Raw genomic sequence first — 144179 nt, 5'->3', positions numbered from 1 at the left:
CTCTCTCTCTCTCTCTCTCTCTCTCTCTCTCTCTCTCTCTCTATCTCTGTCTCTCTCTCTCTAAGCCATGTTCGGTATCCTGTTGGATAGACAAAGAGTATGGTTTGTAGAAAAAGTCACCATCTGGTGCAGCGAAGGCGCCTGTGGATGTACATCATTGATGACACTGAGTGGAGGGAGCGAGTAACTTCAGTATCCAAGTTGTGAGCCTCATAAGACCTTTTGTTTTGATCAAAACTTATTTAGTACAATCTGCTAAAATGTAAGCAAAGGAAATTCAAAGACTGCAACTGGGTCATAAACAGCTCCACTACCAGTTCCATACAAGCAAACCAAACTGCATGCTCATTGCTACGTGGGCGTATTTTATCCACACAGTGAGCCACATCTCATTGGTGTTGTGTTTCTTGTTAGCAGATTGGACAGCAATGCTGACTATCTTTACCTTAACACTTTCAGTGCCATTTGAACCTATTCCATCTCTGGGTGGGGATACAAAAGTCTCCACATTTCCGGATTTTCAGAACACTTTTGACACTGTACCACACAAGCGGCTCGAAGGGAAATTGCGTGCTTATCGAATATCATCTCAGTTATGTGACTGGATTGGGATTTCCTGTCAGAGAGGTCACAGCTTGTAGTAACTGACGGAAAGTCATAGAGTAAAATAGAAGTGATTTCTGATGTTCCCCAAGGTAGTGTTAGACGCCCCTTGCTGTTCCTTATATGTATAAACGATTTGGGAGACAATCTGAGCAGCTGTCTTTTATTGTTTTCAGATGATGCTGTCGTTTATTGACTAATAAAGTCATCAGAAGTTCAAAACAAACTGCAAAACGATTTGAAACAATATCTGAATGGTGTGAAAGATGGCAGTTGACCCTAAAGAATGAAAAGTGTGAGGTCATCCTCATGAGTGCTAAAAGGATCTCATTAAACTTTGGTTACATGATAAATCAGTCTAATGTAAAAGCCGTAAATTCAACTAAATACCTAGGTATTACAATTACGAACAACTTAAATCGGAAGGAGCATGTAGAAAATGTTGTGGGGAAGGCTAACCAAAGACTGTGTTTTATTGGCAGGACACTTAGAAAATGTAACAGACCTACTAAGGAGCCTGTGTACACTACACTTGTCTGTCCTCTTTTAGAATACTGCTATGCAGTGTGAGATCCTAAGCAGATAGGACTCACATTGAAAAAAGTTCAAAGAAAGGCAGCATATTTTGTATTAATGTGGAATATGGGAGAGAGTGTCACATAAATGATACAGGATTTGGGCTGGAAATCATTAAAAGAAAGGCATTTTTCATTGTGGTGGAATCTTGTCATGAAATTCCAGTCACCAACTTTCTTCTCTGAATGCGAAAATATTTTGTTGACACTGACCTACATACAGAGGAACAATCACTGTGATAAAATAAGGGAAAGAGGAGCTCATACGAAAAAGATACAGGTGTTTATTCTTTGCACACGCTATAAGAGATTGGAATAATAGAGAATTGTGACAGTGGTTCAATTAAGCCTCTGCCAGGCATTTAAATGTGATTTGCAGAGTATCAGTGTAGATGTTGATGTGGATGTAGGTGCAGATGTAGATCAGTACAGCTCATTTGTATTCCATGACAAACACAATATAACTTAATCACACTATATCAGCTTTCACAGCTGGTACTCGCCTCATTTAAAATTTCCAGGCTGATAGGCTGTGGTTGACATACAAAACTTTTTCCTAATGTTTCCTCTCTGACTGTGGGAGACATCTTCAGGGGTAATGTGGCAAATATACAAGCAGTGTAGAGGGCATCATAGTCCATCACATGACATTGACTGTGAGATTATCTCTGGTGATGCCAACATTCTCAACTGAAAGTAATAAATTGTCATTCTTATGTTGCAATGTTGACATGCAGATTTTATATAATTTATTATGTTCCTCTTTCTGTTAAAATTATTATGGTATTTATAAATCTTAATATCCTCTCTATAAATATGTGCATGATAATAACAAGTTTTTTGATATAATGCTTCTATGAGTGACTTTTATTCCATGGTCACCTTCTTGATAAAAATGTTCCACCATGTATGATTTATCTGTATGTCCCAGGTGGCAATTCCTCTTGTATTCAACCAGATGGGTGTTATCACTTCTTTTTGTGGTACCGGTATAAACCAATCCACAACTAAACAGAAATTTATATACACCCAGTGAAGCCAAAGGAAGTTTATATCTTTTGCTGATCTCCAACATTCTTTTATATTCCTGGAAGATCTTAAGGTAGTTTCCACACCATATTTACTCCACACTTTCCCAATGTACTGTGTAAAGTTACTGATGAATGGAAGGAAAACTTACCCTTTGGGCAGTCGTCATACCTCTTCTATCCCAATTCTCTCCCTAGACTGAAGTCCTTGATCTATCTCCTGGTTAGAATAACCATTCTTCTTGAATGCTGACAGTAGATCTTCAAACTTGTCTTTTAAGTCAATCAGTTCACAAATTTTGTGTGTCCTCTCTACCTCTTGTATCGTCTGGGTTGGCAGTTAAAATCTTTATGCAGGTAATGGTTAGTGTGCATGGCTTTCCTGTATACCCTATGGCCTATCATCCTGCCCCTGGCTTGATAGCACCCACATTCAAGAAATTCAGTTGGCCATTATTTTCAGTCTCCATACACAAATTTTATTATCAGATTCATACTGCTGAGATGTATCAGTAAGGCATCCATTTCTGCACAGTGTGTCCATACTACAAAAGTATCACAGATATAATGATAACACCTGTTTGGTCTTTTACTGGCAGTCTGAAAGTCCTGTTGTTTGAAGTTGTCCATATTCATATTGGTCATATCCAGACTAAGAGAACTGACCATAGCCACCCTGTCAATCTGTTCATAAAGATCATGTATTTAATATATAGCATGGTGATGCAGTGTCTGAATAATTCCACAATATGTGCTGGAAAAATAACCACTATACATGAGATATCTTCATTCACTGGAATTGACGTAAATTATGACACATCAAAACTAATAAGGATATCACTTTGGTCCAGATGCATTTCTGTTAATTTGTCAGTGAAATGATTTAAATTCTTAATATGAGTGTCAGTTCCACAAAATAAAGTTGCAGCAGTGAGGCAAGGCATCTAGCTAATTAGTGGGTGGGAGACCCTATAGCACTCACAATAGGCTTGAAAGGAATCTGTGGTTTGTGCCCCTTGGGTAATCCATAGAGCCTAGGTGGTTTGGCTTCCATTTGCAGAGTAACTTCTTATTGCCAGGGGAGAATGATGATGCTTTAACCAATCGATTGGTGGTATTTAAAAACTTGTTAGTAGGATCCTTCTGAAGTTTGTCATAAATGGTGCGATCCAGAATATTGTAGATCCTTTCATGATAGTCCACGCGCCTCATCAGGACTGTGGCATTATCCTCATCTGTCAGATCCCTGCCTCAATATTTACTATAATATCCTCTGTGGGTTCTTTAAAGGGCATCACAGAAAAATTGCTTTGTTTTGCTAGAAGAGAAGTTTCAATTTCAGTTGAATCTTTACCAGACAGGTTAATAACAGTTAAAGAACTATCCACAATTGAAACTATTGACATGACACAATCTACAATGATTTGAGATATCCATTTCCTATGTGCCAAAGCATACATTCTCTTCCTTGCCTGACTATCTAATCTGCCATCTTGGCAACTATTGAACATTAGAGGTCAGCATGATAGCTGAGAATTTTGTTATCTGTTTCCCTGTTTTGTAAATACAGACTGAAATAATTTCCCTCTTAAGTGATTATTGATATAAAAGTTCTCTGTAAACAATGCACCCTTTACAGACATATATTTTGTAATAAATCAAAGCTTATATGTAAGACATTTTAGAGGCTGTCTCCCATCATATTATGCATATTACCTGTGCCTTTCTATAGTATTGATAACCATTTGTAGATGGAAACTCCTGTTGACAAGTGATTTAAATTTGTATCAGTGACTTGTCTGGGATACCATAGCCAATGAGAATTATACAAAGTGCATTCAGTAAGTAATACAATACATTTTTTCTTGGAACAGGGTGGTTTTATTCAGAATTCCAATACACAATATTATTCTCCACTCTTTTGGCCACAAACCACTATTTTTCAACATATGCCGAGGTGAGAAAAGTCATGCGATACTCCTAATAACATATTAGTACCTCCTTTGCCCGGTGTAGTCAGCATATTTATGTAGTGTGGACTCAAAAACTTGTTGAAGATCCCTACAGAAATACTAAGTCATGCTGCCTCTGTAGTCATCTATAATTGAGAAAGTGTTGCCAGTGCAACACTTTGTATGCAAACTGACGTCTTGACTATGTCCCATAAATATTTTATGGGTTTCCTGTCAGGTGATCCAGGTGGCAAAATAATTCACTTGAACTGTCCAGAATGTTCAAAACAATCATGAACAGTTGTGGCCCAGTGAAAATTCCATCATTGTTTGTGAAGGTGAAGTCCATGAATGGCTAAAAGTGGTCTCCAAGTATCCAGACATAACCGTTTCCAGTCAATGATCAATTCAGTTGGACCAGAGGATTCAGTCCATTCCCTGTAAACACAGACCACACCATTGTGGAGCAACCATCAAATTGTATAGTGTCTTGTTGACGACTTAGGTATCTGACTTTGTGGGGACTGTGCCATGTTCAGACCATCAGCTCTTACTGGTCATGACTCATTTGACCAGGTCACTGTTTCCCAGTCATCTAGGACCCTAGAGATATGTTTATGAGCCCAAGGGAAGCACTGCAGGTGATGTCGTGCTGTTAGCAAATGCAGATCAGTTGGTCATCTGCTGCCATAGCCCTTTAACATCACATTTTGCTGCACTGTCTTATGGGATCCATGTGTCGCATGTCCCACATTGACTCATACAGTTGCTTGTCTGGAAGTACTAACAACTCTATATAAATGCTGCTATTTTCAGTCATTAAGTGGAGGCCATCAGCCATTGCACTGTCTGTGGTGAGAGGTAATGAATGAAATTCGTTGTTTGCAGCACATTCTCGACACTGTGAATCTCGGAAAATTGAATTACCTTATTATTTCCTATATATAATGCCCCATGTGCCTCGCTCCAATGACCATTTCCTGTTGAAAGTCTGTTGAGTCCCGTTGAATGGCCATAGTCAAGTCGTAGACCATTTTACATGGATCACTTGAGTACAGTAACAGCTCCACCAATGCGATTCTGTTTATACCTTATGTACACAATATTACCAACATCTGTATATATGCTTATGGCTGCCCCATGACTTTGATCACCTCAGTGTAATCTCTATTGAAACACACTCGCCTTACACCACATTACTGGGGTCAAGGTGCACATGGTACCACTCTAATGGTTGATGACAAGAACAATGTGCTGCTGCATCAATATCCTCCCAATCATCCAAGTACTGCTTCCTGTGGAGTGCATCTTTCACTGGGCCAAATTCATTGCTCTGTAAGGTTTTGTGTTAGACAGCAAGGAACCTACAGAGCTGACACCCTTGAGTACCTCAGCTGGTGGATGAGTGTGTCAGCACTACCAACAGAGTTGTAGCAGAGAGTTGATTATGATCCATTGATCACCTCTTACGAGAGTGTCTGCATGTTCCAACATTGCAAGAATCGCAGCTGTGTGTTGTCAGCTGTCATGCAGGAGATGGGACAGGTTTGCACGAATTTGTTCTGATGATGAAAGATGGCTTCCCAATGTTCCAACATGCTTCTGTTCCCTGCCAGTTTATATTCCTTAATTGACGTTGACCACATGCAGGTAAACAGGCTTTATAATGATGTGTAGCTACATACAAGGTTACTATATTAGTTAGTGTTTACATAACAAGTACAACATATTTATGCTATAGTAATCAATTGTACAGTATTGCAATCATAGACTGAAAACTCAATTTCTATGTTACAAGTATCCAAGAATTCTGTAAGACTGTAGTATGGATTGTCAATTAACCATTTGTGCAGTTTACTTTTACAATTATTGAAAGGTGTACTGACTGCAGTATGTGTACATTTGTTAAATAATTTCAAACAGTTCACTTTGGGAGAGTAGCCTGTTTTTGTGGGTCTATGTTTTTCGTGTCATGAAAGTGTATGTTCTCTCTGGCATTAAATTTGGTTCTGTTCTTTTTAGCATATATCAGTGATGCATATACACTCCTGGAAATTGAAATAAGAACACCGTGAATTCATTGTCCCAGGAAGGGGAAACTTTATTGACACATTCCTGGGGTCAGATGCATCACATGATCACACTGACAGAACCACGGGCACATAGACACAGGCAACAGAGCATGCACAATGTCGGCACTAGTACAGTGTATATCCACCTTTCACGGAAATGCAGGCTGCTATTCTCCCATGGAGACGATCGTAGAAATGCTGGATGTAGTCCTGTGGAACGGCTTGCCATGCCATTTCCACCTGGCGCCTCAGTTGGACCAGTGTTCGTGCTGGACGTGCAGATCGCGTGAGACGACGCTTCATCCAGTCCCAAACATGCTCAATGGGGGACAGATCCGGAGATCTTGCTGGCCAGGGTAGTTGACTTACACCTTCTAGAGCACGTTGGGTGGCACGGGATACATGCGGACGTGCATTGTCCTGTTGGAACAGCAAGTTCCCTTGCCGATCTAGGAATGGTAGAACGATGGGTTCGATGATGTACCGTGCACTATTCAGTGTCCCCTCGACGATCACCAGAGGTGTACGGCCAGTGTAGCAGATCGCTCCCCACACCATGATGCCGGGTGTAGGCCCTGTGTGCCTCGGTCGTATGCAGACCTGATTGTGGCGCTCACCTGCACGACGCCAAACACGCATACGTCCATCATTGGCACCAAGGCAGAAGCGACTCTCATCGCTGAAGACGACACGTCTCCATTCATCCCTCCATTCACGTCTGTCGTGACACCACTGGAGGCGGGCTGCACGATGTTGGGGTGTGAGTGGAAGACGGCCTAACGGTGTGCGGGACCGTAGCCCAGCTTCATGAAGACGGTTGCGAATGGTCCTCGCCGATACCCCAGGAGCAACAGTGTCCCTAATTTGCTGGGAAGTGGCGGTGCGGTCCCCTATGGCACTGCGTACGATCCTACGGTCTTGGCATGCATCCGTGCGTCGCTGCGGTCTGGTCCCAGGTCGACGGGCACGTGCACCTTCCGCCGACCACTGGCGACAACATCGATGTACTGTGGAGACCTCACGCCCCACGTGTTGAGCAATTCGGCGGTACGTCCACCCGGCCTCCCGCATGCCCACTATACGCCCTCGCTCAAAGTCCGTCAACTGCACATAAAGTTCACGTCCACGCTGTCACGGCATGCTACCAGTGTTAAAGACTGCGATGGAGCTCCGTATGCCATGGCAAAGTGGCTGACACTGACGGCGGCGGTGCACAAATGCTGCGCAGCTAGCGCCATTCGACGGCCAACACCGCGGTTCCTGGTATGTCCGCTGTGCCGTGCGTGTGATCATTACTTGTACAGCCCTCTCGCAGTGTCCAGAGCAACTATGGTGGGTCTGACACACCGGTGTCAATGTGTTCTTTTTTCCATTTCCAGGAGTGTATATACATAAAGATTTATCACTGTTATTGTTTCCATTATGATGAATAAGGGACGGCAGTGTTCCTATGGAACAACCTTGCACATTATTTGTAGCACCTTTTTCTGCATCAGTGGTACATCACTGACATGATATGAATGGCCCCATAGTAACAGCCCATAAGATATATGAGACTGAAAAATTCCAAAGTAAGCTGCTCTGAGATATTTTTTACTCACAAGATCAGATATTTTCCAGATTAGATAGGACACCCTTGATAACTTTTTGCAGAGATGGTTGATATGAGGTTGCCAGTTAAGTTTGAAATCAATGTGTATTCCAAGCAGTTTTACGAATTTTGGTTCTACCTTGTTAGCCAGTCCCAACTGCAGATGCTGAGTTTTCTCTGGATTACATAGAAGTTTGTTAGCCAAGAACGAGTTTAGTGTTAAGGTGAGAGTGCCCTGTGATTTCTGGTGTAGCTGTGAGAAATCTCGATCTCTACTGATTAAGGTTGTATCATCTGCATAGGAGATAACTGACTCAGGCCCAATATAAGATGGCAAGTCATTAATTGCAACAATGAAGGAGAAAGGACCAAGGACAGAGCCCTGACGTACAGAAGTTGTGGCATTATTCACTGAAGAGTGTTTGTTTAGAATTGACACAAATTGTCTCCTGTTATGTAGATAAGAGTTGATTATTTCTAACTCTGAATTATTTATGCATTAATACTTTAGTTTGACTAGTAGAATATCAAAAGCGGAATCAAATACCTAGCTCAGTTCACAAAGTTCAAGTGAGACTGTTTGTTTATTTTCAAATGCTGTTAATGTCTGATTAACTATTTCAAGGACTGCAGAGGTGGTATTTTCCATTGTCAAAATCCATGCTGTCTATTATGGAGAAGGTCATACTTTTCAAAATAGTTACTTAGCTGTTTGTGGTCTATAGTTTTCAGGGAGGTTTTTTCCCCCGTTTTGTATATAGGTATAACTTTGGAAATTTTGAGCTGGTCAGGGAAAACTCCAACTTCTATGCTTTTATTCATAATAAAAGCAAGTGGACTGCAAATGAAGTGTGTTGTCTTATTTATTGTGTAGTTAGATAGCCAGCAGTAGACCACACTTTTCGAGTTTTCTAACAATATTTATTATATCTGTGGGTGTGACAGTGTCCCAGTGAAATTCATGGCTTTTAGGTAGCTGATCAGCAAGTATATCAATTGCTAGTATCTCTGACTGTTCAATTTTTTATTTTAATTTATTTACTGTGGTTGTAAAATATTTATTGAGCTCTTTTGGCTCAAGTAGAACATCCTGCATTTCGGTAGAGGTATGTTCTTGTTTTATAATATCCTAAGCAGCTTTGCATATGTTTGAGGCTCCTTGTATGTAATTTTCATAGGCAGTTTGTTTGCAAAGGTTAAGGCTGGCATTGTAATGTTTTTTATATGGCAGGTAGTCTGTATATTAAGTATCATTTTGTTCTGTCGCACATTTGCCATTGTTTTTAAATGTTTTGTACAGTGGAAGCAATTTTTCCCGGATACTAGCAAGGTTATCAGTGTACCATTTACGCTTTTTTCATTTTCTATTTGGTTTAGTACTGTTTCTTTTCATTGGTGAACAATAGTACCATAAGTCAGTATATGTCTTAATGAAATTATTAAATAGAGTTTCAACATTTGATTGATCTGTGTCATATTCATAAACAATGCCCCAGTTTACCTTTCTGAGGGAATCTGTGAATAACTAGATATATTCCTCTTTCAGACTTCTAACCCATGTCATGCTTGGTTTCTTATTTGCAACCTTGTAATTCTTATCTGGCTGTGTATACTGGTGTTTTGGGAGTAGAGGATCATTATCTGCAAAACATTCATGTGCAATGCTTATACTATATAGGTTTCTTGAAAAATAACTATAATTTTGTCCAAACAGGCATATACACATTTTGGGCTATTGTTAGTATAACATAGATTTAGTGATCTGAGTAGGTTTAAGAGTGTTTTCGTGCTGAGTTCCTGTGTGTGTAGGAAGTCAATGCTAAAATCACTACATATTGCTACATTTGTTTTGAGTTTTAAGATTTTTCTTATCATTTGCTAAAACTTTTCAAAAAATAAGTTAACACCACCATTAGGTGATCTATACAAGCTAACAATGGCAATATTTTGGTGTATCACTCTTACACAAGTAAATTTGCCATTTAATTCTGAGGACCATGAACTTACATATATTTTAGAGAATTGTATACATTGTCTGATAAATATTGCAGCCCCCTACATTTTCTCTGTTATTTCTACACATTATAGCTGCCAGAATGTACTCGTTAGGTACGAAACAAATCTACTTGATATTCTGTAAGCTAATGTTCTGAAACACGCAGTACATCACAATATGTTCCTATTGCTGCTAATGTTGACTTGCAGGATGGTAAGTGGGCCTACTTTACATCTATTTTGTTCCCTCTCTGGGCAATAAAGTTCTTATTTTTTTACTTTTGTGTGTTTTAATTTTCTTTTCAAGAAGGTTGTCATTATCTTACAGGATTTGGTCGATTTTAGCAGTTTCCCTGTGAAGGAGCACCCAGCGCAATTATTGGCATAATAATGATGTTCTTTTTTTGCGAAATATTTCTTCTTTAGCCCTGTTTATATCTGTGATAAGTTCCCTTTCGCCATGCTGATTCAGGTGCATACCATGTGTAGTGAAACTGTTCCTTTCATAGCCACTAACGTGTAATAATTTTATATTTGTATATTTAGCTAAAAATATCTCAGTTTATCATTAGTTTGCCTAATTTGTGTATTGACACATGACCAATCAGACAGGTCATACCTGAGTGGTAGAGTGGCTACAGTAACATTAGTGAAGTGTAAATATTGTGTTACTAAGATCAGTTTCTGAATGAATCTGTTGGCATTGTATTTGTTTACAACGTTTATACCTCTGATCAGCACCACACAGGCCTTTTTAGTGAGTTTGGAGCATTCATTGTTTATACCAGCAGTAACTGTGATGAAATTTGCCCCTGATTTTACTTCACTGTAAATACGTACACTGTCCTCAGCCTGCATTGACATTAGATTTCAGATGTTTCACGCATGGCTGTCCCCAAACAATTTCACTTCGTGTTTCTGCGGACACTGCTGCACTTTCACCTCAGACGTCTTGTATTCATTAGCAAGAGTGTGCTGATCAGTCTTTTTTTCACACAGTATTTCATAACATTCTTCAAAATCTAGTGTGATGATTTATTGGTCACAGTTATTTTGCTTACCCTTTTGATTTTATCCTGCATAATACCTGAGGAGACGCTGTTTTTTGCTGAGGGCCACATATCCCTACTTGAGGTGTGGGAGTCATTTAGATGGGATGTTTTTCAGCATAGTCTATTTTCTGTCACTGTATTTTTCACTGACAGCAATGTACCTATTGTTTAAAGCATCGGTACCACTCTGAAGCATTTTTATTGTTTCGTCTTTGTCCCTAACAGCGTTTGTGGTTCCTCGTTCATGTTTTTCCACAGCGCAGGTACAGCATATCCAAGTGAAGTAGTTTGTTACAAATTCTACACACACTTTTGAGCATTTCTCGTGGAACCAGCATCAACACTCTGTGCACTGAACTCCTTTTATCACCTTCTTAGCACACGCTTTACAGTTATTGTCAGTTTTAATTGCATATTTGCCCTGGCGGCTTTCACTAGCAACATTAATCGACACCATCTTGAACATTCTGCAAACACATATGAATATCTGTGATGCTCTTGTTTTCCACCATAAGCAACTAAGCATGGAGGTTATACTTCCATGCAACTAAGTGACAGCTCTGTGCTTGGAATTCACATCAATTACAAATGCCATTTTGAAGGATGCACAAAGCACTGCCATCTTTTGGAATTTAATGAAACTATAGTAGCCGAATCTGGAGTATTCCACAATGTACCACAACAAATTCAGCATTTTTGCAGCTGAAATTGGCAGAAAATAAGTAAAATATGTTGCATTACTTATTGAATGCTTGTTGTAAATACGAGTAAGAAGACGACGATGCTAAAATATCCCTGACAATATCTGCAGTGTTGCAGTATTATGAAAATCAGTATTATGAAGAATACATTTACAAGATCAATGTGAACATAATTTTTTAAATATATATATGTATAACTGTCATTAAGATTAGTTTTCAGTTGAATAATGTAAGACCATTAAGTACCCCACTTTGTAAGTGTATTGTCGTGATGTGCCTTAATATTCACAAATATACTTTTTATGTGCTGTACATGTATTTTTCAAATATAACAAATGTAAAAATTTTGTAATACTGCATATTGTGTTATAAAATGTCTTCTAGTAAAACCTATATTACTGTGATTATTGGTATATGTAAGGCTCATCCATAGGGAAACATAGAACTAAAACAATAGATGCAGACAGAGAATATGAGCCCACATCACAAATCTCTCTTAATGTCTTTAAAACGTATGTTCTTAGATACAAGTGAAAACTAAGTATGAGTATTTTCAATATTTTAGTCTGAAGAAAATGTTCCACAAAAGGAGTAATAAAAATGCACACAGATATTCAAAATTGGAAGATGTATAAACAGAAAATTTCATCATTTTTACAAAGTTATTTAAGTGGGATGCTTAAGCCACCATGCATTCAGCTACCACATTTCAACCACTTTTAAAGGGCAAAACAGGTTTTAATTCATTTATAGTGAAATATAAATTGATATTAAAAATACAAAGTGCTTACATTGCAACACAAGAAATTACCTGTTCAGTCACTACAGAGAATCCCAGGATGAATGGTTTTTACTCTGGGATATGACAGGAATGACCACTTGAAGCAAAAAACTTCATATGGACATATGTCCTATTTAGAAAGGTTTCTGAGGATCATGTCTAAGGACTATGGTTAGTTCTTTTATGTATTATTGAGCACAGTGTCAGATTTTAACCAAATACATGTGTAAAACATGCACTTTACAAAGTATCAATTGAAATACATGTATTTCTAAAATATTCACATTTAAGCATTATCATACACGTCACACTAAAGCTGTTGTACAGTTCACAATAATTTCTAAATATGCCACTGTCAGTTAAACTGCACTCTGAGTGCCTCTGCATGTTGCATAATTAGGGCAACAACATCCATGACGTGGCCTTGTAGTTCATCTCAGATTTGTACACTTTCCAGTTATACACCTAAGACCTCATCCAACCCCATAACCAAAATTTGAATGGCATAAGGTCTGGCTAACTTGGTGGCCATTTAATTGTGCTACCATGACCAGTCTAGGGATTACAGTAAATGTGGTTAAGATGTTCCTCCTACATGTGGAAAAGCGTTGAGTAACTTCATCTTACATTGCAGTCTACATGACAAAAGGAATGTGCTTACAGTGTCGAATGGCTGAGTTTTCTGAAAAAATGCTAGTAATTCTGTCCTGTCATTCACTCTCCTAGAACAACTGGACCTGTCAACATATCACCAGTCATGCTGAATCATATATTATTTGTCAGAATTATCTGGAATGTAAATGTATAAAAATATGTTAGGGAAGCAGCACTGTAAAACAGCAGTTTCAATAATGATTGTTGACTTACCCATAAATAGTGCTGATACCCATCTTAATTATTTGAAGAATCTGTGGCTCAACTCATCATTGAAATATATTTTGGAGTATGATTCCTTAGGAGGCCCAGGTTTGTTGCATTTCAATGACTATATTAATTTTCAGATGAAAAAACTTAATACTTCATTGCCAAATCCAGCTCTCCTACAAAATCAACAAGTAACTTAACATCTGAAACTTTTTGAAATTGCTAATGGGAGTCACTTCTAAATAGAGACTGACTTCATAAAAGATGAGACAGCATTGATTTTTAGAGTTCTAGAATTGTAAAATAAATAACTGACATTCATGTCACACAGTGTTGACAGTGATCATTCCAAGAGACACAAAATCAAGTCCCTCATTTGACACAACATCACTGATACATCTCCAGAAATGACCAAAAAATTTCCCTTGAAAAACTGAACAAAAACATTAGAACTTGTTGTTGCTGAGCACCAGCAATATGTATCACTGCGATCCTGAGTAACATTTACCAAGAAATCAATATTCAGAATATAAGAAAAACTTATAGGAATAAAATATTATACATTTTTCAACATAATTTTGGCATGTAATTTTCATGACCAAATAATGTGAAATGCTAAAATATCTGCCAGCTACCAGTGAAAGAAACAAATGGAATTTTATAAATAGTCATTGTCCTTAATTGCCAGTGATAAAAAACGATTTCCAGAATAGTACAGTATATATGTAAAATAATTAAATTTTGAATGAATGTTCCCACTCAACATATTGATCACATAAGCTTATTTTATGAACATTGCAGTTGCTATTTTTGTGCGTGCGTGTGCTTGCTCACACACACACACACACACACACACACACACACACACACACACACACGTGTGCCTGTCAACTTAAACTGAGGTAGGGCTCTTTCATAATTGTAGCAGTATATAGGTCCCCTTCAGGAAACTTTCATTTATTCCTGGAAAACTTGGATGCCTTGTTGTGCTATCTGTGAGATAGGAGAAAGCAAATTATTATTTGTGATGACTTCAGTGTTGATACACTGAGAGAGTGTAATGGGAAGAATGACATGGAAGTCTTGCTTGGTTCTTTCAATTTGACATCGGTCATTGATTTTCCTACTCGGGTTGTAAAGGACAGCAGCACATTGATAGATAACTTTTTTATAGACCGGGATAAGTTTAAAAACATAACTTCTTGTCCTGTTGAGAATGGCCTTTCTGATCATGCTGCTCAGCTAGTTACAGTATATGACATAGCTCCATTCAGTTATTGAAAACTACCCTCCAAAGTTGTGCATTCAATTAATGACTCAACAATTAGAAATTTCAGGGAAAATCTTCAGCAGTGAGATTGGGATGAGGTGTACAAGGAATTTGATGCTAATTTAAAATATAAATTATTTCATGATACACTTGTAAGACAGTTTGAAAACTGTTTCCCCAAGAAAGTAGTTAAATCTAATAAAAACCATGCAAAAAACCTTGGCTTACTAAAAGAATAAATATATCTTGTAACCACAAAAGGGAACTGTATCTAACAACAAGAAAGAGTAATGGCCCAGAAACAGCCAAATATTATAAAAACTACTTTGCTACATTAAGAAAGGTTATTAAAAAGTCCAGAAGCATGTGCATAATGTCTGAGATTAATACCTCTGATAACAAAATCAAAACAATTTGGAATATTATTACAAGGGAGACAGGGCAACCAAGAGTACAGGATGATGGCATTACCATCAAAACGAATGGAAACTTGACAAACAACATGCCGGGAGTCGAAAACAGTTTGAATTACCATTTTTCAAATGTTGTAGAGAAAATAGGATCTAAATTTTCATTAGAAGAAGCAAGGCAGTTAATTGAAGAGGCCTTACTCACACAATCTGATACAATTGAAATTCCACCCACCTGTCCTTCTGAAATTAGGAAGATAGTAAACTCTCTCAAGAATAAAAGCTAACATAGGATTGATGGCATTTCCAGCAGGATAATAAAAGTTTGTTCCCAAGAGATAAGTGGGATTCTTAGCCACATATGTAATAGCTCTTTGAAGCAGGGTATTTTCCCAGATAGACTGGATTATGCCATTGTTAAACCACTGCGTAAAAGAGGGGATACGTCTGATGTCAACAACTCCTGCCATATCTGTCTCCTGACTGCCTTATCAAAAATTATTGAAAAAGTAATGAATTGTACAGTAGCTTCACACCTTTGTAAAAATAAAGTTTTAACAAAATGTCAGTTTGGTTTCCAGAAAGGTATTTCAGTGTAAAATGCTATATATAATCCTATATATAATATTAAATGCTCTGAGTAACTGGAAGTCACCTGTTGGGATTTTTTGTGACCTCTCAAAGGCTTTTGATTGTGTAAATCATGGGATACTTCTAGATAAGCTCAAGTACTGTGGTATGAATGGGACAGGGCTCAAATTTTTAAAATCATACCTATCTGGAAGAGTGCAGAATGGGGTGCCACAAGGTTCGGTCTTGGATCCTCTGTTGTTCTTAATATATATTAATGACTTACCATTCTATATTCACGAAGAAGCAAAGCTTGTACTTTCTGCCAATGATGTGTGTATAGCTATCACACCCAACAGACAAGAATTAAATGATGAAATTTTAAACGATGTTTTTCAGAAAATCATTAAGTGGTTCTCTGTAAAAGGGGTCTCATTAAACATTTACAAAACACAGTATATACAGTACCACACAGTAAATGGAATGACACCATTAATATATATAGACTTCAATCAGAAATTGGTAGCTAAGGTATAATATTCAAAATTTCTAGGTTTATGCATTAATGAGGGGTTGAACTGGAAAAAAAAACACACTGAAGATCTGTTGAAAAGTTTTAGTTGAGCTACTTATGTTACTAGGGTCATTCCAAATTTTGCGGTATACATCTCAGTAAATTAGCTTACCACACCTATCTTCATTCTCTGCTTTTGTATGATATCATATTCTGAGGTAACTCATCAGTGAGTAAAAGTGTGTTCGTTGCACAAAAGCAAGTAATCAGAATAATGAGCTGGAGCTCATCGAAGATCATCCTGCAGACACTTGTTTAAAGAGCTAGGGATCTTCACTGTAGCCTCACAATATTTATATACACTTATGAAATTTTTTATTAACAATCTCAATGAATTCAAAAGTAATAGCAGTGTACATGGCTACAACACTAAGAGAAAGGATGATCTTCACTACTCAAGGTTAAATCTAACTTTGGCTCAGAAGGAGGTAAATTACGCTACCACTAAAGTCTTTGGTCACTTAACTAATAGCATCAAAAGTCTGACAGATAGCTATATAGCATTTAAAAGGAAATTGAAAGAATTTATGAATGGCAACTCCTTCTACTAATTAGCCAAATATTTACATATAGTAAGTGGGTAATTTCAGCCAACCGCACTAAAAATTAATAATATTGAGTGTCATGTAATATTTTGTGTAATGTAATTCCTCGTATAGACACCATTTATTAACCTGACACATTCCACATCATTATGAAGTGTCGTTTTTATGATCTATGGAACAAGTACTAATCTAATCTAATCTAATCTCATCTACTGTAGAATGGGCACGAATTCCAGAAATATTTGCTTATGTTGGTTTTTTACTTATTTGTACACTACCTTTTTTGTATTTCAAGCTTTGAAAGGTGTCTGTTGATTTTTATTCTTGCTTCTAATGTACCTTGTAGTAGAGATTTCAAAGAGTCACTGCTGTGTTTTATTGTAGACACAAATGTAGGTTGTAATTCTACCATTTGAGAACTTAAATATTTCACGTTAGCTCTCATAACTCTCAACAAATTTATTCAGTCTTCAGTTATTGACATTTTTGTTAAAATAATCACGAATTACTGTATTAAGAAATAATAAATCTTAAGATTTATATACTTATATTGATTTCTGCTACAGTGTCTTGTTTGCAAGTCCCCCGTCATCCTTTTTACTTTCATTCATCATTAACTATTTCTCTTGTAACAAATTTGGTACATAATATTCATGGACAGATACGCTATTTTTACACCTTTTTGCTGTAGAATCTATCATATTTCAGAACTACTTATCTCTCATTATATGAAATCACACTGTAAAATTAATATCTTCTCAGCAATAATGGATCTCAGAAAAATCCAGTGGTCCTGTCCCCACAGTCAGATCAGCATGAAAATCTTAAAATTCAAATTTTTCTATGTCAGAACTATCTGACATTTTACTTATTTATTTATTTTTGCGGTCTCCTCGATTGTTGCTTCTATTTTATCGGCAAGTAGCTATTCCCCTTCTTTAATTCATTTGAATACTTTTCTAATTCTTTTTGTCACTGATCTATCTTTCCTTCAAGCTTTTTTTAAATTCTTTTTACTCCTGTTCTATCTTTCCTTCTAACCCTACTTTTAATTCTTTTTGCCTAGAAACTAACGCCACTAATATTTCAACCATACTTTTATTATTACCTTCTATAGGCTTTTGTTGTTCCATAGTTTAATCTGATTGTTCTACTTGTTGATTCATTAGCAATGACAGTGTCAGAGTCATCATCTCTGACATCACCATTCACCTTATTTAACTTATCATTAACATCAACGTCATCTGTATCAGAATCTACCTCTCCAATTTTACTATTGCTAACATTTAAAGTCATGGTTTCTTGTAAAACTTCAGTTTCTACATCAGATTATTCTGGTAAATAGCTATCATCCATTTGATTTTGTGCACTTTTCTCATCTACTAGTAAATATAATTTTTCCAGTTCATTCACCATTACTGACTTTCGATTAATATGCTCTTTACTTATAATACTAATTTCATCTGGCATGCCGTGTAATTGGCTTGCCTCTTCAGTTTCATTACTCTGAGGCTGCACTACCTTTCCTCTTCTAAGATTGTACGATGTTCCACTTCTCCCAACATTTTGTTATTAAATAAATTATTACATAACAATTTAAAAATATTCTTAAAAATCTATAAGGTTGTTAATACTAGCTTCCTCTCATTAGCTGTAAAGTGAGAAACGTACTCAGTACCTGTTTCTACGCTGCGTTGCTGCTGCTCGCCTTGTTGTTTTTCTTGTGTTGGGTGTCTTTCGCTGCTGTAGTCGAGCACAGATGCTTATCTCTGCCGATTGTCGCATGCTGACGTTGGACTGTACCTGGTGGAGGCGACAGATGTACACTGCTCTGCTAACTGCTCTATGAAGCGTTGTCTCTCGTAGTGATGAAACAAAACGCAATCCTTTAGGAGCACCCACACACTTATAACCTTACACTTCGATTTTGCGTTTTGGTGTTTTCACTATCAACTACGCGACGTGGATTAATTAGCGGCATTTATAAATTTTGTGGCCTAACACTTCAAAGAAACTTACAAAAGATCAAACAGGATATTATTTCACAGTTCACACAGTGTCACTTTTTATCTTTTTCACTGTTCATATACTACTAATTAGCTCATTTTATGGTTATGACTACAGTCCACTGTTCTCACTATGAATTTCACATCTCGTCCAGTACACACTCCCTTTTACTGGATATTAGTGTCTTTTTCAAATACACTGTCCCGAGCAAGGAGATACCATGTATAAATTACGTGACCCTTTGGAAGTCATATCTGGAAGCTGGAGATATCCGGAGAGATTGAATAAGAGTCTCTGACCGTTCCTTAAACCAACTTGTCGTCTTAAATTGTGTCCCCAGCACAAAAGAAAGCTTATTGGTCATGGAATCTTCTTCGGCGGAGGCTGCTACACTGTCAATTCGAACCTATGATTGTGCTTTTTGCGGGATGCCACATGCCCAGGTTAGTCTCTGTATCTACAGAGCGCGAGATCTGTAGTACTGACAATGATGATAAGAGACACTTCTCATAGATGTATCCTGTTTGGTTATTATTGAAATATTCACACATTGACACTATCTCTTACAATATTTGACATATCATTCTTAATTTATGGTAACTTTTCATCCTACTTCCAAAGTATGATAGACATAAAGAATGAGTACTACATATTCACAACTAAGTGTGATGTAGAGTACAGCATGTCCCAATCTGAAGGAGACCCAAATCAGAGTGCCTATTACATATTAACATGTAAGTAACGCACGATACTTAGACATGTGTCTGACCCTCCTGACCTTCCATTGCAAGATTTCAGGTGTTTGTTTCTCCAAACTAAGTCTCTGTTGGTAGCTTGCAATATCATAATATTTGCTCAGAAAGCAGGATATATTAAGCTGTGTTCAAGACCTAGAATCTGAAACTGCAAAAACATTTTGGAATATAATGTAGTTGTGTAATTCATATTGATATTAACAAATTATAAAATATTATAGAAGTTCAAAATGTTCTGTAGTATGGTTTAAATAAAGGGTACAGTTTGGGACTAGAGCAGAAACAGTTCATTGTGTGGTTGAAGAAATTAATCAGATTTATTTTTAAAGGGAGCAAAACATAACCTCAGGGACATTTCCATTAAATTTCTTCAGTTGTGTTAGCTTTCTTTTAGAACAGAAACAGCTGCATGGGCACAAGGAATAGTACTTGATAACTGAGCTTTGTCAAACTGTCCTTGCATTAAAATACAGGGGATTACAAAACTATGTGTTGTTAACTGATACCACTTGGGGTAGCCGCATGGTCTGTGGCGCCTTGCTAAGGTTTGGGCGGCTCCTCCCGTCACAGGTGTCAGTCCTACCTCAGGTATGGATGTGTGTTTTGTCCTTAGTTAGTTTAAGTTAGATTAAGTGGTTTGTAATCATAGGGATCGATGGTCTCAGCAGTTTCATCCCATAGGATTTTACCACCTGATTTCCCTTCCTTGTTAAAAGATGCAGAATTATTGGAAACCACCATTTGTAGCTCGTACAAAAGCCATACAAAACACGCAGACGTTAAACTACAAGTAGCCAATATTGTTTTTCAATAAAATAATGTACTACTTGACTCTCACAATATCAGGCAGATTAAGTTGTGTATCAGATGAAATGAAATTTTAAATTAAATAAAAGAGAAACTGTATTCAAGAATATATTAAACCATCCACGTTGCTGTAAGAGAATGTTTCCCTACAAGAGGTATCACAATAAACATCAGTTTCCTTAGAAAGACTACCTTAAACCACCTGATGAGGCTATGTATGCCAACTTTTCACAATGTTGTTGTTGTTGTTGTTGTTGCCTTCAGTCCTGAGACTGGTTTGATGCAGCTCTCCATGCTACTCTATCCTGTGCAAGCTGCTTCATCTCCCAGTACCTACTGCAACCTACATCCTTCTGAATCTGCTTAGTGTATTCATCTCTTGGTCTCCCTCTTCGATTTTTACCCTCCACGCTGCCCTCCAATGCTAAATTTGTGATCCCGTGATGCCTCAAAACATGTCCTACCAACCGATCCCTTCTCCTAGTCAAGTTGTGCCACAAACTTCTCTTCTCCCCAGTCCTATTCAATACCTCCTCATTAGTTTCGTGATCTACCCATCTAATCTTCAGCATTCTTCTGTAGCTCCACATTTCGAAAGCATCTATTTTCTTCTTGTCCAAACTAGTTATCGTCCATGTTTCACTTCCATACATGGCTACACTCCAAACAAATATTTTCACAAACGGCTTCCTGATACATAAATCTATATTCGATGTTAACAAATTTCTCTTCTTCAGAAACGCTTTCCTTGCCATTGCCAGTCTACATTTTATATCCTCTCTACTTCGACCTTCATCAGTTATTTTACTTCCTAAATAGCAAAACTCCTTTACTACTTTAAGTGTCTCACTTCCTAATCTAATTCCCTCAGCATCACCCGATTTAATTGGACTACATTCCATTATCCTCGTTTTGCTGTTGTTGATGTTCATCTTATATCCTCTTTTCAAGACACTGTCCATTCCGTTCAACTGGTCTTCCAAGTCCTTTGCCGTCTCTGACAGAATTACAATGTCATCAGCGAACCTCAAAGTTTTTACTTCTTCTCCATGAATTTTAATACCTACTCTAAATTTTTCTTTTGTTTCCTTTACTGCTTGCTCAATATACAAAATGAATAACATCGGGGAGATGCTACAACCCTGTCTCACTCCTTTCCCAACCACTGCTTCCCTTTCATGCACCTCGACTCTAATAACTGCCATCTGGTTTCTGTACCAATTGAAAATAGCCTTTCGCTCCCTGTATTTTACCCCTGCCACCTTCAGAATTTGAAAGAGAGTATTCCAGTCAACATTATCAAAAGCCTTCTCTAAGTCTACAAATGCTAGAAATGTAGGTTTGACTTTTCTTAATCTTTCTTCTAAGGTAAGTCATAAGGTCAGTATTGCCTCATGTGTTCCAACATTTCTACGGAATCCAAACTGATCCTCCCCGAGGTCCGCATCTACCAGTTTTTCCATTCGTCTGTAAAGAATTCGTGTTAGTATTTTGCAGCTGTGACTTATTAAACTGATAGTTCGATAATTTTCACATCTGTCAGCACTTGCTTTGGGATTGGGATTGGAATTATTATATTCTTCTTGAAGTCTGAGGGTATTTCACCTGTCTCATACATCTTGCTCACCAGATGGTAGAGTTTTGTCATGACTGGCTCTCCCAAAGCCGTCAGTAGTTCTAATGGAATGTTGTCTACTCCGGGGGCCTTGTTTCGACTCAGGTCTTTTAGTGCTCTGTCAAACTCTTCACCCAGTATCTTATCTCCCATTTCGTCTTCATCTACATCCTCTTCCATTTCCATAATATTGTTCTCAAGTACATCGACCTTGTATAAACCTTCTATATACTCCTTCCACCTTTCTGCCTTCCTTTCCTTGCATAGAACTGGGTTGCCGTCTGAGCTCTTGATATTCATACACGTGGTTCTCTACTCTCGAAAGGTCTCTTTAATTTTCCTGTAGGCAGTATCTATCTTACCTCTAGTGAGATAAGCTTCTACATCCTTACATTTGTCCTCTAGCCATCCCTGCTTAGCCATTTTGCACTTCCTGTTGATCTCATTTTTGAGACGTTTGTATTCCTTTTTGCCTGCTTCAATTACTGCATTTTTATATTTTCTCCTTTCATCAATTAAATTCAATATTTCTTCTGTTACCCAAGGATTTCTAGCAGCCCTCATCTTTTTACCTACTTTATCCTCTGCTGCCTTCACTACTTCATCCCTCAGAGCTACCCATTCTTCTTCTACTGTGTTTCTTTCCCCCATTGCTGTCAATTGTTCCCTTATGCTCTCCTTGAAACACTGTACAACCTCTGGTTCTTTCAGCTTATCCAGATCCCATGTCCTTAAATTCCCACCTCTTTGCAGTTTCTTCAGTTTTAACCTACAGGTCATAACCAATAGATTGTGGTCAGAGTCCACATCTGCCCCTGGAAATGTCATACAATTTAAAACCTGATTCCTAAATCTCTGTCTTACCATTATATAATCTATCTGATACCTATTAGTATCTCCAGGATTCTTCCATGTATACAACCTTCTTTTATGATTCTTTTCACAATATCCTTTATAAATTACATCTCGAACTTACTCCATATCAGTTTTGCAAAGGTACTTTCTTACATAGTTCAGCCAAACATTATGTACAGGACTTTCAAGAAAAGTAATAATCTGCCTTTCTAACTCTACAATATGGTGATGTGCAGATGGCAGTGATTTCAGTATTGCAGTGTAAAGGGATCTTCCCCTATTTTAAGCTCCTTGGCTAGTTTTATGACAGAAAGACACCCTGAGCAAAGAGGTTGATGCAGTGAGGTAAGTTCATGCATAGATTATAGATAAAAAATTTACGTACATTCAAGGAAAGGTATCACAAATGAGTACAACCATATTACAACTGTCTGTACTGTGCATGCGCAGCTTCAAGACAGTTTTAACGGATAGAAAACTTTTCATTATTTGAACGCATATTTCACATATTTTGTTGTTTGGCCACCAGTAGAGATAGTTGACATCTTTGCAATGCCTAAATGAGCCTACTTACTAATAGTGGTCAGCTCTTCTTGTAGCGAGCAGCTAATAACATGAACAGCAATTTTTGCAACAGCACCACATTAGTCACTGAGATGGAAGATAAGAAACGTGTGTTACATCTCCATTGTTATCTTGGCACTGCATATGGAAATTGTACATTACAATTTACACTGGTGAACAAAATTAAAACAACAAACGGAAATTTTGCGAGGTTGGATTTATTTTTCTACAAAACAGTATAAACAGGTGATAGTAAAGTAGAAACAATGCAAAGAATACAGATCATAAGCAGCTGCAACATGTATAATGGTAGACAAAAATGTTCTTTTTTTTCCAAATTAACTGATTTGCACTCACCTTCCAACGACTCGCTAATGTGCTCAGTATGGAGTGTGACCATCTCTGGCAGCAATACAGGTCTGGAAATGATAAGACAAGTGTGGAAGGTGTTATCAATCTCATGTTGATGCATTAATGTCCATTCTTTCTGCAGAACTGCTCGCAAGCTTTGGAAATTCTTGGTGGATACTGACGTGGTGCAACCCATCTCCGTCGTGCATCCCCACACATGCTCTATAGGGTTCAAATAGGAGGAGCGAACAAGCCACGCCGTTCGTGCAGTGTCTTACGCTTCCTAGAAAACATCAACATCTGTGAAATCAAGCGTTATCGTTCATCCCATTAGGGATCCTCCTTGATATCGGCCTCTTTCCACAATGTTTGGGTTCCAAAATCGTGTCCCACATGCCCTCCAGATGTGAATCAGTCTCCAAACCAAACTGTGATTCATCTGTGAAAAGGTCATTGGCCCACTCTTCGACTGTGCAGGTGGCATGTTGATAACTCCACTCTTGACATTCCCTTTTGTGAAGTCGCATCATAAGTACACATACTACAGGTCTCCGACAATAAATGCCACTCTGCCAAAGGAAGCAAACAACGCACAGAATGCAGGGGTACTGTGATAGTGTAGAGCAGCGTTGCCAGCTTTTCAGCGTTACTGGATCGCATAATTGAAATGAAATTTTCATATATTTCGCTAAGGGATCGTACGTATCAACAATCTACAATATAAAATCGGTTTTTGGGTGTCTGTCATAGACTTCTTGTAGCAGGTGACCTATCTGACGGCTTCCAGGAGCAACAAGAAAGTCATTTTCAATATTTCGCGTAATTATTGACTGAATTTAAAAATTTTACATGCTAACATAATCAACTCATTAAGAGTAAGTTAAGTTTAACATGACAAAATAAATATTACAATTAGGAAGTAATTATTTGCCTTGAAGCTGATGGCGCTTAAATATTCCAGTTTTGTTCATCTATTATTCGAAAATGAAAACATTTAGAGACTTCCAACAAACTTCACAATTAACTCCAAATGTTTAGGTAACTTCTTCTCGCTAACAGCCCCCACAAAATGAGGGAAGAAAAAAGTTTATCGCCTACAGTATTTTCACTGCTCCTGTGGTGAAACTTCAGCATCTGCCATGCCGTTTTAATTTTTTACTTTTTTAACACCAACGCTAGTCGATTAATACTTTGCACACGCTATCCATATATATCAGCGAAGACTTGCACAATTATATCACTGTGCGGCACATAATTCAGGGGGGTAAAATGTGGTGGGCACTTAGACGTTTCAAAAACTAGCTTCTGCTTACAATGACATGCAATAAAACATCAGGCGTGAGGTTTTAATTTATCATGTCTTTAGTGCTAATGTTATTAGTAACACATTTTGCATATAGTATCTACACAATCCCTGAATGTACCTGCAACATAACATTAGTGTACAGCAAATACTTCACGAGAAATGACGTCAGAAATAATGAAATTTGTGAGAAACTCGCTTCTCCTTAAAATGGAGCGAAAACTACCTATCCAGTTATCATCCAGTCATTCAAAGTGAAAGCACTTAGCAACTTCTAAAAAACTTTCAGCATAATTTCAACCTTATTCTAAACTTTTTCTCACTTACGTGCTTATGGTCAAGAATAACGGAATTAGAGCGTTATTATGATTGTTACAGTGCACTGAGAAGTCATGGCTCGTCTCGTCTGTGGCTTTATACTGATACCACATAAAAATAGACGTGTTCGATTATTCCACATTAACGTCTCCACATTTTAATGCTGTTCACTTTTAATTTATTTATGTATACAATTCATAAAATCATATAATTTTTTCCTTGTTTGCTTACCTTGGAAGAAGACTTAAAAATGGAATGCATCATCATTATCATCATCATCATCATTATCATCATCATCACATCAGCATCACCTTCCTCCTCTGGATGGTCAGGAATAAACGAACTCTAAGCAGAAAATCTCGCACATAACAGCGTTTTCTTCATGCTACTGAGCATATTTTCCTTAGAAACAAAATTTTTGCATGAGGCTGCTGCTGCTCACACACTGTCTGGCAAGCAAACATCCATTCACTGTGGAAGTAAATAGGCTATTCCAATTTTCCTTTTTTACAACGTTCTTCTAACTAAAAATTCTTTTACAATCAGCATTCGAATGTGAAAGGGATTAACAGGAGAGCGCCAACTCTGGTAGGGCTGGAAATTCTCTCTTGCCAAATAATGTTTTTATTTTGAGTATGTTACGCCAAAATATCCACTTCTGTACAGTTCTTAAAATTTTCGTCTATTTTTTCGATAGGAAGATTTGTTATAGATGCTTGTTATCATCTATAGAGACTGTTCTTGGAAATTTTGACATAAGAGGTAAAAGAAAGGGAGTTGTTTTTCTTTCTTTGTTTTACCCTCTACATATATGTGATGTAAGTTTTATATGGGTTTTACTGGCTTTTAGCCAATGCTGGTTCACCAATTCCCACTGTTACGCATTTTTACAAGCTATGGAGCGAATTCTATGAGGTATAATTGGAACTACTGTAGAGATTCTCTCTTTGACCATGTTTGTAACTCCTTAGGCAGAAGTTGGTCGCTATCATGTTGCGCAAAGGTATGTGGTATCCTCTATTTGTGTGGATAAAATGTTTTTAATCAGTATATATTAAATATTTTCCCTTTAAATAAGTCTAGTGGACCGGTTGTTTGTATTATTTTGGTTCTGCGTATTGAAGTACCCTAGGAAGGTTGAAATGAACTCATGTAGCGTATGTGTAACTGTGGATGTTTAGGGTTATGTTTATAAATGTTCGTATTGTGATATTTAGGTATTTTATTTCATTTCCAGTTAACGATTGATGACATTCTTGAGGTTCTAAATAATGCTGATGAAAGTGATTTTTCTGAACTTGGTGATGAGGATGATGATGAAATTCCGACTAATGGTAGCACATATCATGACTTCAGAGAAACGTCTGCTCCAGAGATGTTGCAACAGTCAGCTGTTTTTGGTCCGGAAATCCTGATGATGTTCCAGAAGATACAGAGTTGTGGAGGGACAACGTTGAATTTAATCCAGAAATTCATCCATTTGTGCAGCTTCCAGAAGACGAACATGAAGAAGTGCTCACCCCTTTGCAGTACTTCAGATCTTTTGCGACATGTGAAATGCTGGAACTCTGTATTCAACAAACTAATGTTTATGTTATTCAGAAACTGGGCACAACTATTGACATTACCCTAGCTGAGATGGAGCAGCTTTTAGGAATTTATTAGCGAATTGGCTTGGCTCAAAGCCACTTCCAGAAACTAGTATATTTGTTGAATTTCCAGGACACACATAAAGAAGATAAGCTACAGAAAATTCTACCTTGTCTTGCTTTTTTCTCACAAACTTGCCTAAGAAAACTGCCTGCGCAGAATCAGTATCCTGACGTAATAATGATCCCTTTCAAACGATGCAGTAGTCTTCAACAGTATATACAAAAGAAGTCAACACGGTTGGTATTCAAAATGTGGGCTAGAGCTGGTTCCTCAGCATATTTGTATGATTCTGACGTTTGCCAAGGCGCAGCTTTTAAGGCAACAAGGTATGTCACTGGAAAAGGTCTTGGTTACAATGTTGTGATGAAGCTAACTGCAGCATTGGAAGAAAATCCGTTTTTTAGGGTTTACACAGACAGTTTCTTAACATCGTAACTTGCTGCTGAGAGCCTACTGAAGAGGGGTATTTATTATATAGGCACAATAAGAGATGAAAATTCAAGCAATGTACTCTTCCTGATGTAAAGCTGATGAAAGCGCAAGTATGTAGCACTACATCGTAGTGCAAGTTCATCATTGTGAAATGGTATGATAACAAATGTGTTACATTGGTATTTTCCCTAACAGGCATATATCCAAAGGGCACAACAAAAAGATGCGACACAACAAAAAGATGCGATAGAACTAAGAAAGAACATATTTTCATCCCTAGGCCATCCATTGTCCAAGTGTACAAGTAATACAGGAGGAGCAGATCTTCATAATACGTTGACATCGCCATACAAATTCCCCTAAAATCCAGAAGATGATATTTGTATATCTTCTGGCACACAATAGCAATAGCTGTTGTCTATAGCTGGCTGAAATATAGAGAAGACAGCAAGGACCTGTCTGAAAAACATTTTTCTCTCAGACAGTTTCAAGCTAATCTTGCAAATGCATTGATATCTGATAGAGAAAGAAAATTCAAGAGGGGATATCCAAGTACTGAAGATATGTTTAAAAAACTCAAGAAACCTGCTGCTACAGAACCTCCAGTGCTGGAATGCCAAAAGGACAAACTTGACCACTTTCCTTGGTGGAATAACGCGAAAGGAAGGCGCAAAATTTGCATGAAACAGAATCCTTTTGTTTAGTGCCAAAAATGTAAAGTTTTTCTGTGCCTCAACAAAAACAGAAACAGCTTCAGAAGATTTCACTACTAAAAGAAATGTATGTAAATAAGTTTATTGTTACATTATCGTACAAGCTTTTGTAATAAATTGATTCAGAACGCAAAACTGTAATTATACATTTACCTTACCCATGCCAATACTATCACCTTGAATCCCAATGCTACATTCGTGTAATTCATTGGCGAAAAATGACTAAAAACGAAAAAAAGCTAAAAGTTGTAAATTTGTCCTCCCAAAATACTGGTAACTCAAAATAATACTCTGCTAAGAACAACCTACAAGTAATATTAATTGTTGTGAATCCCAGAGGGTTCATAGAGCCCTCTCAGGTGTCAAAACTGCAAACAATGACAATAAATCATCATCGAAGTTATATTTCTTTTTCAGTTATGAACTTTATGTCTGCATGAAATCCCTATATCTGCATCAAAGTCTTTCACAGCGTCCTGTTCATCATACGTTTCTTGTTTCCGGGTGCCTTCAAAACTTCTACTCCTAAATACATTTGGCTGTCAGGAAGATACTTCGACCTGTTGTTGAGGTTAATGTCAGTCAACTGAGTAGTTATGACGTACTACTGGTCTATTTAGCAAAGTGATACTTCCTTGTAGCCTTCTATCATATTTCCATTTAAGTCAATAATAACAACTTTACCACTCCAGAAATGTTATTTACATCTGCGAATTTCAGTAAAATATAAGCCATAAATGAATAAACTAATTTAAAACGAATATCATTGAGGGATCGCTGAATATCTTCTGCGGCAACCAGCCTCTCCCTAGTTTATATACACTCCTTGAAATGGAAAAAAGAACACATTGACACCGGTGTGTCAGACCCACCATACTTGCTCCGGACACTGCGAGAGGGCTGTACAAGCAATGATCACACGCACGGCACAGCGGACACACCAGGAACCGCGGTGTTGGCCGTCGAATGGCGCTAGCTGCGCAGCATTTGTGCACCGCTGCCGTCAGTGTCAGCCAGTTTGCCGTGGCATACGGAGCTCCATCGCAGTCTTTAACACTGGTAGAATGCCGCGACAGCGTGGTCGTGAACCGTATGTGCAGTTGACGGACTTTGAGCGAGGGCGTATAGTGGGCATGCGGGAGGCCGGGTGGACGTACAGCCGAATTGCTCAACACGTGGGGCATGAGTCTCCACAGTACATCGATGTTGTCACCAGTGGTCGGCGGAAGGTGCACGTGCCTGTCGACCTTGGACCGGACCGCAGCGACGCACGGATGCACGACAAGACCGTAGGATCCTACGCAGTGCCGTAGGGGACGCACCGCCACTTCCCAGCAAATTAGGGACACTGTTGCTCCTGGGGTATCGGCGAGGACCATTCGCAACCGTCTCCATGAAGCTGGGCTACGGTCCCACACACAGTTATGCCGTCTTCCGCTCACGCCCCAACATCGTGCAGCCCGCCTCCACTGGTGTCGCGACAGGCGTGAATGGAGGGACGAATGGACACGTGTCGTCTTCAGCGATGAGAGTCGCTTCTGCCTTGGTGCCAATGATGGTCGTATGCGTGTTTGGCGCCGTGCAGGTGAGCGCCACAATCAGGACTGCATACGACCGAGGCACACAGGGCCAACACCCGGCATCATGGTGTGGGGAGAGATCTCCTACACTGGCCGTGCACCTCTGGTGATCGTCGCGGGGACACTGAATAGTGCACAGTACATCCAAACCGTCATCGAACCCATCGTTCTACCATTCCTAGACCGGCAAGGGAACTTGCGGTTCCAACAGGACAATGCACGTCCGCATGTATCCCGTGCCACCCAACGTGCTCTAGAAAGTGTAAGTCAACTACCCTGGCCAGCAAGATCTCCGGATCTGTCCCCCATTGAGCATGTTTGGGACTGGATGAAGCGTCGTCTCACGCGGTCTGCACGCCCAGCACGAACGCTGGTCCAACTGAGGCGCCAGGTGGAAATGGCATGGCAAGCCGTTCCACAGGACTACATCCAGCATCTCTACGATCGTCTCGTTGGGAGAATAGCAGCCTGCATTGCTGCGAAAGGTGGCTATATACTGTACTAGTGCCGACATTGTGCATGCTCTGTTGCTTGTGTCTATGTGCCTGTGGTTCTGTCACTGTGATCATGTGATGTATCTGACCCCAGGAATGTGCCAATAAAGTTTCCCCTTCCTGGGACAATGAATTCACGATGTTCTTATTTCAATTTCCAGGAGTGTAGAATCAAACTGGAGATGCAGGGCATTGCACTGTTCTAAAATTTTCACTGCAACGGCCCGCAAAGATAGGCATCTAGTCTGTGATTGATGCAACAATTTATGAATTATTTTATCTAAAAACTTTTGAAACTCATGCAACTGTGCCTCTCTCTTAGCATTAGCTTTAAAATGGTTATGAATGTTCCTAGCCAGGTTTTCACATCGTCTGGGAGCACATTCACGAACTTCGCTGGCACATATGTGAAGTGAGGAGAATCACAACCATCAGAAGCAGATCCTATAACACTCCTTTCAGAAACATTGGACTCAGAGAATGAAAGTATAGGATTAGCATAAAGGTTTTTACTTGTTTCACCTTCGTTTGCCTTTTCATATTCAGCCTTCTTAAAAATTTCACAATGATTAAAAATTTCCTTCCAATATTATTTGTTTCTTTATCAAAGTATCAAACCACTACATATGACATTTTAACAGACCCTATATTTGTTGACTCATCAGTAAAAAAATTAATTTTGTCTCAGTTTTTCTGCAAGTTCCTTCTTATGGCTCTCTCCTGCCATGTTCTTTACCATCTGTGAACATTTACTGCGATGCACCTGTGTAGCGTCAGCTGTTTTAGAATCAGATAAACAACTCTTAACCACACCCTCCAAGTGATTTACAACAGTGAAAGGCCTCCACATGATCTATAAGAGTGAAAGGAAGATATTGTTCTGCCACGAAACCTGTCTATTTAATTTTAGAAATGTGAGCCTGATTATTTCAGTTGTAGAATTCCACAAATGTATTCAAAATTGTCTGGCCTTTCGATGACACAACCTTCACTTTTTGACATAATTTTTCAGTTTTAGAATGTTTTATAACATGTCTCAATTCAGACACAGTAGTTACATTAGAGATTCTACATCTAGCCCTTTTAGAGTATGATTCGTCGCCGCACAACCAACCTTTAAATTCAGGTTTAGTTTCCCATAATTTTCTATATTTGTGTTTTCGTCTCTTACGTTCTTTGTAGGGACTACATGGACCACTATCAGATCAATATCACTGTTTTCTGTTTCCTTTTACACAGTTCTGCACAGTTTGATACCTTATAAATGGCCCACTGTCCTCAACTGAGGCACCAAATTGACTGGAATGTTTTTCACTTTGGTATGAGCATGCAGGATGCAAAGCAGTTAATATGGTGAACTCCCCAGGGTGATTCATCTGGGGGAACTACCTAAGTTGGTGTAAGGTGCCGTTGGTTGGGGGTTGTAGGTTCCATGATTAGAGTGGCTGAGCGTGAGATGGAGTGTTCTAGCGATCTTGGCAGCAGAGTGATATACTTGCTGAAAGTGCAGGATGAGAAGCGTCACCAGGGAAGCAGGAGTTCCAGTGACAATATACTGTTGATGGAGTAGACATGGCATACAATACCAGGATCCCACAACTGTTTGAAGAACATGAACCAACAGTAATAGCAACAGTAAGGGGTAATATATTACTGAAAAGTCAACTATGGGGACTGTGGATGGCAGAACAGCCTATTGAAGATAATGATATTTCAAATAGTTCCGAAATGCAGATGAGAGGACTTGAACAAGCAACGGAATTAAGAAGCGCAGGAGTGCCTTCGAAGGAAACTGACGTTATTTATAAATTCGTATTCGATGGTAATTTCAAGTACAAACTGCCCATAAGGGCGGATAACGATTCCGCAAAGCTGTTTGTCTCCAAGCCAAATGGGAAGAAGCCAAGGACATTTGTGACCCTTTGCTTCATGAAAGAATGCTTCAAGAATTTAAATTTCATTTTGTAAGAAGAGTAAAGGTAGAGAATTGGGGGCCGACACCAAAATTTGATAGAAAAGCCATATTTAAGGATTTCTTATATGAGTAAGAACCAATACCCTTGCCACCTGAGGTAAACGCTGTTGTAAGAATAGTAATAGGAGTTTTGGAAGAGTGATTTATTAAAGGACAGTGGTTCAAAAATTTCTGCAATATTGCAAGAATATTTTTCAGTGTTGCCAAACAAAATGAACATGGAAGTGTTTCTGGTCTCAAATATGGACCTACAGGGAAGGTGTCCAAATCAATAGAAAATGACGTTACCCTGCCAGTGCAATTCAACGATGTCTTGATATAGCATACATTTTAATTACTCTTAAACCCAGTGTTAGTCTGATAACTGGGGTCGACTGTTTGAATTATATTAGTTCTGTGGTAAATACTGAATTTGGTTATTTGAACATATGTGTCAATGCAGTAGTGCTACTGTTTATGGAGGAACAAGGTTAGAAGGGAAGTAGACTAAAAGGCTATTTCCTAGAAGAGGTGAAGCGGGGGAACTGAGATAGCTTACTTTTGGTACAGTTAATTCTGAGAGACAATAGCAAAGAGAATCAGGTGGTTATAGAACAGTAACAGATTCGAAAAAAGATAAGGGAGAAAGTTCATGCTTTGCAAAAGCTATGAGATGCTCAGAAGGAAACACTGAAGGAACTCTCACTAAGGAATGGTGACAAGTTTTCTGATTCTTCCCTTAAAAATAAAACCACACGAAAGGTTTGTGGCTAAGGTATATGTTGTGCCTTTTTGCAGGGAGAAGTGGTACAGGGATTAAATGAAATGTGTCACGAAGGGCTACTGAACTAGCAAACAGTATGCACATCAATGTCTTGTTTGTGGTCCCAAAAAAGATAGGACCACACATCTGGTGTTAGATGATAGAGAGTTAATGTAGAGGGTGGTCCAACTGAAGTTTGAGATGAGATTATCTCGGAAAATATACATCAGGTAAAAATAGTGGGTAAGACAAGTCCGTAAGCTAAAGGGGGACATCAAATGCTAATACAAGTGACCTCCAGCCCCTGCCCCCTTGGGTGGAATGGGGGCCAACTTTTAAAACTTAAATGGAAACACCCATTTTTTATTGCAGATTCGGATTCTCGATAAAAAAGTAATCAAGTTATGTCTGAAACATTTTTTAAACCATTGACAGATGGCGCTGAAATTTAGAAAAAAAGTAAAGTTGGGGAAGAACTCTGATGTTTTTAGTATTATCCGAGAAAGACGCATCAAATCGATAAAAAATGTGCACCAATTCTTTCGTTACCTCAAGTTAACAACACAAGAAAAGATCAGGAGAAGTTAGGACTGGTGAATGTTGACCCCACTGAATTGGTCTGCCACATCCTATCCACCGATCAGGGTACCGTAAATTTAAAACGTTCTGCACATTTTTAGCATAATAGGGAGCTGCTCCATCCTGTTGGAACGACATTCATTGCCTAGTTTCTAATTTAACGTCTTCCATTAGCTCCAACAAATCATCACAGAGAAGCTGTAAATAAGATTCCCCAGTAACATTTCGGTGAAAAAAATACGGGCCTATCAAGTAACCGTTTAAAATTCCTCACCAGAACATTAACGACCATGTATGTTGATTGTCAATGGGTCTGTGCCAGTGTGGATTACAATCATGACGATTTAATTCGCCATTGTTTTTGAATGATGCTTAATCGGTGATCATAACGTATCTAAGAAAATCATTGCCACCTCTTATCATTTCCAAGGCCCATTGACAGAAGGGCACACGTATTTGCATATCTTTCAGCGTTAATGCCTGTGTCAGTGTGATATGATAAGCACGATATTTATATGCCTTCAGAATCCTCAAAACAGTTAATTTTGGTATTCCAGTTTGTCTCTGAATCGCACAACTACTAATTTCGGTATCCAGAACACAGGCGAGAACAACAAGAGAACGAGCATCATTTTCATTGTATTCGAGATGACGAGGTGGATGGTGCATGTATCCATTTCGAGCTTGCTGAGAGCAATGTAGAATAATATTTTATTTTGGATGTCGTCTCTTTGGGAAACGATCCGCATACAATTGCGTAGCAGCAGCGTAATTGTTATGGCATTCACCTAAACGATCCTCATAGGGCTTCATTCGAAGGACGTGGACCATTTCACTGATCTTTCGTCGTCTTGTGTCGGGGTTGAAATCTTCAACTTCATAAGTAACGTCAGACAACTGTCTTACAACCTCATAAGGTCCAAAGTAGGGCGTGAGGAGCTCCTCAGAGAGCCCAACTTTCCGACCAGGAGTGAAGATCCAGATGAGGTCACCGGGCTGGTAGACAACAGGGCGGTGGCTCGCGTCGTACCTTTCGCAATCGTTTTCTTGAGCCTGCAGAGTGCAGAGTCGAGCTAATTATCGAGCTTCCTCCACTCTGTTAAGATGGCGGCGTATATGGATGTAGTGGCAAATCGCTCCGTAAATATCGGAAAATTACCCTCAGTAAAATGTCTACTATGTGCAAAAAAAGTGATAAAAGGTGTTAAAATATGTGTAGTGGCACATAAGTGGTATCATTCATGTTGTTTCGTGGAAGCAAATCTCAGTAAACATACATGCGACTGCGGAACAGAGTGCAACGGTCTTGAAACTGCATTTGAAATGAGCAATGCTGGACTCGAAATAAGCGTGAGGGAAGAACTGGAAAGTGACTTAAGTAAAGCCAGACAATATGCAGAAATGCTGAAAAGTTTGATTGACTATATGGACGTTCCCACAGACTCGCAAACAGACAAACGAGAGTGTGTATATATTAGGCCTAAGAAATTCTCTCGCCCTGTGTCAAATACCAACATTTTTCGTGTTCCGTTAATGAATAAATACAATGTACTAAATGCAGACAGTTCAGGATCGCGGACAAAAAATCTCAGTGTAGCTGGTAACTGCTCACAAGGATCTATTGAACGAAAAAGTGCCAGCGGAAACTCGTTACCAACAAGTACTCTTAAACGAAAAAATCGTGTTACAGCAACTTTCAATAAAGCAGAATATGAGACAAAAAAGGAAACAGTGAAGACGAAAGAAGAAATATACATATTATCAACGAGTCATGGTAAGGGACTGGCCACAATCATGTCTGACATGCAATCGGAATACAAAGTGACTGGAATTTCGAAACCTGGTGCTCCTCTACGGGAAGTGCTGAAAAACTGTGAAAGTGCCGTAAAAAGCGACGTCTACTGTGTCATCATCGGAGGAGCAAACGATGTCTATAAAAACGAAAGCAGCCTTGCTGTAAGAGCACTGAAAGAATAGCTAAGAAAAAATTCACAGGCGAAAGTATTTGTGTAAACATTCCCCATAGGCACGACTTAACAGAAAACTCATGTGTAAACAGAGAAATCATCGCAACAAATCGAAAATTTAGGAAGATTTGTAGCAGTTTTGTGAACACAACTTTCATTGAAGCGACGACTTCAGTAAGAGAGCATTTTACTAGACATGGACTACACAGAAACAACCTAGGCAAGAAAGTGCTGGCCAAAGAAATTCTCCAGGTGATAAAAACTGCAGGAGTGGACACCCATGTGAAAATAGCACTACCTGCAACAGGTTCTCTGCCAATGACAACAGAAATGAAAAGTGCACCTACAACATATGAGGAAGAAACATCTGCAGATACACTCTGTGATGAAAAAATTACATCTGTGCCAACATGTGAAGTATCACAGTCACCAGTGGCATCATCAGTAACAGCAAGGGAAAAGGAAGTAACTGTAGCAGTACCAGCAGAAGTTTCACCAGCAACAGTAACCACATCACCAGTGGCAGAAGTTTCACCAGCAACAGTAACCACATCACCAGTAACAGTAGTGGAAAAGGCAGTACCAGCAGAAGTTTCACCAGCAGCAGTAACCACATCACCAAGTACAGCGGTGGAAAAGGAAGCAACAGTAGCAGTACAGTGCAGCTTAAGGAGGAGCCAAAGGAAAAATACATCTGTGCCACTTAGTGATAATTTTTTATGGTTTCAAGCCAAAAAGAAGACAAAAATGTGTAAAACTGCCTGCAAACTCACAGATAAGTAACAGTAGTATCATATTCTTAAACATTCAGGGTCTTGAAAGTAAAGTTGGAATACTGGAGGAGGCAATGCCACATAATAAGTACTCCTTCCTATGTTTATCTGAACATTGGCTTAAACCACGACAAATTGAATACTATGTACCAGAAGGCTATAAACATGGAAACAGTTTTAGCAGATCTCAGTACCACAAAGGAGGTACTGTTATCTTCGTTTCAAAGGAAATAGAGTTTAGACCACTAGATCTTAGTTGGGCATGTGAAGAGAAACACTTTGAAATTGCTGGAATCATATGTAATGTAATCAAACTTATCTTAGTATGTATATACCATACCCCTGACTCAGATGAAAAAACTTTCTTAGATAAGTTAGACAGTATACTCTGCCACATAACAAAGTGGAAACAATATGTAACTATAATTGGGGGAGACTTTAATTCAGGCTTTGATGTAACATGTAACAAACCAAGTGTAAATAAGTTACTAAACATGCTAAGGCAGCACAACTTCCATCATGTAAATTCTGAACCGACAAGACTAAAAGCGTGCCTGGACAATGCTTTTGTCAACTGTACTCGTGATATTTACTCCACCAATGTAAAGGAATTTGCTTTCTCTGACCACTCTATCCTAACAGTAGAATTAAGACATATTATGAAAAGGAATGGGAACAAGGCCACACAAAAAATATCAAAATGCAATACCTTTATACTAACAGAAAACAATCTCGGAAAACTAACACACCAACTAAACATAACTAACTGGGACAAATTATTTCAAACATGTGTTTCTAATGCGCAGTTAGTGTATGAAACATTCCACAATTACTTAATAGGGGTTTTAAAAGCTCATCTTGTACCAAAGAAATATCACAAAACAAGAAAGGGTAAAATGTGGTACACGAAAGAGTTGGAGAATCTAAAAAATAAGCTAATGCTGTTAAAGCGCCTAGGCAAAGTAATTAATTCTAAAGAAATTAAGGATCTTGAAATCAACGCAAAAAAATTGTATAAGAAAGAGCTACAATTGGCTAAACAAAGATACAACACTAATCTCATAAAAAGTAGTAGAAACCAGTGCAAAACTGCCTGGACAATAATTAAGATTGTTAAATGTCAAATAAGAAACTTTGATGAGACAGTCCCAATACCAGTAGATACATTCAACAAATATTTTGTATGCTGTGCAGATGAAATAAAAAACTTGATCAGTAAACCCAATGTGACGCATATAGATTATCTTAAGGCTGCAAACCGAAATCATAATGAGGCCAGACCTTCATTGAAACACCTTAAAGAGGTATGTCAAGACGAAGTTATCAAAATTGTCAAAGAAATGAAAAATTCACATAGTACAGATATTTATGATATGTCAAACAATTTACTGAAAGAAGTAATACCTTACATTGCAGCACCATTAACATATTCTATAAACTTGTGTCTTAGAGAAGGGGTCTTTCCTGATTCTCTCAAACTATCCAAGGTGACTCCAATCTTTAAGAAGGGAAGCAAAGCTGAGCCTGCTAACTACAGGCCAATTTCACTAATTCCAACACTAGCCAAAGTCTTTGAAGGCATAATGTATCAGCAGATCTATGAGTACCTAGAACTAAACGATATGCTGAGTACATCACAGTTTGGTTACAGGAAAGAAAGGTCAACCATACATGCCATAGAACTCTTAGTGAGTGACATTTTAGCAGCATTTGAGGACCAGGCTCACATACAGGTAACCTTATGTGACCTGAGTAAGGCCTTTGACTGTGTTGACCACTCTGTTTTACCCTCTAAACTCGAATATTTTGGAATATGTGGCAAAAGTTTAAAACTCGTCAAATCATACCTTAATAATAGGAAGCAAGTGGTAAGCTCAGGAAGTAATGTGTCAAACACACTTGAGGTTCAACACGTAGTGCCACAGGGATCTAAATTAGGACCACTCCTATTCCTCATACATATAAATGACCTACCGGCAAATATTAATGTAAAGACATATATGTATGCAGATGATACAAATCTGCTGTCTGTAAACCATGATTTTGATAAACTTGTAAGCAGTATGAATTTGGCAAAACAAAATGCAACATCATGGTTTAATGCAAATGGGCTACTATTCAATGAGACAAAGACCCAGAACATGTGGTTCAGTCTATCAAAGACTACAAAAATAGAAAAACAAAGTACAAAATTTTTAGGTATAATCCTGGACAACAAACTAACATGGGACTCTCATGCAGAACACATAGCAGTTAGGCTGTCAAGAGTTACATACCTGTTGAAGAGGCTGATGTTCTGTATGACATCGGAATATGTAAGGACAGCGTACTTTGCTTTTTTTCAGTCTGTTTTAAGGTATGGGCTAACGCTCTGGGGAAATAGCAAAAAAATAATTGAAATTTTGGTGATCCAGAAGAAAGCAATCAGAGTAATAGCAAAGGTAGATAATAGGAGACATTGTAAACCATTGTTCATTAAATATAGAATTTTAACAGTTACTAATCTATATATTCTTGATAGTGTTAACTTCATACTTGCGGAACTACCTAATTTAAGTGTAATGAATCAAATACATGACTACAATACAAGAAACTGTACTTCTCTGATCTTGCCACAGAATAGATTAGCAAAAACAAACAATAGCCATAAGTACATGCCAATTAAAATATATAACAAATTGTACAAATATGCCACAAGCATGCCAATCAAATTATTTAAGGAAAAGCTACACAGCTTCTTGTTAATGAACCCATTCTATTCAATAGAAGAATTTTAGAAATACCCAATATCAACTTAAGTTAAATGTGTTAAATATATTTAATAAAAATATTAGGTTAAGTGAACTGACGAAGTCTATTGCATGTAATAATACTGAATGACCAATAAAGAATCTGAATCTGAATCTGAATCTGGTTAACACCTGGCCGATGTAGTCGTCTTCCATATCACCAGGATGTAATGGACACACAGTGTCCATCGTCATAGCCGCCTTACGCTCATGCACCAGGAAAAATGGCGTAAATCATGTTGCGTCTTGTTTGGCAGTGTTGTAGGCAAACGTCCGAAAGGTAGCACTTCATCCCAGTTGCTCTGCTCAACATCGGCGAACATTGATAGCATGTTGGTCAATGTCTTATTAAGCCTGTTAGTCTGCGAATGGTAGCCAGTCGTCATGTGATGACTAATTCTGCACCAAGGGTTTATCTCTGTCACAAAATTCGATTGAAAAACTTTCCCTCGATCCGTAAAAAACGAGCTTGGGGCACCGTGTCTTACTATAATGTCTTCCATGATGAATTTGGCTATCTCGGACGCTCCGGCTGTTTCCACGGCTTTTTTAATGGCATAGCGTGTCAGTTAATCAGTGCTAACAATAATCCATCTATTGCCACCAGCAGCTGTTGGAAATCGTCCGAGGACGTCAATCCCAACTCGCTGGGAAGGCGTTTCGGCTGCTGGAATTAGTATGAGTCGGTCAGGTGGTTTCTGAGGAATTGCCTTTCCCCTCTGGCACTCTCGACAGTGCGACACATAGTGACGGACACTCCTAAATAAACCCGGCCAGAAAACTCACTTGAGCGTCCTATGTCTTAATAAATCCTAAATGTCTGGCCTCAGGTGTGTCATGGAATTTCTGTAGAATATCTAAGCACACGTCCTTAAGAATCACTGGTAGCCACATCTTCCCAAACGGATGAAAGTTTTTCTTGCTTTACTTTCACATCCTCTGACCAGTTTAAGTCAAGCATAATCTGAGATATCTTGGCGTCCTCCTTCAGCTCAGCAGAGAGACCCTGGAGTACAGCGAGACAATCACTATCTTCATCAAAGTCCTGATGGTCTGGCACAGGACATTTCTTGAGAGACAGTCGGCATCCTGGTGTTTTTTTTTTTACACTTTTGTACACTATGAGCCTTAAGACCTGTCAACCAACAACGTGAATGATGGTCTGTAACAACTGTGAATAGCCTTCCATAGAGATACTGTCGAAATTAGCACATGGCCCAGATCACAGCAAGACATTCTCTTTCTGTAGTTTTCTCACGATCGGCTTCATCTACCTCGATTTGCCAGTATCACGAGTACATGTCCATGGTTGAGAAGAACTTAGCCCCCTTCAGAATATCTAGTGTATCGTCAGTTCGTGGAAGGGGGTAAACGTCCTTTTTAGTTACCTTACTAAGTTTCCTGTAATCAACACAAAAGATCCAACTGCCATCCTTCTTTCTGACGAGAACCACTGGTTACGACCATGGGCGCTGTGAAAGCTGAATTATGTCATTCTTCACCTCTTCTAGGAAATAGCCTTTTAGCCTACATCCCTTCTAATCTTAATTTTCTATACCTTGTCTCGAATTATTCGTCGTTCCATTGCTGACATAAGGTATGCTATCTGGCTTATTGGTTTATGGGTCTCCAGTGCTATTCCAGTGCTTCACTGTCGATTTGTCTTATTTGCTCTTCACCTGTGGTTTGAAGCATTCAGATAACTCTTGAAGAAATGCAAGTAGGTTCCTCTGTTGTTTCTTAGTGAGATCTGGTGATAGTCGATGATAGCACCAATTTTGCCCACAGACTCAGCATGGGAGGTTCTATGATGCTCAGCTGTTCGGCAGTTAACAGCTCAGCATTTGCTACACACATGCGTCTTGGAAGGATCTGCGGTTCTCAGCGACAGTTAACTACCCACAATTCACCGAATCCCTTCTTAAACGAGACGACAGAGGCTAGGATGACCAAGTTATTCTTCAGTGGTATGCTTCTCTTAGATTCTACTACAAGAGCCATGGAATGATGTATGGCATGACACATGACAGTTACCTTTCTAACGCTGACCGCATCTCGTCTAGCATAATCTTCGAGCGACAACAATCTATAATTGCCTGAGAAGCTTTCAAAAAGTCCCATCCGAGAATGACGTCATGACTATACTCTTGTAAGGTGATGAATTCTAAGCGCTGTGTATGGGCACTTACATCCACAAGAATGACACATCCTCCTGTAGGTTTTACATATTTCCCATTAGCCACCTTGAGCAGAAATGTTTTGCTGTCGAGAAATACGCTTTTCTGCAGCTGGCGATGGCACTTCCCCGAAACCACTGAATATGATGTTCCAGAGTCCACAAGAGCTTGGGCTGGTCGGAAATCCATGTGGATTTCGACGTAGTTTCCTATCATTTTTGCAGTGAGCGACGGCGGAGGATTTTTCTCTTCCGCAGACTCACCTCCAGGGAAGGTCGCACCCTTTAGTTTTCCAGGTTGCGGCCGCTAGGTGACTGGCTGGAGCTTCTAAACGGCGATGGCGACCTAGAACGGCGTCTTGGGGAGCGTCCTCTCCAGCGGCTAGCTTGCGGCCATGGTGACCTACGTTATGCTGCACCCACACCTTCTCGTTCGTCTTTGCCTTCCGGGAGTTGGCGTCGGCTAAGATTGGTCTGTTGACTTCCCTCGCGGGAGTCATCAAATATCCGCCGCCTTTCTCGACAATAGCGCACCACATGTCCCGGTCGTCTGCAGTGGAAAAATATTGGTTGGTTAGCCTGGGTCCTCCAGACGTCAGTCTTCCTTGGTGCCCAAATAGTTTCCTCATGTAGCATTGTAGGAACGTAACTCCGTCTGGATTTCGACTTTTTCACCGTTTTAAAGGGAAATTACCGACGAGAGATAGGGTTCAATGTCTGTTCCACTTCCTCCCTTATGTCCTCTTGAAGCGTCTCAGTTTTTTGCCGCAGCGCGATCCAAGTGCCTTCTGAACTTCCTCTCTCACTATCTGACGAAGAACACTTGTGAAATCAGTTCCTTCCTCTATCACAGACATCGATATGACGTTTGGAAGTCGTTCAAACCTCTTGCGTGTAATTGATTTTGACGCATTGTCTCGATATACTGTCACCGTTTTATGAGGTCGTCTACTGTCAAAACCTCCTCCAAGATTAGGGCTTGATACATGTCCTCTGCAACACGCTTCATGAGATGTGCAATCTTATCTTCAAATGGGTCAAATGGCTCTGAGCACTATGAGACTTAACATATGAGGTCATCAGTCCCCTCGAAATTAGAGCTACTTAAACCTAATTAACCTAAAGACAGCACACACATCCATGCCTGAGGCAAGATTCGAACCTGTGACTGGAGCTGTCGCGTGGTTCCAGACTGAAGCACCTAGAACCGTTTGGCCACTGCGGCCGGCCCTTATCTTCCTCCTTCATTCTAGGATCTACTATATTACACAGCTCCAAGATGTCTAGAATGTAGGATGCTGTAGTTTCTCCTGGATGCTGTGTCCTGGACTTTAATTTACTTTCAGCATTGCACTTCTGTCGTTGTGTGTTGCTGAAATACTTGCAAAGTTCCATCTGGAATACTTCCCAGCTTGTGAACTTCACCTCATTGTGGCCTGATAAGAGCCACTGTGTCGTCGATAATGTGCACTATGACAGGTTCCAATACCCAGTGCCTCCACCGGGATAACGTCACGTAGAAGAAGGTGTAACCAAATGAATGATGAACACTAACTTCACTTAATAAAGGTTTATTCAGTACTTGCACATAAAAGAGTGCGGAGTGAACTGCCTCCGGCCAGAACACATACGCTATATATACAGTTACAGAACATTCCAGTACAATGATTCTTAACATTTATGGACACATCTAGACTCTACTCGAACCGAATATTTAAATTTAAATTTTACAGTTCAGATGAGTTTTGAATTCAACACCCCTATGCAACAGTCTAGGATCACAAACACAATACCACAGTGATTGCACTACACAGCTTCTCCTGTGACAATATGAAGTTGGAGGACCCTGGGCATCAGCAGTATATAAGTTGGATGGTTTGTGGGATTGAAGGGACCAGACTAGAAGGGACATTGGTCCCAATATATAAGTATTGTAGAAGAGTTGTCTATGGTTGATTTACAAGGTTAATCATTTCTTCCAAATATTATTTTTGTAGTACTTCCACACTCAGAATTTGCAGACTGATGGGTGTGAATGATGGATTAGGACTTCAGCTTTGCAGAATTACAATATTAGGTCAGCTAAACACTTGATCCATGTAGACTACAATGTTCTGACACATGCAGTGTACAGGATCAGAGTTTGGACCATCACGATTTTGTCTCATACCATACCAGGGTGTTCTATTTAGTTTGACATGAAAAAGTTAACAAGTCAAATTTACTTACAACGTGAGAGGGAAGTTCAAACATATTAGAATCTAAGTCATGAACCAATCATTTTGTGGTTTCACAGCAAATGAATAATATTTATGTTGAATGCATTCTTGTTGTTGACTCATGTCACAATTATCCACATTTTGTAAGTGAAAATATGCCTACTGAGAACTAATTTTAAATTGTAAGAACTGCTGCATGAATTCTGTATGTTAAATTAGTGAAAATATGGAATTAATTGTGTTGTAATTAACAAGTATTGTGAAAGGTTAACACCATTAAAGAGAAAGAGAGAGAGAGAGAGAGAGAGAGAGAGAGAGAGAGAGAGAGAGAGAGAGAGAGAAAGAAGAAGAACAAAAATAAAAGTTATACTGTAGTCGTAAAGTGAGTAACAGAAATAATTAGGACATTGTTACTGATGTACATTGCATGAAATTTTCATATGAAAACTGTGATATTTCAAATACTAATTGTTTCAGAAACATCATCAAGATTTGCGAAGTTGAATTCCACAATGAATGTTGTGAAAGGATAGAAATTCGATTTGTAAATGCAGTTATGTTCAATTTAAATGATATGTAATGTGGCTTTATAATATTGGATGTTATATGAGGAGCAACAGTGGTAGCTGATTCAAGTTAGTATTGTATCAGTACTGCAACTGATAGTATTGTGTTAGTATTGCTTCAGTTTTAGAGTCAGTGTGGCATTAGTGTTATGAAATATTTTGGGCACTAAATCGTATGTGTTCTGATGCAATGAGCTCATTTTAAAAGTATTTTGTGTATTTTGACTATGTTATTTTTTGGTGCACTCACAAATTGCTTGAGATAATGTAACACTGAACCCAGATGGTATTTCAAGTGGAGGAACTGCATTAAACTCTCCTCACTTTAGTCATATCTTTTACAGTCAGCAAGTTGAATATTTGAAATATAGCCAAAAAACTCATTATATTTAAAAGGAACCTAGCAAATTCTGTAGCCTTGGCAGTTGGCACAGTGTTGGTGACAGCATAGTGGGTGAGGCAGCCAGTGCTGACAATTATTTGATTATTTCCTGTTTGTCTACTGTGTGTCAACTTCAGGAACTTCTCCACGAGGATGAAATGTATCAGTGCTGTACACTTACCTAATTAGCAGCTTATGAAATTGTTATTTCACGTCAAACAGTTCAAAACAAGTTTGAAAACTATTAAATTTTCTAACTGTATTACAGTGCACAAATAACTTTGTCCATACTTAGCTTTATACCAGCAACAGCGGCAACTGCATGCCGCAAAATGTAAAGACACTACTGAGGTGTGAGGCTTGGATGAACGACATAAGCACACTCATCACATGTAAGTATATAACACTGTGTAATGGGGAATGCCATGATAGAATAATAGTTCCAGTGATGGCTGTTGATTTAGCCATAAACAGTTCTAATACTCAACTTGATTTTTCATACTATCTGTGGCTCAGCTGATTGTTGAAATATTTTTTGGGGTATTAATTTTTAGGAGACCCAGGTTTGTACAGTTTCAGTGAAGATAATAATTTGCAGATGAAAATCGTCATAGTTTATATGCCTAATCAACTTGATTTTTCATACTATCTGTGGCTCAGCTGATTGTTGAAATATTTTTTGGGGTATTAATTTTTAGGAGACCCAGGTTTGTACAGTTTCAGTGAAGATATTAATTTGCAGATGAAAATCGTCATAGTTTATATGCCTAATCCAGCCCTTCCAACATAAACAACAATTAACTTCACATTTTATCTTCTGGAAACATGCTAAAGAAAGTCAGTTTTAAATAGGCACTGATTTCATAAATGATAAGAATGCATTGTCTTTTGTAATTGAAGAATTATAAAATATTAACGTTAATGTTACGCAGGGTGTTCACAGAGATCACTCCAACAGATATAGCTCCACTCCATCTTAAACGAAAGTTAGTCCAAGACTTGAGGCGACGTGATTGAGACTTCCACACACACACACACACACACACACAGACACACACACACACACACACACACACACACACACACACACTTACATGCCTTATATGGTGCCCGCTAGACTAACAGTGCTAATGATTTTATTTTCAGCAGGTAACCTGGTTGTGGTGGGGGTAGTGTTGCATGGGGCACGTAGAGAGAGAGGGATGCAGGAAGCATGGGGAAGGACTATAGGGACTAGTGACTTGGAGGGAGGTGGGCAGTTTGCTGGCTAGGAATGCAGGAAGAAGGGTGACAAGCACATGGGTTGGCATGATTTTAGTGGCCAGTGTGAAGCGACACAAACTGATGGTGACCTAATACCAACATTGAACCTTGCCTCTTCCAGTTCATACCACCGTCGAGCTGTGACCCTCCCACCTTTTCATCCCTAGTCAGCTTCCAAGAATTTCTTACCTCCAACTAAGCCTCACCTTCATGCCACAGGTCCCTTCCTAAGAACACTAACCTTATGGCAGAAGAAAAGACAGTCATACATATTTTGAAAACAGATACAGAACTAATCATCTTCCCTGCAGATGAAGGCTCCATCACTGCTGTGATGAGTCATAGTGTCTACCTGATGGAAGGCCTCTGTCAACTGCCTGACTCCTCCACCTATAAGCTCTGCCAGAGTGATCCCATCCTCGAAGTCCAACATAACCTCCAATTCCTACCAAAATCCATAGGTCCTTCTCAGGATCTCTCATTGAGTCTATTCCCTCCTAACCCAAACAACAACATGCACACTGGCGTTCTACATACTCCCCAAAATCCGCAAAGCAACAATCCTGGACACTCCACTGTGCCTAGCTATAATGTTTGAACTGAACGAATTTCCGTTCCTTACACCTCCAATCAATAACTAAAATCCTACCCCCACAAATTAAAGTTGCTAACCACTTCCTTCACCAGCCTACTGACATCCCCACCCCTTTACCCACTGGATCCTTACTCACCACTGTTCACGGCACTTCCCTGTGCACTTCCCTGCGCACTAACATGTCCAAGGCTTTGCTTATCTAACACTATCTCTCCCTCCCAATGTCTTTCAAACTCCATACACCTCGTTGTTGTATGTTAACCAGGGACCTAGAGATGACGGAGGGGCTCTGCCCTTGCAACAGCCGCAGTGGTCCACAACCCCACGATGACGACCGCAGTTCACTTCACCCTTCTGCCGCTCCACACCAAACCCATGGTTATTCTACCGTTCGGTCCCTGGTGGACCCCCCCCCCCCGCCCCCCCCAGGGGGAAAGTCTCACACCAGATGAGTGTAAACCCTATGTTTGTGTGGTAGAGTAATGGTGGTGTATGCATATGTAGAGAACTTGTATACGCAGCAATCGTCGACATAGTGTAGCCGAGCCAGAATAAGGGGAACCAGCCTGCATTTTTAAAAGAAATGTTGTGTTAACGAAGAAATCAAAAAAGCTAACAGACTGATTCACAAAATAACAAAGTGCTACCCAAATTAACATTTGTCCAGCTAGACTTCAGGAAACAACATTTCATAAACAGTGGAGATCTCCTAAATAGAGCAGGACAGCTGTATGTCCTCAAATTATGAAAACAATGAATAATCTCAATGATCAACACAAACTGCCTGGTATCCTCACCATAGCAGTAACTGAGCAAATGGAAATTCGCAAGGAAATGTCTAAGACGAGAGATACACCTAACATACCTGTATCAGTATCTGAAGGACTGGTAGAATATGGGGTACCAGCAGAAATGTCAGGAACATCCAGAAGAGTTGAAGAGGAAACAATTTCATTAGATGAGAAAGCCTACAAACCTAGTATAAACTCATGTGCACCTGAAACCTCCAAGGCTGTAGCTGTCAGCACATTCAACACACTTAATGCCTTATGCTCACTTGTAACTAGGACTGAAACCACACCAACAGCCAAGAACCATTCTTCTAGATCCAGAAACTCATCAGCTGCTCTGCAGACATCTCAAAGGAAGAGCCTCAGGATAAGAAGAGCAGCTGTGCATAGTGACTACTTTTGCAATTCGAAGAAGAAGAAAAAGCAGAATCTTTACAGTGTCAGCAACAAGAAAGTACAAAGGTAAATAGTGCAGCAAATCCACTGCGTGAAAGTTGTTCAGGGACTACAAAGTAAATTAGCGGAAATAGAAGTTCTATTAACTGACTAAAAGACATTAACATACTATGTATAAGTGAGCATTGGGTAAAAGAAATGCAAGGATCTACCATAATTATTAACAATTTTGAAGTGATTAGCAAAATTTTGTAGACTCAACCATAAAGGGGGTGGGACATGTATTTATGTTAGGACAGACGTAGAATCAAAAGAAGTTAAATGTAAACTAAAATGCATAGGAAAAGATTTTGAATACTGTATATGAGAGCTAACCAAATTAAAAATTAGTATTGTGTGTTTGTACCGATCATCATTGGGCAAATTTTCCATTTTTATGGAAAACCTTGAGGGACTACTGAATTAACTTAAACATAATGTAATTGTTCTTATTGATTTTTATGTTAACTTTAAGAATGATTGTAGTAAACAACAGCAACTGTACAACCTGTTATGTGTCATAATATGATGGCAACTGTAAATGAAGTTACCAGATGTGGAAATATGTCTGAAACTATAATAGATCAAGTATTTATAAACAAGGACAAGTGTAAATATAACACTGAAGTAATTGACACTGGTTTCTAGGATCACATCAAATTGAGTTTAAATGTCACATCTTACAAGGACCCTGTTATCAATAACAATTACAGATAAAGGAGATTTATAAATGATGATGGCATAAGAATTTTTAATTACATTCTGGAAAATAACAACTGGGGTAGTGAATCAAGTGGTGATGTCAACACATAGTTTGACTCAGTCCTTGTAAGCTACAAACACTGCTTTGATGTTGCCTTTCCTATAAAAAGAGTCAAAACTAAACATAAAACCAAAACATGGGTTACAAAGGGGATTAGAAAGTCATCAGACACTCTCAGAAAGTTAAATAAATCAGCCAGGAAGAATGTAGCAATGAAAGCACATGTCAGTTGTTATAGAAGCCTGCACAAGGAAGTAATAATTGCGTCTAAGAAGCTTGATAATGATTCATATATTGAGGAAGGTAACAACAAAATGAAGTCATCTTGGGAGGCAATACATAAAAATATAGGTAGACACAAAAGAAAAGATAACAGCTTTGTCATTAAAAGTGGGGGTAAAACTGTTAAGGACCCACTTCAGATTGCCAACATATCTAACAAACATTTCACAAATATAGCCATAAATTTAGTTAAAACTAAATGCAATTCCAATAGCAATGTAAAAATCCTCATGAATGACATGGCAATGTTCCTTTATCTAGTAACTGGATCAGAGATCCTAAATGCTATAAATAAGTTAAAAAATAAAATGTCATGTGGATGTGATGGGATTCCTCACATATCTCTGAAATTATAAATGAATCTTTTAAGACAGGGGTATTTCCATCAAAACTTAAAATGTCAACTATAAAGCCACTTTACAAGAACGGTGGTAAATATGATGTTAGTAACTTAATTCCTTTATCAATGTTATCAGGTTTCTTAAAAATAATAGAAAGGATAATTTATCATAGACTATAAAAATTTCTTATTAAGAATAGAATATTGGTTGATGTGCAAAATGGTTTCCATAAAAATAAATCAACTGAAACAGCTATCTTCAATTTTTTGCAACTTGCTCTAAATTCCATAAATAAAAAGGAATTAAATTGTGGATGGTTATTAGACTTATCAAAGACCTTTGATGTCATGGACCATAAGTTACTGCTTAGGAAGTTATACTCCTATGGGATACGTGGAGTTACCTACAAATGGTTTGAATCATATCTGTCAGACTGGTATCAGAAGGTGGAGAGAAGCCATGCACATAGGACACATTCATCAAGATTTGAGAGAGTTTTGTACGGATTACCCCAGGGATCTGTATTATGGCCATTACTGTTTTTAATATTTATCAATGGCCTACCAAGTAGACTATCTGAAGCATTGGCAGTACTATTTGCTGATGATACAAGTTTGTTTGTTAAAGCAAACAGTGTAGCTGACTTACAGGGAGAAGTTACATTAGCAACAGATGAAGCAGACAGATGGTTTAATGAAAATAGACTCATTGTGAATGCCAAAAAACCAACATGGATCAACTTTAGACATATTATAAATAATATAAAAACTAACCTTACAGTAGAACTGGGTAAGTGTAAGATTGAACAAGCATCATACACTAAAATCTTGGGAGTATGGTTTGATGAAGACATAAGATAGGAAAGCATCTAATATCATTGAACAAAAAATTAAGTCAAACATGTTCTATACTTAGAATGCATAAAAGCTCATGTAATATTAAAACAGTGCTATGTGTTTGTTTCTCATTCATGCACAGTTTATTAAGATACTGTGTACAGTTTTGGGGGAACAACAGTCTAAAGAACATTCATTTAGACTACAAAAGAAGGCAGTCAGAACAATAAAAGCTATAGGATATAGATACTCTTGTAGGCATGCTTCCAAAGAATTAAAACTCATTACACTACCATCCTTATACATATATCAAAGCGTATGTTTCTTAAAAGAACATGGGCAATTTTCTACATTAAACAGAGAAATTCAGTACTACGAAACAAGGAATAGAAATGATTTCCACAGAGAAATTCATAAAACAGCTGTGTATCACAAAAGTGTACTATACCAACCCAAAATCCTTTACAGTGTTCTCCCCCAAAAAATAAAAAAAATACCAAAACTCCACGTATTTAAAAGAGAATTAAAAAATATGTTATTAAGCAATAGTTTTTACAGTATTGAAGTGTTTATGAATAATTGACAATAAAAGCACAGTTAATATTTATCCTACTTGTATATTTTTATGTTAATGTTCTTATAGTTGTATTAAAATTGTAATGTCTAAATGACAAGTAAATTCAATTGTAAATTCTCATGTACATGTATTTTAAATTGTAATGTTTATTGACAAGTTCTATGTCATTTTGATGATGTTCTACAAGGACACTAATAAATTGAATTGAATTGAATTGAATTCACTGAGGCACACGGAAAACCACCTAAAAACCATCCACAGACTGGCCGGCTCACCAGACCTCGACACAAGTCCACTGGGCATTTCGTGCCGGGCACCAGGCGCTCCTTCCTGCTCTGGGAAGCTCTGTGTTAGACTGCTCAGCTAACCAGGCGGGCCCTATACACCTTACTAACTATATTCTGACCCACAACTATTTTTCCTTTGAAGGGAAGGTTACAAACAAATCTGTAGCACAACCATGGCCACCCGCATGCACCATTGTATGCCAAACTGTTTATGGAACATCTGGAAGAAACTTTCCTAGCCTCCCAAAACTACCATCCACTTCAAATGGTCCTCCTCTTCTCAACACTCCACCTTCTTGGACATTGACCTCGACATCTATTTTGGCTCCACCCACCTCTGTCCACATTAAACCTACTAATCATGAATAGCGGGGTGTGTGCAGAATAATGTTGCCAGTAGATGCACAGTCGGCAGGGCACCCATGGGGGGAGCAGTGATGGTGAGGAGTGCAGGCAGGCATTGTAGGGGAAATGCCAAGTGCTGCAGGGAAACTACCATTCTAAACTAAAGCCTATACTCATATTTTTTTGTAAATATTAACTGGAGCCCCTCCACGCTCACACTTACAAGATGACCATTAAAAAAGATACACTGTCTCCACTGCTTTGGTTAGTATAAAAAAAAATTAACTGAAAATGCAACAAAAGCCAGAATTTATTTTCACCCAGCTTTCAAACCATTTGTAACTCTCAGAGAAGCATAATGAGTAGCGAATTTTGAGTAAAACCTACAGTTCTTTTGTTGCCCTGTTAAAATTTGCTTCTTTTGCCAAAACACAGTGCAGTGTACAAAATGTCACCTCATTAAAATGTTGTAAAGGAGCTGTTGTGAGAGAATTCTGAAACACTGGTTCACTAATTAAGGAACTGAGGAAAAGTTATGGTCAATATTTTATCAATAAGCATATCCAAAAATGAATTTGGAATGTATTCACCTATGTTGAAAACCCACAGCATTATTCATTTCCAAAGCTATCAGTGACACTTAAAAGTTACATTCTTTTATCAAAAAAGTCCATAGTGAATGGAATAATTTAATAGATAATGAAGTTTTGCATAATAACCATATGGAAACATAGTCTCACCTTTGCGTGATATCATGGATGGCACACATGTTCACAAGTGTGTGTGCCACATAAGATCAGTTTTCTTGAGACTGGTAACATACATCCAAGTCCAAGGATAATTTCAACATATTACTTAAATTCCATACACAGCAACATGTTATGTAATGTGCCAAAACACAAAATCATAGCAACCTCTATGTTTCATTACAAACTTTTTCAGTTTTCTCCCAGTGTCTTATTTAAATGCAAATATCCCAGTTTCTATAAAACTGCTTGAGATAAACTGCAGAGTGTGAACCACAATTCTTTGATCACAGTGCATCACTGATCTCCAAAAGCAGGTGAGAGGAGGCAAACAATGTTGGCCTCCCCTTCTGAACAAATGGCATTCCAGCACATTGGACAAAAACTAGTCACTGCACTTGGGCCACTGCATTTTGCATGGACTCTACTACATGTATTTCAACAGCTGTAATCCTTTCCACACCAAAACACTGCTCCTGTAAGGACTAGTCCCCTTGTGTGATCTATTTGCAGTCATGAAAACTCCATTGCCCAGTGTGCAAGTCATTTAACAAAGGCTTCCAAAGACAAAGACCTTTACAGGCAGTAGCACCCTTCCACTTCAATCCCAGTCCACAACCAGATTTCCTGTGCTATATCCTCACAGATCCCCAACCTCCCCCCCACCACCAAGAATCAGCTAGAGAATTGTGCCCCTCCTCCCCCTCCTCACCCCCCTTCATCAACCTGTATCCTCCTGGACTGAGCCATATCCTTATCTAGAGCTTTGACTATCTATCATCCTGCCCTGATATGAGGGACATCCTACCCAAAATCCCTCCCATTCCTCCTAAAGTGATGTTCCACTACTCACCCAAACTACACAATGTCGTAGTCCATTCCTATGTGAGTCCCATTCAAAGCTGCTTGACTAACGGATCATATCCCTGTGACAGACTAAGTTGCAAGACATGCCCAATCCTTTCACTCAGCACCTACTACCCCAGCTCTGTCACAGGCTTATTCTACTGCACAAGAGATAGGGCCACCTGTGAAAGTGGTCATCTCATCCATCAGCTATGCTGCAAACACTGCACAGCCTTTTATGTTTGAATGACTAGCTACCAGCTGTCCACCAGGATCAATGGCCACTACCAAAAGGTTGTCAAGAACAAAGCTGTGCATCTGGTTGCTCAATATGCCACATGTTAAAGTTCAGTGGTTGCTTCACAACCCAAGCCATCTGGAACTTTCCCTTCACCACCAGCCTCTCTCACCTGTGCAGATGGAAATTGTCCTTGCAACATCATCCTCCTCCCCCACTCCCATAATTGTCCTGGCTTCAATCTCAAGTGTCCCACTATAACTGCACCCTACACCCAATAGTTTCCGCTTCCTCTGTCTGCCACCTCCATCCCTTTAAATTCACGTCCTCATGTCACCTTCAGCATGTGATGCTTCCTAGCAGCTGCTACAGTCATGTCAGCCCATATACCTGCCACCCCTCCCTCCCGCATTCCTAGCTCGCAAATCAGCTGCATCCCTCAGATCCACCAACCTGCCCGTCCCTCTCCCTGACTCCCTCCTCTCTCTTCCTAAACCCTCCTCACCCAGCGCCACCACATCTACAACCACTCCATCTGCTGAAAAATAACATTGGCACTATTAGTCTAGTTGATTCCGTGCAGGGGCATGGTTGTGTATATGTGTGTCTGTGTGTGTTTTTCCAATTTACTGGAGCTTATCAAAGGGGAAATGCAAAAGATAGAAGTCGTCCTTCAGTTGTGTGTGTCTACTGAAATCTTATTGCTTCTGCCTTTTGGTAAGTGATCTCACTTAATCCTGAAGTATTTGCATTCTACAACAACATTTCACTACAATCATACAAAAGCAGTACAACTTTCTGATGACTGCAAGCCTGAGTAAACATCTACCAAGAAAACAATATTCATAATATGAACAAAATCTACAGAAATTAATGTATTATATATATTTTTCAACATAATTTTGGAATGAATTTTTCTTGACCAAATAATTCAAAATATTGGACTATCTGCCAGTTACTGATGAAAGGAGCAATTTGAATTTGATAGGACAACTGAGATTCTTAAAAGGTGGTGATACAAACAGATTTACAAAATATTACAGACAGTATGAAATAGACTGAAATTTCAAATAAATTTTCCCATACAGTATACTGACCCTTTCTGAGCATCAAATTGGCAATTTCTTAAAAAAGTAACATCATATTTCATAGATGAATTGAATTATAAATTTTGTTAATCAGAATATATATTGCAACTTACTATTGAGCTGAGATTGCAGTGGTACAGATTCTTTATATCTTTGCACAGGTTGTTGATGTATGTGGTCAGCAGATGTATACATGCACCACATTTACATATTCTTCATTAGTGGAGATGTGTGGCATTTTAGCCTGTGCATGTACAAAAACAGTTACGCATTGCTTCTCTGTGATACACTTTCAATCCCCCACACTATTTTACTCACAGCACACCAACAATAACTGCATGTTGAATGGGCTAGTTTTGTGGAGGTTAAAAATGTGGATTGCTGCTACCTGTGATAAGCATGGCCTCCGATTGAAGCATGGTAGTCTGTCATGCTGTGGAGCCAAGGTAGTGAGTTTCTTGGTTAACTCAATGGGTGGTGCTTGCCCTGTTAGTTCATATGTGTAATTGACAGTTGTTTCTGAGTATGAATTTTGATACAGTATACTTTGAAGGAGGGCTACCCACATTTCAGACAGTTTATTTATTATTTCTTAATGCAAAACCTATTTCATTAAGCTTGGCTTACATTGTGGGATAATGACCAAACTGTTACACTCTTTTTAAATGAAATGAAACTGTCAGCCATAAGTAATTCACAGTAAACACAGAAAAAGACTTTTTCAGTTATGACACTACCAAGCTCCACAATTTTTGATGTTCCCTACTTAAGAGTTGCTTTTTATTTGGAATAGTACAGTACTGCACAAAAATTATTGCTCCTAATTTAATGCTATTAAATATTTGTACTAAAATAAATTTTTATCACCAGATGTTCTTGGGACTTCCAAGGACAAATGGGCTGTGTACTCAGAGACTAATCCACAGAACAGAATTTCTGTGATTCCTTAGTACATATCAACCAGAAATTTAACTTGCTTTTACACTCAATAAAGCACAGATATTCAGCTACTAAATTTGTAAAAAAGAATTTTCAAGGAAAACTAGGGTATGCTCTCAAATGAAAATTTTATTTGAAATATAAAATTATCTAGTTCTTGGTCACTAAATTGTAATATTACTTCTCACATAAAAATAACAGTACAGCAACACACAAAATTTGTAACGTTTCCAGTCATACTCATACACAATTCTAGACAATTAATGACAGAGAAAAAAGTACAGAAAATAACTGGCAGTTTTCATGCACATAAGTAGATCAATAACAATGAGAAAAAGTTAATGGGACTTTGCAAAACCTATAATCTCAAAATCATATGTCCACCCATTTTATGATAAAAATTACTCAACAAAACACATGGAGATCAGCAAACACATACAATGGTAAGTTCCAAAGTGGCCATGTAGTGATTTCACTTCCCAGTTACAAGGAAATTATGGATGTTAAAAGTTGGAAAGGGAGCCTTAGCAGATGCAGACGACTACCTAACCAGAATGAAACTTAAATAAAAACCTCAAAAGTTTATTACACAGATACCACTACATCCAAACTTTGATGCATGAACATTTGAACAACTCCTAACAGATGAACTAAATAATATTTTTAAAAAAATGGTCTAGAATCTGAACACAATATGATTGAAACATTTCATACAAAATTAATGAAACAATTCAAGCCCCAGAACTTAAGCATGAACACCATTGACTCTTTTGCTACTGGCAAACAGTCTGAATCAATACCAAATCCAATACCAACATAACCAAAGTATCAACAGCCGTCAAAGTCAACATGCTATCATATTGATATCTCATCCATTATTGGATTGCAGAGGACAGAAAAATCTGAATCATCTAAGATAGGTTTCACTTTCAAAACCTCAAAGGGCTCACTTGTGAAATCAGGAGCCCCATCCACACTTTTGTACCATTTACTCGAAGGTGGTTTGATGAAACCTGTGCCACCCACTTAATTGTGAATTGCCAGTACTCATGTAGATATAGAAACATTTATTGTTCTTGGCTGTGGAAAGCAAGTGTCAAATGTAGGCCTTACCTAATCATATGCTTTAACGAATAAAAGTCATGCGTTAGTGTAAAGATCTACTGGCTGAGCCGAACTTTCTAGACCTGTAGTCTCAGCAAACTGGGAAGCCAGCCACTGTTCATTTATTTCTGGCACGCCTTTAAACACAGAAATAGTCCCTTCCTCTATGTTCTGCAGTACCTTCAAAATATCTTTCAAGCCAGTAGTACACTTCATCAGATGGCAGTTTGCCTGTTGAAGAATTTTATTTTCTCCTTGTAACGCATATTTGCCTCATACACATTATTCAACTTTCACTTGATTCAGGCAACGGTCATGAAGTGGTTTGTCTGGGATTAGAGGCATAGCATGTGGCAACATTTTAAAACACACAGATGAATAAAATTACTAAAGCAACATGCCAAAAAAGTTTTTGATGGGCAAAAATTTTTACTGGAGCAGTGGTTCTGAGGCTTTGCTTCAGAGACCCCTAGTACAGGATTAGCACAAAGTCTTTCCCTGATTATAAAAATTTATGACAGGATAATTGTTTGACATAATAAGTTACATTTGACACCATTACAAAGGTTAGCACTACTAGTTGTTGTCACCATTAGACGGCGCTAGTGCTCCTAAACACCGACACAGTCTGTTAGGTCATGTTAGTAGCTGGCAAAATGGCATCGAAGCAGGAGAAAGCGGAATGTGTGCTTTGGTTTCACGAAACGAAATCACCCATCAGTGTTCAGGGTAAATTTTTGGCTTCTTATGGACTCAGCCCCCCTGACGTTAAATAAATAAAGCATAGGTATGCAGCATTTAATGAAACAGGCATCGTTGAAGACTGTGGCAGACCTCGTGTGAGTGATGAAACTGTTGATAGTGTTTGGCAATCATCTCAACTAAGTCTGTCTACATCAACGCGTCAAACATCATGTGAACTTCAAATTCTGCAAGCAAGTGTGGTGAAATTTCTTCATGAAAGGCTTAGGTTGCATGCTCACAAAGTGCAAATCGTGTAGTCCTGGCAACCGAATGATTTGATGACACATGCTGAATTTGCAACTGAGATTCTCAACAGAATTGATGGCACTAACAATTACTTAAATCCCATATGCTTTATGGTGAATCCATCTTTCATGTCAGTGGAATGGTAAATAGCCATAATGTCCATATATGGGGTTCAGAGTCTCCACATGCTACTGTTCAGTTACAGCAAGGCAGCAAAAAAGCGAATGTTTGGTGCAGCCTCATGCATAAAAAGGTTTTGGACCATTTTCCTTCGTGGAAAAATCAATTACTGCTAAAACTTACTTAGACGTTTTGCAGTAGTTCATTGCCCCACAGTTAGAAGACTATCAACCATACAACGATAGATAATTTTCCAGCAAAGTGGAGCACCCCCCTCCCCTCCACTAGGCATTGATAGTCAGTAATATTCTGGATGAAACATTTCTGGATCGGTGGATTGGAAGGAATGGACCTACACACTGGCCAACCCACTCTCCAAACATTACGCCCCTTTACTTTTTTTCTGGGACTATATCAAGGACAGATTCTTCGTCACACCAGTTGTTGATGTCAACAAACTAAAGGCTAGGATACAAGCTGCTGGGGGTACTGTGACAGAACACATGTTACGAAACACCTGGCGGGAACTGGAATACCCCCTCAACATTCTCCGAGCTATCAAGGAAGCATACTTTGAGGTTTACTAACGTAAGTGATCTTAAAAAAAGCTAGTAACACTAACCTACATAATGGTATCAAATGTAAATTATTAAGCCAAACGCTTATTCTGTAATAAATTGTTATAATCAGTTCAAGACTTTGTGCTCACCCTGTATTTCTGTACACATCTGCAAGGATTTTTGCAACTACTATTGTAAAGCAAATTGCAACTGAATCTCTTCTTCATTCCCTCCTTTGCATCACCATTCAAACACAATTAACATGTGAGATATAAAGCAAGCTGAATGCCCTCTGCCATACAAAAACATTTTAAAAATAACTCCACAGGAATAGAAACGGCTGGGAACCACTGCACAAATCGTTTGAGAACGTAGCGACTGGTCATCATCTTTATTATATCTCACATATGTCATTTCAGGTGATTCAAAAATGTGAGGAAAACATAGTGTGCTTTTTATTTACTTGTGTCCAGAACATAACATACATATATAGCCAATATCCAGCAATTTACACACAATATAAGTACATGATTTACGAATCTCTTTCTTGTGAATAAATCATGTAATTTTTCTGGAATCGCAATGTTTTGTTTGTCTGTACATGTACTTCACACCTTCTGATTTATGTACAATTTAAATAACTCCTTCATGGTTGATATCCTTTTTTTCTTTCTTCTTCTTTTTTTTTTATCTTAGAAGTGTATTTACATGAACACTACAAGACATTAATATTAAAAATATCATTTACAAAAATCAGTATATCTTTTACAATGTCAGTAATTCATATTTATGCTTGCTCTAATGGGACATCAAGTTACACAATAAATCTACAACAATTTACACTCGTTTAAGCTGCAAAAATTGCTAAGTTAATAGATTATATTAAAAACAAAGATTCCAAGACTTACCAAGCGGGAAACCGCAGGCAGACAGGCACATGAACAAAACACACAAACACACACACAGAATTACGAGCTTTCGCAACTGGCAGTTGCTTTGTCAGGAAAGAGGGAAGGAGAGGGAAAAATGAAAGGATGTGGGTTTTAAGGGAGAGGGTAAGGAGTCATTCCAATCCCGGGAGCGGAAAGACTTCCCTTAGGGGAAAAAAAGGACAGGTGTACACTCGCACACACACACACACACACACACATATCCATTCGCACATACACAGACACAAGCAGACATATTTAAAGGCAAAGAGTAAGGGCAGAGATGTCAGTCGAGGCGGAAGTACAGAGGCAAAGAAGTTGTTGAAAGACAGGTGAGGTATGAGCGGCGGCAACTTGAAATTAGCGGAGGTTGAGGCCTGGCGGATATCGAGAAGAGAGGATATACTGAAGGGCGAGTTCCCATCTCCGGAGTTCGGATAGGTTGGTGTTGGTGGGAAGTATCCAGATAACTCGGACGGTGTAACACTGTGCCAAGATGTGCTGGCCGTGCATCAAGGCATGTTTAGCCACAGGGTGATCCTCATTACCAACAAACACTGTCTGCCTGTGTCCATTCATGCGAATGGACAGTTTGTTGCTGGTCATTCCCACATAGAAAGCGTCACAGTGCAGGCAGGTCAGTTGGTAAATCACGTGGGTGCTTTCACATGTGGCTCTCCCTTTGATCATGTACACCTTCCGGGTTACAGGACTGGAGTAGGTGGTGGTGGGAGGGTGCATAGGACAGGTTTTACACCGGGGGCGGTTGCAAGGGTAGGAGCCAGAGGGTAGGGAAGGTGGTTTGGGGATTTCATAGGGATGAACCAAGAGGTTACGAAGGTTAGGTGGACGGCGGAAAGACACTCTTGGTGGAGTGGGGAGGATTTCATGAAGGATGGATCTCATTTCGGGGCAGGATTTTAGGAAGTCGTATCCCTGCTGGAGAGCCACATTCAAGGTCTGATCCAGTCCCGGGAAGTATTCTGTCACAAGTGGGGCACTTTTGGGGTTCTTCTGTGAGAGGTTCTGGGTTTGAGGGGATGAGGAAGTGGCTCTGGTTATCTGCTTCTGTACCAGGTTGGGAGGGTAGTTGCGAGATGCGAAAGCTGTTTTCAGGTTGTTGGTGTAATGGTCGAGGGATTCAGGACTGGAGCAGATTCGTTTGCCACGAAGGACTAGGCTGTAGGGAAGGGACCGTTTGATATGGAATGGGTGGCAGCTGTCATAATGGAGGTACTGTTGCTGGTTGGTGGGTTTGATGTGGACGGATGTGTGCAGCTGGCCATTGGACAGAGGGAGGTCAACGTCTAAGAAAGTGGCATGGGATCTGGAGTAGGACCAGGTGAATCTGATGGAACCAAAGGAGTTGAGGTTGGAGAGGAAATTCTGGAGTTGTTCTTCACTGTGAGTCCAGATCATGAAGATGTCATCAATAAATCTGTACCAAACTTTGAGTTGGCAGGCTTGGTTAACCAAGAAGGCTTCCTCTAAGCGACCCATAAATAGGTTGGCATACGAGGGGGCCATCCTGGTACCCATGGCTGTTCCCTTTAATTGTTGGTATGTCTGGCCTTCAAAAGTGAAGAAGTTGTGGGTCAGGATGAAGCTGGCTAAGGTGACGAGGAAAGAGGTTTTAGGTAGGGTGGCAGGTGATCGGCGTGAAAGGAAGTGCTCCACTGCAGCGAGGCCCTGGACGTGCGGGATATTCGTGTATAGGGAAGTGGCATCAATGGTTACAAGGATGGTTTCCGGGGGTAACAGACTGGGTACGGATTCCAGGCATTCGAGAAAGTGATGGTGTCTTTGATGAAGGATGGGAGACTGCATGTAATGGGTTGAAGGTGTTGATCTACGTAGGCAGAGATACGTTCTGTGGGGGCTTGGTAACCAGCTACAATGGGGCGGCCAGGATGTTTGGGTTTGTGAATTTTAGGAAGTAGGTAGAAGGTAGGAGTGCGAGGTGTCGGTGGGGTGAGGAGTTTGATGCAGTCAGGTGAAAGGTTTTGTAGGGGGCCTAAGGTTCTGAGGATTCCTTGAAGCTCCGCCTGGACATCAGGAATGGGATTACCTCGACAAACTTTGTATGTAGAGTTGTCTAAAAGCTGACGCAGTCCCTCAGCCACATACTCCCGACGATCAAGTACCACGGTCGTGGAACCCTTGTCAGCCGGAAGAATGATGATGGATCGGTCAGCTTTCAGATCACGAATAGCCTGGGATTCGGCTGTGGTGATGTTGGGAGTAGGATTAAGGTTTTTCAAGAAAGATTGAGAGGCAAGGCTGGAAGTGAGAAATTCCTGGAAGGTTTGGAGAGGGTGATTTTGAGGAAGAGGAGGTGGGTCCCGCTGTGATGGAGGACGGAACTGTCGCAGGCAGGGTTCAATTTGGATAGAGTCTTGGGGAGTTGGATCATTAGGAGTGGGATCAGGATTGTTTTTCTTCGTGGCAAAGTGATATTTCCAGCAGAGACTACGAGTGTAGGACAGTAAATCCTTGACAAGGGCAGTTTGGTTGAACCTGGGAGTGGGGCTGAAGGTGAGGCCTTTGGATAGGACAGAGGTTTCGGATTGGGAGAGGGGTTTGGAGGAAAGGTTAACTACTGAATTGGGGTGTTGTGATTCCAGATTGTGTTGACTAGAATTTTGAGGTGTTGGGGGGGAGTGGAGCTGGAAGTGGGAGATTGAGTAGATGGGAGAGACTGGGTCTGTGTGCAATGAGAGGAGGTTGAGGTTTGTTGGAAAGGTTGTGGAGGGTGAGTGAGTTGCTTTTCCAGAGGTGGGAAACCAGGAGATAGGATAGTTTTTTGAGGTGGAGGGTGGCATGTTGTTGTAATTTGTTGTTGGCCTGTAGGAGGATGCTATGTACAGCCGGTGTGGATGTGGGAGAGGAAAGATTGAAGACTTTGATTTGGGATAGGAGTTGACGGGTGTGTTCATTGGCCGAGTCGATGTATAGGTGAAGGATTAGGCGGGTGAGGGCTATGGATTGTGCTGTTTGGAACTGGTATAAGGACTGATGGAAAGAAGGACTGCAGCCAGAGATGGGAACTTTAAGTGTGAGGCCTTTGGGAGTAATGCCAAATGTCAGACAAGCCTGAGTAAATAAAATATGGGAGCGTAATCTGGCTAGGGTCTGTGTATGTGCGAATGGATATGTGTGTGTGTGTGTGTGTGCGCGAGTGTACACCTGTCCTTTTTTTCCCATAAGGGAAGTCTTTCCGCTCCCGGGATTGGAATGACTCCTTACCCTCTCCCTTAAAACCCACATCCTTTCATTTTTCCCTCTCCTTCCCTCTTTCCTGACGAAGCAACTGCCAGTTGCGAAAGCTCGTAATTCTGTGTGTGTTTTTGTGTGTTTTGTTCATGTGCCTGTCTGCCGGTGCTTTCCCGCTTGGTAAATCTTGGAATCTTTTTTTTAATATATTTTTCCCATGTGGAAGTTTCTTTCTATTTTATTTACGTCATCATTAAGTCAATAGATTGAATTTTATGGCAGCTAAATTTTTAATTTTCCCTTTAACTTTAGTTTTTCAAGAGAGATACCTTTGATGCACGTAGGTAGAGCACTGAAAACTTTTAAGCCTGAATAATGCACTCCTTTCTGTACAACAGTTGAGTTTGTCTGGTTACTATGTAACACCTGTTTTGACCTCATATTCTGACAATGATACACAATATTAGATTTGAAAACTGAGAGAAATATACAAGAGGGAAGATACACAGAGATGTCCATCATGAAAAGCTACAGTTTCCAGAACATGTTTCCGAAAGAGTATTTTGTGTGATGACTTTTCACAGTGCATATGTGTGTGGTATGCACAAGAAACTGTCGGTATTTCTCTATCTCAGCCTTTAGTTCTCATAACATATGTAGAGATACTCCACTGTTGGGTTAGGCTAGTACTAATTACCACTGACACTTTTCTTTCTTTATTTACTGTGATTCTTGGTATTTTCTGTGTATAATACTAATAAAGGCTGTGTTTGAAAGGAATAGGCCATTTACCTGTACTAAATTTCATTCTTTCATTTTGCTCACTGTCAACAACAGTAGAGTAACAAATGGAGCCATTTCAGCCACCGGCACTGCACAGTTACAGTTCAAGCACATTATCAACAAGTCATGAAGTAAAATCACCAATGTGAGTGAACAATGATAGCTTTCACAACTAGGTAGCTGAACCAGCACTTGGCTTGCAAAGCCAACAATGCTAAGTGATTTATTTACATGGAGGTTTCCACTGATTCCTTTCTAGTCTGCAGCTACTTGGTACACACTGCTAATTGACTGTGAAAACAATGTAGAGGAATTGGTGAAACACAGGACTGACAGAGTGGTCAGATTAAATTATGATCTCAATACCCATTCAATAAAAGGAAAGTTTGCAGTTTTCCTTTGTCTTTGGTAAATTTCTTATTTAGGAGCTTTGTGTTCACACTCATCTACAGATTAATTATGCTATTCAGAAATTTTTGAGCCTCATATTCACAAATTGAGACTTTTTAATCAATTTTGGTCATGAATATGTAAGTTTCTAAAGTAGTATGTACCATCTGCCCATTATTGAACTTATTTAAATGTAATAACCTTGTTTTTTTAGTCCTATATATTTGATTTCATTGAGAGAAACCTGATTATTCTGTTAGCAATGACTGAAAACCTATTGTTGTATATTCTCTGTTTAAACATGAACATGATGTTTAAAGATGCAAGGGTAAATCAGATGTAACTTCTAAGATTTCACTAATGTTCATGTCTGGGAGCTTTTCTTTCCTCACTTGCCAGTATTGCTGGAGTATAGTAAATGCCCAAAAGGAATAAGTTTGTGGTGGTTATTATTAGTAAATGTAACCTCTTGCAGGCTAGATAACATCATTCTAAAACAGGTGGTAGGCTACGTGCTACACTGACAGCATAGATATAGCAAATATCACCTTGTGGTAGGCAGTGATGTCATGAAATCATGCTATTCTATCTGGCTCTTTCCATTGTAAATCTGCTTCTTCAACAACAGAATTTATTAAGCACAACTTGTTTTCCATTAAATCACAGAAATTAATGGTTACTGACACTTCTGAAAAAACACAAAACAAAACACTTCAGGAGATGGAGACATTATGATTAGTAAAATATGTTGAATATTTGGTGAATAACTTACATGTTTGTGCTGAATAACTCTGTTTGTAGTTTCAACTAGGAGGCAGTTGGATAAGAACCATGCCCACGGTACATCCACATGCCATGAGTTTGTTCACTGAAAATACTGTGGTTGAATATTTATCAAGTACAGCCCCAAATAAGGCAGACAGACAAATCCAGGAGCTAGTCAAATGTTATAAGTATTTAATAACTAAGTGCAAATCACAGTCCAAGAGAAAGCCATGTAGCACAGGGCTGTCATCAACAGATTCATTGAAGCTCTCTGTAAACATCAGTTGGATGACAAGTGAGACTGTGGTGGTACATGGCAGCCCTTGCATCTTCCACAGATGTTTTGACACCGGACCTATGCTGGAATATACACTGATCAGCCACAACTTTATGACCAGTGACCTATGATCAATATAAGCCCATCCAAGTGATAGTAGCATCACATGGCAAGGAATGACTGCTAGTTGGGCACATGCATGGTGCATGTAGTATCAGTGAGTGTACTGTTTGCATGTAGAATGGGGAAGATGTATTGTCTATCTAAGTCTGACTGAGGGCAGATTGTGATGGCCTGGAGGCTTGGCATGAGCATTTTGGAAACTGCACAACTTGTCAGGGTTTTGAGACATGCTGTGATAAGTTTCTTCAACACATGGAAAAACCAAGGTGAAACCACATCCAAATGTCATGGGGTTGGACAATCACCCCTCATTACAGTTGTTGGAAAATGCAGTGTGGGTAAACTGGTAAAACAGGACAGGTGGTGAACTGTGGTGGAATTAATATCAGACTTCAATCCTGGATATAATACAAATATGTCTGAACACACAGTGCACTGAACACTCCTGGTAATGGGCTAAAGACCCAGGCATGTGACAATGTTTACACCATGAAATTGGCAACTACAACTGAAACCGGCACATGCCCTTGAGCACTGAACATCGATGATGCAGTTTCAGAGTGTTGCATGGTCTAGTGAATCCTGATACCCTCTTCACCGTGCTGACAAGAGCGTGTGAATCTGCCTTATTGCAGGGTAACAGCTCCTTGACACCTGTGCTGCAGGTCAGAGACAAGCTGTCAGTGGCACCATAATGCTCAGGGATCACTGAAGTGGGCATCCACGGGTCCAGTGAAGCTAGTGAAAGCACAATGATGGCTTAGGAGTATCATACACTGATTACAAACCACAGAGACCCTCCATGACAGTCATGTTTCCTGATGGTAGTGGCATTTTTCAACTAGATAATGCACCATGTTTACAAGGCCAGGAGTGTGGTGACGTGGTTTGAGGAACATAGTGGTGAGTTCCAACTGATATGCTGGCATCCCTACTCAACAGATCTGAACCTGATTGATCACATCTGGGATGTGACTGAACACACCCTCAGAGCTCATCGCATCCCTCCCCTGAATTTACAGGAAATTGGTGACTTGTGTGTGTAGTTTTGGTGCTTGCTCCATCCAGCTTTCATGCCATGATGCATTACTGCTGTTATCCATGCCAAAGGTGTAAATACTGACTATTATGTAGGTGGTCATAATGATCTGCCTGATCAGTATATATCCTCCTGTGCCATGCCTAGTTATTTCTCTAGATGTATGCAGAAGTACGTGACTGTTCCATTGATATGTCCATCAGAAGTACAAGATCCCTCCTCAGTTGAACCAATTCATAGAACCAGAACAATATTGCAGTCGTCGTTGCGGCATATGTGAGCATGTCACCACATTCCTCTTCTCCTCTGGAAAGCTGGCATGGCAGGTGTCAGTGCAAGAAGACAGAGAAGCAAATGCGGGGGGCTGACGGCAACATTTTAGTATGGCCAAGGAGACTATGAGGGCTGCATTGGTTACCTGGTGGCCATGGCCCTGGGTCAGCAACAGCTAAAGGTTTATGGTGTTCCTCTCCATTGGTTCCTTGGCACCGGCTTGAGGCTGGATGGTCAGCTGTCTCTCCACTGGCAGGGCATACAGCCAGAAGTGGTCCATATGATAGAAAGCATCCATCTTGATATCACCATTTTTCAAAAGCACATCAGTGAGATGCACACCCGTGACACCAGAGCCCTGGAATGCAGTGACAGCTACATAACAGCTCCTTCCTGGTGGCTGCTGCAGCTGCGGGCAAGGTGGTTCAGGTCCCTACTGAGGGCACTGCTGGTTCTGATAGTGGGAGATGGGCATTCCACTGGCATCCATTGTGAACATCCACTGACCACACATTGTACGCACCATCAACAGTACCTATTCAGGCTACAGACAGATAGTGTGCACCTCGACAGGGTCTCCTGGAGCATAACATTAAGGACGTGAGTGCATCTGACATGAATGCCTCTTAGGTCTTGGCACAGCCAGGGCAGTTAAAGCATGTCCACAGCTGACATCTGTGGAGAATTGCCACTCGGCCAAGGCCATTCAGTGGGTTGGTGCTGTAGGTGCTGAGGAACCGAGGCATTGCCAAGTCTGCTGACAATCCTGACAAGCAAGCACTTATTTAACCGTGCCTTAAATGTGTCCACCATATGCTCCATGTCCCCATTTGAGTGCAGGTGAAATGGAGCAGAAGTAAGGAGGGTAATACCACTGCAGGTGTAGGAAGACTGAAACAAAGCCAAAGTGAACTGTTTCTCATAATCAGGGACAATTATCTGTGGCAGCCCTTTGTTCATGAAAACCTGGGTAAGAGCCAGCACAGTAACTTCTGCAATGGTGGAGTGAGTACGTGTGAAACATTAATAGTTGAACTGCGTCTCAGCTACTACCAATCACATGGAGGGTCATGCAAAGTCAATGTGGATGCTGTCCTACGGCTGACTGGGCATGGACCATGGGAGCATAACTCTGTGTTGGTGCCACTTGCTATTTGGGGCACTGCATACAGTCACAAATAACCTCCACAACTACTTCTGAATAAATACCAGAATTACTCAGGCCAACCATTGCTTACAAACTGATGCACCTGACAGAGCAAAGGATCCCAATGGCTGACTGGGCTGTAACCTCAACGTCATTGAAGAACAGATTGGGTCCTATGGCCAAGCATGGCAATGTGTCCACATCTGCATGTTGCCCTCTCATTCTGTAGGAATCCCATAGTGATACACACTCAGGAACTGAGACCTATGCTGGAGTCATTGTGCAGTCCTATCGGGAAGCTCCTGATGCGGGCCAAAAAGCGCCACAAGCACTCATTGGTGATGGGTTTTGTTGCCATAGAAGAATACTTGGAACTTTTTGATTGCATACACAATGGCCAAAACGTCCTTTTCAATTTGAGAATAAATTTGCTTTGTGGCTGTCAATGTCTTGGAGGCATATGTGGTAGGCTGTTTGGAACTTTCTGCGGTTTTGTGAGCCAAGACAGCCTCAATACACTATGGAGAGTTGTCTGCAGCAAGGACTAGCTGTTTACATGGCTAAAAGTGAAGATAGCAGTGACTTGATGCAGGTGAACAGTCTGTCAGTCCGCTGACCAAACAAAGGATACAACTTTTGTACTCACATTGTGGAGTGGATGAATGGTACCCAGTTTTTTCGGGAGACATTTGAAATAATAACTGGCTTGACCCAGAAATGACTGGAATTTCTTCAGGTTCCATGGTGGAGTTAGGTTGACTACTGCCACCACATGCTGTACCACAGGTTTCACAATGCCCTAGGTAAGAATGTGGCCCAGATATTTGATTTCCATCTGAAAAAACTACAAATTCTGCATATAACGCATAAGGTCCACCCCTTAAAGTTGTGTGAATAGGATATGCAGGTTAGTGAGATGTTTCTGCAACGAGGGATCGGCGAGAGTGACGTCATCAATACAGTTTGCACAGCACAGCACATCCCACATGTGAAATGAGTGCATTGAGACCAAATATGTTTTCTGACGTCACACTGATGACTCTAAAAACATGCTAGCTGACTCAACATGTTGATACACAACATCAATTGTGAACTAGCCACTAACAGATATGGGCTGCTTGCCGTGATTGACCAAACAATGATGAGTTGAGGAAAGAGTGGGGTGACTCGAGTGATCGTAAGTTTCAAGATTCATGAGAGACATGGTAACCTTAGTATTGACCTGGAAATGAAATGACTGCAGCGTATTGCGCAGTGTAATATAGATACTACAGCTAACATTGAACTCCTGGCCATTTATGGGCATAGCACTATGGACTTCTATAACTTCCATGTCTGTGACCAAGAACTGGTTGTGTGGGCAGCTATGGCAAACAGCTGCCACATGTCCTTTTTTTATTATCATATGCCATGCACCATGGCTGCCAATGTGGGAAGCACACGGGAAGAATCAGGACACAAGGGGGACGTGTATTGGAAGGGAGCACCAACCAACTGTGGATGGTGTAAATCTGCTTATTATTATTATTATAGTGGCGGTTGTGGTGGTGGTGGTATCAGTGTTGAATGACATGTTTGCTGTGAACGCAACAATTCTACGTCTGTGACATGCTCAAATACGTCCATTACTGCCCTAGATGACTCAGCCGGCTGAATGATAGCCAAAACGACTTCTCTTTTGGTGCTTCTCAATGCTAAGCTGTGCACCGTACCTCACTTTGCAGAGCAGAATGGACAGTGATGTTATGTATTAGAGTGTCTGCATAGGAATGTTGACAATTATCACAAATAAATTTGCATTTACTGCTTATACCACAGAGATTGGCCACACACACTTGGCCCAGTTTCATATGTTGCTGGTGAAACTCCACCCAGAAGCAACAACAAGGGTTTGCTTAAGATAATAAGCACTGAGCAACTCGCACATTTCAGAAAAGGCAATGTTGCTGCTGGTTCCTTTAATTAAGAATGTTTTTGAAATAAACGAAATGTTTCAGGCTCAACCAAAGACAAGAAGAAATGACTTTCACAAAGACAGATCCTCCACCTGAAACACTACAAAGTGTTGCTGAAAGTGGCACACATATGTGTCCCAAACTTCCTTCCCTTCCTGGAATGGTGGAAAAACTGGGAGAGCACACAGGCATGCAAAGGAGAACTTGTGGAGGGTCTGCAGCATTGTGTGTCTGTAACCAACTGACAAAATAAATCTAACTGCTGTTGCTGTTGTTGTTCGAACTGCCATTTCTGCTAAAAAGCTGCTACTTCTGTTGTTGTAATAACTGAGCCAATGCTGAATCCATTGTAGTCATAGAACATGCTTGGAAAATTAAACAACACCATGGCCAAAGACTGCAGTATATACGGTTCTTTATTGACAACAACAACGAGAACAACATTCAAGTATTTGCAATGGTGGTGAGCTGAGGACTGGCATTACACAAGTAAGAGAGCACATTAACTGTAGAATACAAGTCCAAGTTGAATCTTATCACATGCACTGCTCATCCTACAATCATGTCTGTCCAAGCAGGTCAGTCAGTCTTTAACCTAGCATGGCTGGCGCACAACAGAAAGAGGCTGTGCTGGTAGCATGCCACTGGAATTACTCATCTGGTGGTAGTGATGTCATTGAATGAAGCAGGCACTCTCGTATTGCCTTGTCACATACAAACATTGCAGTCATTGTGGTGGTGTATGTGGACACGTCACCACAGGGGTGCAATATCTGAGAAGCACTAGGCAATAGTGGTTCTCATTCACTGCTTGCTGCTCATTCTGGAGAAAGTTGTGGGTTTGATATCAGACTCGACACAGACAGAGGATTTCCTGCGTGTCATCCAAGTCCAGATCCTTAAGCGTCGTGGGTTACAACAGGGGAAAAGGGAAAACCAAGGGCCAACCACCTGGGCTGTCACCCTGGATTTGGGCCCCTCATTGGCTGTTGCTGGTCTTTGAAATGGGCAAAGCTGAATGGCCAACTGTTGCGGCCAATCTGGAGGCAGAGCTTGTCGTAGATGGCATAAATGAATCTGATTCCAGTGTTGATGAAGGATGCCACGCAGTGTGGCCACTAGGACCACCTGGTGGTGATGGAGCCACACATACAGCTAGGCATAGGTCCAGTAATGTGTGCTCAGACAGGGATGGTTGCTTTTTCCTTTTGCACTGGTAGAGGCTGTAACAGGTCTAACAGGGAACAATGAGGGCACAGGTACAAGGGGTCAATCAGTATCAGATCATGAATGAGTGTTGCCTGGTAAGAGGACAAAAAGCACAACACTGTGGAATTGGTACGCTTGGATCTTAATGATTGATCCATTTGTGTTTGAAACTTTTACACCAAATGTTCAGCCACATCATTTGAAACGGGGGGAAATGGAGGTGCCGTAATATACTTGGTTCTATTCTGATTGTACAACCATTGAAAACCAGAAGAAGGGAACTGCAGGCCATTTATCAGTGACCAGAGTTAGTGGGGTTCCTTAATAAGATAAAAATCAGTATCGAGGTCCTTAAAGGGCTTGACCATCATGGTCTGTTACATTTTGATGATATATGATAAATGGGAACATATAACTATAAAAATTAGTGACATAACTCCAGGGAATGCTCCCTGCCGCCGTTGGATAAGCAGCTGCAGCAGCAAGTCGTATAACCCTAGCTTACTTATTTGTTAGATAGTTTAATTAATTTCTTTGCGTGTTTTTGGGTACTTGCATTCTTTAATTCATATATTTCGGGCGTATTATAGTATTTGAGGGTTGTAGCATCGCGCCTTAGTACCTGAATAGTGTAAATTCGCGTTGCCCCGGTTGTAGCATCGCGCCTTAGTACCTGAATAGTGTAAATTCGCGTAGTCGTCTGTCTTCTGTTTTTGTTGTGAACGGCCAGTGTCGGTTTGTCCGTCAGTGTGCTCCCTGCCGCCGTTGGATAAGCAGCTTCAGCAGCAAGTCGTATAACCCTAGCTTACTTATTTGTTAGATAGTTTAATTAATTTCTTTGCGTGTTTTTGGGTACTTGCATTGTTTAATTCATATATTTCGGGCGTATTATAATATTGGTCAGTTGTAGCAACGCGCTTTAGTGTTTACTTCGTAGATTCTTATTTAAATTGCGTGTGAGTTTCGTATAGGAGGTGCAATTTCGAGTTTTAGTTACTGTAATCGTAAATTCAGCAGATTGTAGCGCAGTCGTTAGGCATTTGTACAGGTTAGTTGATACATTCTTTTCGTGTTCTGCTTGCGTTATCTAGGCACGGACTCGTGTTTCGGTAACTGTTGTTAAACATCGATTAGAATGGACAGGGATTGCGATTGCTGTGTTCGGATGAGGGCTGACTTGGCATCCCTTCGCTCACAGCTGCAATCGGCGCTGACTTCGGTCGCGCAGCTCTTGAGGCTATTGCCAACGGGCACCACTGTGGGAAGCCGGACTCGGGTATCACGGGGATGTCAACCTCGTCCCGTCTGTCCCCAGATCGGTCTGCCGCTGTGGTTGCCCCAGTTGCTGCCCGCAGTGGGGCTGAACCCTCGCCTGTGGTTGATTGGGAGGTCGTTCCAAGGCGTGGCAGGCAGCGAAAGGCGTCCCCGGAGGCTGATCAGAAAGCCTCCCCGGTGCGTCTGACAAACCGGTTTTAGGCACTGTCTCTGGCTGAGCCAGATGCAGCTGCCTGTCCTGTTTCAGAGGATCATTCTCAGCCTTCAAGGTCCGGGCAATCGCAGAGGGTGGGCTTACTGGTAGTTGGGAGCTCCAATGTTAGGCGCGTAATGGGGCCCCTTAGGGATACGGCGGCTAAGGAGGGGAAGAAATCCAGTGTGCACTCCGTGTGCATTCCGGGAGGAGTCATTCCTGATGTGGAAAGGGTCCTTCCGGATGCCATGAAGAGCACAGGGTGCAGCCAGCTGCAGGTGGTGGCACATGTCGGCACTAATGACGTGTGTCGCTTTGGATCTGAGGAAATTCTCTCTGGATTCCAGCGGCTATCTGATTTGGTGAAGGCTGCCGGTCTTGCTTACGAGATGAAGGCAGAGCTCACCATCTGCAGCATCGTTGACAGAACCGACTGCGGACCTTTGGTGCAGAGCCGGGTGGAGGGTCTGAATCAGAGGCTCAGACGGTTTTGCGACGGTATTGGCTGCAGATTCCTTGACTTGCGCCATAGGGTGGTGGGGTTTCGGGTTCCGCTGAATAGGTCAGGAGTTCACTACACTCAGCTGGCGGCTACACGGGTAGCGGAGGCTGTGTGGCGTGGACTGGGCGGTTTTTTAGGTTAGAAGGCCTCGGGAAAGTGCGGGATGGGCTGCAATGTCAAAGGGTGGTTGGCAATTACAGGACGTGCTTGGATCAAGGAACAGTCGGAATTATAGTTGTAAATTGTTGTAGTTGCGCTGGAAAAGTCCCTGAGCTTCAAGCGCTAATAGAAAGCACAGAAGCTGATATCGTTATAGGTACAGAAAGCTGGCTAAAGCCTGAAATAAGTTCTGCAGAAATTTTTACGAAGTCTCAGACGGTGTTCAGGAAAGATAGATTAGGCAGAATTGGTGGTGGAGTGTTTGTGTCTGTCAGTAGTCGTTTATCTTTTTAGTGAAGTCGAAGTAGATACTCTGTGCGAATTGGTGTGGGTGGAGGTTATACTTAACAGCCGAATTAAGTTAATAATTGGCTCCTTCTACCGACCCCCAGACTCCGATGACACAGTTGCGGAACAGTTCAGAGAAAGTTTGAGTCTCGTAACAAATAAATACCGCACTCATACGGTTATAGCTGGTGGGGACTTCAACCTACCCTCGGTATGTTGGCAAAAATACTTGTTCAAAACCGGTGGTAGGCAGAAAACGTCTTCCGAGATTGTCCTAAATGCATTCTCCGAAAATTATTTCGAGCAGTTAGTCCACGAACCCACGCGAATTGTAAATGGTTGCGAAAACACACTTGACCTCTTGGCCACAAACAATCCAGAGCTGATAGAGAGCATCATGACTGATACAGGGATTAGTGATCACAAGGTCATTGTAGCTAGGCTCAATACCATTTCTTCCAAATCCATCAGAAACAAACGCAAAATAATTTTATTTAAAAAAGCGGAGAAAGTGCCACTAGAAGCTTTCCTAAAAGACAATTTCCATTCCTTCCGAACTGACTATGCTAATGTAGACGAGATGTGGCTCAAATTCAAAGATATAGTAGCAACAGCAATTGAGAGATTCATACCTCATAAATTGGTAAGAGATGGAACGGATCCCCCGTGGTACACAAAAAAGGTCCGAACGCTGTTGCAGAGGCAACGGAAAAAGCATGCGAAGTTCAGAAGAACGCGAAATCCCGAAGATGGGCTAAAATTTACAGACGCGCGAAATTTGGCACGTACTTCGATGCGAGATGCCTTTAATAGGTTCCACAACGAAACATTGTCTCGAAATTTGGTAGAAAATCCGAAGAAATTCTGGACGTATGTAAAGTACACAAGGGGCAAGACGCAGTCAATACCTTCGCTGCGCAGTGCCGATGGTACTGTTATCGACGACTGTGCCGCTAAAGCGGAGTTATTGAACGCAGTTTTCCGAAATTCCTTCACCAGGGAAGACGAATGGAATATTCCAGAATTTGAAACACGAACATCTGATAGCATGAGTTTCTTAGAAGTAGATACCTTAGGGGTTGCGGAGCAACTCAAATCGCTTGATACAGGCAAGTCTTCAGGTCCAGATTGCATACCGATTAGGTTCCTTTCAGATTACGCTCAAACTATAGCTCCCTACTTAGTACTCATATACAACCGCTCGCTCACCGATAGATCTGTACCTACAGATTGGAAAATTGCGCAGGTCGCACCAGTGTTTAAGAAGGGTAGTATGAGTAATCCATTTAACTACAGACCTATATCATTGACGTCGGTTTGCAGTAGAGTTTTGGAGCATATACTGTATTCAAATATTATGAATCACCTCGAAGGGAACGATCTATTGACACGTAATCAGCATGGCTTCAGAAAACATCGCTCTTGTGCAACGCAGCAGCTCTTTATTCGCACGAAGTAATGGCCACTATCGACAGGGGATCTCAAGTTGATTCCATATTTCTAGATTTCCGGAAAGCTTTTGACACCGTTCCTCACAAGCGACTTCTAATCAAGCTGCGGAGCTATGGGGTATCGTCTCAGTTGTGCGACTGGATTCGTGATTTAATGTCAGGAAGGTCGCAGTTCGTAGTAATAGACGGCAAATCATCGAGTAAAACTGAAGTGATATCAGGTGTTCCCCAGGGAATCGTCCTGGGACCTCTACTGTTCCTGATCTATATAAATGACCTGGGTGACAATCTGAGCAGTTCTCTTAGACTGTTCGCAGATGATGCTGTAATTTACCATCTAGTAAGGTCATCCGAAGACCAGTATCAGCTGCAAGGCGATTTAGAAAAGATTGCTGTATGGTGTGTCAGGTGGCAGTTGACGCTAAATAACGAAAAGTGTGAGATGATCCACATGAGTTCCAAAAGAAATCCGTTGGAATTCGATTACTCGATAAATAGTACAATTCTCAAGGCTGTCAATTCAACTAAGTACCTGGGTGTTAAAATTACGAACAACTTCAGTTGGAAGGACCACATAGATAATATTGTCGGGAAGGCGAGCCAAAGGTTGCGTTTCATTGGCAGGACACTTAGAAGATGCAACAAGTCCACTAAAGAGACAGCTTACACTACACTCGTTCGTCCTCTGTTAGAATATTGCTGCGCGGTGTGGGATCCTTACCAGGTGGGATTGACGGAGGACATCGAAAGGGTGCAAAAAAGGGCAGCTCGTTTTGTATTATCGCGTTATAGGGGAGAGAGTGTGGCAGATATGATACACGAGTTGGGATGGAAGTCATTACAGCATAGACGTTTTTCGTCGCGGCGAGACCTTTTTACGAAATTTCAGTCACCAACTTTCTCTTCCGAATGCGAAAATATTTTGTTGAGCCCAACCTACATAGGTAGGAATGATCATCAAAATAAAATAAGAGAAATCAGAGCTCGAACAGAAAGGTTTAGGTGTTCGTTTTTCCCACTCGCTGTTCGGGAGTGGAATAGTAGAGAGATAGTATGATTGTGGTTCGATGAACCCTCTGCCAAGCACTTAAATGTGAATTGCAGAGTAGTCATGTAGATGTAGATGTAGATGTAGAATGGACCTGAAAAGTCCACTTTCACCCGATCCCATGTATGGGCAGGCACAGTGCACAGTTAATAGGCTTGGGGCAGTGCAGGATGCTGCATCTGACAAGCCTGGCACTGTTTAGTCTTACGTGCAATATACTCTTTGACATGGGGCCACTACATGTGCCGCCGGGTCAGATACTTCATTGTGGAAATGACCCAGAGGGACAGGAGAACAGAACCTCTGGAATTACTGCTCAACACTGATCATCCATTTAATTCAGTAATAGGATATTAGAGCATCGTGTCATGAAAAGAAACAATGAGGTTCCAAGAATGTTGCTGATGGAAAGGCCTGTGTAACTAGCCAGTTTGAATGAAATGACAAACCCATCTCGAGAGTGGATCATCACATCTGGCTGCTGTGGCATCTCTGGGAATGACGGGAAAACTTCCATTGACTGTTCCAACTGTGAATCAGTGTGAAAGAAAAAAGTCTCTTGCTTACGAAATTCCTCATGAAAACCTGTAGGGAAATGTGACAGCACATTTGTATTCTCATTTTGGGCTGATGTGTGATAATGAACAGAATATTGGTAATGTGATAAGGAAAGAGCTCTGCATTGTGACCACTGAGGTGTCTGCTCAGGCACCTTTGACTTTGGATCAGATATAGACAACAGCCTATGATCTGTGACCAGATGAAATTTGTTGCCATACAAGAAAGCGTGGAAATTCAGGACAGGAAACATAGTTGCCAGTGCCTCCTTCTGTATTTGTGAATAACTTTCTTGTGGCATAGTGAATGTCTTTGAGGTAAGTGTGATAGGCTGTTCTGAACCATTTGAGAACGCATGTGACAACAGTCCCAACACCGTAGGGTGACATGTCTGTGGCCAACACTAGACATTAGGCAAAGAGCTATTTGGAGACATTTCTTGAGCTTTATAAATGCTTGGCGACAATTTCCTCATCTTCTTTGGTTCTGGAATATTGGAAATGGCTACCACATTCTACCTAGCAAAAGATATGTTGAGTGACCAAGAAATTTTGGAAGCTCAAGAGTAAGAAATAGCTCAATAACTCACATCACTAGTTTTGTTTGAAAGGATAATTATACTTTCTGTCATCATTATTTTTAAATTTATACTCTATCAGAAAACTAAAGTAAATATGAAAAAGAAATCTTCAAGGTTGATCTTTTTCATTATATATTACTCTTGAAGATCCATCAATTATACATGTGCCAGTAATGCTTTAATAACAGCATTAGTGGGCAATTTCCTGGGCCCAGTGTTCTTTTAAGTGGCCTCATGCCTAAATGTTAATTGAAGGAGCATGTTGACAAGTTACAGTTTAACGCAGCTTTCGCATGGATTGAAAATCCTTACCAGAGATTTGATATTGTCACATTGTGGAATGTTGGCAATAGCTTATTCTAAAAATTTCAGAAAGAGAGATTGTTGTGCTAGAAACACTGAAAGGTAACCATTTATATTGACAGAGGCCAAAGGAGTATTGAATGTTACAATGAAGCACCTAAGAAACTGGTCTAGGGAAGCGTTTTAAAATACAGAGGTATGTAAACAGGCAGAATATGGTGCTGTGGTCGGCAACATGTATATAAGACAACAAGAGTCTGGTGCAGTTGTTAGATTGGTTACTGCTGCTACAATGACAGGTTACCAAGAATGTGGTGTTTTAATTGGTATAAAATTTATGGGAGACAGCATCTCCAGGTAGTGATGAAGTGAGGGTTTTCCCATGTGACCATTTCATGAATGTACTGTGAATATCAGGAACCAGCTGAAATAATTCTCTGACATAAGTGTGGCCGGGAAATGATCCTGCAAGACCGGGATATGTTATGACTGAAAAGAATCATTCAATATGACAAAAGTGCAACACTTCAAACAAATTGCTGTAGGACCAATAATGGGCCATAAACGAGTGTCAGTGTGAGAACCATTCAATGAAATGTGATCGATATGGGCTTTCATATTCTGAGTTTAAACACTTCTCCTGGCCACCAAACTCTTCAGACATGAACGTTATTGAGCATATCTGGGATGTTTTTTAATCTGTTGTTCAGATGAGACCTCCTCCCACTTGTACTCTTACGGATTTATGGACAGCCCTGCAGGATTCATGGTGTCAATTCCCTCCAGCACTGCTTCAAACATTAGTTGAGTGCATGTCCGGTAGTGTTGCTAGGCTTATGCAGACTTGCGGGGAGTCCTACATGATATTAGGCAGATGTAACAGTTTCCTTGGCTCTTCAGTTTAGAATGGCTTTAGAAGCACCATCAAATGGAAGATGAAAATAAGTCTTTGAAAGATCTATCATTGAGAAATACTAACTCCCTGCCAATTTTAAAAATAGGTCATCACGATGTGGAAGGGAGTATGAATCCACTATTGACTGTGTGTTTACCATATTTTCCAAGTTCCTAACAAGGTATAATGCACCATCCAGTTTTTTAACATTGACTAAAGGTAATAACTATCTGCTATAAGGAATCAGGAACAGCACTTTTTAATTCCTGTAAGTGAGCCAGCTCCACCTTAGCTTTATTGGAGCTCTCTGTAAACATCAGTTGGATGACAAGTGAGACTGTGGTGGTACATGGCAGCCCTTGAATTTTGCTACTAGAAAAATAAGAAGCCATTCCCCAATGTGGAGAAAATATGGGAGCATATTAGAGATGTAGATAACCTATCTCTGCACACGGAATAGTAATCTGGATTGCTTGGACTGAGTGTTGGATAGAAAACCAAAAGGCTGTGTACACATCCAGGCCAAAAATATTTTTACATCAGGGATCTGCTACAACAAAGAAAGGAAGGGTTCTATGTGTGTACTTATACATTAATTCCTGAACTACTTGGCCAGGTGTCAGAATTTCATGATAAAGCTATTTCCACAGCTTTCCTGCTACTGATTTTAAGGGTGGAGACCCTAATCAGAAATATGTAGGCTGATTAAAAATTAAGACCAAGGCCTCAGTATCTAAATGTAATAAAATGGGTATCCCATGAACTGTCATTTGCAGCATAACGCAGCATGGTGCTCCTCTAGACTCTGTTATGCGATTTATTTGCTGCTGATGGCACAGCTGGCAGTGGCAAACATCTGCTATGTGCCCCCGGCAAAAACAACAGTTGACAGACAGCATTATACTTTGGGCATCTAGATTTAGCATACAGAGAGAAACAACCAGAACAACTTGTTTTCAGTGTCCAAAAACCGTTGTGGCACTTGGTTTGATTACTGTATGGTTATATGGTAACCACTCCTCTACCACCTGGAATGTACAACATTTTTGCAGTTTGGCTGTCACATGGACTAGGTCGCTCCACACTTGCAAATAGATATGACACTTTTGATAGACCACAGGCTTTGGAAATGGTAGCCTAGGCTGTTTGAGAAAGCCTGAATGCCCTACAAATACTTCACCAACAGAAAGGTCTGACTGCAATAACATCTCAGGTTGCACTTCGTTATCAGGTATTAATCTAATCACCACTTCAGATGTTAATGATTCTGTGAATGGTAGTCCACAAGAACACATAAAAGCCCCAGGGTAGGCATTGAGGGAATGCAGTCAATGATGCATAAATGTCTGATGTTGTCTTACAATGTTAAAAGACCTTGAAAAGAGCAGGTACAACGTGTAATTTTATAGCAAAATGTTCACTTAAAAGCGTGTGTAAAGTGGTGAGGTCAGCACTAATCGATCGGATAAGAGGGACCAACTTTTTTTTAATAGGTAATACAAAGGCTTGCTGTTCCTAATGGTAATTGAATTTGCCTCTCTGGAAATGCAGTGCTTAACACTTCTGGTACACTTTCGAATGCTCTTGAGCTTTATCGAATGACTGGAAAACCAGGACTGCAAGAAGAAATTGTATATGTGCTGGACCCATCAATTTCTTTATGGGATTGTACTGCTGTTAAAGCTATCATTTCCACATTTCAGGGAACTGAAACTCCCTTGCTGTTGAACCATTTAGCAAAATGGCAGGACAAGTCCTATTCTGGAATGGGATGGGTTGCAGTTCCGAAAAATCTGTGTCACCACTGTTGTAAATCTGTCAGCAAGTTAGTTGTAGAAACAATCAGTATTGTAATTGTAAATGGTCATAGCTGTGTTGGGAAATAACCAGAGCTCCAAACCCTAATATAAAGCACTGAAGCTCAAATAGTTATAGCTACAGAAAGCTGTCTAAAGCCAGAAATAAGTTCAGCAGAAATTTATTCTAATGATCTAACAGTGTTCAGAAAGAATAGATTAAATGCAATTGGTGATGGTGGAGTATTTATTGCTGTCAGTAGTAGTATGCTTTGTAGTGAAATTGAAGCAGATAGTTCCTGTGAAATAGTATGGGTAAACGTTATACGTAACACTCAGACTAAACTATTAATTGGGTTGTTTTACTGACCCCCAGACTCTGAAGATATAGTTGCTCAACACTTCAAAGAAAATTTGAGTTTTATTTCAATTAGGTACCTCACTCATACAATTATAGTTGGTGGTAACTTTAATGTATCCTTAATATGCTGGAAAAATTATACATTTAAAGCCGGTGGCAGGCATAAAATGTCACCCGAAATTGTACTGAATGCTTTCTCAGAAATTTATTTTGAACAATTAGTTCATGAGCCCACTCGAAGCATAAATGGTTGTGAAAGCATACTTGACCTCTTAGCAACAAATAATCCTGGGCAGATGTATCATGATAAATACAGGGATTAGCAACCACAAGGCAGTAGTTGCTAGGCAGAATACTGTAACACCTACAACCATCAAAAAGAAACAAAAAGTGTATCTATTTAAAAAAAGCTGATGAAACTACTCTTAATGCCTCTTTAAGAGACAGTCTGCACTCCTTCTGATCTGATCTTGGAAGCATAGAAAAGTTGTGGAATGATTTCGGAGAGATAGTATTGGCAGAAATTGAGTGATATATACCACATAAATTAATAAGTGATGGTACTGATGCCCCATGGCACACAAAACGTGTCAGATGGCTGTTGCAAGAGCAGTGATAATAGCATGCCAAATTTAAAAGAAGGCAAACTCCCCAAAACTAGCAAAGTTTTGCATACGTTTGAAATAAAGCTTGTACTTCATTGCGAGATGCTTTTAATAATTTCCACAATGAAACTCTGTCTAAAAATCTGGCAGAAAACTCAAAGAGATTCTGGTCATATATAAAGCACACCAGAACAAGACACAATCAATACAGTCACTGATGGATAACAATGGTGAAGTCATTGCTGACAGTGCCACTAAAGCAGAGTTATTAAACACGATTTTCTGAAACTCCTTCACCAAAATAGACAAATTAAATATTCCTGGATGCTCCATATTTAGCAATTATATACAACTGATCATGCACAGAAAGATCCATACCTAAAGACTGGAAGATTGCGCAGGTCACACCAATATCAAAAAAGTGAAGTAGGAATAATCCATTGAATTACAGGCCCATCTAACTAACATCAATCTTCAGTAGGGTTTTGGATCATATACTGTATTTGAACATTATTAAGTACCTTGAAGAAAACAATTTTGTGACAGATAGTCAGCACGAATTCAGAAAAGAAGGGCAGCTCATTCTGTGTTATGACAAACTAGTGGAGATAGTACCACAGACATGATATGTGAATTGCAGTGGAAATCATTAAAACAAAGGTATTTTTCGTTGCGGCGGAATCTTCTCATGAAATTTAAATTGCCCATTTTCTCCTCTGGCTGCAAAAACATTCTGTTGGCACCCACCTACATAGGGAGAAATGATTATAACAAAAAAGTAAAAGAAATCAGGGCCCACACAGAAAAATTTAAGTGATCAATTTCCCCGTGCGCTGTTCGGAAGTGGAACGGTAGAGAGACAGCTTGAAGGTGGTTCATTGAATCCTCTGCCAGGCACTTTATTGTGAATAGCAGAGAAATCACATAGATGTAGATGTAGATACTTCTTCAACAATACAGAAATTATTAACCACAACTTACTTACATTTAATTACAGAAATGAATAGTGCCTGACTTTTCTGGAAATACACAAAACAGAAGACTTATGGTTAACAAAGTACTCTGAATGTTCTTTGAATGACGCACTCATCCATGCTAGAGAATGTTGTTTATAGGTTCAATTGGCCAACACTCAGATACAAACCACACTCACTCTGTGCCCATATGAGATCACTTGTCCACTGACAACACATTGGTTGACTGAACAGTGATGAAATTCACTCGTGCAATGGCAGATATGAGTCCATTAGCTAGGCAAACTTCATCAGTACATAACAACTAATTTCGAATCACCATCTAGAAGAAAACAACATAGAGCAGGATCATCTTTGGTAGGTACACTGGACAGCTTGCTGTAAAGATCAATGAGATGACAAATGAGACCATTGCAGCCCTTAAATATTCATGTGTGGATATGGAATTACTAAGTCACTGAATCTTTCATGGCATGTAGCTATATAGCGGATGGTGTCAGATTTCCAGGTGCCAGCTGAGGTGGCAGCATGCAAACGTCGACACCTGTGTCAACTAGGAAGTACTCCCTAAGATGGTCGTCATAGATTAAGAGCTTTGTGCCATTAGAATGTAGACGTGGGGTATGATGAGTGTTGTCATTTTTTTTAGTGAAGTGGCTCAAAGCAGGGGGCGACATGATGCTACTGTGTAAACCTGCTGTACTAGTTTGGGTAGCTTCAAGATGGATGACAGCAGCACACTTCGGTACCAAAGCATGCTTGGAACCAGCAGGGGTGGTGCGGCTGAGTAGGTGCAGCATTCTGGCTGGGTCAGTTGTTGTGATGGTTACGTGTGGGTTGATGGCCGGGCGTGAATGTGGCTGATAGTTGTTCACATTTCACAACAAATACAGCACCTAGGTCTGAACCAACCCTGCACTAGGCTTTGCAATGCTTGTGATCTGGTACTCACTCCCCAACACTTCCTGCAGCTGCTGGCCCACACCTGTACAGTGGGAACTACCTAGCAGCAGAACCTTCTTCTTTCTGTTAGACTTTGTAACTGGCCTACACCTCCTAACTACTGAGGACTGCTGTATGTCCTTACATCTACATCTACAGCTACAAGTGGCTCCTCTCCACTCAACTCTGACAGTTGTTGAAATCTAATGCATTTATGCAAGGTACAACTGTCTGAATAACTACTCCTTCTAGCTGTTTTCTTGCCAACTGCAGGTTCACATTCCCCACAACCCTTCACCATCCTCAACCTGTCTAGTTCCACCTTTGTGCATTGTAACTGCATCTGAAGGCCACAGATCTTACGCCACTGCTCCTCTATCAACTTATTTCTACTACAGATTCTGCATTCCCACGAGAGGCTCTTGCTAGAATACTCACTGGCTTCCCCACTGCACTCCCCCCAATGAAAATACTTTTCACAGATCCCACACCATAATCCACTACTTACGAACCTACAAGAGAGCCCACACTTCTCACTCATGGTAAAATTTTACAGTTACTGGAAAAAAACTATGTCCATGTTTCGTAAGTTTAGTTACACCAGTAGAACTATTTATAAAACTAACAATAGTGGTTTCCAAATTCTCTCTTTACTAAAAAAGCAACTTCTTGTATAAATACTATTATACTACAGCTAATAAGAGTATAAACAAAACTGTTAGCTGAAACCAAAAGTTCAAGCAGGCACTGTAACACTCAATGAAGTGAAAACATTGGATGAAATATTTGCTGAAATGTCAGCTGAAAACTAAAGCACGAAGTTTACTAAATAACTTCAGTGCACAGGAAACTGTAAAAAACACAGCAAGCAAATGTTTTCTTAAGTTTATTAAAAAGTTATTTGGCCAGAAACAGCACAAAACACTGCTTAAAACCATTAAATTTAGTAACTGTATATTAGTTCACAAATAACTTCATCTGTACTTAGTTTTATAACTGCTACAGCTGCAACTGCTCACCACAAATGTAGTCACACTTCTGAGGCGGGAGGCTCGGATGAACAACGTAAACACACTCACGAATAACAGACCACTAGAGTCTCTAACACATGAACCAAGACTGAGATTAATGAAAATCCACTAATAAGTTACTTTACAGCAAATATTAACACAAATATATTTTAAAATAAGTAACTGAAAATTAAAACTTTATAAAATATTGATGAGCAATTTCAACAGCAGTTCAGCACGTAATGTCACAGTTCTGTGTTGTTTTCCTGTTGACACGTCTCAAAGTGCAAGTGTGTTCACCTGTGTTGTTTGGTAGTCATTTCACTTCCACCATTTTCTGTTGTCAGATAGGAACCAACAGTTAATGAAAACACTTTCAGTATAACGGACAAACATGAGAAACCTACTTGGATCAACAACAGCATATGTTGTAAACAAACTCAAGTAGTAGTGCAGCAGTGAAAATAAATGGTCTGTAAACTTAGCTCTCGTAATTGATGAATTGGGACATGTAGATTACATGAGTAGAAAAATCTTTCATGATGTACCATTAACTTAATCAGGTTTTCAAACCAATATTTATTAAATTTTTTGAATTTGCCCCAGATTCTTTACTCCAGGAAATGAATTAAACAGTTGATGTAAGAAGTTCTGCTGTACTACAGGGCATACAGGATAGCACCATTCCTCTGTTATGGTAGTATTGTGAATTACTTGTAGACGAAAGTCTCAAGATTATGTCTTGATGGCAACTGCGAGGACAAAACAGAGAGCTGTGTTGATTGTACAGAAAGGTGCCAGTGGAAGCGTTGTGGTCAGTTTGTTCCTGGTTCCTACTGAATTCCTGGGTTGAAATAAATGGACAGGCTCTGTGACTTCCATTGTTTGCCTTGTACTTGATATTTCCCAAGTGAAATGCTCATATTTAGTTGACAGTCGTCTGCTCTGTTAAAGTTTACATTGAATTGGATGTATGTGCCGTCCATCAATGCTTAACGTCGAATGATTATGTACTTCACTCTCTATATATTTTGTGGTACCTTTATGTCATATTTCCCATTGAAGTTAGTAATAGAATACATTGCTTCTGGTTTCAGAGATTATTTCATTACCTGAATTATAGACTGAGCACCCTTTACCATGCAAAGTTCTTGTTTACTGTTGAATTCTGGATATTGTTCAGTTTTGTTTTCGTGATAAAGTTTTGGTATGTAAGTAAAGGTATTTGCACCCTCATGGCTCCTTGCAACTTCCACTCCACCACCCAGTGCTGCTGAAAAACGTATTTTATCTAGATTTGTGCTAATGTTTCACATATCGCATCTGGGGTGGATAAATATAGTGTTGCATGTATCTTCTTCTGTCATGAAAATAAAAGAGATAACTCAAACATTGTCAGTTCAAAACTTGACCATGTTCTTTTTCTGTTATAGCTCTGGATCTTTTGATCTAAAAATCAATGTCACAGTTAATAAACACATTGAAACTGTACTCCCTAGGTGTGTGTGCTTTTTCTGTTAAAGGCCTGCTGCTACAACAGCATTTCTTTCATGTAAGTCTCCAGGTCAGCCAGTATCTGGTATTGTGGTGTGTATAGTCTTGCCACCCACACAAACTTTGTATACTCACAACCATCCATGATAACTCACTAGCCTGTACGTGAACACTCCACTTGCATCAGTCCACTCTACATGTTGTGAGCAAAAAAATCTTTCAGTTTTTCAGAAATGAGTAATTACACATATTTGTTTGACATTACTTTCAACTTCTAAAAGTCATGGGATGTCTGTATTCCAAGAAACAGCTAGAAAATCCATATATTTTCTTCAGCTTTACCTCGCTTGTTTCCTCTCCTCACATATTTATGTACATGATGTGCAGAATGGTATCTCTGTTTTATTCTCTTGCAAAATAATTTTAAAATTTTTCATATTCAGTAGAAAGAGACTTATGGAAGACTGGCCATTAAATTCAAGAAATTCTATCTTTTCTGCAGCCTTTGGAAGTGTGGATGAGATATCTAAAATAATGTACTTAGCCTTTACGCAGTGTATGATATAACCAAGTTCCAGTAATTGTAGGAACAGGTGATATGTGGAAGAAATCAGATTTTGTTAGGAAGCCAGAGATAGATACAAGCATTAAGAAAAGGGGCATTCTGCTGCTAAGTAGCAGTCAAGGGTTACGTCCAGGTCCACAGTTATAAGAGACGTTAGGTGAGGAGTACCAGATCATCAATATTTTTAAACCAAGTGCATAGGTGACAGAGGAATGTGAGGCCCTGTGTAAGAACTTTACCAAAGACAATCAGATATTGATAGTGGGAAGTGTGGGGTATATCCTTGGTAGGGACTGGGATTTTGAAATAAGTGGTAACTTGTACAAGATTACTACTGAAACTTGAACCACTAATGTTCATCACATACAATTGTTTCATTGTCATGATCATCGCCCATCTTGACATTGTTCTGAAGTGACTTAATATGGAAGCTGAGAGGATGCTGCTGACTGCTGACAAGACACATGTTTCTGTGGTGGCAGTTGAGATTATTCATAGGTTGGGCTATGCTACATATGGTATGCACGATTGTAGGGTTAGGAAGGGATGATTGACTAGGTTAATGAGAAACAGCATGATAGGTGGATATGGACTCACTCAAGGCTGAATAGCAGTGATAACATGTAACAGGTTAAAAACTGTTTAGGATGAAGCCAGGTAGGAAGTATCCCTGGTTGAGGAAGCTTCCTTTAATGCTGGAGGTTAATTCAGTAAATGGGGAATGGAAATCGTAAGACACTGTAAGCTTATATCATCAACATGTTGAGGGGATTAATGGTAAAATAGGTGTGAAAGATGCTGGCACTGACATTATTTGTATCCTGGAGCACCATTTACATAGCAAATAAATTCTGTGGCACCCCTTTGGTGTGGTACATCTTATCTGATTTCCAAGTGCTCATTATATTTATTAAAAAAAGTGATTTTTTTGTTAAAAGTACTGTAAGGAAGAGATACTTTTAAGATAGGAAGAAGAGTTAAAATTTTCAAGAAAAAACTTTTAGTTCTAGGCCTCTACAGATGCCCCATTTCAGATTATAGGACTTTTCTCTCTAGGTTTGGTACTGTGCCTGGCTCAGCACTTAAGGAGGACAAGAAGTAAATTTTGAATCTGGATTTCAATACAAACTTTCTCGCTGAATCTCCATAGAAAATACTATTAATACTAGAACTTCCACATTTTTCAAACTCCCTTAAACTGCTGTCAGGACAAAAATGTCCCATCTTCAGTGGACCTTTTTTATTTTAGGGAATGTGTTTTTCTGTAACTGACAGACAATCTAATGGTGAGTTATTTTGTACAGTAAGTACATTCATGCTAGATACATATGTTCATCACCAAGATGAGTTCAATCTTTACTAAGATATGAGAAAGTGTTCAGCATATACTGAGAATTTTTATAGACAGGCGTCCCATATTTCTGACCATAACTGTTAGCTCTTAAACAATTAAATGAGTGAACTGGCATTAAACTTTAATGGGAAATACTGTCTGTCAGAAAAGGTATATGGATGAGGAATACTTTGCCAATTTGTTGTAACTCTCCCATACACATGACATGACTGAACATTTTCATTTCTTTTAGTTCCTGCTATCATGTCAACTATAAATCAAATAGAAGAAACATCATGATTTTATAGAAGTGATTATGTGACATCACAGACTTATAAAATGGTCTAGTACTTTTCTTCAAGCAAAGAAGATCCACTTCCATTCCTTTGGATTCAGTGGAATCCCTTACATGTGGAACAGCAATAAATACACCCAGCTCTTCAAATTATAATTACTATTCTTCTACTTGCTCTATGGACATCTGTTTCAGTGCATTTTTTAATATCTTTGAGAACAGATTCATCAGTAAACAAGTGCCATTCATTCAACAGAAAATCACTTATGTCACACCTTTACCCATATGAAGAAGGACCAAAATTCCCCCATAAGACTATTTTACATTCTGCTCTTTCTGTGAGTTCCAGTATTAGTGTGGGAACTACTTCCCACTTTGGTTCATCAGGCAGATTACTGGATAAGCATCTTTTATCTTAATTAGGATGCCTTTTAGCATCTGCATTCCACAATTTTGCATCATTTAGCTAAATTCAAACTCAGTTTATCACTGTTATCTTGAAAAATGACATCTGAGCAACTCTCACTGTACAACGATGCCTCTACCACTTTTCCTATTACATTGAAAATGTGGTTGCACTTTGGGTCAAGTAGTGTCTATAGATCACTGAAATGAGCATTCACCATGAAATGAATACAGCACAGTGAAATTGGAAAAAGAAAGATGTACAGTCTCAGAAGCAGTTTATTTCATAACATTTCCACTTCTATGTATATATTATGATTCATCAGTATCTTCATTGCTGCCCTCTGGTTCATCTGATCTCTAAGCTGCTCTTTGTTTTGCATCATAATCAGAATCAGATGAAATACCACCTATCTCTTTTTTTAATTCAACTTATTCAGTATTATTTATCGGTGCTAACATCTGCACATCTGTGAGACTAAAACAGTGAGGCAGGCTACACTGCTTCACAGTACATGTGTTTTCCATTTCAATGAAGTTTTATTGCATCAAAGACACCACACTAATAGTTCTTGATCTCTATTGCAGCATCAAACCTATTAAAGGCTGAAAAGAATGCGCAGCAGTCGGCGCCACTTGGTATATTCAGTGGAAAATGTCATGTTGGTAGTCCTAGGTATTCCTTATTGTTTCTTGAAAATTATGCAAGTGATGGCATTGAATTTTAGTTCAGAGTGAACTATGTTAATAAACATTAAAAGTTGTGACACCTTATCCACCTCCTAAAACAATTAGAGGAAGGAGACGGATTACAGCTTTGCTCTGGGACAAAAATATCCCATTGGTGATTCTAGTGTTAACAGATTTACTTGAATCTTGTCTAGTACAGATTGTATACTTTCCAACTAGGGATCACAAACAATATATTAGTAGACTGCTCTCTATTTGCTGGGCACAGTGGGGTAAATATTAGTAATGGACGGTCAGGTCACCATGCATAAACAGTAATTCTGAAAAGAATCAGGGCGCATTCAAATCCCAATGTCATAAAGAAAACCATTAGAGATATAAGTCCAGTTAAAATCAAAACATTTAAAGCCAATGCCAAAGGGCAAACTTTGCAAGTAGTTTACAATACAGATGGTTCAGATAACAGATAGTGCACTTCTTCAAATTTTCACCACTTTCTTTGAAAGCTATTTCCCATTAAAATTGCAGACAGATATGCAGTACTGATAAGCAGTCCATTTGGACAAGTAATGTCATTAGACAATAACAGAAGCTGTATCCTGATGTGAAAAAGATTATATCACTACACCCTATACTGCAGAGTGCTGAAGGATTTCATCAGACAGGCTAAATCAGTGCATTACACTGGGGGAATAGAAAGTACATGCAGGAAAAAGTATGTCAAAGTCATCATTAAGCAACTTCATATTTTTCAGGAAAAGTGGTCTAAAATACCATGAATTGATAAATGATAAAACAGGGACACAAGTACACAAGGGAAAATAAAAATTAAAATATTGTTGTGGCTTTTGTGACCACTTGTTGACATAGTAGATGTTGCCATTTGCCTCAGGATCTTCAATTGATATTTATGTAACAATTTTTTCTTACATGTTTCCAACATGAGTGGCTGGCACTGCCAGAGAGATTCATTCTCCATTGTTGATGGCAGACTGAAGTCAAGCCCACAACCACAGGGTATATGTTCCTAACAAACAACCACAGGTTATATGTCCCTAACATGCCAATGTCAAGGGCCTTTCACTGGTCATTATCACTATCGTTCTCCTTATGTTACCTATAACAGTCTTTCCCTGCAGCACGGGAATCCAGTATCCATTTATGTTGCTGCTTTCTTGTTAAGACTATTGACATATTTGTAAATTTTTAAGACTTTCCTGAACAATTGTGCAAGGTGCCTCTTTTCCCCAGTGAGAAATGTAGTGTATTCTCAACATTGCCAGGGGCCCCTTTGGCCTTTGCCATTCTGATACAGTCTCTGATCTTCTTGCTCACTTCTTCCATGTGTTTGTACAAATTGCCATTTGACATAAAGTTGGTTATGGTAAGACACACATGAAACAGCTTAATTACATCCTGCAAGATAATGGAAGCTGGAAGGCAGCACCATGAGTGACATGCTCCTGACTTGTCACCTTTCAAACCTGGTGTGGGGTGCAGGTACATCAGCAATACCTTAATCATGTGAAACCATGGTGACAAACAGTCCATTGATTTCCAAATACATTTGGACCATCTCCGCACTAACTTTAAATGTACTATGGAAGTATAAAAGGACCAACAGTTACGCTTTGTATGTGTGCTGGTTAGGAGGTATGGTGAGAATCTGCACCACAGCCTGTATCAGAAACTACTGCCCATATACTGCATCTACCTCTACATACACACTCCACAAGCCATCACTCACTGCATGGTGTAGGGTACCACATACTGCTACTAGTCTTTTCCTATCCTGTTCCACTTGTAAACAGAGTAAGACCTAGATATTTCATAGATATTTAATCAATGTGACTGTGTCAGGTTGCACACTACTGATACCCTACATGAAAATTGTAGGACTGTTTTTCCCTCTCATTCCCATTAACTTATATTTTTCTGCATTTAGAGCAAGCTGCCATTCATGAGACAAACTAGAAATTCTGTCTAAGTCATCTTGTACCCAATGACAGCCACTGAATATTGATACTTGCACAAACTTTCAGATCATCACCTAAGCCAGAAAAGAGATGATTAATATGCTTGAAACACTCTAAAGACAAACTTCTTAACCACAGTAAATTGGAGACAAAACGCAGCACCTGAAATGCATACTGAGGCACAAAACATACTGAGGTGCAAAACGTACTCTACTAGTTAACATCAGTGTCACAAAACCTAACACTCAGTGAAGTGACACATTGGAAGAAGAAATGTCATATGTGGTCTTCCTGCCATACATCCACAGTGTAATGGACAGAGTTGAATGTATATTGTGCAGTCACTGTTTGCAAGCCAACCAGAGAGTTCAAAGAGTGTCTCACAAAAAGGGATCCACTCATAATGTCAGGAATATATGGCACACCAATTTTCATATGGTAAAGTTTGTTGGAATGATCAGAAGACCCATTAATACCAGGATCGTCAGACATAAATTGTATTGCAGGAGGACTTTTGGAGAAATTGTTCATGGTGGAATACACACTGTGTAAGACTGATCACATAATAAAATTCACTTACTCCCAGGTTTTAGCTTTGTAAAAGAGCTACCACACAGATTGTTTCAGGCCACAAAAAGAAGAAGAAGAAGAAGAAAGGTACAAACAAGACAATAGTTTTAACAAGAAAGAAGAAAACCTCATGGTAAATTTATCTTTGATTCACGTGCCACAGCAAAAGTTGAATTTAGATTACATGGTGAGAACAATAGTGGTAATGATGCCCAAAATACCCTCAGTATTGCCATGGAAAATATGAACAATATGTGGACACAGGATTGAGTCCAATTTGTCACAACCAATCTGGGATGATTATTTGATAATGCCAGCCATTTGTGTTAGCACAATGACAGAAAAATTATTCAGCAAGCTGAAGATTCTGAGACCAAAGCCAACAGGCAGTACGTCAAAATAAAAGTTACTGACCTTACATTCAAATATTTACACACGTAGTGCCATGTTACTCGCAATTGGAAGTGAAATTATTTGTGGAATAATTCTGTTTATATGACATTTTAAAGTATTTGTGTTGTGTGTATTTACTTTAAATATATTAACTGCAAAATGTCCCCAAATTAAAATTTTTAGTATCGGATGGCTAATCACCAACAGAAAGTTGGACAGAGTTAATAACATTTTATAAGAGCAAATTAAACAATTTAAAGTGCATAACCATATTTGTTGTACTAAAATTGGAAATACTGATGAAAATATCCAGAAAGTACCAAATATGGTATTGGGTAATTACTGATATGTGAAATAACTGAGGATGTTCCCATACCACAAGAAAGAGAATGATACATTTTACATGAATAATTAACCGTGGGCAAGATGTGTGTGAAAACTGTGTAATACTTATTTTATGTTGACCAAAAGCAAATGTGAAGCTGATTTAAGAGAATCCAGTTGTTTTTGCGATCTGATTTCTTCCTGAGGATGTCAGTGCCATCTGCTGTAAATGAAATAACAATACAATTGTTACAAGCTTATAGCCCTCCACCTTAAAAAAGCACAACCATTGTCGTCTAGCTGGATTTGTGGCCAGTGGTTTCTTGGAATAAGATGGGATTGATCTTTTTGATGACTTTCCAAAGAGTACAAAAAATCTGAAAACATACTATTCAAGATCTTTTGACCAGTTGGATGTAAAAATAAGTGATACTATGTAAAGTTTGATAAAGAAAGACACCTTTTTTCAGGACAATGATATGTGCTTTGACAAAGGGAAACTGAAGACTTTGAAGCAGAACTTGTAACATCTATTCAATGTCCAATGTCTGTGACCTCAGAGTGTTTATCTGTTCTCTAAATCTGAAGAAATTTGAGGTAGGAGAATGTTTTAAGTCTACAGAAGGGGCTATGATAACTATAAAAGTGGATCTCATTGACCTTTTAGAAATCCACTTTAAGAATGGAATCCAGTCATTGGGTAACTTATGTTGTAAGTTGAAACCTTTCCAAATGACTTTCAATATTTAAATAATGCTTTAGTTTCGTACATGGTGAATGTTGCACTGCACCAGTGAACTTAGAGTGCTTGTGCAATGCGTACAATGGTGCAGAAAATGAGCCCTTCATCACAGAACAAATAGCACCTGCTACATTCAAAACACAGTTGATAAAAGCAGTGTACTGATGAATATATAACTGTGTTATGCCAGTTGAAGATGGGCGAAAGCCCAAAATGCATATTGTCATAAATAATTTTTCTAGAGTTACACTGCCCACAGATACTCAAGATCAGTACAGTACATCATTAGTCACCCAGAACAGAAAATGTTCTATATTGTGTTACACAGTTTTTCCTCTTCTGATCATAATAAACTAGCTCTACAATTTTCATCATTGATTTGTTAGTGTGGAAGTTGTCACTCCTCTTACTAGGTACAAAATCTGTGGATTTCACACATTTTCTCTGTTTTTACATCTACATCTATATTCTGCAAGTCACCTTATGAGGCATCATTTAACCCTTTTCCTGTTTCAGTCATGTGTGGTGCTTGGGAAAAATGACTGTCAATATACCTCCTTGTGAGCTTCTCCTATTTTATTTTCATGGTCATCTTGTGAGTTGTATGTAGGAGGAAGTAATATGTTGCTCAAATTTTCTTGGAAGGTATACTTGGAATTTCAACAGTGAACTTTTCCATGGTGCACAGTACTCCTTGTGTCACATTTGCCGCTACAGTTTGCTGATCATCTCTGTAATGCATTCATGCTTACTAAGCAATCCTATAACAAAAAATGTAATTCTTCATTTGATCTTCTTTGTTTCTTCTGTCAGTCTAACCTGAGCTCTTGACTGATGAACAGTACTCTATTAATGTAATGCCTTTTATTCATCTCATAATATACTGTGTTTCAGAATGTAAGTCTGATTTACAGGAGACATTTCAGCATTACAATTTACTTATTTAAAATTTTGTTTATACAAGATTATTTCTAATGCTATCTCAATATTTGCATCTGGTATAACTAGCATAATTTTTATTCCATTTTAAGGATCCAGCTCTATCATTTGGTCCTCCATGAAATCTTCCTGTGAGTAGCAGAATCTTTTTTATTAGAAAATAATGTAACTTGATATTTAAAACATTTAGCCCCATGTTCCTTATGTCACACTCTTTAATTTTGTTGTGAGTTTTCATGGATTTATACTCAGGAATTTGACTGAGTTAAGTTCTTCCATTTTGGATTATTATGAATAATACTAATGTCTTCAGTTTTGGACTGTTTGGTTTTAAAACTCATCATATGAATTTTTGAAATGTTCAGCATTAATGTATTCACAGAGAATCATGTTTCCGAATTAATTAACGTATTCATAGCACTCTGTGGTATACTGTCAGCATTTTCATTTTCATTTAGGTCAGATGTATCATTTGCAAACAACAGGAATAAAAATTGGCCCAAAGATAGAGCATTTAGAAACACTTTGTGGCACAGATTTCCATTCTGAGAAGTAATTGGCTTTATTCGATGTGATTATTATCCTTTGTTTCCTCTCCATAGGATGTGATTCAAACCATTTCTAATAAATATCCCTTATTCTGTATTTGCTGAGTTTGAAAAGCAGCTGGTCATGCTTTTCAGAGTTGAATCCTTTTGTAACATCACAGAATATTCCTGCAGTTTTAGTTTCTCTATCTAACAATGTAGTAGTTTTTTCATTAAATTAATTTATGACATCTACTACAGTTTTACATTGTTGGAATCCATATTGGTTGTTTAAAATGATATTGTACTGTGTGATGAAGTGTTGAGTGTTTGAACAAAATACAATTCAGATATAGCAAATTATGAGTAGAAAGCAAATAGCTGGGGGTTGAAAGGCAGTGTCAGTGAACGACAAAAAATTCAAAACAACTTTTCAGATAGTTCTACTTTTATATAAAACTGAACTCCACCTGAACAGGCCATGAAGACCCAATGGCACTGACAGGCTGCAGTGTCACCCTCAGCTCACAGGTGTCACTGGATGCAGATATGGAGGGGCATATGGTCAGCACACCATTCTCACGACCGTATGTCAGTTTATGGGATGAGAGCTGCTACTACTCAATCAAGTAGCTCCTAAGTTCGCCTCAGAAGGACTGAGTGCATCCTGCTTGCCAACAATGCTCAGCGGATCAGATGGTCACCCATACAAATGCTAGGCCAGCCTGACAGTGCTTAACTTTGGTGATTTGCTGGGAACCAGTGTAAACACTATGGCGAGGCCATTGGCAGCTTCTATATACTACAATATATTAGTGGCAGTAAACTTGTTTAAGGATGGGTGGTGGTGTTGGTGTGGGGGGGGGGGGGGGCGGTCTTATTATATTTGCAAGACATTGTAGTAAGTAAATATTACTGGTATAACCTTTTTACAGATATCACCAATATTATCTTTCCATGTGAGATGTTTATCAATCAAAATGCCTACAAACTTATGTTTATCAGATGTTTTAACTGTACGAAGTTATTTGACATCACTTATTATAATTTAACAAGAACTTTATTACTACATTCTTGTTCTTATTCAGTGTAAGTTTTATTCTTTGTTAGATATTCTGTGATCATTTCAAAGTTCTCTTTATTGCTTTCAAATGTTACCCACTCAGTATGGCTCCAGCTAATAAATGATGTCTCATCAGCCTATTTCACTAATTTTGAGTTTTGTGGCTGTGTTATGTCAGTAGTATCTACAAAACAAAGAATGGCCAATCTATATGTCACTGTGGAACTCCATAGTTCAGAGTTCTGTATGCTGATTATACTGTCTTAGTGTCATCATTAAAACTGAGTTTAGTGCACTGCCTTTTATCTCACAGACAAGAACTTAAGAATTTTAGTGTTACTTTTCTTACACTTGGCTAATAGAACTGCTCAATTCACAGAATCATATGCATTACACTAATCTGGAAAAATTCCAATAACTTTGTTTCCTTTATCCAATCTGTTTAGCAGTTCATGGAAAAAAGCTGCTACTGCTGTTATTATGGATTGTTGTTTTCAGAACCTGTGCTGCTAGTTGTTCACTAGAATGTATTTACAGGAGGAGGATTCCATTCGGTCTAGAATTACTCTTTCAAGCAGCTTGTTAGCTGTTGAAGTCAGTGATATTGGCTTTAATTATTTCTCAGTGGTTGCACACTTTTTACACACTGGTCAAGTCTCAGTAATGTTTAAAAATGCAGGAATGTTTGCCTGGTCAGTTAAACTATTTATTGAATGTGTTATTTGCTTTATTAATTCATTTTTTATTTTTGTTTGTAATGTAAATGGTATGTCATCCCAGCCAGTTAATGATTTTATTTTGAGTTTTGAAATTATTTTCATGACCTCGTATTCTTTTACTCCTTACTCATTTTAACTGAATTTATTTGTAGCATTGATTCATCAATTTCTTCTCTGTCTGCCTTACTAAAATGTTTTATGAAGGCCTTATATATTGTCTTTGGCTCATTCAACAACAACTTTCCATTTTCTCCTAGTGCTACATTTCTGCAGACTGGATACTCTCTTATGTTCACATTCTTTGTTTACAATATGCCAGGCTGTTTTGCTAAAGTTATTGGATTTACTCATCTCTTCAGGAAAATGGTGTGCTTTTATCCTCTTCAGGGATTCCCTGTAATTTTTTTTTTAGCACTGAAATTTTGTACCTCAGAACAGCACATACAGCTCTTTCATATTTTATTTAGTTTGTGTATTTCTGGGGGAATTTTAAGGCTCTTTGTGTGATCTGATTAGCTTAGTTCTTTTTTTTTACTATTGGACATGCCTGATTAAAACAATGCATAAATATTTCATAGAAAAGGTCCCAGTTTTCATTTATATCCTGTGATCTGGATAATTTCTGGTCATATCTGTGTGCAAGTTCCTTCTTAATGAGTAGGTCACTATGCAGAACTCTTTTTGGTCTGTATTAATCTCTATATATAGAGTTGTTATTTCAATAGTCCTTACCACTTTATCTGTCCCCTCTAGATTTGCACCAACATGATCAATGCAGGATTGTTAGTTAGATGTTATTTTGGTTGTTTCCTCATTTTTTTGATATGGTTATAGCAGTGCAGCATGTCGAAGTGTCTAACATAATTTAAATTATAGCTTAAAGAGTCTGTGTTTACATCTACTGTTATTAACCTGTTTTTTGTTTGTAGATAGTTTACCCAAACGTTTTTGCAAGTGGCAAAAGAATTCTTCTACAGCATTATTTGGTGAGCTATCCACTCCAATAATTATTAAGTTGTTTTTGCCTACCTTCATTGTAACTATTGCTACTTCAAAGGCCATCTCCATTCGGAGATATTAACTTACTCAATGTTTTTGCAATGAATGTTATTTCTGACATAAGTACCCATACCACCACCTTTATGTATCTTCGTGTAGTGTGCACCCACAATTTGATAATTGTACAACTTAAAACTTCAACCCTCTTTGCCCTTATACAAAGTCCATTCACAATATATATATATGTGATTTACTTCCTGTTTCATCAGTAATGGACTGGACATTATGGAACATTATTTTACACTTTTTATCTTCCTTGATGTTGTCAGTAAATCTTTTACCTCTGCATGTGCATACTGAAGGCCTATTTACACTAAAAAAGGGATGTCAATCTCACTCAAAAACTAAATTTTGCTTAATTTTTTGCACTGAAAATGCTTGCCCTCATAGTTCAGATATAGTCCATTTTTAGTTGTATGCTCTAATCTAATGTGCCTCTATCTAAAGGTAAACACTTTTCATTTCTCTAGCATAATGATGTAATTCTGGCATATGTTTCTCTCATCTATTTCTTAACACAAGCTGTACATTAAATCCTGTAGATGTGGGATGGTAGGAAAAACAATGTTTTTTTAATTTGTTTCATTGTACAGACTTAGACAGATCTCCAATACATGTATCAGCTTCATTACAAGCAACATTATTTGTACGTGTTATAGAAACATGAAAGCCATTGTCATGCACCATTTTGCTCTCTAAAGATGAGTCTTCTATGAGGTTTTTTGTTCTTGCTCCTGGCTTCCTGGTGGTGCTTTATTCGATTTTATGATTTACACTTTGTAGAGTACCGGCTAATTTTCTTCCATGACTACCAACAAGAAAAAGTACATTGCACTTTATGTAAGCTTTTGGAGTGGAGTTGCCATTGCTTTCATTTTTTTTACAAGGTTTGTTAAAGCTTTCTCCCACCTGATCCTACAGGATCACTGCTTTTAGTCATTGAGGATTGGCTTTTGTTGCATGGTTTGCTACTTTTTGGTCACTGGCAGTCAATTTCTGTTGCATTCTTCTCATGTTGACTGGTTTGTTTTTCTGTTAACACACTGTTTACAAAGTTTGTCATCCATATTGCAGTCAACAGTACACTGTATCGGTAGTTATCTGCAGATATAATTTCATTTGCTATATTTGACACCCATTTGACACTGTCTTTGTGCTTCTCATATCTCATCAGATTCCCATTTTGTGGCTTACTTCGTGATGGTTCACCATCTTTTAGTTCTTCATTTGTTGTCATCGGTGTTGACGTACTGTTTTGCTACACTGGCTGAAAAATGGGGAGTGCAAGTACAACACTGACTACCTTAAATGATGTAGACAATAGGTGCACATTTGTGTTTCACAGTATATTACTTCAACTGTTTACAAACCCCCAATAATACACAGTTATGTGGCCAGTGCACTATTTTTTAACTTTCGATAAGCCTCATTAATAGGTTGTAGGGAAACATCCACATACTGTTGCACTAGATTACTGCTGAACATTTACAAGCAGTAAAAACCTAACCACATAGTTCAGTTCATGAAGAATAAAAAGGTACGTATAGAACAGACACTGTCATTATTTTAACACATGGCCTAATTGTGTTACACTTATTTCACAGATGCAGGTTCCTTGTCTGAAACTCGGCCGTGGACTGACTGTCTCAGTACCAAAAAACAGGCCCTTATATATCCTCACAATAACAGGTTCTGAAACCACACATTGATTGAAGTTAAATTTACAGAAATTACAATTAAACTCATTCAGTTAACTGAACACATCGAAAAATTGATTGTTTTTAACAGTTTTTTCTACTACAAGAATTAGGCCAAATTTACAGAAATTACAATTAAACTCATTCAGTTAACTGAACACATTGAAAAATTGATTGTTTTTAACAGTTTTTTCTACTACAAGAATTAGGCCAAATTATTTGTTTAAATCATGAAATTAACCGATATTGATATGCAAACAATACTTTTGACAAAACTGCTAATTACTTTGGACTTAATTAAGTGCTGGCTTTGGTAATATGCTTTCGAATAGAGCCAAATAGATTCTTTAAGATACTATGAGTTATTCCTCCAGATGTTTACAATTAGTGCAGAATTTATATTTGTTTATAAGTCAACAATTTTAGTTTAAGTTATGAAACAATTTTGATTTCACTCTATAACAAAAGATATTAACTAGGCATACTCAAAATTAATTAGAAAACCAATTACATACATAAAACTAAACACAAAATTGGATGTGGTGTTACATTCTTTGAAACTGAGGGCCAATCTTCCTTTTTTATGAAAATGCATATTACACTCATGTATGTTACTGGCAATGAATTCAAAAATGGAAAAAAAGAGGCAGCTGGAAAAACGAGGGAAATAAAAGTATCGCAGCTTGCTTTGTCACAACTTGATTTGTTGTTTGGATTATGGTACAGCTTCCTTGCCTCAGAATTTTTATTTGTTAGATGCAAAATATCACACATTACAATGTCCACAATTTTTTGTAAACTTGAAATGTGTTCTTTTTCTCCACTTTTACAACTTTCACAATTTCCTTTTTTTCACTGCAGAACTGCAACTCTTATTCATCTGGTTGTTATACATCACTACACTTGATGCCATCTTGGAAGCTGTGGTTGCCTTTATTCTTCAAAACTGGCTTACATATTCCTTGTTGAATGTGGTTGTGTACTGTATTAGTAAAACATGGCATGTTGTGTGGCCTGAAAGATAAACCACCCCATGCCCATGAAAATCCAAAGAAATTCTGGTCGTATGTAAAGTACCCAAGCAGCAAGATGCAGTCAATATCTTCACTGTGCAGTGCTGATGGTACTGTTACCAACGACTGTGCCGCTAAAGTGGAGCTATTGAACACAGTTTTCCGAAATTCCTTCACCAAGGAAGACCAATGGAATATTCCAGAATTTGAAACAGGAACAGCTGCTAGCATGAGTTTCCTAGAAGTAGATACCTTAGGGGTTGCGAAGCAACTCAAATCGCTTGATATGGGCAAGCCTTCATGTCCAGATTGTATACCGATTAGGTTCCTTTCAGATTACGCTGATACAATAGCTCCCTAGCGTAATCAGCATGGTTTCAGAAAACATCGCTCTTGTGCAATGCAGCTAGCTCTTTATTCGCACGAATTAATGGCCGCTATCGACAGGGGATCTCAAGTTGATTCCTTATTTCTCAATTTCCGGAAAGCTTTTGACACCGTTCCTCACAAGTGACTTTTAATCAAGCTGCAGGCCTATGGGGTATCATCTCAGTTGTGCGACTGGATTCGTGATTTCCTGTCGAGAAGGTCGCAGTTTGTAGTAATAGACAGCAAATCATCGAGTAAAACTGAAGTTTTATCAGGTGTTCCCCAGGGAATCGTCCTGGGACCTCTGCTGTTCCTGATCTACACTCCTGGAAATGGAAAAAAGAACACATTGACACCGGTGTGTCAGACCCACCATACTTGCTCCGGACATTGCGAGAGGGCTGTACAAGCAATGATCACACGCACGGTACAGTGGACACACCAGGAACCGCGGTGTTGGCCGTCGAATGGCGCTAGCTGCGCAGCATTTGTGCACCGCCACCGTCAGTGTCAGCCAGTTTGCCGTGGCATACGGAGCTCCATCGCAGTCTTTAACACTGGTAGCATGCCGCGACAGCGTGGACATGAACCGTATGTGCAGTTGACGGACTTTGAGCGAGGGCGTATAGTGGGCATGCGGGAGGCCGGGTGGATGTACCGCCGAATTGCTCAACACGTGGGGCGTGAGGTCTCCACAGTACATCGATGTTATCGCCAGTGGTCGGCGGAAGGTGCACGTGCCCGTCGACCTGGGACCGGACCGCAGCGACGCACGGATGCACGCCAAGACCGTAGGATCCTACGCAGTGCCGTAGGGGACCGCACCGCCACTTCCCAGCAAATTAGGGACAATGTGGCTCCTGGGGTATCGGCGAGGACCATTCGCAACCGTCTCCATGAAGCTGGGCTACAGTCCCGCACACCGTTAGGCCGTATTCCGCTCACGCCCCAACATCGTGCAGCCCGCCTCCAGTGGTGTCGCGACAGGCGTGAATGGAGGGACGAATGGAGACGTGTCGTCTTCAGCGATGAGAGTCGCTTCTGCCTTGGTGCCAATGATGGTCGTATGCGTGTTTGGCGCCGTGCAGGTGAGCGCCACAATCAGGACTGCATACAACCGAGGCACACAGGGCCAACACCCGGCATCATGGTGTGGGGAGCGATCTCCTACACTGGCCGTACACCTCTGGTGATCGTCGAGGGGACACTGAATAGTGCACGGTACATCCAAACCGTCATCGAACCCATCGTTCTACCATTCCTAGACCGGCAAGGGAACTTGCTGTTCCAACAGAACAATGCACGTCCGCATGTATCCCGTGCCACCCAACGTGCTCTAGAAGGTGTAAGTCAACTACCCTGGCCAGCAAGATCTCCGGATCTGTCCCCCATTGAGCATGTTTGGGACTGGATGAAGCGTCGTCTCACGCGGTCTGCACGTCCAGCACGAACGCTGGTCCAACTGAGGCGCCAGGTGGAAATGGCATGGCAAGCCGTTCCACAGGACTACATCCAGCATCTCTACGATCGTCTCCATGGGAGAATAGCAGCCTGCATTGCTGCGAAAGGTGGATATACACTGTACTAGTGCCGACATTGTGCATGCTCTGTTGCCTGTGTCTATGTGCCTGTGGTTCTGTCAGTGTGATCATGTGATGTATCTGACCCCAGGAATGTGTCAATAAAGTTTCCCCTTCCTGGGACAATGAATTCACGGTGTTCTTATTTCAATTTCCAGGAGTGTATATAAATGACCTGGGTGACAATGTGAGCAGTTCTCTTAGGTTGTTCGCAGATGATGCTGTAATTTACTGTCTAGCAAGGTCATCCGAAGACCAGTATCAGTTGCAAAGTGATTTAGAAAAGATTGCTGAATGGTGTGGCAGGTGGCAGTTGACGCTAAATAATGAAAAGTGTGAGGTGATCCACATGAGTTCCAAAAAGAAATCCATTGGAATTCAATTACTCGATAAATAGTACTATTCTCAAGGCTGTGAATTCAACTAAGTACCTGGGTGTTAAAATTACGAACAACTTCAGTTGGAAAGACCACATAGATAATAGTGTGGGGAAGGTGAGCCAAAGGTTGCGTTTCATTGGCAGGACACTTTTAAGATGCAACAAGTCCACTAAAGAGACAGCTTACACTACACTCATTCGTCCTCTGTTAGAATATTGCTGCGCGGTGTGGGATCCTTACCAGGTGGGATTGACGGAGGACATCGAAAGGGTGCAAAAAAGGGCAGCTCATTTTGTATTATCACGAAATAGGGGAGAGAGAGTGGCAGATATGATACGCGAATTGGGATGGAAGTCATTACAGGAAAGACGTTTTTCATCACGGTGAGATCTTTTTATGAAATTTCAGTCACCAACTTCTCTTCCCAGAGTAGTCATGTAGATGTAGATGCTCTAAAACCTTCCCCTGTACTATTTGCCATTCAGATCTCCCTCAATAAGTTTGGGTGGATATCAAATGTTGTGTCCATTGACACCCAAAGATATAGTCATTTTTAAAATTAACTTGCACACGGTTTTGCCTCCCAGTAAGCAGATCCCATGGTGGCATCTTACATAAATGATAATACTATAGGACAGGTTGAAGCCAGAAAATCTGGTAATATTAAATGGACAAACCCTTTTTTACACTTAGCCTCTATTTATTTAGGTATCTTCTTTGTTATTCAACTCTTGAAGCTTTTATGAGCAACTATCTGGCATTTACATTAAATAAAACGTACCTTTTGATCCATAGTGAGAAGATACTCCAAGATATAAAATATGTCAGAAAAACAACAATGAACAATATACTAATGCACCTTCCATAGATCCCAAGTGAAATGACGTCATGGATGTTGAATGAGTAAAACGAAAGAAAAATGCCTTATTTGGGCTCAACACTTGATAATATCTTACAGAACCAAAAGAAGTTTTATGACAAAGGAGAGGTCTAAATAAATGCATCCTAAGTGGGAAAATGCCACCTATGTTTAATGAGGAACTGTGCTGTGGTAACCCTTACAAAGGAGATAAAACTATTACATTTTATCACTCAGCTTGCCACTGATGAAGCCATTTTTCCACTGCAGCCAGCATCATATGTTTTACTGGAAAAATGGAAGCTGACACTGGTGTGCATACCACCAGGCGTGCCTGCTGCAGATGACACCAGCCAGTCATTGCAATCTTGCCTACACCTGTTCCAGAACTTAGATTTAAAAGAAGACTGAGGATAACACTGTATGGTCCACTACAATCACATAGACAGGTTGGAGAACATCCCACATTGTGACCATGTTCTAATACATTTTACTTAATGTTTACTGCCTGCAACTACATGATAATGATACTGCCTAAATAAATCTAGGAATAAGGAAAAGTGGGGGATATAATGCATGTGTTCATTTAGTATTCAGTCAGGCAGGCTCCAATTCATGGCAGGTGATATGCCTGCAGAGCAGCAAATTAAGTATGTATCCTTTTCTGTTTTTTCCACGTAGTGTATTTATTAAAGTTCTTGTGTGTTTTTGTGTTTTATGGGTTTAATCTCATGTTCTTGTAAGAGTAAATTCATTTAGTCTCTAACACCTTAGTTGCTGACTGAACAACCAGCTACATAGTTTATTAATGCATCAGCATCCGCTGGTGTCAGATCAGGGGGTAGCAAGTCAAACATCTAGAATTGTCTGCTTTTACAGTTCACTTCTTCAGTTAGTCTTGCTAGGATGGATAGGATTTGTGCATGCTGTGTACAGATGCAAAAGGAGCTGTTCACAGTTTATTAAGAGCTGAATGCTGTTTTAATTATGCTCAGTCACCTTCAGACTGCTGCCTGAGAGTGTAGCAGTGGCGGAGAAGTGTGGGACATCTCAGGTGCCACTTGCTTTGCCCACAGGCTTTGCTTCCACGGTATCTCCTAGGGCACCCAATGCTGTGGATCAGCCCTCACGGCAGGGTGAGTGGCAGGTGGTAACACGTTCATGTTGCTCGAGGCAGGGGGGCCACTGTGGAGACTGGCTGCCTTGCCTTGGCCATTCACCCTGAGAGTGGACAGATGGCCACTCCTTCAGCAGGGTCCGGGCAGGCACGTAGGGGAAGAGGTTTACTGGTTATTGGGAGCTCCAATGTTACGCGCATTGTGGACCCTCTTAAGCAGATATCTTTGAGGGCTGGAAATAAAGCCAATGTGCACTTGGCATGTCTGCCAGAGGCCTCATCCGAGATGTGGAGCAGCCTTGCCTGTGGCTATTGAGTGTGCAGGGTGCAGTTGTCTGCAAGTTGTGGCTCATGCCACTGACGACGTCTGTCCCATTGGTTTTGAGGTGATTCTCAATTTGTGTAGGCAACTGGCAGATTTGGTGAAAAGTACAGGCCTTGCACAGAGGATGCCTGCCGAGCTCTCAATTTGCATCATCTTTCTCAGAGTTGATCGGGGTCCTTTGGTTTGGAGCCAGATGGAGGGTCTCAACCAAAGGGTTTGTCAAGTCTGTGATGATCTCGGCTGCAGATTTACAGACCTACTCTATCATGTGCGGTTTGCAAGACTCTCCTTGATAGGTCCATGGTGCACTACACAAATGAAGCAGCTACTTGGGTAGCAAAGTACTTGTGGAGTGCACAGCTGGTAGTTTGAGCTGCTCTAATGAACACTTGCCAGTCGATTCACAGCAAAAGAAGTCAAGCGTTGTTCAGAATAAAAACACTTTCACTGTCAGAATTTTATCAGTAAGCCGTCAAAATGTTTGTAATAAAGTTCCTGAATTTACTACCCTCCAGGAAAGTTCTTGCACTGAAATTATCTCTGGGACCGAGAGCTGGTTCCCAAAGAGGAAAGCTCTGAGGTATTTAGCAAGTCATGGAATGTATATAAGAAAGAGAGATTAGCGACCATTGGAGGGGAAGTGTCCATTGCTGTTGACAAAATATTGACTTTATTGAGGTTGAACAAAAGTCAACTGGTCATGTATAGCAGATGTAGGTGAAACTAAGTTAATTGTTGGATGTTTTTACTGGACACCTAATTCTGCTGTGACAGTTCTAGTCATTCAAAGAACGTCTACAGTCAATAGTGCCTAAATACCCAGTTCATGCTATACTAGTTGGAGGCGAATTAAACATACCGAGTGTAGACTGGGATACTGGGATGCTAGGGGTTCATTGGGGTAGGGGGGGAGGGGGGATGTACAGACACAGTCATGTGAAATACTTATCAACACATTTTCTGAAAATTGTCTTGAACCGAAAGGTCAGCAACCCACACACAATGGAAATATCTTAGACCTTGTAGCTACAAGTAAGCTGGTCCTTATCAACAATGTCGGTATAGAAACATGGATTAGTGATCCTGATGTCAGTACAGAATCTATGATTATGAAAGTTAATAAACCCGTCAAGAAGGCTACGGGAGTGTTTCTGCTAGATAGAGCAGATAAGCAGTTATTAACATCTCAGTTAAACAGTGAATTAGTTCTAGTAGATGGATGTAGAGGAATCATGGAGAAAGTCCAAGCTGATTGTAAATCGTAGTCTGGAGAGTTACATGCCTAGTAAGTGGGTAAAGGATGGAAAAAACCAACCATGTTTGAATAACTAAATTGAGCAAATGCTGAAAAAGGAGAGGTTGCTGCACTCTTAAGTTCAAAAGGAGAGTCACAAATGATGACAAGTGAAGGTTAGTAGAGATTCGTGCATCTGTGAAATGATCTATGCACCAGGCACACAACAGCTACTACAGTTACACCTTAGCAAAAGAACCAGCAGAGGACTTGTGAAAATTCTGGTCATATGTAAAGACACTAAGTGGGTCTCAGGCCTCCATTCACTCTATTGTTGACCAGTCTGCTGTGGCAGTTGAAGATAGCAAAACGAAAGCTGATGCTTTAAATTTCATGTTCAAGAAATCATTCACACAGCAGAACTGTACAAACATACTGTCATTTGACCATAAGGCAGACTCCCATGTGGATGACATAGAAATAAGCATACCTGGGATAGATAAACAACTGAAATATTTGAAATCAAATAAATCACCAGGTCTGGGTGGAATACCAGTTCAATTTTACAAAAGGTACTCTATGGCATTGGCCCATTGCCTAGTTTGCATTTCTTGTGAATCTCTCATTCAACACAAAGTCTCAAGCGTCTGGAAAAAAGAGCAGATGACTCCAGTATATAAGAAAAGTAAAAGAACAGACCCACAGTATTACTAACCAATATCCCTAACTTCTGCTAGCTGAACATCTTCCCAGTTTGAATATAATAAACTTTCGTGAGATTGAGAAGCTTATGTCCGAACATAATGGTTTTCGAAAGCATCACACATGTGAAACTCAGCTTACCCTTTCCCCACATGATATACTGAGAACTATGGATCAAGGGAAACAGGCATGTTCCTTATTTCTAGATTTCCAGCAAGCACTTCACATGATGTCCCATTGCCAGCTGTTAACAAAGGTACGAATATGTGGAATAAGTTGACAGATATGTGAGCGGCATGAAGACTTCTTAAATAATAGAGTCCAGTATATTATCCTTGTTGGTAAGTGTTCATCAGAGACAAGGGTGTCATCTGGAGCACCCCAGGGAAGTATGATAGCACCCCTACTTTTCTCTATATACATAAAATACTTGGCAGACAGGGTGGGCGGCAGTCTGCGGTTGTTTGCTGATGATGTCATGGTGTCAAAGTATAGCGACTGTAGGAAGGTACAAGACTGCTTAGACAAAATTTCCAGTTGGTGTGATGAATGGCAGCTAGCCATAATTGTAGAAAAATGTAAGTTAATGCAGATTAGTAGGAAGAACAAACCTGTAATGTTCGGATACAATATTACTGTTGTCCTGCTTGACACAGTCAATTCCTTTACGTATCTGGGCATAATGTTGCAAAGCTATACGAGGTGGAATGAGAATGTGAAAAATGTGTTAGGGAAGGCAAATGGTTGACTTCAGTTTACTGGGAGAATTTTAGCAAACACTGGTCCACTTGTAAAGGAGACCACATATAGGACTTTGGTGCAACCTATTTTTGAGCACTGCTTGAGTTTTTGGGGTCTGTATCAGGTTGGATTGAAGGAAGGCATTGAAGCAGTTAACAGGCAGGTAACTAGATTGGCTACTGGTAGGTTCGAACAACATGTAAGTGTTGCGGAGATGCCTCATGATCTCAAATGGGAATCCCTCGACGAAGGCGAGGTTCTTTTCGAAAAAAACTATTAAGAAAAGTTACAGAACAGGGATTTGAAGCTGACTGCCAAATGATTCTACTGCCACCAGCATACATCATGCATAATGACATTGAAGATACGATACAAGAAAATAGGGCCCATACAGAGGTGAACAAATAGTCGTTTTTCCGTCTGTCTACTTGCGAGTGGAATAGGAGGGGAAATGACAAGCAGTAGTACAGGGTGCCCTTCACCACGCACCATACAGTGGCTAGGGGAGTATCTGTGTAGATACAGATGTAGGAGAAGCATGCTAAATTCTGTAATGCCAGAACAATGTTCTCTTAGTTGTTCAGCCAACATGTTTGTCTTCCTGCTGTATCTTCTGAAATTGTCCTGAGGTGACAGACTGTTTCTTTGAGTGTCATTGATTACATCATATTTTTATGTAGCCTCATCAGTAAACTGCATTAACATACACACATTATGACTGGTATTTATTGTATGAAAATTTCTACTTGGGTAGAAATTTCTGAAATGTGAAGATCTTATGCATGTTATGGGTGAAATGAGTGCAAGTTACCAGCATGTATGTAATGTTGGCTATACACATGATCATAGAACATACAAACGTGCTGATAGTCATTGCATTTTGAAAATATTAATTGTGTATTGTTGTTCTGTGATACTCTACCCTGATGTATGTGTGATTGCTCATTCTACAGTAACAAGAGAGGACAATCTTCTTATGGGAACTTAGTGGACTGGTAACCGTGCATTCGACAGCTCATCCTATGATGACTTTCTGGCAAGTCACAGTCACATACCTCCTCAGTTCTTTTCCAATGGAATTAGTAAGGACAGTGGACAAAAAACTGGTTACCCACAGGAGACGACATAGTAATATGATTTAACACTACATATAAACTTGAAAATGCCTCATTTTGACAAAATAAAGTTTCCTCAGTTGTGCTGTATCCAACTGATGCCAATCATTAATGATTAGGTCTTGTAGTGTGAAATTGTTGGGATGTTGACTGCTACATTTCACCCATTGGTCGCAATAGTCCCAGACATTATTGGACCATCTGAGGCACAACACAGTGCCTGTGTGACCAATAACGAATGTATGTGTGCAGCTGTGTGAACACAACTGTTGTCATCATGAAAGATAGGAGTGTCTAAAAAATTTTGATGATGTAGAAGAAATCACAACACTTGGTCACTGAGAATGTTGAAATAAACAACCCAGTTTAGTGAATGAGTGGTCCTAAGTTGTTGTACAGAAAGAAAACCTAAAACATCATGTAACCACCTCTGGTCTGATCTACACCCTCACCCATACTGTGTGCTAAACCCATTAGGCTATTGGTGCATTTGGCAAATAGCATTATTTGAAAATATACAAAATTGTGACTTAATGGACCACACTAAACATGGCCTGTTGGAGGCTTGTAGCTTCACGTGATGCTGTGAGCAGTGACATTTTGGAAGGTACCCAAGTCTTGAATGTCAGCTGCATGCAGAACCTTTATTAGTATTGGTTTGGAAACTGGTTTAGATGGACCTATATTCATTGACAGTAGTAATTTGTGTGTGCTTTGAAGCCTACTGTTATTTACAAGGCATAACACTTGCCTTCAGTCCCTATTAGTATATTTTTACAACCAGTGTTCTTACACCATGGTACATCATTACCTACAGACAACTCATACAGCTCCTTGTCTTAGATGTAAATTCTAAGCAGATTATCAAGACTACTAAATCTGAGTACAGGAGAGTAGCCAGTCAACCAAAAATGGAGTGTTTTAGAAAACTTCTCAAAGATATGAACTGGAAAGATGTTTATAGTGCTCATGATGTGAATGAAAAATATTACACATTCATGAACAATGCCAGTACCATGTTTGAAAACTCTTTTCCTCTAAAAATTGCTCAAATTAAACCGAAGTCTATACAAAACTATGGATTACACAAAGAATAAAGATTTCCTGTAAGACAAAAAGAAAAAATGTATCTGTCAACCAAGAATAGCTCCAATGTTGATGATTTAGCTAAATACAAGGAATATTAAAAATATTAAAAAAATTATTCAGAAATCTAAACAAATGCACTACGAGAAGAAGATAGCAACTTCAGGGAACAAAATAGAAACAATAAGGGATATAGTGAAAGTGGAGACTAGTAGAACCAGAAAGGAACAGGAGAAAATAGCATTAAGGTTAGATAACACATTAGTGACAGATGAGCATAGTGTGCCAAATCTATTTAACAACTACTTTATATCTGTTACTGATAGAATGAGATTCTCAGGCTCAGTAAATAATGCCCTTGAAGATATGAAACTAGCATTTACAAATAGCTTCAGGTACATGAATATGTCACTCACTTCATGAAAAGAAATAACTTCTATAATAAAATCTTTAAAAACAAAGCATTCTAGTGGTTATGATGCAACAGTAACAGAGTTAATTATGGCATGTTCTTGTGAGTTTAGTACAATTCTAAGTTACTCGTGTAACCAGTCTATTATAACTGGGACATTTCCTGACTGGATAAAATATGCAGATGTTAAGCCTCTATTCAAGAAAGGGGATAAAGAAATACCATCAAAATACAGACCAATTTCAATTTTGTCAGCAAAACTAACCTAATCTAATCTAACAGTTGGTTTTGATACACTAACAGATTGTGCAACTTCATTCAGGATGTGCTCATTGGCATGTCCAAGTGCAGTAGCTCCTTTCTGCTATTTTATCATATCTCCATATCAACTCATCTAATTGCACTGATTCCATGCAGTTGATTGGCACATACACACCAGTTAACTGCCATTATCTACACCAGTGATATAGGTCATATGACTGCATGGTACCATGCACAGTGTTACAAAGTAACCAGTGTGATCTTTTAAGTGGTAACTAGTACTTTGGCATATGAGTTTAATATGTAATAATCTAGATATTGGTTGATGCTATTGTATAAACTTCCTATTTTGCCACAATGCAGGCTATTTTCTGCCATGGTTGATTTTTCAGTGAAGATGGTCAGTGGCAATCTGTCTTGTGAGTTGAGAAGTAATCACATGAATAGCATGGATCAGTATCATATAGAGAATAATTGATTTTGGAAGGTATATTTGCTTGACAACAATAAGACACATAAATGTTATTCTTAACCAGCATTAAATTAATAAGTCATATGCTCAATTGCATAACATTTACTCACTGTCATAATGAATGCTATCCAAGGGTAAATTGCATCTTCTACAAAACACTGTCTGCAACATATTGAACTGGTGGGACTATTTTCATCATGACAAGGTATACAAAGTACACTATAGACAATGAAATGTGTTGAAGTCCTACAACTGGTTTACTTAAGTCAAATGCTCTTAAATCTTCTACGTTACCCAACCTGTACACACCTGTCACTAAGGCTATCATTTCAAAGTCTAAGAGGAAGATCCTAATATGTCATGCTAAAGTCTCTCTCTCTCTCTCTCTCTCTCTCTCTCTCTCTCTCTCTCTCTCTCTCTCTCTCTCTCTTTCTCTCTCTCCCTCCATTTGTGTGTGTGTGTGTGTGTTTGTGTGTGTAATACGGGGACACCTTCAATTAAACTGTGTGCAAGATTAACTGTTTAGTTCTAACTTTTAAGGGTTTCGTGTACTAGTTGATTCTCAAATAATAAATTTCTATTTGCACAGACATCGTCTACAATCTCGAAGTAGAACGGAAAGAGATATCCCTAACTAGTGTGTATACACTACTTTCAATTTTATTCCATTTGGTATTTGATTACATATAAAATGTTGGTTTACTCATAAGAAGCACATTCTTCTTTAATAATTCAAGATAAAAAACTGTTTAAAGTAATCATTTGTCTAACAGTCTAAGAAACACATGTGCGTGCATGCACTCACGCAAGCTCACTCGCTTGCTTGCTCACTCTCTCTCCCTCTTCTCTCTCTCTCTCTCTCTCTCTCTCTCTCTCTCTCTCTCTCTCTCTATCTCTCTCTCTCTCTCTCTAAGCCATGTTCGGTATCCTGCTGGATAGACAAAGAGTATGGTTTGTAGAAAAAGTCACCATCTGGTGCAGCAAAGCCGACTGTGGATGTACATAATTGATGACACCGAGGAAGGAGTAGGAGCGAGTAACTTCAATATCCAAGCTGTGAGCCTAGTACAATATGCTAAAATGTAAGCAAAGGAAATTCAAGGACTACAACTGGGTTATAAACAGCTGAACTAACAGTTTCATACAAGAAAACCAAACTGCATGCTAATTGCTACGTGGGCGTATTTTATCCACACAGTGAGCCACATCTTATTGGTGCTGTGATTCTTGTTAGCAGATTGGACAGAAATGCTGAGTAGCTTTACCTTAACACTTTCAGTGCCATCTGAACCTGTTCCATCTCTGGGTGGGGATACAAAAGTCTCCACATTTCTGGATTTTCAGAAGGCTTTTGACACTGTACCACACAAGCGGCTCGAAGGGAAATTGCGTGCTTATCGAATATCATCTCAGTTATGTGACTGGATTGGGATTTCCTGTCAGAGAGGTCACAGCTTGTAGTAACAGACAAAAAGTCATAGAGTACAACAGAAGTGATTTCTGGTGTTCCCTAAGGTAGTGTTAGAGGCCCCTTGCTGTTCCTTATCTGTATAAACGATTTGGGAGACAATCTGAGCAGCTGTCTTTTGTTGTGTTCAGATGTTGCTGTCGTTAATTGACTAATAAAGTCATCAGAAGTTCAAAACAAACTGCAAAACGGTTTGAAACAATATCTGAATGTTGTCAATAGTGGCAGTTGACTATAAAGAATGAAAAGTGTCGGTTTATCCACATGAGTGCTAAAAGGAACTCATTAAACTTTGGTTACATGATAAATCAGTCTAATGTAAAAGCCGTAATTTCAACTAAATACCCAAGTATTACAATTACGAACAACATAATTTCTAAGGAAGACATACAAAATGTTGTGGGGAGGGCTAACCAAAGACTGTGTCTTAATGGCAACCCACTTATAAAATGTAACAGACCTACTAAGGAGACTGCGTACACTACACTTGTTTGTCCTCTTTTAGATCCTTTCCGGATAGGACTCACATTGAAAAAGTTCAAAGTAAGGCAGCATATTTTGTATTAGTGTGAAATATGGGAGAGAGTGTCACATGAGTTATACAGGATTTGGGCTGGAAATCATTAAAAGAAAGCTGTTTTTCATTGTGGTGGAATCTTCTCACCAAATTCCAGTCACCAACTTTCTCCTCTGAATGTCAAAATATTTTGTTGACACTGACCTACATAGGGAGGAACGATCACCACGATAAAATAAGGGAAATAGGAGCTCATATGAAAAAGATACAGGTATTTATTCTTTCCGCACACTATAAGAGTTTGGAATAATAGAGAATTGTGAAGGTGGTTCAATGAACCCTCTGCCAGGCATTTAAATGTGATTTGCAGAGTACCAATGTAGATGTTGATGTGGATGGAGGTGCAGATGTAGATCAGTACACCTCATTTGTATTCCATGACAAATACAATATAACTTAATCACGCAATATCAGCTTTCACAGCTGGTACTGACCTCATTTAAAATTTCAATGCTGATAGGCTTTGGTTGACATACAACACGTTTTCGTAATGTTTCCTCTCTTACTGTGGGAGACACGTTCAGGGGTAATGTGGCAAATATACAAGCAGTGTAGAGAGCATCACAGTCCATCACAAGACATCGACTGTGAGATTATCTCTGGTGATGCCAACATTCTCAACTGAAAGTAATAAATTGTCATTCTTATGTTGCAATATTGACATGCAGATTTCATATAATTTATCATGTTCCTCTTTCTGTTAAAATTATTATGGTATTTATAAATCTTATTATTCTCTCTATAAATATGTGCATGATAATAACAAGTTTTTTGATATAATGCTTCCATCAGTGACTTTTATTCCATGGTCACCTTCTTGATAAAAATGTTCCACCATGTATGATTTATCTGTATGTCCCAGGTGGTAATTCCTCTTGCATTCAACCAGACGGGTGTTATCTATTCTTTTTGTGGTACCGGTATAAACCAATCCACAACTAAAAGGAATTACATATACACCCAGTGAAGCCAAAGGATGTTTATATCTTTTGCTGATCTCAAACATTCTTTTATATTCCTGGAAGATGTGAAGGTAGTTTCCACACCATATTTACTCCACACTTTCCCAATGTACTGTGTAAAGTTACTGATGAATGGAAGGAAAACTTACCCTTTGGGCAACCATCATACCTCATCTATCCCAATTCTCTCCCTAGACTGAAGTCCTTGATCTATCTCCTGGTTAGAATAACCATTCTTCTTGAATGGTGACAGTAGATCTTAAAACTTGTCTTTTAAGTCAGTCAGTTCACAAATTTTGTGTGCCCTCTCTACCTCTTGTATCGTCTAGGTTGGCAGTTAAAATCTTTATGCAGGAAATGGTTAGTATGCATGGCTTTCTTGTATACCCTATGGCCTATCATCCTGCCCCTGGTTTGATAGCACACACATTCAAGAAATTCAGTTGGCCATTATTCTCAGTCTCCATACACCAATTGTATTTTTTGATTGATACTGATGAGATGTATCAGTAAGGCATCCATTTCTGCACAGTGTGTCCATACTTCAAAAGTATCACAGATATAATGATAACACCTGGTTGGTCTTTTACTGGCAGTCTGAAAGTCCTATAGTTCAAAGTTCTCCATATTCAAATTGGTCATAGCCAGACTAAGAGAACTGACCATAGCCACCCTGTCAATCTGTTCATAAAGATCATGTATTGAATATATAGCATGGTGATGCAGTGTCTGAATAATTCCACAATATGTGCTGGAATAATAAACATTATACATGAGATATCTTCATTCACTGGAATTGAGGTAAATTATGACACATCAAAACTAATAAGGGTATGACCTTGGTCCATGTGCATTTCTTTTAATTTGTCAATGAAATGATATAAATTCTTAATATGACTGTCGGTTCCACAAAATAAAAGTTGCAGCAGTGAAGCAAAGCATCTAGCTAATTAGTGGGTGAGAGACCCTAAAGCACTCACAATAGGCCTGAAAGAAATCTGTGGTTTGTGCCCCTTGGGTAATCCGTAGGGCCTAGGTGGTTTGGCTTCCATTTGCAGAGTAACTTCTTATTGTCAGGGGAGAATGATGATGTTTAACCAATTGATTAGTGATATTTAAAAACTTGTTAGTAGGATCCTTCTGAAGTTTGTCATAAATGGTGGCATCCAAAATATCGTTGATCCTTTCATGATAGTCTTCGCTCCTCATCAGGACTGTGGCATTATCCTCATCTGTTAGATCCCTGCCTCAATATTTACTATAATATCCTCTGTGGGTACTTTAAAGGGCATCATAGAAAAATTGCTTCCTTTTGCTAGAAGACAAGTTTCAATTTCAGTTGAATCTTTACCAGACAGGTTAATAACAGTTCAAGAACTAACCACAGTTGAAACTACTGACATGATATAATCTACAATGATTTGCGGTGTCAGTTTCCTATGTGCCAAAGCATACATTCTCTTCCTTGCCTGACCATCTAATCAGCCATCTTGGCAACTATTGAACATTAGAGGTCATCATGACAGCTGAGAATTTTGTTTTCTGTTTCCTGTTTTGTAAATACAAACTGAAATTTTTTCCCTCTTAAGTGATTATTGACATAAAAGTTCTCTGTAAACAATGCACCATTTACAGACATATATTTTGAAATGAATCAGAGCTTATAAGTAAGAAATTTTAGAGGCTATCTCCCATCATATTATACATATTACCTGTGCCTTTCTATAGTATTGATAACCATTTGTAGATGGAAACTCCTGTTGACAAGTGATTTAAATTTGTATCAGTGACTTGTCTGGGATACCATAGCCAATGAGAATTATACAAAGTGCATGCAATAAGTAATGCAATACATTTTTCCTTGAAGCAGGTTGGTTTTATTCAGAATTCCAATACAAAATAGTATTCTCCACTCCTTCGGCCACAAACCACTATTTTGCAATATATGCTGAGGTGAGAAAAGTCATGGGTTACTCCTAATAACATGTTGGACATCCTTTGCCCAGTGTAGTTAGCAGATATATGTAGCGTGGACTCAAAAACTTGTTGGAAGATCCCTACAGAAATACTAACTCATGCTGCCTCTGTAGTCATCTATAATTGTGAAAGTGTTGCCAGTGCAACACTTTGTGTGCAAACTGACCTCTTGACTATGTGCCATAAATATTTTATGGGATTCCTGTAAGGTGATCCATTTGGCAAAATAATTCACTTAAACTTACCAGAATGTTTAAAACAATCGTGAACAGGTGTGGGTCAGTGAAAATTCCATCATTGTTTGGGTAGGTGAAGTCCATGAATTGGTAAAAATGGTCTCCAAGTATCCAAACATAACAATTTCCAGTCAATGATCAGTTTAGTTGGACCAGAGGATCCAGTCCATTCCCTGTAAACACAGACCACACCATTATGGAGCAACCATCAACTTCTGTAGTGTCTTGTTAACGACTTGGGTATGTGACTTCGTTGGTTTCTGTCATGTTCAGACCATCAGCTCTTACCAGTCATGACTCATTTCACCAGGTCACTGTTTCCCAGTAATCTAGGATCCAAGTGATATGTTTATGAGCCCAAGAGAGGCACTGCAGATAATGTCGTGCTGTTAGCAAATGCAGTTCAGTGGGTCATCTGCTGCCATAGCCCTTTAACATCACATATTGCTGCATTGTCTTATGGGATCCATGTGTCGCATGTCCCACATTGACTCATAAAGTTGTTTGTCTGGATGTACTGACAACTCTATATAAATGCTGCTATTTTCAGTCATTAAGTGGAGGCCATCAGCCATTGCAATGTCTGTGGTGAGAGGTAATGAATGAAATTCGTTGTTTGCGGCACATTCTTGACACTGTGAATCTCAGAATATTGAATTCCCTGATTATTTCCTAAATATAATGTCCCATGTGCCTCGCTCCAATGACCATTTCCTGTTCAAAGTCTGTTGATTCCCATTGAATGGCCATAGTCATGTCGTAGACCATTTCACATGGATCACTTGAGTACAGTGACAGCTCTACCAATGTGATTCTGAGTACGGACGCAGGAGGAGCTGGCCACTCTTCGCGAACAGCTGAGCGTGTTGATGGCCGCGGTCGGCCGTCTTCAGGCTGCTGCCTGGGAGTGTAGCGGCAGTGGGGAGTCTGGTGCGTCGCAAGGTACACCCCAGGTGTTGCATGCTTCACCCACTGTCCCTGCTGTCAAGACATCTTCGCTGGTACCGGGCGCGCTTGGGCCACCCTCTCCCCAAGAGGAGTGATAGGTTCAGGGGCGTTCGTGGCGCATGACGTGGAAGGTAAATGTGGAGGCTGGCCGTGTGGCATCGCCCGCTCTGCCTGTGAGTGGACATGTAGCTGCTCCTTCAGCAAGGTCCGAGCAGGCACATGGGGGGAGGGGTTTATTAGTTATTGGGACCTCCAACGTTAGGCGGGTGATGGAGCCCCTTAGGGAAATAGCGGAAAGGTCAGGGAAGAAGGCCAGTGTTCACTCCGTCTGCTTGCCGGGGGGTCTCATCCGAGATATGAAGGAGGCCCTACCGGCGGCGATAGAAGGCACTGGGTGCACCCGACTGCAAATTGTTGCTCATGTCGGCACCAATGACTCCTGCCGTGTGGGTTCAGAGGTCATCCTCAGTTCGTACAGGTGGTTGGCGCAATTGGTGAAGGAGGAAAGCCTCGCTCGTGGGGTGGAATCAGAGCGAACTATTTGTAGTATCGTTCCCAGAACCGATCGCGGTCCTCTTGTTTGGAGCCGAGTGGAAGGCTTAAACCAGAGGCTCAGACGATTCTGCGGAGAGCTAAATTTCTCGACCTCCACTATCCGGTGGAGAAATGTAGGTTTCCCCCTGAATAGGTCAGGCGTGCACTACACGCGGCTACAAGGGTAGCGGAGTATGAGTGGAGTGCACATGGGGGTTTTTTAGGTTAGAGAATTCCGTCCCTAGGTCCGACAAGATGCCTTCTGAGACACGGCAAGGTAGGAGTAGGCAAAATGCAACAGGGAATAACAATATTAATGTGCTAATAGTAAACTACAGGAGCGTCTATAGAAAGGTCCCAGAACTGCTCTCATTAATAAACGGTCACCACGCCCATATAGTACTAGGGACAGAAAATTGGCTGAAACCAGACATAAACAGTAATGAAATCCTAAACTCAGATTGGAATGTATACCGCAGAGACAGGCTGGACAGTGAATGGGGAGGCATGTTTATATCGATATGAAGTGCAATAGTATCGAAGGAAATTCACGGAGATCTGAATTGTGAAATGATTTGGGTGAAGGTCACGGTTAAAGCAGGCTCAGGCATGGTAATTGGATGTCTCTATAGGCCCCCGGGCTCAGCAGCTGTTGTGGCTGAGCACCTGAAGAATAATTTGGAAAATATGTCGAGTAGATTTCCCCACCATGTTATACACTACTGGAAATTGAAAAAGGAACACCGTGAATTCATTGTCCCAGGAAGGGGAAACTTTATTGACACACTCCTGGGGTCAGATACATCACATGATCACACTGACAGAACCACAGGCACATAGACACAGGCAAAAGAGCATGCACAATGTCGGCACTAGTACAGTGTATATCCACCTTTCGCAGCAATGCAGGCTGCTATTCTCCCATGGAGACGATCGTAGAGATGCTGGATGTAGTCCTGTGGAACGGCTTGCCATGCCATTTCCACCTGGCGCCTCAGTTGGACCAGCGTTCGTGCTGGACGTGCAGACCGCGTGAGACGACGCTTCATCCAGTCCCAAACATGCTCAATGGGGGACCGATCCGGAGATCTTGCTGGCCAGGGTAGTTGACTTACACCTTCTAGAGTACGTTGGGTGGCACGGGATACATGCGGACGTGCATTGTCCTGTTGGAACAGCAAGTTCCCTTGCCGGTCTAGGAATGGTAGAACGATGGGTTCGATGACGGTTTGGACGTACCGTGCACTATTCAGTGTCCCCTCGACGATCACCAGAGGTGTACGGCCAGTGTAGGAGATCGCTGCCCACACCATGATGCCGGGTGTTGGCCCTGTGTGCCTCGGTCGTATGCAGTCCTGATTGTGGCACTCACCTGCACGGCGCCAAACACGCATACGACCATCATTGGCACCAAGGCAGAAGCGACTCTCATAGCTGAAGACGACACGTCTCCATTCGTCCCTCCATTCATGCCTGTCGCGACACCAGTGGAGGCGGGCTGCACGATATTGGGTCGTGAGCAGAAGACGGCCTAACGGTGTGCGGGACTGTAGCCCAGCTTCATGGAGATGGTTGCGAATGGTCCTCGCCGATACCCCAGGAGCAACTGTGTCCCTAATTTGCTGGGAAGTGGCGGTGCGGTCCCCTACGGCACTGTGTAGTATCCTACGGTCTTGGCGTGCATCCGTGCGTCGCTGCGGTCCGGTCCCAGGTCGACGGGCACGTGCACCCTCCGCCGACCACTGGCGACAACATCGATGTTGTGTGGAGACCTCACGCCCCACGTGTTGAGCAATTCAGCGGTACGTCCACCCGGCCTCCCGCATGCCCACTATACGCCCTCGCTCAAAGTCCGTCAACTGCACATATGGTTCACGTCCACGCTGTCGCGGCATGCTACCAGTGTTAAAGACTGCAATGGAGCTCCGTATGCCACGGCAAACTGGCTGACACTGACGGCGGCGGTGCACAAATGCTGCACAGCTAGTGCCATTCGACGGCCAACACCGCGGTTCCTGGTGTGTCCGCTGTGCCATGCGTGTGATCATTGCTTGTACAGCCCTCTCGCAGTGTCCGGAGCAAGTATGGTGGGTCTGACACACCGGTGTCAATGTGTTCTTTTTTCCATTTCCAGGAGTGTAGTTCCGGGTGGAGATTTTAATTTGCCGGATATAGACTGGGAGGCTCAAACGTTCATAACGGCTCACAGGGAAAAAGAATCAAGTGTAATTTTTTTAAGTGCTTCATCTGAAAACAACCTTGAGCAGTTAAACAGAGAACCGACTCGTGGCGATAACATATTAGACCTTCTGGTGACAAACAGACCTGAACTATTTGAATCAGTTAATGCAGAACAGGGAATCAGCGATCATAAAGCGGTTACTGCATCGATGATTTCAGCCGTAAATAGAAATATTAAAAAAGGTATGAAGATTTTTCTATTTAGCAAAAGTGACAAAAAGCAGATTTCAGAGTACTTGATGGCTCAACACAAAAGTTTTCTCTCAAGTGCAGATAGCGTTGAGGATCAGTGGATAAAGTTGAAAACCATCGTACAATATGCGTTAGATGAGTATGTGCCAAGCAAGATCGTAAGAGATGGAAAAGAGCCACCGTGGTACAACAACCGAGTTAGAAAACTGCTGCTGAAGCAAAGGGAACTTCACAGAAAACATAAACATAGCCAAAGCCTTGCAGACAAACAAAAATTACCCGAAGCAAAATGTAGTGTGAGAAGGGCTATGCGAGAGACATTCAATGAATTCGAAAGTAAAGTTCTATGTACTGACTTGGCAGAAAATCCTAAGAAATTTTGGTCCTTTGTCAAAGCGGTAGGTGGATCAAAACAAAATGTCCAGACACTCTGTGACCAAAATGGTACTGAAACAGAGGATGACAGACTAAAGGCCGAAATACTAAATGTCTTCTTCTAAAGCTGTTTCACAGAGGAAGACTGCACTGTAGTTCCTTCTCTAGATTGTCGCACAGATGACAAAATGGTAGATATCGAAATAGACGACAGAAGGATAGAGAAACAATTAAAATCGCTCAAAAGAGGAAACGCCGCTGGACCTGATGGGATACCAGTTCGATTTTACACAGAGTACACGAAGGAACTTGCCCCCCCTTCTTGCAGCGGTGTACCGTAGGTCTCTAGAAGAGCGCAGGGTTCCAAAGGATTGGAAAAGGGCACAGGTCATCCCCATTTTCAAGAAGGGACGTCGAACAGATGTACAGAACTATAGACCTATAACTCTAACGTCGATCAGTTGTAGAATTTTGGAACACGTATTATGTTCGAGTATAATGACTTTTCTGGCCGGCCGCGGTGGTCTCGCAGTCCGGAACCGTGCGACTGCTACGATCGCAGGTTCGAATACTGCCTGGGGCATGGATGTGTGTGATGTCCGTAGGTTAGTTAGGTTTAAGTAGTTCTACGTTCTAGGGGACTAATGACCACAGCAGTTGAGTCCCATAGTGGTCAGAGCCATTTGAACAATTTTTTTTGACCTTATCTGGAGACTGGAAATCTACACTGTAGGAATCAGCATGGGTTTCGAAAAAGACGGTCGTGTGAAACCCAGCTCGCGCTATTCGTCCACGAGACTCAGAGGGCCATAGACACGGGTTCACAGGTAGATGCCGTGTTTCTTGTCTTCCACAAGGCATTTGACACAGTTCCCCACAGTCGTTTAATGAACAAAATAAGAGCATATGGACTATCAGACCAATTGTGTGATTGGATTGAGGAGTTCCTAGACAACAGAGCGCAGCATGTCATTCTCAATGGAGAGAAGTCTTCCAAAGTAAGAGTGATTTGAGGTGTGCCGCAGGGGAGTGTCATAGGACCGTTGCTATTCACAATATACATAAATGACATGGTGGATGACATCGGAAGTTCACTGAGGCTTTTTGCAGATGATGGTGTGGTGTATCGAGAGGTTGCAACAATGAAAAATTGTAATGAAATGCAGGAGGATCTGCTGCAAATTGACGCATGGTGCAGGGAATGGCAATTGAATCTCAATGTAGACAAGTGTAATGTGCTGCGAAAACATAGAAAGATAGATTCCTTATCATTTAGCTACAAAATAGCAGGTCAGCAACTGGAAGCAGTTAATTCCATAAATTATCTGGGAGTACGCTTTAGAAGTGATTTAAATAGGAATGATCATATAAAGTTGATCGTTGGTAAAGCAGATTCCAGACTGCGATTCATTGGAAGAATCCTAAGGAAATGCAATCTGAAAACAAAGGAAGTAGGTTACAGTACGCTTATTCGCCCAATGCTTGAATACTGCTCAACAGTGTGGGATCTGTACCAGATAGGGTTGATGGAAGAGATAGAGAAGATCCAACGGAGAGCAGCGCGCATCTTTACAGGACCATTTAGTAATCGCGAAAGCGTTACGGAGATGATAGATAAACTCCAGTGGAAGACTCTGCAGGAGAGACGCTCAGTAGTTCGGTTTGGGCTTTTGTTAAAGTTTCGAGAACATACCTTCACGGAGAAGAGTCAAACAGTATATTGCTCCCTCCTACGTATATCTCGCGAAGAGACCATGAGGATAAAATCAGAGAGATTAGAGCCCACACAGAAGCATACCGTCAATCATTCTTTCCACGAACAATACGAGACTGGAATAGAAGGGAGTACCGATAGAGATATTCAGGGTACCCTCCGCCACACACCGTCAGGTGGCTTGCGGAGTATGGATGTAGATGTAGATGTAACTTATGTACACAATATTACCACCATCTCTATATATGCTTATGGCTACCCCATGACTTGATCACCTCAGTGTAATCTCCATTGAAACACACTGGCCTTACACCACATTACTGGGGCCACGGTGCACATGGCACCACTCTAATGGTTGATGACAACAACAATGAGCTGCTGCATCAATATCCTCTCAATCATCCTAGTACTGCTTCCTGTGTAGTGCATATTTCACTGGGCCAAATTCATTGCTCTTTAAGGTTTTGTGTTAGACAGCAAACCTACAGAGCTGACACACTTGAGTACCTCAACTGGTGGATGAGTGCGTCAGCACTACCAACAGAGTTGTAGCAGAGTGTCTGATTATGTTCCATTGATCACCTCTTATGAGAGTGTCTGCATGTTCCAACATTGCAAGAGTCGCAGCTGTGTGTGGTCAGCTGTCATGCAGGGGATGGGACAGGTTTGCACGAATTTGTTCTGATGATGACCTTCCCAATGATTCACGATGCTTCTGTTCCCTACCAGTTCAGATTCCTTAATTGCCGTTTACCACATGCTGTGAAATAGGCTTTATAATGATGTCTAGCTACATACTGGGCTACTGTCTCGCACACCGTTAAGCCGTCTTCCGCTCACGCCCCAATATCGTGCAGCCCGCCTCCAGTGGTGTCGCGGCAGGCGTGAATGAAGGGATGAATGGAGACGTGTCGTCTTCAGCGATGAGAGTCGCTTCAGCCTTGGTGCCAATGATACTCATATGCGTGTTTGGCGCCGTGCAGGTGAGCGCCACAATCAGGACTGCATACGACCGAGGCACACAGCACCAACACCCGGCATCATGGTGTGGAGAGCGATCTCCTACACTGGCCGTACACCTCTGGTGATCGTCGAGGGGACACTGAATAGTGCACGGTACATCCAAACCGTCATCGAACCCATCGTTCTACCATTCCTAGACCGGCAAGGGAACTTGCTGTTCCAACAGGACAATGCACGTCCGCATGTTTCCCGTGCCACTCAACGTGCTCTATAAGGTGTAAGTCAACTACCCTGGCCAGCAAGATCTCCGGATCTGTCTCCCATTGAGCATGTTTGGAACTGGATGAAGCGTCATCTCACACGGTCTGCACGTCCAGCACGAACGCTGGTCCAACTGAGGCGCCAGGTGGAAATGGCATGGCAAGCCGTTCCACAGGAGTGTATATTAGTTAGTGTTTACCTTACAAGAACAAATTATTTATGCTATAGTAATCAGTTGTACAGTATTGCAATCATAGACTTAAAACTCAATTTCTATGTTACAAGTATCCAAGAATTCTGTAACAATGTAGTATGGATTGTCAATTAACCATTTATGCAGTTTACTTTTACAGTTATTGAAAGGTGTACTGACTGCAGTATGTGTAAATTTGTTAAATAATTTCAAGTAGTGCACTTTGGGAGAGTAGTCTGTTTTTGTCGGTCTATGTCTGGGAAAGTCAATATTCTATTTGTTTTTCGTGTCATGAAAGTGTATGTTCTCTCAGGCATTAAATTTGGTTCTGTTCTTTTTAGCATATATCAGTGATGTATACATATTCATAAAGATTTATCACTGTCATTATTTCCATTATGATGAATAAGGGAAGGCAGTGTTCCTGTGGACCAACCTTGCACATTATTCATAGCACGTTTTTCTGCACCAGTGGTACATCACTGACATGATATGAGTGGCCCCATAGTAACAGCCCATAAGATATATGAGACTGAAAAAGTCCAAAGTAAGCTGCTCTGAGATATTTGTTACTCACTAGATCAGATATTTTCCAGATTAGATAGGACACCCTTGATAACTTTCTGCAGACATGGTTGATATGAGGTTGCCAGTTAAGTTTGAAATCAATGTGTATTCCAAACAGGTTTTACGAATTTTGGTTCTACCTTGTTAGCCAGTCCCAACTGCAGATACTGATTTTTCTCTGGATTACATATATGTTTGTTAGCCAAGAACGAGTTTAGTGTTAAGGTGAGAGTGCCCTATGATTTCTGGTGTAGCTGTGAGAAATCTCGATCTCTCCTGATTAAGGTTGTATCATCTGCATAGGTGATAACTGACTCAGGCCCAAAAGGGGGGAAAAACATTAATTGCAACAATGAAGGAGAAAGGACCAAGAACAGAGCCCTGAGGTACAGAAGTTGTGGCATTATTCATTGAAGAGTGTTTGTTTTGAAGTGACACAAATTGTCTCATATTATGTATATAAGGGTTGATTATTTCTAACTCTCAGTTATTTATGCCATAATACTTTAGTTTGTCTAGTAGGGGAATCAAATGCCTAACTCAGATCATAAAGTTCAAGTGAGACTGTTTGTTTATTTTCAAATGCTGTTAATGTCTGATTAACTATTTCAAGGACTGCATAGGTGGTATTTTCCCTTGTAAAAAACCATGCTCTCTATTGTGGAGAAGGTCATACTTTCAAAATAGTTACTTAGCTGTTTGTGGTCTATAGTTTTCAGGGAGGTGTTTTTCCGCCCTTTTGTATATAGGTATAACTTTGGAAATTTTGAGCTCCTCAGGCAAAACTCCAACTTCTAGACTTTTATTCATAATAAAAGCGATTGGACAGCAAACGAAATGTGTTGTTCTATTTATTGTGTAGTTAGATAGCCAGTAGTAGGCCATACTTTTCGAGTTTGGTAATCTTCTAACAATATTTATTATATCTGTGGGTGTGACTGGGTCCCAGTGAAATTCATGGCTTTTAGGTAGCTGATCAGCAAGTATATCAATTGCTAGTATGTCTGACTGTTTAATTTTTTATTTTAATTTATTTACTGTGGTTGTAAAATATTTATTGAGCTCATCTGGCTCAAGTAGAATATCCTGTGTTTGGGTAGAGGTATGTTCTTGTTTTATAATATCCTAAGCAGCCTTGCATTTGTTTGGGGCTCCTTGTATGTAATTTTCATAGGCAGTTTGTTTGCTAAGGTTAAGGTTGGCATTGTAATATTTCTTTATATGTCAGGTAGTCTTTATATTAAGTATCATTTTGTTCTGTCGCACATTTGCCATTGTTTTTAAATGCTTTGTACAGTGAAAGCAATTTTTCCCAGATACTAGCAAGGTCCTCAGTGTACCATTTAAGCTTTTTTCATTTTCTATTTGGTTTAGTACTGTTTCTTTTCATTGGTGAACAATAGTACCATACGTCACTATATGTCTTAATGAAGTTATTAAATAGAGTTTCAACAGTTGATTGATCAGTGCCATATTCATAAACAAAGCCCCAGTTTACCTTTCTGATGGAGTCTGTGAATAACTTGATATATTCCTATTTCTGACTTCTAACCCATGTCATACTTGGTTTCTTATTTGCGACCTTATAATTCTTATCTGGCTGTGTATACTGGTGTGTTGGGAGTGGAGAATGATTATCTGCAAAACATTCATCTGCAATGCTTACACTATATACGTTTCTTGAAAAATTAACTATAATATTGTCCAAACAGGCATATACACATTTTGGGCTATTGTTAGTATAACATAGATTTAGTGATCTGAGTAGGTTTAAGAATGTTTTTGTGCTGAGTTCCTTTGTGTGTAATAAGTCAATGTTAAAATGACTACATATTGCTACATCTGTTTCGAGTTTTAAAATTTTTCTTATCATTTGCTAAAACTTTTCAAAAAATAAGTTAACACCACTGTTCGGTGATCTATACAAGTTAACAATTACAATATTTTGGTGTATCACTCTTACACAAGTAAATTTGCTATTTAATTCTGAGGACCATGAACTTACATATATTTTAGAGAATTGTATACATTGTCTAAAAAATATTGCAGCCCCCTCCATTTTCTCTGTTGTTTCTACACATTATGGCTGCCAGAATGTACTCGTTAGGTATGAACTAATCTACTTGATATTCTGTAAGCCAATGTTCTGAAACACACAGTACATCACAATTTTTTGTTATTTTTCAAAATTGTTCTAACTTTACTAGCTTGTTCCTAATGCTGCAAACGTTGACTTGCAGCATGGTAAGTGGGCCAACTTTACATTTATTTTGTTCCCTCTCTGAGCCATAAAGTTCTTATTTTTTACCTTTGTATGTTTTAATTTCCTGTTCAGGATGCTTGTCGTTATTTTTGGACCAAATCCTGTAAGATTTGGTCCATTTTAGCAGTTTCCCTGTGAAAGAACACTCAGCGCAATTACAGGCATAATAATGATGTTCTTTTTTTGCGAAATATTTCTTCTTTAGCCCTAATATGGAATAATTTTATGTTTGTAAATTTAGCTCAAAAATATCTCAGTTTATCATTAGTTTGCCTAATTTGTGTATTGACACATGACCAATCAGACAGGTCATACCTGAGTGGTAGAGTGGCTACAGTAACATTAGTGAAGTGTAAATATTGTGTTACTAAGATCAGTTTCTGAATGAATCTGTTGACATTGTTTTTGTTTGCAACGTTTGCACCTCCGATCAGCACAACATAGGCCTTTTTTGTGAGCTTGGAGCATTCATTGTTTATACCAGCAGCAACTGTGTTGAAATTTGCCCCTGGTTTTACTTCACTGTAAATACTTACACTGTTCTCAGCCTGCATTAACATTAGATCTGAGATATTTCACACATGGCTGTCCCCAAATAATTTCACCTCGTGTTTCTGCGGACACTGCTGCACTTTCACATCAGACGTCTTGTATTCATTAGCAATAGAGTGCTGATCAGTCTTTTTTTCACACAGTATATCATAACTTTCTTGAAAATCCAGTGTGATGATTTATTGGTCACAGTTATTTTGCTTACCCTTTTGATTTTCTCCGGCATAATACTTGAGGACATGCTGTTTTTTGCTCAGTGCCACATATCCATACTTGAGGTGTGGAAGTCATTTGGATGGGATTCTTTTCCATGTAGTCTATTTTCTGTCACTGTATTTTTCACTGAGAGCAATGTACCTACTGTTTAAAGCATCGATACCACTCTGAAGCATTTTTTTTTTTTTGTTTCATCTTTGTCTCTAACAGCGTTTGTGATGCCTCGTTTATGTTTTTCCATGTCGCAGGTTTGGCATATCCAAGTGAAGTAGTTTGTTACAAATTCTGCACACGTTTTTGAGCATTCCTCGTGGAGTCAGCATCAACACTCTGTGTACTGAACTCCTTTTATTAGTTTCTTAGCACACGCTTTACAGTTATTTTCAGTTTTAATTGCATTTTTGCCCTGGCGGCTTTCACTAACAACATTAACCGGCACCATCTTGAACATTCTGCAAACACATATGGATATCTGTGATGCTCCTGTTTTCCACGATAAGCAACTAAGTGACAGCTCTCTGCTTGGAACTCACCTCCATTACAAATGCCATTTTGAAGGATGCATGTAACACTGCCATCTATTGGAATTTAATGAAACTATAGTAGCCGAATCTGGAGTATTCCACAATGTCCCACAACACACTCAGCATTTTTGCAACTGAAATTAGCAGAAAACAAGTAAAATATGTTGCATTACTTATTGAATGTATGTTGTAAATACAGTACTATTTGCGAAGAGTAACTTAAATGAGGTTAGTGGGATAATTACAAAAGTTAACTCCTCTAGTGTTAACAATTTTTAGACTAAATGATAAATTATTCGTGTCTGTTCTGTATGTTATATATTTTGGTGTTTATGTGAAGAGAAACATTATTTGTATTCAATAATGAATTCAGAATAAATAATGTTCTTTATTGCAGCATACAGGATAAGACGAGTAAGAAGACGATGACAGTAATGTATCCCTGACAATATCTGCAGTGTTGCAGTATTATGATGATTAGTATTATGAAGAATACATTTACAAGAACAATGTTTGTTGTTGTTGTGGTCTTCAGTCCTGAGACTGGTTTGATGCAGCTCTCCATGCTACTCTATCCTGTGCAAGCTGCTTCATCTCCCAGTACCTACTGCAACCTACATCCTTCTGAATCTGCTTAGTGTACTCATCTCTCGGTCTCCCTCTACGATTTTTACCCTCCACGCTGCCCTCCAATGCTAAAATTGTGATCCCTTGATGCCTCAAAACATGTCCTACCAACCGATCCCTTCTTCTAGTCAAGTTGTGCCACAAACTTCTCTTCTCCTCAATCCTATTCAATACCTCCTCATTAGTTACGTGATCTATCCACCTTATCTTCAGTATTCTTCTGTAGCACCACATTTCGAAAGCTTCTATTCTCTTCTTGTCCAAACTAGTTATCGTCCATGTTTCACTTCCATACATGGCTACACTCCAAACAAATATTTTCAGAAATGACTTCCTGACACTTAAATCTATATTCGATGTTAACAAATTTCTCTTCTTCAGAAACGCTTTCCTTGCCATTGCCAGTCTACATTTTATATCCTCTCTACTTTGACCATCATCAGTTATTTTACTTCCTAAATAGCAAAACTCCTTTACTACTTTAAGTGTCTCATTTCCTAATCTAATTCCCTCAGCATCACCCGATTTAATTGGACTACATTCCATTATCCTTGTTTTGCTTTTGTTGATGTTCATCTTATATCCTCCTTTCAAGACACTGTCCATTCCGTTCAACTGCTCTTCCAAGTCCTTTGCCGTCTCTGACAGAATTACAATGTCATCGGCGAACCTCAAAGTTTTTACTTCGTCTCCATGAATTTTAATACCTACTCCAAATTTTTCTTTTGTTTCCTTTACTGCTTGCTCAATATACAAAATGAATAACATCGGGGAGATGCTACAACCCTGTCTCACTCCTTTCCCAACCACTGCTTCCCTTTCATGCACCTCGACTCTAATAATCTAATTCCCTCAGCATCACCCGATTTAATTGGACTACATTCCATTATCCTTGTTTTGCTTTTGTTGATGTTCATCTTATATCCTCCTTTCAAGACACTGTCCATTCCGTTCAACTGCTCTTCCAAGTCCTTTGCCGTCTCTGACAGAATTACAATGTCATCGGCGAACCTCAAAGTTTTTACTTCGTCTCCATGAATTTTAATACCTACTCCAAATTTTTCTTTTGTTTCCTTTACTGCTTGCTCAATATACAGATTGAATAACATCGGGGAGAGGCTACAACCCTGCCTCACTCTTTTCCCAACCACTGCTTCCCTTTCATGCCCCTCGACTCTTATGACTGCCATCTGGTTTCTGTACAAATTGTAAATAGCTTTCGCTCCCTGTATTTTACCCCTGCCACCTTTAGAATTTGAAAAAGAGTATTCCAGTCAACATTGTCAAAAGCTTTCTCTAAGTCTACAAATGCTAGAAACGTAGGTTTGCCTTTTCTTAATCTTTCTTCTAAGATAAGTCGTAAGGTCAGTATTGCCTCACGTGTTCCAACATTTCGACGGAATCCAAACTGATCCTCCCCGAGGTCCGCATCTACCAGTTTTTCCATTCGTCTGTAAAGAATTCCCGTTAGTATTTTGCAGCTGTGACTTATTAAACTGATAGTTCGGTAATTTTCACATCTGTCAGCACCTGCTTTCTTTGGGATTGGAATTATTATATTCTTCTTGAAGTCTGAGGGCATTTGGCCTGTCTCATACATCTTGCTCACCAGCTGGTAGAGTTTTGTCATGACTGGCTCTCCCAAGGCCGTCAGTAGTTCTAATGGAATGTTGTCTACTCCGGGGGCCTTGTTCCGACTCAGGTCTTTCAGTGCTCTGTCAAACTCTTCACGCAATATCGTATCACCCATTTCGTCTTCATCTACATGCTCTTCCATTTCCATAATATTGTCCTCAAGTACATCACCCTTGTATAAACCTTCTATATACTCCTTCCACCTTTCTGCCTTCCCTTCTTTGCTTAGAACTGGGTTGCCATCTGAGCTCTTGATATTCATACACGTGGTTCTCTTCTCTCCAAAGGTCTCTTTAATTTTCCTGTAGGCAGTATCTATCTTACCCCTAGTGAGATAAGCTTCTACATCCTTACATTTATCCTCTAGCCATCCCTGTTTAGCCATTTTGCACTTCCTCTCGATCTCATTTTTGAGACGTTTGTATTCCTTTTTGCCTGCTTCATTTACTGCATTTTTATATTTTCTCCTTTCATCAATTAAATTCAATATTTCTTCTGTTACCCAAGGATTTCTAGCAGCCCTCGTCTTTTTACCTACTTTATCCTCTGCTGCCTTCACTTCTTCATCCCTCAGAGCTACCCATTCTTCTTCTACTGTATTTCTTTCCCCTATTCCTATCAATTGTTCCCTTATGCTCTCCCTGAAACTCTGTACAACCTCTGGTTCTTTCAGTTTATCCAGGTCCCATCTCCTTAATTTCCCACATTTTTGCAGTTTCTTCAGTTTTAATCTACAGGTCATAACCAATAAATTGTGGTCAGAGTCCACATCTGCCCCTGGAAATGTCTTACAACTTAAAACCTGGTTCCTAAATCTCTGTCTTACCATTATATAATCTATCTGATACCTTTTAGTATCTCCAGGGTTCTTCCACGTATACAACCTTCTTTCATGATTCTTAAACCAAGTGTTACCTAAGACTAAGTTGTGCTCTGTACAAAATTCTACTAGGCGGCTTCCTCTTTCATTTCTTAGCCCCAATCCATATTCACCTACTATGTTTCCTTCTCTCCGTTTTCCTACACTCGAATTCCAGTCACCCATTACTATTAAATTTTCGTCTCCCTTCACTATCTGAATAATTTCTTTTATTTCATCGTACATTTCTTCGATTTCTTCGTCATCTGCAGAGCTAGTTGGCATATAAACTTGTACTACTGTAGTAGGTGTGGGCTTCGTATCTATCTTTGCCACAATAATGCATTCACTATGCTGTTTGTGGTAGCTTACCCGCATTCCTATTTTCCTATTCATTATTAAACCTACTCCTGCATTACCCCTATTTGATTTTGTGTTTATAACCCTGTAATCGCCTGACCAGAAGTCTTGTTCCTCCTGCCACCGAACTTCACTAATTCCCACTATATCTAACTTTAACCTATCCATTTCCCTTTTTAAACTTTCTAACCTACCTGCCCGATTAAGGGATCTCACATTCCAAGCTCCGATCCGTAGAACGCCAGTTTTCTTTCTCCTGATAACGACATCCTTCTGAGTAGTCCCCGCCCGGAGATCCAAATGGGGGACTATTTTACCTCCGGAATATTTTACCCAAGAGGATGCCATCATCATTTAATCATACAGTAAAGCTGCATGTCCTCGGGAAAAATTACGGCTGTAGTTTCCCCTTGCTTTCAGCCGTTCGCAGTACCAGCACAGCAACGCCGTTTTGGTTAATGTTGCAAGGCCAGATCAGTCAATCATCCAGACTGTTGCCCCTGCAACTACTGAAAAGGCTGCTGCCCCTCTTCAGGAACCACACGTTTGTCTGGCCTCTCAACAGATACCCCTCCGTTGTGGTTGCACCTACGGTACGTCCATCTGTTTCGCTGAGGCACGCAAGCCTCCCCACCAACGGCAATAGTTTCCAAATATCCCACTGTCAGTTACACTGCAGTCTGAGTGCCTCTGCATGTTGCATAATTAGTGCAACAACATCCATGACGTGGCCTAGTAGTTCATCTCACATTTGTACACTTCATGGGGGGGACAAGAACAATGTGAACATAAATTTTTAAATATATGTCTGTGTAACTGTCATTAAGACTAGTTTTCAGTTGAATAATGTAAGATCATTACGTACCCCACTTTGTAAGTGTATTGTCGTGATGTGCCTTAATATGCACAAATGTACTTTTTATGTGCTGTCAATGTATTTTTCAAATATAACAAATGTAACATTTTTGTAATACTGCATATTGTGTTATAAAATGTCTTCTAGTAAAATCTATATTATTGTGATTATTGGTATATGTAAGGCTCATTCATAGGGAAACATGGAACTAAAACAATAGATGCAGACAGAGAATACGAGCCCACATCACAAATCTCTCTTAATGTTTTTTTTAAAATGTATGTTCTTAGATACAAATGAAAACTAAGAATGAGTATTTTCAATATTTTAGTCTGAAGAAAATGTTCCACAAAAGGAGTAAAACAAATGCACACAGATATTCAAAATTGGAAGATGTATAAACACAAAATTTCATCATTTTTACAAAGTCATTTAAGTAGGATGCTTAAGCCACCATGCATCCAGCTACCAAGTTTCAACCACTTTTAAGGGGCAAAACGGGTTTTTATTCCTTTTTAGGGATATATTAATTCATATTAAAAATTCGAAGTGCTTACATTACAACACAAGAAATTACCAGCTTAGTCACTACAGGATCTCAGGAGGAATGGCTTTTACTCTGGGATATGGCATGAATGATCACTTGAAGCAAAGAACTTCATATGGACATATGCCCTATTCAGAATGGTTTCTGAGGACCATGTCTAATGAACATGGTTAATTCTTTTATGTATTACTGAGCACATTGTTAGATTTTAACCAAATACATGTGTAAAACATGCAATTTACAAAGTATCAATTGAAATACGTGTATTTTTAAAATATTCACATTTAAGCATTACCATACACGTCACATTACAGCTGTTGTACAGTTCACAATAGTTTCCAAATATCCCACTGTCAGTTACACTGCAGTCTGAGTGCCTCTGCATGTTGCATAATTAGTGCAACAACATCCATGACGTGGCCTAGTAGTTCATCTCACATTTGTACACTTCCCATTTATACACCTAAGACCTCATCCAAGCCCATAGCCAAAATTTGAATTGCATAAGGTCTGGCTAAATTGGTGGCCAGTTAATTGTACTACCATGACCAGTCTAGTGATTAGAGCAAATGTGGTTAAGATGTTCCCCACACATGTGGAAAAAGTGGAGGAACTCCAACCTACATTGCAGTCTACATGACGAAAGGAATGTGCTTACAGTGTTGAATGGCTGAGTTTTCCGAAAAAATGCAAGTAATTATGTCCTGTCATTCACTCTTCTAGAACAACTGGACCTGTCATATCACCAGTCATGCTGCATCATACATTATTTGTCAGAATTATCAGGCATGTAAATGTATAAAACTATGTTATGGAAGCAGCACTGTAGAATAGCAGTTTCAATTATGATTGTTGACTTACCCATAAAAAGTGCTGATACCGATCATAATTATTTGAAGAATCTGTGGCTCAACACATCATTGAAATATATTTTAGACTATGATTCCTTAGGAGGCCCAGGTTTGTAGCATTTCAATGACTATATTAATTTTCAGATGAAGAAACATCATACTTCATTGCCAAATCCAGCTCTCCTACATAATCAACAATTAACTTCACATCTGAAACTTTTGGAAATTGCTAATGGGAGTCACTTTTAAATAGAGACTGACTTCATAAATGATGAGAATGCATTGATTATTAGAGTTGTAGAATTGTAAAATAAATAACTGACATTCATGTCACACAATGTTGACAGTGATTAGTCCAAGAGATACAAAATCAAGTCCAAGACTTGACACCACATGACTGATACATCTCCAGAAATGCCCAAAAAATTTCCCTTGAAAAACTGAACAAAAACATTACAACTTGTTGTTGCTGAGCACCAGCAATATGTATCACTCCGATCCTGAGAACATTTACCAAGAAACCAATATTCAGAATATCAGAAAAACTTAGAGGAATAAAATAATTCTACATTTTTCAACACAATTTTGGACTGTAATTTTCATGAGGAAATAATGTGAAATCCTGAAATATATGCCAGCTACCAGTGAAAGAAGCAAATGGAATTTTATAAATAGTCATTGTCCTTAAAGGTCAGTGATAAAAAAGGGTTTCCAGAATAGTACAGTATATATGTAAAATAATTGAATTTTGAATAAATGTTCCCACTCAACACACATGAACATTGCAGTTGCTGTTTTCAAGTGTGCGCTCGCTCGCTTGCACGCTCACAAACGTGCGCACCCACCCACCCACCCACCCACCCACACACACACACACACACACACACACACACACACACACACACACACACACACACACATGTGCCTGTCAACTTAAACTCAAGGAGGGCTTTTTTATAATTGTAGCAGTATATAGGTCCCTTTCAGGAAAGTTTCATTTATTCCTGGAAAATTGTGATGCCTTATTGTGCTGTCTGTCAGATAGGAGAAAGCAAATTATTATTTGTGAGGACTTCAATGTTGATACACTGAAAGAGTGTAATGGGAAGCATGACATGGAAGTCTTGCTCGGTTCTTTCAATTTGACATCTGTCATTGATTTTCCCACTCAGGTAGTAAAGGACAGCAGCACATTGATAGATAATACTTTTATAGACAAAGATAAGTTTAAAAACATAACTTCTTGTCCTGTTGAGAATGGCCTTTCTGATCATGCTGCTCAGCTAGTTACAGTATATGACATAGTTCCATTCAGTTATTCAAAACTGCCCTCCAAAGTTGTGTGTTCAATTAATGACTCAAAAATTAGAAATTTCAGGGAAAATCTTCAATAGTTAGATTGGGATGAGGTGTACAAGGAATTCGATGCTAATTTAAAATATAACTTATTTCATGATACATTTGTAAGACAGTTTGAAAACTGTTTCCCCCAAGAAAGTAGTTAAATCTAATTATAAGAAACCATGCAAAACACCTTGGCTTACTAAAGGAGTAAATATATCTTGCAACCACAAAAGGGAACTGTATCTAGCAACAAGAAAGAGTAATGGCCCAAAAACAGCCAAATATTATAAAAACTACTCTGCTACATTAAGAAAGGTTATTAAAAAGTCCAGACGCAAGTGCATCATGTCTGAGATTAATACCTCTGATAATGAAATCAAAACAATTTGGAATATTATTACAAGAAAGAGAGGGCAACCAAGAGTACAGGATGATGGTATTACAATCAAAACGAATGGAAACTTGACAAACAACAAGCCAGAAGTTGGAAACGTTCTGAATAATCATTTTTTAAATGTTGTAGAGAAAATAGGATCTAAATTTTCATCAGAAGAAGCAAGGCAGTTAATGGAAGAGGCCTTACTCACACAATCTGATAGAATTGAAATTCCACCCACCTGTCCTTCTGAAATTAGGAAGATAGTAAACTCTCTCAAGAATAAAAGCTAACATAGGATTGATGGCATTTCCAGCAGGGTAATAAAACCTTGTTCCCAAGAGATAAGTGGGATTCTCACCCACATATGTAATAGCTCTCTGAAGCATTGTATTTTCCCAGATAGACTGAAGTATGCCATTGTTAAACCACTGCATAAAAGAGGGGATATGTCTGATGTCAACAACTACCACCCAATCTCTCTCCTGACTGCCTCATCAAAAATTCTTGAAAAAGTAATGTATTGTACAGTAGCTTCACACCTTTGTAAAAATAAACTTTTAGCAAAATGTCAGTTTGGTTTCCAGAAAGGTATTTCAATGGAAAATGCTATATATAATGCTATATATAATATTAAATGCTCTGAGTAACTGGAAGTCACCTGTTGGGATTTTTTGTGATCTCTCAAAGGCTTTTCATTGTGTAAATCATGGTATACTTCTAGATAAGCTCAAGTACTGTGGCATCAATGGGACAGCGCTCGAATTTTTAAAATAATACCTATCTGGAAGAGTACAGAATGGGGTGGCACAAGGTTCAGTCTTGGGTCCTCTGCTGTTCTTAATGTACATTAATGGCTTGCCATTCTATATTCACAAAGAAGCAAAGCTTGTACTTTCTGCCAATGATACAAGTATAGCTATCACACCCAACAGACAAGAATTTACTGATGAAAATATAAACTATGTTTTTCAGAAAATCATTAGGTGGTTCTCTGTAAATAGGCTCTCATTAAACTTTTACAAAACACAGTATATATAGTACCACACAGTAGACGGAATGACACTATTAAAATAAATAGATTTCGATCAGAAATTGGTAGCTAAGGTATAATATTCAAAATTTCTAGGTTTATCCATTAATGAGGGGTTGAACTGGAAAAGAACACACTGAAGATCTGCTGAAACGTTTGAGTTAAGCTGCTTATGCTACTAGCATCATTCCAAATTTTGTCGATATACATCTCAGTAAATTAGCTTACCACACCTATTTTCATTCTCTGCTTTTGTATGACATCATATTTTGATGTAACTCTAAAGTGAGTAAAAGTGTGTTCATTGCACAAAAGCAGGTTATCAGAATAATTGCTGGAGCTCATCGAAGATCATCCTGCAGAAACTTGTTTAAAGAGCTAGGGATCTTCATTGTAGCCTCACAATATATATATACTTATGAAATTTTTTATTAACAATCCGAATTAATTCAAAAGTAATAGCAGTGAACATGGCTACAACAGTAGGCGAAAGGATGATCTTTACTACTCAAGGTTGAATCTAACTTTGGCTCAGAAGGGGTAAATTACGCTACCATTAAGGTCTTTGGTCACTTAACTAATAGCATCAAAAGTCTGACAGATAGCCATATTGCATTTAAAAGGAAATTAAAAGAATTTATGAATTGCAACTATTTCTACTCATTAGGCAAATTTTTGCATATAGTAAGTGGGTAATTTCCCCAACCCCACTAAAAATTAAAAATATTGACTGTCATGTAATATTTTGTGTAATGTAATACCTTGTATAGACACCATTTATTAACCTGACACATTCCACATCATTATGAAGTGTCGTTTTTATGATCTATGGGACAAGTACTAATCTAATCTAATCTAATGTAGAATGGGCACGAATTCTAGAAATCTTTGCTTATGTTGGTTTTTTACTTATTTGTACACTACCTCTTTTGTATTTCAGGCTTTGAAAGGTATCTGTTGATTTGTATTCTTGTTTCTAATGTTCCCTGTAGTACAGATTTCAAAGAGTCACTGCTGGGTTTTATTGTAGACACAAATGTAGATTATAATTCTACCATTTGAGAACTTAAATCTTTCACGTTAGCTCTCATTACTCTTAACAATTTTATTCAGTTTTCAGTTATTGACATTTTTGTTAACATAATCACAAACTACTATATTAAAAAATAATAAATCTTGAGCTTTATATACTTATACTGATTTCCGCTACAGTGTATTATTTGCAAGTCCCCCATCATCCTTTTTACTTTCATTCATCATTAACCATTTATCTTGTAACAAATTTGGTACATATTATTCATGACCAGGTTCGCTATTTTTACACCTTTTTGCTGTTGAATCTCTTTCTTAAATCATATTTCAGAACTAATTGTCTCTCATTATATGAAATACACTGTAAAATTAATATCTTCTCAGCAATAAAGGATCTCAGAAAAATCCAATGGTCCTGTCCCCACAGTCAGGTCAGCATGAAAATCGTAAAATTAAGATATTTCTTTCTCAAAATTATCTGAAATTTTATTTATTTCTTTAGACATCAAGCTCCATAGGACCAAACTGAGAAGAAAATCTCCAAGGTCATGGAATGTGACAGTACAAGAAATTAAAACATTAAAGTAATAACAGATAAAAATGAAATGTTTATGAACCCAAAAAAAGTCAATCCGTAAGTTTAAGTGAACACAATCAACAATACAACAAGAATCAGCTTAATTTTTCTAGGAAAAGCTTGACAGAATAGAAGGAGTGACCGATGAGGAAACTCTTCACTTGTGATCTGAAAGAACATGAATTACTGTTTAGATATTTGAATTTGACTGGTAGCTTATTGAAAATTGATGCAGCAGTATACTGCACACCTATCTGAACAAGAGTGAATGAAGTACGATCCAAAGGCAGGTTTGATTTCTGCTGTCTATTAAGTGAGTGAAAGCTGCTTATTCTTGGGAATAAGACAATATTGTTAACAAGAAATGACAACATATATATGATTCTGTAACTTACCAAATGAAACACACACACACACACACAAATTTCAAGCTTTCACAACCCATGGTTGCTTCATCAGGAAAGAGGGAAGGGTAGGGAAAGACAAAAGGATGTGGGTTTTAAGGGAGAGGGTAAGGAGTCATTCCAATCCCGGGAGTGGAAACACTTACCTTGGAGGGTAAAAGGGACAGGTATACACGTGCACGCGCTCCCACACACTCACACACACACAGGCACACACACACACACACACACACACACACACACACACACACACACACACACACATATATATATATATTCATCTGCACGTATACAGACAGAAGCAGACATATGTCTGCTTGTGTTTGTACATGTGTGGATGGATGTGTGTGTGTGTGTGTGTGTGTGTGTGTGTGTGTGTGTGTGTGTGTGTGTGTGTGTATGTGTGTGTGTGTGCGAGTGTATACCTGTATACATATGTCTGCTTTTTAGTTCTTTAGTGACTTCTAAAGCCGAAATGTACATTTTATAGAAAATCATGCGATATACAATTGTGAATTATCCTTACTGATACAACCTTTTCAATAACTTTAGCAAATACTGATGGCATAGGAATAGGTCTAAAATTGTCGACATTATGACTTTCTCTCTTATTATATAGTGGCTTTAAAACTGAGTACTTTAATCATTCAGGAAACTGACCTATCCTAAAGGAAAAATTACAAATATGGCTAAAAACAGGGCTAACCTGTGCACCACTGTACTTTAATATTCCGCTAGTCTTCAGTGATTTAATTATTGGCTCAATCTCCCCCTTGTCTGTATAAAAGAGGAATATTTCTGACATCAATCTTTCAAAGGCATTTACCAAGGAAGTTATATGATTCCCTGTAGAAACTAAGTTTTCATTTAGTTCACCAACAATGCTCAGAAAATGATTGTTAAATACTGTACATATATCTGATTTATCACAAACACAAATATTTTTACTACGATCTAACTTTATATTGCTGGCCCTGTGCTGCTGACCAGACAGTTGCTTCACAACTGACCACATGGTTTTAATTTTAGCCTGCAAATTAGCTATTCTATTTGCATACCACATACTATTTTGCTTTCCTAATAACATTTTTAAGCACCTTCCAATACTGCTTGTAAAGGGTTACTGCAGCTTGATTGTCACTATGTCAAACAATTGGTATTATTCCCACTTTGTTCAGCACGATATCCTTATCCCAATAGTAAGCCACCCGGGCTGCCTGTTACTGCTAGTACACCGTTTAGAATGTTCTAATGTAAAGCACCTTTCAAAGAGCAAGAGAAATATGTTAAGGAAAGCAGTACATTTACCACCTATGTTATCGATGTTATAAATATCCTGCCAGTCTTGTTCCTGAACAAGGTATAAAAAACTCTCTAATGCTGTTGGATTAAGTTTCCTACATAGTTTGTAATTACATTTGACATTTGTTTAAGTACAAAAGCATTTTAGTGTTGAAATTTGTGCATCATGGTCAGAAAGGCCATTCACCCTTTTACCAACAGAATGCCCATCTAGTAATTGAGAATGAAGAAAAATATTGTCTATAGTTGTGCAACTGTTGGGGGAAAAAAATAAAAGTAAAAAATACACACACAGTTTGCATCAGATCATAAGAATTTTGGAGCTCTATCAACACCCTTTTTCTTATTCCATCACATACAAAATTTATATTGAAGTCACCACATACAACTAATTTCTGTGACTTCCTACAAAGTGAATCAAAAACCCTCTCTAGCTTGAACAGAAATGCTCTGAACTCAAAGTTAGGGGAACTAATAACAACTACAATTAGAAGTTTAGTTTCACTAAAATCAACTGCCCCTGCACAACATTCAGATATCTATTCAGTGCAGTGCTGTGATATGTCTATGGACTCATATAGAATACTGGTTTTTAAATACATACCCACTCCCCACCCTGCAAGGAACTCCTTGAGAAACAACCACCTAATCTTTATCCTGGTAAAGGAAGCCTCTGAATTACTTAAGTGGTGTTCCATCATATCAATAATTTCAGAGTCAACGTCTATAAGAATTTCACTAACTTTAATACCTCTTATATTTTGATGAAATATCCTAATTCCTTCTGTACTCAGAAACATCACATCCTCTGGAGGTGAGCCCTTAGTTCTAATACCCTTTATATTTTGATGAAATATCCTAATTCCTCCTGTACTCGAAAACATCACATCTTCTGGAGGTGAGCCCTTAGTTAGAGAGACTTCCTTTAATAAGGTATACCTATCAGCTGACTTTAATCTAAAGGAGGTGCAGCTCCAACACCAACTACTACAGGAATTTTTTCATGAGTGATCCCACCACCACCCTCTACACTGTAACCAATAAGCTTCGCCAGCCTCCCCTTCCCATACCTATTGAGGAGCAGTGAAACCCTATCTGCTGATAGACCCAGCTGGCACCATTGATATTTGATCCATGTCCCCTGCCATCATTGCCACCCCTTCCACACTCCCCCTTCCTGAGCCCCATGTTAATGCCCCTAACAGCCCCATTTAGATGAGGCAGATCATGATGCTGAAACAGTCACACGAAATGCACATTAGTGCCGCCAGTTTGAGTAAATAACTAGGTCGCCACCTACCTTGTATTCCCTGTCCCTATTAAGATTGTTTCCTGCTCCACCCACTATCACTACCTGATCCTCCTACGTAATGTTCGTACATAATTCCCTTATGCTGTCAGTCACCTGAGCCAACCCTGCACTAGGCTTCTTAATGCTGGTGACCTGATACTCACTCCCCACCACTTCCTGCAACTGCTGGCCCATGGCTGTACCATGCAAACTAACTAGCAGCAGTACCTACTTCTTCCTGTTTGATTTTGCAACTAACCTAGGTCTCATAACTGCTGTGGACTGCTGCACGTTACCTACTTCTACAGCTACAAGAGGCTCCTATCAATTGCGTGTATGCAAAGTAAAACTGTTTGAGTACCTCCTCCTCCTAGATGGCTTCTTTCCAACTGCCAGTTCCCATTCCCCACCACCCTTTACCCTCCTTAATGTATGGAGTTCCTCCTTTGTGCATTATAACATTACTTTAAGGGCACAGATCTTACACTCCTGCTCCTCTATCAACTGATTTCTACTACAGATTCTACATTCACAGAAAGGGATCTTGCTAGAATACCCACTGGCTTCCCCACTGCATTCCACCCAATGAAAATACTTTGAACAAATTCCACACCGTAATCCACTCCTCACAAACCCATGACAGAGCCAACACTTCTCACTCATGGCAAAATTTTACAGTTACTGTATGAAAACTATATGTCTACATTACCTAAGTTCAGTTACAACAGTAGAAATATTTATAGAACTAACAGTAGTGGTCTTGAAATTCTCCATCTACTAAGAAAGCAACTACTTACATTAATACTACTACACCACAGTTAATACCAATACCAACAAAACTTCACACAATTATTAGCTAAAACCACAAAACCAAGCACCCACTGTAATACTCAGCTAAGTGAAAACACTGAATGAAAACTTTACTGAAATATTTCACTAGAAACAGTAAGAAATGTTATCTGAAAGCTAAAGCACAAAATTTACTTAACACCTTCAATGCAAAGGAAACTCTAAAAAAAAACAGCAAGTGAATGATTCCAAAAGTTTATGAAATTGTTATTTCACCTCAGTCAGTTCAAAACACAGCTGAAAACTATTAAATTTTCTAACTGTATAATAGGGCACAAATAACTTCGTCCATACTTAAATTTATACCAGCAACAGCTGCAACTGCATGCCGCAAAATGTAAACACACTACTGAGGTGTGAGGCTTGGATGAACGACATAAGCACACTCACCACATGTAAGTATATAACACTGTGTAATAGGAAATGGCATGATAGAATACTCATTCCAGTGATGGCTGTTGCTTTTGCCATAAACAGTTCTAATACTCATCTTGATTTTTCATACTATCTGTGGCTCAGCTGATTGTTGAAATATTATTGGGGGTATTAATTTTTAGGAGACCCAGGTTTGTACAGTTTCAGTAAAGATATCAATTTGCAGATGAAAATAGTCATAGTTTAGATGCCTAATCCAGCCCTTACTACATAAACAACAATTATCTTCACATTTTATCTTCTGGAAACACGCTAAAGAAAGTCAGTATTAAATAGACACTGGTTTCATAAATGATAAGAATGCATTGTTTTTTGTAATTGAAGAATTATATTAAATTAACGTTGAGGTACACAGGGTGTTCACAGAGATCACTCCAACAGATGTAGCACCACTCCATCTTACATGAAAGTTAGTCCAAGACTTGATTCGACATGACTGATTTCTCTCCATAACAGCCCAAAGACTTCGGCGTACACACACACACACACACACACACACACACACACACACACACACACACACCCTACATGATGCCCACTAGTTTTTTTATTTTCAGCAGGTAACCTGTTTGTGGTGGGGGTAGTGTTGGGTGGGGCAGGTAGAGAGAGAGGCATGCAGGAAGCATGGGGAAGGACTAGTGGGACTAGTGACTTGGAGAGAGGTGGGCATTTTGCTGGATATGAATGCAGGAAGAAGGGTGACAAGCCCATGGGTTGGCATGATTGTAGTGCCCAGTGTGCAGCGACATAAACTGAACGTGACCTAATACCAACATTGAACATTGCCTCTTCCAGTTCACACCACCATCAAGCTGTGACCCTCCCACCTTTTCATCCCTAGTCAGCTTCCAGGAATTCCTTACCTCCAACTAAGCCTCACCATCATGCCACAGGTCCCTTTCTAAGAACACTAACCTTTCGGCAGGAGAAAAGACAGTCATACGCATTCTGAAAACTGCTACAGACCTAATCATTTTCCCTGCTGACAAAGGCTCCACCACTGCTGTGATGAGTCGTAGTGTCTACCTGATGAAAGGTCTCTGACTACTGACTGACTCCTGCACCCACAAGCTCTGCTACCCCTTTACCCACTGGATCCTTACTCACCACTCTTCATGGCGGTTCCCTGTGGACTAACGTCCGTCATGTCAAAGGCTTTGATTATCTAACACTATCTCTCCCTTCCAATGTCTTTCAAACTCCATACACCTTGTTGTTGTATGTTAACCGGGGACCTAGAGATGACGGAGGGTCTCTGTCCTTGCCACAGCCGCAGTGATCCACAACTCCAGATTGACTACTGCATTTCACTTCACCCCTCTGCTGCTCCACACCAACCCAGGGTTATTGTACAGTTCGGACACTGGAGGAGACCACCCCCCCCCCCCCCACCCCCCCCCCACCCGGGGGGAACATCTCACACCACACAAGTGTAAACCCTATGTTTATGTGGTAGAGTATTGGTGGTGTATCCATATGTGGACAACTGGAATGCGCAGCAATTGTCGACATTGTGTAACTGAGCTGGAAATAGGAGAACCAACCCATATTTTTTAAAGAAATCTCATGTTAATGAAGTAATCAAAAAAGCTAACAGACTGCTTCACAAAATAACAAAGCGCTTCCAAAATTAACATTTCTCCAGCTAGATTTCAGAAAACATCATTTGATAAACAGTGGAGATTTCCTAAATAGAGCAGGACAGCTGTATATGTGTACTCAAATTATGAAAACAATAAATAATCGCAATATTCAACACAAACTGCCTGGTATCCTCACCATAGCAGTAACTGAGCAAATAGAAATTGGCAAGGAAATGTCTAAGATGAGAGAGATACCTAACATACTGGTATCAGTATCTGAAAGTGTGGTAGAATATGGGGTACCAGCAGAAATATCAGGAACGTCCAGCAGAGTTGAAGATGAAACAATTTCATCAGATGAGAAAGCCTACAAGCCTTAGTGTAAACTCATGTGCAGCTGAAACCTCCAAGGCTGTAGCTGTCAGCACATTCGACACACTTAATGCCTCATGCTCACTTGTAACTAGGACTGCAACCACACCAACAGGCAAGAACCATTCTATTAGATCCAGAAACTCATCAGCTGCTCTGCAGACATCTCAAAGGAAGAGCCTCAGGATAAGAAAAGCTGCTGTGCATAGTGACTATTTTTTATGGGATGTTTGCAATTCGTAGAAGAAGAAAAGGCAGAATCTTTACAGTGTCAGCAACAAGAAAGTACAAAGGTAAACAGTGCAGCAAATCCACTACATGAAACAGTTGTATACTAAAATGGTCAGGGACTACAAAGTAAATTAACTGAAACAGAAATTCTATTAACTGCCAAAAAAAAAATTAACATACTACGTATAGGTGAGCACTGGGTAAAAGAAATGCTAGGGTCTAGCATAATTATTCCCAATTTTGAAATGATTAGCAAAAATTTTGTAGACTCAACCGTAAAGGGGGTGGGACATGTATTTATGTTATGACAGAGGTAGAATCAAAAGAAATTAAATGTAAACTAAAATGCATAGAAAATGATTTTGAATACAGTATATGTGAGCTAACCAAATTAAAAATTACTATTGTGTGTTTGTACCGATCACCACTGGGCAACTTTGCCATTTTTATGGAAAACCTTGAGGGACTACTGAATGAACTTAAACATAATGTAATTGTTCTTGTTGATTTTTATGTTAACTTTGAGAATGATTGTAGTAAACAACAGCAACTTTACAACCTTTTATGTGTCATAATATGATGGCAACTCTAAATGAAGTTACCAGATGTGGAAATATGTCTGAAACTATAATAGATCAAGTATTTATAAACAAGGACAAGTGTAAATATAACACTGAAGTAATTGACACTGGTTTCTAGGATCACATCAAATTGAGTTTAAATGTCACATCTTAAAAGGACCCTGTTATCAATAACAATTACAGAGAAAGGAGATTTATAAATGACAATGGCATAAGAATTTTAATTACATTCTGGAAAATAACAGCTGGGGTAGTGAATCAAGTGGTGATGTCGACACATAGTTTGACTCATTCCTTGAAAGCTATACACACTGCTTCGATGTTGCCTTTCCTATAAAAAGAGACAACACGAAACAAGGATTACACAGGGGGATTAGAAAGTCATCTCACACTCTTAGAAAGTTTATAAATCCGCCAGGGAAGAATGTAGCACTGAAAGCACATGTCAAAATTATAGAAGCCTGCACAAGAAAGTAATAATTGCAACTAAGAAGCTTGATAATGATTCATATGTTGAGGAAGGTAACAACAAAATGAAGTCAACTTTGGAGGTAATAAATAAAAATATAGGTAGACACAAAAGAAAAGTTAACAGCTTTTTTATTATAAGGGGGGGGGGGGGGGTAAAACTGTTAAGGACCCACTTCAGATTGGCAACATATTTAACAAACATTTCACAAATATAGCCATAAATTTAATTAAAACTAAATGCAATTCCAGTAGCAAAGTAAAAGTCCCCATGAATGACATGACAATGTTCCTTTACCTAGTAACTGGATCAGAGGTACTAAATGCTATAAATAAGTTAAAAAATAAAACGTCATGTGGGTGTGATGGGAATCCTGACAAATTCATGTAGCAAAGTGCAAGAAACATTGACTCACATCTCACTGAAATTATAAGTGAATCTTTTAAGACAGGGGTATTTCCATCAAAACTTAAAATGTCAACTATAAAGCCACTTTACAAGAACGGTGAAAAGTATGATGTTAGTAACTTTAGGCCTTTATCAATATTATCAGGTTTCTCAAAAATAATAGAAAGGATAATGTATCATAGACTATACAAATTTCTTATTAAGAATAGAATATTGGTTAATGTGCAAAATGGTTTCCATAAATATAAATCAACTGAAACAATTTTTTGCAACTTGTTCTAAATTCCATAAATAAAAAGAAATTTAATTGTGGATGGTTTTTAGACTTATCAAAGGCCTTTGATGTCATGGACCATTAGTTACTGCTTAGGAAGTTATACGCCTATGGGATATGTGGAGCTGCCCACAAATGGTTTGAATCATATCTGTCAGACAGGTACCAGAAGGTGGAGATAAGCCATGCAGATAGGACATATTCATCAAGATTCGAGAGATTTTTGTGCGGATTACCCCAGGGATCTGTATTAGGGCCATTACTGTTTTTAATATT

This window comes from Schistocerca gregaria, chromosome X (assembly GCF_023897955.1).
Source record: "Schistocerca gregaria isolate iqSchGreg1 chromosome X, iqSchGreg1.2, whole genome shotgun sequence".
In the NCBI taxonomy this organism is placed as follows: Eukaryota; Metazoa; Arthropoda; class Insecta; order Orthoptera; family Acrididae; genus Schistocerca; species Schistocerca gregaria.
Note: the sequence above shows the minus strand (reverse complement) of the source record.